This window comes from Patiria miniata, unplaced genomic scaffold, assembly GCF_015706575.1.
Source record: "Patiria miniata isolate m_02_andy unplaced genomic scaffold, ASM1570657v1 HiC_scaffold_7, whole genome shotgun sequence".
Taxonomy (NCBI): domain Eukaryota; kingdom Metazoa; phylum Echinodermata; class Asteroidea; order Valvatida; family Asterinidae; genus Patiria; species Patiria miniata.
The window spans coordinates 2,295,564-2,439,742 of record NW_024037074.1 but is presented as its reverse complement, the minus strand read 5'-3'; the positions used below and the strand labels follow the sequence as shown (position 1 = coordinate 2,439,742).

General features: G+C 40.2%; 3 protein-coding genes and 1 pseudogene across 5 annotated transcripts in view; 2 read left to right on the top strand and 2 right to left on the bottom strand.

Moving 5' to 3' along the window:
- LOC119718819 overlaps positions 1-3,964 on the top strand; it is a 5,978-nt gene extending 2,014 nt beyond the window's left edge. Inside the window, exon 2 of the mRNA XM_038188239.1 lies at positions 2,328-3,964. Within this exon, the coding sequence (XP_038044167.1) occupies positions 2,328-3,061 (734 nt within the window). The 3' untranslated portion in view covers positions 3,062-3,964. The remainder of the gene's footprint in view (positions 1-2,327) is intronic.
- A 1,304-nt stretch (positions 3,965-5,268) lies between these two features.
- Positions 5,269-8,823, bottom strand: LOC119718817 (annotated as a pseudogene).
- Positions 8,824-25,008: 16,185 nt separating this feature from the next.
- On the top strand, positions 25,009-33,212 carry LOC119745754 (succinate dehydrogenase [ubiquinone] iron-sulfur subunit, mitochondrial-like). The gene is made up of 8 exons (XM_038222339.1): positions 25,009-25,200; positions 26,409-26,483; positions 27,049-27,107; positions 27,884-28,027; positions 28,637-28,718; positions 28,836-28,952; positions 29,706-29,930; positions 31,231-33,212. The coding sequence occupies exons 1-8, from the start codon at positions 25,132-25,134 to the stop codon at positions 31,318-31,320; spliced, it is 861 nt and encodes a 286-aa protein (XP_038078267.1). The 5' UTR covers positions 25,009-25,131; the 3' UTR covers positions 31,321-33,212.
- A 488-nt stretch (positions 33,213-33,700) lies between these two features.
- Positions 33,701-128,521, bottom strand: LOC119745753 (vacuolar protein sorting-associated protein 13D-like). Of its 3 annotated transcripts, XM_038222337.1 has the most exons (73): positions 128,412-128,521; positions 124,456-124,639; positions 123,489-123,566; positions 114,155-114,345; positions 113,067-113,156; positions 111,959-112,075; positions 110,832-110,957; positions 109,894-109,941; positions 108,461-108,702; positions 107,297-107,465; positions 105,745-105,846; positions 104,007-104,190; positions 102,837-103,180; positions 100,925-101,088; positions 99,262-99,487; positions 97,196-97,285; positions 96,234-96,333; positions 94,943-95,135; positions 93,263-93,485; positions 92,716-92,840; positions 91,586-91,701; positions 90,936-91,101; positions 89,672-89,841; positions 88,818-89,039; positions 87,716-87,828; positions 86,821-86,977; positions 84,650-86,601; positions 83,965-84,178; positions 83,229-83,484; positions 82,592-82,772; positions 81,849-82,037; positions 80,838-81,005; positions 80,004-80,082; positions 79,033-79,187; positions 78,106-78,337; positions 76,724-76,951; positions 76,257-76,417; positions 75,796-75,894; positions 74,604-74,837; positions 73,797-73,956; positions 71,727-71,914; positions 69,026-69,225; positions 67,909-67,979; positions 66,897-67,002; positions 65,864-65,962; positions 65,199-65,331; positions 64,168-64,302; positions 63,517-63,670; positions 62,396-62,606; positions 61,127-61,370; positions 59,708-59,899; positions 58,164-58,330; positions 57,188-57,319; positions 56,741-56,885; positions 56,325-56,500; positions 55,460-55,583; positions 54,672-54,744; positions 54,123-54,279; positions 52,837-52,951; positions 51,892-52,116; positions 50,566-50,638; positions 49,167-49,333; positions 46,457-46,615; positions 45,877-46,026; positions 45,321-45,470; positions 44,115-44,251; positions 41,198-41,447; positions 40,065-40,232; positions 39,181-39,387; positions 38,661-38,917; positions 36,703-36,860; positions 36,166-36,287; positions 35,300-35,416 (listed from the first exon to the last, which is right to left on the bottom strand). In XM_038222337.1, the coding sequence occupies exons 2-73, from the start codon at positions 124,550-124,552 to the stop codon at positions 35,300-35,302; spliced, it is 13,323 nt and encodes a 4,440-aa protein (XP_038078265.1). In that variant the 5' UTR covers positions 124,553-124,639; positions 128,412-128,521. The 3 variants fall into 3 exon arrangements, with proteins under 3 accessions (XP_038078263.1, XP_038078265.1, XP_038078266.1); XM_038222335.1 differs by lacking the exon at positions 128,412-128,521 and having other exon boundaries at positions 33,701-35,416; positions 124,456-124,552; XM_038222338.1 differs by lacking the exons at positions 35,300-35,416; positions 36,166-36,287; positions 36,703-36,860; ... (10 more) ...; positions 51,892-52,116; positions 52,837-52,951 and having other exon boundaries at positions 54,129-54,285; positions 54,674-54,744.
- Positions 128,522-144,179: the final 15,658 nt, after the last annotated feature.

Below are 144,179 nucleotides of genomic sequence, written 5' to 3'. Positions count from 1 at the left end.
GTTGGCTTCTAATTTCCAGCAGGTAGCTCAGAAAACTATGATGCCTCACTGCAAGACAAAATCTTCATAGTCATCAATATGAATAAACTAAAAAAATAGGGAAAAAATAGTTTACACTTGGTTATGTTGCTGTTTCACAGCACAATACAGGATTATGCTGCCGAACGAGGTTGGACATTTTACGACACTTGGTGGCAGCAGGCTGGTTTCTCATCCGTAATTATGTTTATGGAATAACACTGCGCTCATATGCAGAAACAGAAAGTACAAGAATAGTGGATCGGCGTCTGTGATGTTGTGTTATCCCTTGTTATCATTGCTGTCCTAGACAGTCACATTTGTGTGAACACACATCGATTTGGCGATTTTCATAGAAATTTGGCAGTAATGTTGTTTACCGCTAAACAACAATAATCACGTCATTTGGTAGTGCTGCGGCGACCAGAAGAGGGCGCTTTACTACATTCTGCCCCATGCTTTTAAAAATTAAGAGTATTTTGGCATAACTTCTACATTTTTAATTGAAATACTTTTAAATTTTGTTCAAACATCCTTAAGGTTAAAATTAGCATCAATTGAAATCAATTAACATTTCTCATATAAATATGGCACTATACCTACTTTGGGGACAAAATGTTAATTTTTCGAGATATTTCAAACACTTCAATTTTCAATCAAAACCGGCACATTTAATGTACTTATGGTACTGTTATAAATACCTGAAACAAAGAACCTATAATTTTGGCAAGAGAAATATTTGAAATTCAAAGTGGTTACTTTTACGCGCCAACGTGCGACGTATTGCATTCCCAGCATATACATTGTAGTTTGCCAAGTTACAGTGAACCTTTCAGTAATCATAGGTTTTGGGCAAAGGAAGCATGTTTTTGACTTGTTGTTTATATTTAAAAAAAAAAAAAAAAGATCGAAATGTAAGATTACCCATATTTTAAAATCTGTTGCCGTGCACTCAACGGACATCCACAAACATTGCGTCGGTTGCACCACGAACCGACGTATCGCATGTTTTTTATGTTTCGAGAAAAACCGATTTAAAGTTGGTCATTATTTTGTAGGCTCATTCCATATACTCCCTGTGTAAGAATTCAAGCTGTTTCGTTTTTGCTATTAAATTATAGATTGAACTGTATTGTATGCAATCCGTGTGCATCTGAGTAGCTTAGATTTTGAGAAATTCAGTTCCAAAGTTATTCGTCACTTCGTGAAACTGATTTGTATCATGTTTATCGTATGTCATACAACCTGCGTAATAGTGGCCGTGTGCCAGATACGTCGGTTCGAGAAACGCTAAATTCCAATTTTTCATGTCGACGCTCCTTTGTGACGTCATAGCACTATGGGAATTAGCGTGTAAAGTGGCGTATCGGGATACGCCACTTCGTGGTGCAGCATTTTTCATTTTTTAGAGATACGCCGCACAGTGTAGTTAGCGTTCTTAGTTAATTAGATCTCCAATCGGAATAAAACTTTCTGAGAATGAGCACTTTAATGAAATAATAACGTTAATAACAAAAAACTCAATTTGGCAAAAAATCGAGATACGCCAGTTTGTGGTGCGACCGACGATTAGTTCCATATTGACCGTCGATACAAATTTGAAAGAGTCACCAAATGTCATGCTGATCCACCGAAGCGTTGCGGGGCTATCGCAAGGAATTTAATGGGGAAAACATTGTGCCACATGCCCCCACCCCCCCCCCCCCCCCCTCTTTTCCCCCGGTCCTGGTAGGGTTAAAGTGGCTTCCTATATTAAAAATGTAAATTCAAATTGAAAAGCCTCCAATGTTATAAGTGAAACTGATCCACGATGATTGATACCAAGATCCTTTATTTAAGGATGTGGCCGTATACGCTTATACCACGCAAGGATTAATATAGTCGCGCGTATATTAAAGGCAGCCGTTCATTTCAAATCAATATTACCTAATTCTTTATCGTCGACAGAACGTATTCACGGGAGAAAACAGGACAATATCAACCTCAAAAGTCTACGTCGCTCATAAAAGGCAGCACTCTAATCAGATTCCGCCGATCATTACAGTTTGAGCTGCATAGTTATATGACGTCATCAATCCATAAATTCGTGGCGTGTAGCAGCCAATCAAGACATGACAAGTAGAATATGTGCGTAAATTCTTGCACTGCTACTGCTTCAGATACGGCGGGTGAGCTAAATGTCTTCAGTGTCAGAATAAATCGTCTGTTCTCCTGCCTTTGGTTCGTCAGATTACTCAGTTAATTGTCAGTAGCCCTGCTCAGTGTCTCATGAAGCATTGACAATTTACTTTCACTGAATCTTGATACAGGCTCAAAAATGAATCATATGTTTGCAGTGTTATTCGCATTGGGAACCGTTTGTGGCCTTTATTCGGCTTCAATTTGCCCTCCGAACTGGCAACAGTACGATGAATCCTGCTATCTGCTGATAACCCAACCCATGGACTGGCACCAAGCGAATCGCACCTGTGTCCAATCCCGAGCGAAACTTGCTGTTCCTAATTCGCAAGACGAGCAAAAATTCCTGTGGGACTTTTTCCTCATAGACCATAATCCAGAGGATAATCTCTGGATCGGCTGTAATGACATCGAGGTGGTAGGAACATGGAAGTACTGCCCATTGAGAAACGAGCCAAACGCCTACCAAAACTGGCATGACGCTGAGCCTAATGACAATGGTGGTCAAGATTGTGTTTACATGTCATACGGGAATGGAAAATGGGACGACGACGGTTGCTCAAAGCTCAAATACGCAGCCTGTGAACGACCAATCCAGAAAGAAACCACCCTGTTCTGCCTTGAGACCAACCCCGCTGGCCGTATCGCCTCAGCGTGCCTCGTCGATCACATTGTGAAGCAGCTACCGGTGACTGGCGTGCTGGCGTGCGGTAAGGCCTGCCGATCGGATCCCCGATGCGGCTCCTTCAACCTGCTTGAGATAGACCCAGGGAAGATGCAGTGTCAACTGAACAACGCGACTCGGCAGGAAGCTGGTGAGCTGTTTATGAAGGAGATTCAAAACTGCTACTTTTTCAATCTTTAAGAACCTGTCTTCGAAACCAATGTTTTTGTGCTAACAGTCGCGTACGCATGGACCAGTAAAGCACCTTTAAAGGAAATGTTCTTCATTCGTGATGAATGCCCAATAGCAGAGTTATCCCGATGTTTGGACACAACAACGTTTATTAATACATTTCTAAGAAAAATTGAGTCGCCAGGAAGGGGAAAGCCCCGACTTCGAATACAATGCCATGAACACATATTGTAAAGTTCTCACAATTAATGTCATCAGAATATTTTCCCATATAACATTGCACTGTATAAGGTAAAAACGTTTGAAGATATGTCATACACGTTTAAGAATCATTAATTGGATGCAGCAACTTTAATGTTTAAATTTTTAATGTCAACAAAACGTTGATACTTGTTTTTCTCTATATATTTTCTCTTTCTCTATTATTTCAAAAAAGATTCGAAAATTTTAAATGTCCCTGAAAAGCAAACACTTTCTATACATCACACGATTGTTTTAAGTATGCTTATACATGCCTTCAGTTCACGTGATTTTCTACTATAAACCAGCGTGTTTTGAACATCATAGAAACATTACACGAAGACTGCAAAATGTTGTAAATATTTTGTTGAAGTGATTAACAGAAACAGAACCGCTTTAAGCGTCTTGGTTAACTTCCAAGTCGTTCGGCAAACAAAAGGACGCACCTTGGCATTTTACCAGCTCGTTCGCTGTTGTTAGAGCACCTTAATACCGCACCAATGATTCCATGCAATCTGTGTTGGAGGCATCCTAGACGCAATTTGAAAATTAATATAAAAATTACAGTTGCTTGACTGGGTGTGTTTGTAGAAGCTTATGTAGGTCAAAATGCAATAACTAGTTGGTGTTGTTGTTTACGGCTAATATTTTAAGTGTAAATTCATATTTCAGACTTCGAAATCTAACATTTTGCCGAATTTGTGTTTCGTTCATTTTAATCCCTTTTGTATTTATGTCTTGAAAGTTTCAGCCTTTGAAACTGTATCACTTTTCCCTTTTTAAATATAGATTAAACAATTATGTATCAGGTACCTGTATCAACAGAATTTGGCCTATTGGTGAAACTTGTATTGAAAGTTTACTTTGTACTTAAATAAATTAAGCCGAAGATAGCTTAGAAGCAATTCCATGCCTTTCTCTAAAACAAATTCTGCATAAATGTCATGCATAATCATAATCATGATATACTAATACTTTTTTTTAATTATAGGGTTTCCCTGCTATTTTAAACTTGTTTGCGTTCAAATTCACCAGCTCTAATATTCAATTTCGTCCGGGAAGAATTTCACTCGCTTTTATCAAAACCAGTTTGATCTTTCAATTCCAAAGTTTGGTCAACCTGTTTAAGTACCTGGTCAAGAACATTCGTCAATACGGATTGAATATGTCTCAGATATTTCCGAATGACAGCATTCACGGCATTCAGAGATCGAATTGGTCTGATATAAATCATTTTAAAACTCGTATTTAGCATATTCCATGTAGCCTGGCGTGCGCTAAAGCATTTACCTTGCGTCCTCAAACACAATGCAATTGCGGCACATTCTCTCGCATGATTTTATAAGACCAGTTATCCAAATTTGCAAAGATTGCCAAGAATAATAAATCAAAATAAAAATTAATTAACAAACGAAAAGAATAAGCGGGAAATGTAAAAAAAACCGGACATGTCAAAAAACAAGAATCAATCATCATGCCTTTATGATATCACAATGGAAAATGACGCAATTTAACAAAATTATAATTGAACAAATTTGATATCTGATTAAATCGTTTCGGCGTAGACGAGGCGAAATCGAATACCCAGGGTTGAATATGTGCGCTCTTTGTTTTCATTGGTTTGAACTAAATTTAAATTTGTCTGACAAAAGACGAAATCAAACATTGGAAGTGCAGTAAATCCATGTTTGCTGGATTTGAATATTAGGATCGGTGGATTCGAATGACAAACGTTTGAAAATAGTCGGGGAAACCTATAAATAGACAACATGATGAAGTAATAACAAAGACAAATAGTTCACACTTGATTTTCTTGTTTATTTATATACCGAATAAGAGAGGATGACGCTGCTGAATGAAGTTGGACATTTTACGACACTTGGTGGCAGCAGACTGGTTTTCATCAAGCCTCTGTATTATGATACAGACCGTTTATCTTCAAACACAAGAACCGTCAATCACCGTCTAAACGCTGTTTAGACACTTTCAGTGTTTACCTTCGTCTAAACACCAGGCTCACTTTTCTTCAGAAAAGGCGTCAATAGCATTGTCAAAAAGCCCGCGAAAAAGTCCCCCGCTTAGACGTAAAAAGGGATAGTGTAGCTAACAGTCGCATCATAGAGAGCGCCTGTAAAAGGAAAGCACTGAATTAAATTAAGTATCTCAGATTGATTTTAAAAATCAAGGTAGCTTAATTGAAAAGTTCCATGAAAAGGAAACGTGATCCTGGTGTCAAATTTTATGTCATAATTTTACGTTCACACAAAAGTTACCAGTAGATTACTTTTTGGTCTCGTCTGATGGACTTTGTTCAGGAAAGAGACTATGCAATCACTATGTCTGTACGTATGTAGGCCTAGTATGTATGCAGTATAATATATGTGGTATTTTGGCTATTAAAAGTTTGGTAAAATGTGTCCCATTTCAAAAGTGGCAGTCCAATTGGAACTCAAACTTGAATCTTAGATGCAACATAGCAGCCTTCACATGATAATGATGTCAAAGGTTACTCTTTAAAGATAATCGCGAAAGCAGGCGAGAGACGCGCGATTCGAGAACCGATCGACTTGTGTTAAAGTAATAGTTGTTTTTATTTACTGCTTATCGGATGAGATTTTTTTAGACTTTCTGCTTACCTGCCCAAATCGGCCCAATTAATTAAGTGTGCTACACCTCCAATACCTGAAGACAATCCCACCGCTGACCCCAAGTTATCCATGCCCACATATTCCCGCATCAACACGGATGCGATGGTACGCTGGCAGCCAATAGCGAATCCAATCACGGCCGAAGAGACTACGAAATGCCCGCATGTGCCGAACTGCACCCCCAGTACGGCGCAGCCGCAGACTAGCATAGAGACGCGTTGTAAATGATCACCGAGGGCACCTTCTGGTTGACGAGTCCACAGAGAGGGCGCCCTACTAAGCCACCTATTCCAACCTTCGCTCATACCCCCGCCCTGCAAACAGGACGCTGGGATACTCTGATGAGCTTCACAGAATCTTGTGAAGGAAGTGGCCTATGACCTATGTATAAAGCATCTGGCTGCAGCTGTTCAAAACCGCAGTTAGACAATATGCGCAAATACTATCCGAAAACTTCTTATAGAAATGCGCACATTCAATACCGGATGTGATTTCTGTTTCATTGCGGACCATGTGGAAAACATTTTTGAGCGTCGCATAATGCAATCCGACCGTTCGTGATTCGAAACGGAGCCTGAGCAAGTGACGGGAATTGTAAATTTACAACAAAGTTAAGTTTTACAGAATTTCCTACATTATTACGCTTTTCAACGAGAAAAATACATCTCTAAACTGGAATAAAAGAGTAATGAATCAGTCTTAACAGCCGTTTCAAACCTTGCGGAGTCATGACCTTGATGACGCGCAGGTCACTGGTCACGCAAAATCCAACCAATCAGAGCGTGAATTCATCGGAGTATCCCAGCGTCCTGTTTGCAGGGCGGGGGGTACGAGCGAAATTCCAACCACGCTGAGGAGAAAGGCCGCCATCTGTTGAGACACACCGGAAGTTGTCGCACAGGGAACGAGATATATCATGAAACACCCAAGAGAGAAAATGATGGGTACTCTGAGCGAAGCAAAACACCGAAAATCAGTAGCTTTCCCAAAGCAAGTTCAATCGAAACACTTTCGCTACCCCAGTCAAACAACCAGTCACACGAAGTGAACTCTGTTCATCGGTTGTTTCGGACCTTACCGCACCATTCGTAGAGTTTTGTTCGGCAGGAGCCGTCATTTGCTTATCCATCCCGTGATTGACAGACTCACTTGGTCTGCAGTCATCTCGCCTTTCGCGTGCCTAAGTCACCAGGCTATGGCTGGTACACTGCCCCGGCCACGCAATTATTAGCAGTAATCGCGCCGGTTACCAACAGCGTTCCCCTCCAACCTTACTTGTCCAGTAACAGCTGCATCAGCGGACCAAAGATCATGATTCCTACACTGTATCCCATGGTCATGAAGGCAGCCGCTATGGAGTAATACTCCGTGAAGTATTGAGCGACGATCACCACCGCTGGTGTTTATAGGCTACCCAAGCACCAAGTCCTAAAACAATGCATTGAAACATTCTTGTCATTCGCTTCAAAATCAATATTTTCTTTCAAAGGAAGTAGATCATCAGAGGGAAATCTTTTTCATTACGTGGCACGTCGTGCGCGTCGTGGTATAAGTATAAGGTGCAAAGATCAAGAATACTTTTGACTTCTTGATCAGGGACAGAGCCAGGTTACTTTTCACCCCTTTCACCGCTGTGACCAGGGTTAAAGAGTTAACCCTATGAGGAGCGGGTTATTTTTGGTCTTTTCTCAATACCGGGGCACTTCGGTCCCCCATCATAATTCCATATGCTTCGGAAGATTTCCCTCAATTTTAGCAGTGTATGTGTTGCCTGATTTACGGCGGCGACCATGATGATAATACTTCAATATACATGTTTGCCTATTTTGGCGTCTAAAACAAAATCCTCATTGGCATGATTTCTATATTTTTCATTCACATACTTTCATTTTGTAATCAGCATGTCTGGATTTATCCAATCGAACGACCTTCAGGGCGTCCTAATATTAATGCTGGAGGGCGGTATACTTACTTTCGAGAACATTTTTCGTGATTTGGTCCAAACGTTTTTTCCCCAACCAACATCGGCACAAATGAAGTTCTTTTGCATTTTGTCAGGCAAGACCTATCAAACAAATTGCCCCAGAACAAAAAAAATTGTTCTGTACAAGGAAAAACCTTGAAAAGCAGCTTCTCTTGTCAATGCTGGCTGTTTTAAACTTGCAGCATGCATTGTAGTTGCATTGTAGTAACAATCAACGTAAGTCTCAAATGAAGACAAGACAGTATTTTACTGTTTTAATTAATTTTACTGCACGTACCACAATCTCAAAAAGCCGAGTCCGTTACACATCGAACCGGGACGTCAAAAGCCAGAATCTCAAAACGAGAACAAGGATTCTTCGTATTCAAATTGTTCCATCAATATATAGTCTTTTCATCTGCGATAAATGCAAATCGAGCTATTATTATTTAACTCCTCTTAAAATATTCACAAGGAAATGAGTTATAATTGCCTGCGCGTCTCCTTGTTAAGTGTTAATGGCTTTCAAGAGTGCATCAACTTTAATTTTGTCTCATATCAGGCGCCGTGCTGCAGTCTACGGACTCAACAACGAATGAATAATATAGATAGATTTTTTTTTCGTGCGCAAGAAAAAGCATTGGCCGATTACTAAAATATTAAGGCAAATTCGCTTGGTACCTAGCCGGCGTGACGATAGGCTGACATGGTATAATGCACCGAGACACCTGCGCACTGAGTCATGAAGTTATCTGAAAGTACATGTACATCGTACCCTATGTAATCGTTGCCATAATGGCGAGGAAGCACTTTTACATCGTCAAGGTGTGCATGTGCATGGTCTTTCACATTGCAAAGTATAAACATGATTGTTGAATTTGGTCTGGAGTTATAAAATTACGGATTTCAAATTTGTCCATTTTGGATCTAAATTAGCTTGTAATTTTATACCTGATGCCGTGTGAATAACGTCACCGTAATTAAATAAACACCTTGACAGGGACAAGGTTAATGTTTCAAGTTGATGTGTATCGTTTGGATAAAAAGAAAATGCGCGGGAGTTTATTAACAAAAGAACTAGAAAACAAAACCAAAAGCAACAGTGACCAGGGACCAGCCTCATCGCCCAACATAAGGTCGTAAAAATGTGTCATAATTAGTTGCGATACTAATTATTATTAGTTGCGATATTAATTATAGGCATTTTATGTAAGCTAGTTATATAGCATGTGTATACCACGCACAGGTAAATAATAGTCGCAATGAACGTAAACATCTAAGCATGAACCTAAACATCTTCATCAACTTGATGATGAACCTAAACATCTTCATCATCTTATAATTGATATTACCTCGTTTTTGATTGCTGAAAAGGCATAATCCAGGAGAGAAAACAGACCATTAGAAACAACGTATGCCTATTTTGCTTAAAAACGCACATTAATACCGATTCAATCAAATAATTTAATACAGGCCAATATCTATAATTACCATTAGGCAACGCTCACTGTACGTTTTACAATTCGTCGTCCACTCTCGATCTATATGATTGTGTTTGTGTAGGTGATCTAAATGGCTTGTGTTAAACCTTTTACTTGTTTGTTATCTGTTAAAATCATCTTTTTATTCTTGTTGTGTTGTATGTATGAACTTTCAGCTTTTTTGTAAATATTGTATTTATCAGCATTTATGCTGTGTGTGTGCAATATATTTTGTTTCTAATAATAATAAACCAGAATTTAAAAAAATATGATTTTATAAAAGCACGTCATCAATTTGCGCAAATATTCATAATGCAATATTAATGCGGCAGGATGTATATAATTGCATGGGTGCTGTTTATTTGATGATGTTCCCTATGGACCACGCTGGAGCACCAAGCAACGGTTGGCACGTGACCATGGATTGAGGACTGTCAGCCAATCAAAACCTTACATGTAGGACAGGAGCGAATTTCTGCACCGTTTGTTACTTCAGCTCTACGGCCGTGAAACTACCACAAATTCGCCAGTGTTCTTTTGCTGTTCGTTCGTCAGATTACTCAGTCATCTCAATATCCATGCCCAGTGTCTCGTAGGAAGAATTGCCTCTTTAACTTCCTTGAATCTTGATGCACGCTCGACAATGAATCATATTTTTGCATTGCTATTCGCTTTGGGTTTCATCTGTGGCCTTTCTTCGGCTTCAATTTGCCCTCCGAACTGGCAACAGTACGATGAATCCTGCTATCTGCTGATAACCCAACTCATGGACTGGCAGCAAGCAAATCGCACCTGTGTCCAATCCCGAGCGAAACTTGCTGTTCCTAATTCGCAAGACGAACAACAATTCCTGTGGGAGTTTTTCCACAGTGGGTTTGATCGGAATCCCAAGGGGGATCTGTGGATCGGCTGTAACGACATCGAGGTGGAAGGGACATGGAAGCACTGTCCGTTGAGAGGCGAATCCAACGCCTACCAAAACTGGTTTGGTAGTGCAGAGCCGAATAACAACCATGGGAATGCAGACTGTGCAATTATGAAGTTAAGATGGGAGGGACAATGGGATGATCTCCCCTGCTCACAACTCAGATACGCAGCCTGTGAACGACCAATCCAGAAAGAAACCACCCTTTTCTGCCTTGAGACCAACCCCGCTGGCCGTATCGCCTCAGCGTGCCTCGTCGATCACATCGTGAAGGAGCTACCGGTGACTGGCTTGCTGGCGTGCGGTAAGGCCTGTCGATCGGATCCCCGATGCGGCTCCTTCAACCTGCTTGAGATAGGCCCAGGGAAGATGCAGTGTCAACTGAACAACGCGACTCGGCAGGAAGCTGGTGAGCTGTATATGAAGGAGATTCAAAACTGCTACTTTTTCAATCTGTGAGGACCTATAAATGTAAATAGCCCCGTTTATGGAACAGTCAAGAGAATTTTTCTGAATTCATGAAAGAGTCATATTAGCCTTTTCCGATACTCTTTACACTTTGACTATTACGTATAGATTATATTTTTGTTTGTGGTTTCAACGATTGCAACATTACAGTGACTTGAAAACAACTGTTAAAGCGTTTTGGTAAATTTCCAAGTCGTTTGATGAACAATGAGACGAAGCCTTGACATTAAACAACTGTGCTTTGGCACTTTCGAAGTCGTTCGGCGAACAAAAGGACGAGACATTTACCAGCTCGTAAAATGGAGAATTGCAAGGAACCCTTTTAATAGCGCACCAGTGATTCCATTCAATCCGTGTTGGAAACATCCTAGAATCAATTTAAAATTGATTAAAATTATTACACTTGCTTCACTGAGCCTGAGTAATATCTCTTTTTTTTTTAAATTACAAACGTTTAATTATAAAATCGAGGGCTTGACCAAATTTCTAACTCAAAAATTGTAATCATTCTTGTAGTTTTGTCGTGAATCTTTCAGCTTTTCAAATTTTGTAACTTTTTAGATATATTCAATCAAAAATCTTAAATGTACCTGTATTTCGATAATTATCATAATTATCGGTGTCACTATTCATGGTGAAAGCTCACCTTTTATTATTCGTTTTTATTCGTACAAATAAATTAAGCGATTCTAGTCAATGATGTGTAATATTTTCCAATAGGTATAGCTCAGAACGTACAATGCCGTACAAAAAATGAAGTCAAATGTGCATAATTATTTATATAAATATGATGCGATATAGTAATAGTTTGCTTTGAAGTATGTAGGAACAATAATAAATGAAATAGTAATAAAAATAGAAAAGCCTTCATTCCCTGCTTGCTTACAGAAAACAAGAGGATGACGCTGCCGAACAAGCTAGGACATTGTACGACACATGGTGGCAGCAGACATGTTTTCATCCTTAATTATGTCGATGTTAAAAAGACAGCGCATACCCAAATATAAGAACAGTGCATGATCATTATGACAGTGTGTTTCTACAAAACTATCAATATTGTTGTAGGCACTTTCTGTACTTCTTTGTGTAAGACACCAGGCTCAATTCTCTTTAGCAAAGGCGCCAAAATAATTGCCAAAAAGGCCGCCATCATGCCCCCCCCCCCCCCCCCCCCGCAGACGTAAAATAAAATAGAGTAGAATCACGCTACCAATACTCCCGTCCTAATTTTCCAAAATGTTCAGGACGATTTTCCTAAAATTTGACAATAAAATTGTTGGTTTACCGCTTAACTATAATGACGTCATTTTTTTGCGCTGCGGTTACTCGAAGAGGGCGCTTTTCTACATTTTGCTCGTTTATGTTTTTGGCTGGGCGTTGGGTACGAGCAAACCCGTGAAAGGGGAAAAGTATGCATCGACAGAGGGCGCACTCGTCGTGGAGTTTCTTCCCCGCATGAGGCAGTTCAGGAGAGGTTCCGGTGGAGAGACGGGAAATGTTCCAGGGTCTTTTGCGCCAAAATGCGCGCCCTGTCGGGGACAGGCTCATGCTGACCCACGACACGTCAGTCGTACAGCGAACAACCGGACAGGAACTCAAAGAATGAGGGGGTTAAAATCCTCCACAAGTCATTTCAAGTTGGTTGGCATTCTTCATTGTCCTTTCAGGGGTCGATTGGATCATAATTATATGTTGATGTAAGCCTTGAATTTCTGAAATCAAGAATTGGCTTTTACAAATACTTAAAATTGTTCTCCCTGTTCTATTTTCGAGTTTAATCCCGAGAAGTATATAATCTTTATTTAAATTGCAGTAATATTTTATAAATTTCAAATTACATTTGTGGCCCCACAATAATTCCGATGCATCTTTTTGCGTATTATGTTAGCCAAAGCAATCCAAAATATAAACATGTGTTCCGAGGTTTAAATTTATTGCGAATTATATTTTTTATCAACCACGCATGGTCCAGACGCAAGTAAAAAGACAATGGCTAATTGGGCAGTATTAAGTGTTTTCCTGTGAAAACACCTAGGGAACTTTAATATAATTAGCTTCGATGATTCATAGGCATGCCTATACCACACGCAGGTAAATAACAGTCGTGCACATATTAAAAGTAAACATCTTCGTCCACTCGATATTGCCTCGATGTTGATTACAGAAGCAGCAATTTTTCACGAGAGAAAACAGGCCAGTGTAAACAACGTGTGCCTACTTCGATTAAAATAAGACACGAAAACCTTGATTCACTCCATTAATTTAACACAGGCCAATAATTGTGATTACCATGAGGCAGCGCTCACTGCCTGCAAGTAACGGTTGGCACTTGACCATTGATTGAGGGCTATCAGCCAATAAAGACCTTACAGGTAGCACTCACGCGCAGATTCCTGCTCCGTTTGTTACTTCAGGTATACGGCTGGTGAAATAGCCACAAATTCGCCAGTGTTGTCAGATTACTCAGCCATCTCAATCTCCCTGCTCAGTGTCTCATTCACTTTTTATTTTTCTTCAATCTTGATACAGCTCGACAATGAATCATATTTTCGCATTGCTATTCGCTTTGGGTTTCGCTTGTGGCCTTTCTTCGGCTTCAATTTGCCCTCCGAACTGGCAACATTACGATGAATCCTGTTATCTGCTGATAACCCAACCCATGGACTGGCACCAGGCAAATCGCACCTGTGCCCAATACCGAGCGAAACTTGCTGTTCCTAATTCGCACGACGAGCAAAATTTCCTGTGGGACTTTTTCCTCATGGACCATAAGCCAGAGGATAATCTCTGGATCGGCTGTAATGACATCGAGGTGGAAGGGACATGGAAGTACTGCCCATTGAGAGACGAGCCAGACGCATACCAAAACTGGAATCACGGTGAGCCTAATGGTTACAGTAGTGCTGAAGATTGTGGCTATATGTCACACATGATTGGAAAATGGGACGACAGCGTTTGCTCAAATCGCAAATACGCAGCCTGTGAACGACCAATCCAGAAAGAAACCACCCTGTTTTGCCTTGAAACCAACACCGCTGGCCGTATCGCCTCACCGTGCCTCGTCGATCACATCGTGAAGGAGCTACCGGTGACTGGCGTGCTGGCGTGCGGTAAGGCCTGCCGATCGGATCCCCGATGCGGCTCCTTCAACCTGCTTGAGATAGGCCCAGGGCAGATGCAGTGTCAACTGAACAACGCGACTCGACAGGAAGCTGGTGAGCTGTATACGAAGGCAATTCAAAACTGCTACTTTTTTCAATATTTAAGAACCTGTCTCAACCATAACGCCTTGCATAATTATGGACAACTGATCTAACTACCTACCGTAGTGAATAAGCGAGGCTTGTACTCAAAATTCGTTACAATACTTACACTAGTGGCGGATCCAGAATTTTTTGCAGAGGGGGGGGGGGTCATCAGCAAATCAAGGCTGAAATGTTGACCTTTATTGCAGGACATTTGGCGCCGCAAAATCAATGAGGTGGAGGTGGGGGAGGGGGATCGTACCATACTTTGAATGGGGGCGCTGTTCAAATCCCACAATTATTATTACGCTAAATTACAGGATATGTACAAATACCACGGTAACCAGCAGGCTCAGGCTCGTATTTTGTGCACAGGCGTATATTAATACTTGTATAATGTTTTGGGGTGTCACAGCAGGGGGTTAGCCTTTTTTTTTGGCATTTCGAGTTAAAAATAAATTACAGAGCTGGGGGTTGACCCCCCCCCCCCCCCGGCATCCGTGCCTGAGTACGTAACCAGAATGGGAAGAGAAAAGCAAACATAAAATAGCCTATCTAGATTCTTTTGACACCGTTGACTATTACTTATACATTGATGTGGTGTTAATATACTGGATAAACCACAGCGACATCAACACAAAACTGTTCAAGCTAAGTCGTTCGGTGAACAAAAGAACGCACTTTGACATTCAATCTAAGTTGAAGGCATCCTTGACGTAATTTTAAAATCAATTAAGAAAAGATTACAGTTGTTGCTCAAAGCCTGAAGGTCCCAGGTAATGTAAGCCGTATTCGATCAATACACAATATAGTGTTGCTTAAATTTAATATTCTTATATACTTAGTGTAAATTCAAATGACAGATATTAAACAGAATACATAAGCCCCATGTTTTATTATTTTATTCTGGTCCCCTCTCTAGTTCTGTGTTGAATTGTTGAGCCTTTAATTTTTTTTATGCTTTTCACGTTAAAATGTAATTGATCGATTATATTAAATACAAGTATTATAAAAATTACTAGTCAATTGTAATGGTATTATAGACCATCGATTTCATTTCGCCTTGTATTTGTATTAATAAATTAACGTAATACTAATCCATGTTGGCCTCTAATTTCCAGCAGGTAGCTCAGAAAACTATGTATGATTCCTTTCTGCAAAGCAAAAGCTGCATAGTAATTGATATGAATAAACTTAGAATATAGAAAAAAAATAGTTTACACTTGGTTATCTTGCTGTTTCACAGCACAATACAGGGTGATGCTGCCGAATGAACTTGGACATTTTACGACACTTGGTGGCAGCAGACTGGTTTCTCATTCTTAGTTATGCCATGCAAAAAGACTGCAGCACATATTATATGCAAAAAAAATACAATAATAGTGGATCAGCGTCTCCGAATTGGTGGTATTCCTCATTATCATTGCTATCCTAGACATTTGCAGTGTTCACCTTTGTGTGGACACTGTTTTCAATTATATTCAGCAGAGCTTGTACAAAAAGCTAGCCTCCCCCATAAAATTGTAAAATTTAACAGAATACCTTCCTCCTATCAAGACTTCCATCATTATTGGCAATTTTCATAAAATTTGGCGGTTATGTTATTTACCGCTAAACAACAATAAACTCGTCATTTGTGCTGCGGCCACCACACAAGGGCGCTTTACTACATTGTGCCCCGCTTTGGTAAAAAAACATATTTTGGCATAACTTCTACACTTTCGATTCAAATGCTCTAAAATTCGAATTCTGACATTTCGCAAATATATATACCCACTAGAGGGCGCTAAATTTACTTGGGGACAAAATGATTCGTAATATTTTCTAATAGGTAGCTCAGCAACAAATGAACTGTGCCTCGATGCTTACGAAGCAAAAGCTGCATTGTTAATTATATAAATGAATAGGTCGTGTATGATGTAATATATTAATAGTTCGCATTGAAGTATAACGAAACAATAATAATTGGAAAAGGAATAGAAATAGAAAAGCCTTGATTCTCCTGCTGGTTTACAGAATACATGAGGATGTCGCTGAGATGCCGGACGAACTTGCACATTTTACGAAACTTGGTGGCAACAGACTGGTTTTTCATCCGTATTGTCAATGTAAGAAGACTGCACAAGTGCATACAAGAACAGTGCATTACTAGGCACTGATTCGTTAGTGCCTTTCTCCGAAACTTGATACTAATGCTGTCATACTTTCAGTGTTCAACTCCCATCAGCAGAGGCGCCCAAAGAGTAGTAAAAATGCCCGCAAAAAAGCTTCTCCGCCTCCGAAGACGTTAAGTAGAATACAGTAGCTTTACCCTATCAAGACCCCCATCCTAATTTTCCAAATACTTAAGACCATTTTCCTTAAGTTTGGCAGTAATGTCCGTTTACCGCTAAGCTATAATATGACGTCATTTCTTTGCGCTGCAGTGACCACAAGAGGGCACTCTATTGCAGTTTGCTCGTTTTTGGTCAAAAACGATGTTTTGGCGTAATGTCTACATTTTTATTCAAATGCAATCTCAGTACAAACATCCATGAGGTCAATATTCATCCAATCAAACAACCGTTGGCATCCAAATATTACCGCTAGAGGGCGCTATACCTACTTTGGAGCAAAATCAAAATTTTCTGCGTGATTTAGTCCCAAAATTGGCACTAATTAAAAACGTACGGTAATGTTTTTAATGTTTCGCATTTTGTTCATACACAAGTTTGTCAGAAAAGCAAGACAAGACAAAGAAAATTATACAGAAAGCCAAATAAAGTACAAAAAAAAAATAATAATAAATAAAAGTACTCCTTTTTATTTTGGTACGCCACGTGGCCATAATAAGATTCCACCATAAATGATTATTGGTCAAGTGACCATCAATTGTAGTCTGAAGTGAATTCTTGAAAGATTATGGCAAAGGCGTTGCGGGGATATCACAAGAAATTCCATAAAGGCACGTGCTACCCCCCCCCCCCCCCAACACACACACACACACACCCACACACACACACACAAAACCCACCCCTCCGCCCCTGATCCTAAAGGACGGTGACAGAAAAAGAATACAAATATTTCAGAAAAGCTGGTACAGTTTTCCATTCGAAAGAAGAAGTAATTAAGCGGAAATAATCATATTAGAATGAAAATTAGACTGCTACGTTCACGAAATACACTGCACCCAAAAATGAAACCCACTGGTGCATTTTTCGTTCGCCATCACGGCTTGGTTATTGATGAGCCAACCAGTGTTGTCCAAGGCCTAGCATTTACACAGTAGCCTAGAGCCTTGTTTTCCGAGAAAACATGTCAGTAACTCACAATCTTCAATTTTATGACAGACCCATAGGAAGACGGCATTTAATTTAAGCTGGCCTGATGTGCTTATATACCACGCGTGTGTAAATAAAGCTCTGCGTATAATAAGTATAGACGTATCAGTACGTCGCTCAAAAAAAAAACCACTATATCATCGCTGCAGATTGACCGGTATTTTGGGATTACGTCGATCAACCTAGTTTCAGATGCTTAAGTATATTATTATGAGGCAGGGCCTCTCTAGAATGAGGGCTGTTTATTTCTTGACGTTCCCCATAGATCACAAGGCACCTATAGCAACGGTTGGCACGTGACCATAGATTGAGGACTGTCAGCCAATCACGACCTCACATGTAGGATATAGGCGTAAATTCCCGCACTGTCTATTACTCCTGGCGAGTGAACGGCGGCCGACGGGGGAGAATTTTCTTCGGTGTCTGCAGAAATCGTCAGTTTCTGTTTGCTGTCCGATTTTCAGACAACTCAGTTATCTCCTAGTCAGTGTCTCATATGAAGCGTCGACTCTTTAATCTCTTTGAATCTCAATACACGCTCGACAATGAATCAAACCTTTGCACTGTTATTTGCTTTGTGTTCCGCTTGTGGCCTTTCTTCGGCTTCAATTTGCCCTCCGAACTGGCATCGGTACGATGAATCCTGCTATCTCCTGATAACCCAACCCATGGACTGGTACCAAGCAAATCGCACCTGTGTCCAATCCCGAGCGAAACTTGCTGTTCCTAATTCGCAAGACGAACAAGAACTCATTTGGGCGTTTTTCCTGCATGGGTTTGATCAGAATCCCAAGGGGGATCTGTGGATCGGCTGTAATGACATCGAGGTGGAAGGAACATGGAAGCACTGTCCGTTGAGAGGCAAATCCAACGCATACCAAAACTGGTATCACGGTGAGCCTAATGACATCGGTGGTCAAGATTGTGGCTATATGTACCACATGAATGGAAAATGGGACGACAGCGGTTGTTCAATTTCCAAATACGCAGTCTGCGAACGACCAATCCAGAAAGAAACCACCCTGTTCTGCCTTGAGACCAACCCCGCTGGTCGTATCGCCTCACCGTGCCTCGTCGATCACATTGTGAAGGAGCTACCGGTGAATGGCGTGCTGGCGTGCGGTAAAGCCTGTCGATTGGATCCTCGATGCGGCTCCTTCAACCTGCTTGAGATGGGACCAGGGAAGATGCAGTGCCAATTGAACATCGCGACTCAGCAGGAAGCTGGTGGGCTGTATATGAAGGAGATTCAAAACTGCTACTTTTTCAATCTGTAAGGACCAAAATGTAAATAGCCGCGTACATAATTATGGAACAGTAAAGGACTGTTTTTCTGAATTCATGAAGGAGTCATATTAGCCTGTTCCGATGCTCTTCACACTTTGACTATTACTTTAGATTATACGATGGTAACATTACACTGACATGAAAACAACTGTTAAAGCGTTTTGGTAAATTACCAACTCGTTCGGTGAACAAAAGGACGAGACATTTTATACCAGCTCGGAAATGAGAGAATTGCAAGGAATCATTTTAATAGCGCACCAGTGATTCCATTCAATCCGTGTTGGAACTATCCTAGACGCAATTTCAAATTGATTAAAGATATTACAATTGCTTTACTGTGCCTGAACGTTCATGCTGATGTAATTCACCACACGTACGCTATTGTGCTGCTATCCAGTAATATCTCCTTTTTTTCAATTTACAAACGTTTAATGATATAATCGAGGACTTGACCGAATTTTTAACTCAAAATTGTAATCATTCTTGTAGTTTTGTCGTGAATCTTTCAGTTTTTCAAATTCTAAAACTTTAAATTTGTTAGATATATTTAATAAAATATCTAAGGTATATATATAAGGTACCTGTTTTTCAAAAATTTTCATATTATCGGTGTCACTCTTATTGATGTAAGCTCACCTTTTATTAATCTGTTTTATTCGTACAAATAAATTAAGCGAATCCAGTCCATGATGTGTAATATTTGTCAGTAGGTAGCTCAGTACGTGCAATGTCGTTTTTACGAAGTGAAATGTACATATTAATTATTTATATACATATGCCATGCATGATGTGATATCGTAATAGTTTGCTTTGAAGTATGTAGAAACAATAATAAATGAAATAGTAATAAAGTAGAAAAACCTTGATTCTCCTGCTGGTTCGCAGAATACAAGAGGATGACGCTGTCGAACAAACTAGGACATTTTCCGGCACTTGGTGGCAGCAGACTTAATTATGTCAATGTAAAAAAGAATGCGCATTCGCAATACAAGGACAGTACATCACTGTTGAAATGTACTGTATATCAATAGCAATGCTGTTTTAGACGCTTTCAGTGTTCGCCTTTGTGTAGACACCAGACTCAATTCCTGTCAGCAGAAGCGCCAAAATAGTTGCCCAAAAAATGCGAAAAAAACCTCTCCGGAGACGTCAAATAGATGAGAGTCGATTCAGACTTAGAACTCCCTTTCTTATTTGCAAAATGCCTAAGATGATTTTCCTAAAATTTGACAGTAGATGTTGGTTTAATGCTAAACTATAATATGGCGTCGGGGATTTTTTGTGCTGCGGTGACTCCCAGAAGACGCTTTACTACATTGTGCTCGGTTGTGTTTTTGGCATAATGTGTACATTTTCATTCAAATGCAATTTCAGTTCAAACATCCTGGAGGCCAATATTCATCCGATCAAACAAAATTTGGCATCAAAAAGTGTTACCGCTATAGGGCGCTCTATCTGCTTACTTTGGGAGCAAAATCATATTTTTTTCATGATTTTGTCCCCAAACCGGCACAATTTAAGAACTTATGGTACCGTTATAAATGTTTTGCATTTTGTTTATACACAAACTGTTAGAAAAGCACGACAAGACAAAGAACTTATACCAAAAATAAAAAAGGTGACAATTGAAAACACTCTATTTTCTATTTTTGGGTGTGCGCCACATGGTCAAATACGATACAACCATGCACGATAATTGGTCAAGAGACCATGAATTTGAGCCAAAAGTGAATTCTTGCAAGGTCATGGCAAAGGCGTTCTGGGCTATCACAAGAAATTCCATAAAGACGTTCCCCATAGATCACAAAGCACCTATAGCAACGGTTGGCACGTGACCATAGATTGAGGACTGTCAGCCAATCACGACTTTACATGTAGGACATATGCGTAAATTCCTGCACTGCATGTTATTTCAGAGCATGTGATGCGGCGAGTGAGAAAGCCAGAATTTTCTTCGGTGTCTGCAGAAATCGCCAGTTTATGAAGCCCGGAAGTGACAGGGTGCGAACGAATTACTAATTCGTGGGAACGAATTACTAATTCGTGGGAACGAATTACTAGAGTTATTCGTGCGAACGAATTGGTAATTCGTGCGAACGAATTACTGGAGTTTGCTAATTCGTTCCCACGAATTAGTAATTCGTTCGCACGAATTAGTAATTCGTTCCCACGAATTACTAATTCGTGCGAACGAATTACTAATTCGTTCCCACGAATTAGTATTTCGTGCGAACGAATTAGTAATTCGTGCGAACGAATTAGTAATTCGTGCTAACGAATTAGCAAACTCCAAAAAAAAATTTAACCCTGTCCCTTCCCGGGCTTCATAATACCAACTTTTAAGACTCGACAACGTGCTGGTTATATGCAATGCGAATGAGAATCAACGTGTATTTTCGCGTGTAAAACACTACATTGTTACGATCACATTATTCTATTATTGCACAGTTTCTCATGATATTCAATACCCCTCTGTTACACATCGTGGAAAATAATTGTACGAAATTTCAGTTTAATACATCTTGTATTTCTTGAGTTGTTGTTATTCGGAAAATGAGTTATTTTTGTTCAATGGTGCAGCATCCGCACCAATATTCTTTCAATAGAGGGCGCGCCACATAAATAGTGGTCTCGATAATTATCCACCACCAAACTCGTTTGGGGGGCAACAACTCCAGAAATACAAAATGTTTTGAATTGAATTTTCGTCTAATGATTTGTCAATAAAAATTATGTTTAACATAACGAGATTTAATTTCATAAGAAACTGTCAAACAATGAAGCAATATTGACCGTAACAATACAGTGTTTTATGCGCGACAAATGCAATCCGAATGAAAGTCTATGTGTATTTTTTGCATGTAAAAGACTACATTGTTACGATCATATTATTCTTATAGTTGGACTGTTTCTCATGATATTCAATACACCTCTGTTACACATCGTGGAAATTAATTGCACAAAATTTAAGTTTAATACATACTGTATTTCTTGAGTTATTGATCGGAAACTGAGTTGTTATTTTTGTTCAATAGTGCAGCATCCGCACCAATATTCTTTCAATAGAGGACGCGCCACATAAACAGTGGTCTCGATAATTATCCACCACCAAACTCGTTTGGGGGGGGGGGGGCAACAACTCCAGAAATACGAGATGTTTCGTCTAGTGATTTGTCATTATGTTTAACATTACGAGATTAAATTTCAAAAGAAACTGTCAAAAAAATGAAGCAATATTGACCGTAACAATACAGTGTTTTAAGCGCGACAAATGCAATCCGAATGAAAATCAATGTGTGTTTTTCGCGTGTAAAACACTACATTGTTACGATCATGTAAATTGTATTGTTGGACTGTTTCTCATGATATTCAATACCCCTCTGTTACACATCGTGGAATATAATTGCACGAAATTTCAGTTTAATACATCTTGTATTTCTTGAGTTGTTGTTCGGAAAACGAGTTGTTATTTTTGTTCAATAGTGCAGCATCCGCACCAATATTCTTTTATTTAATAGAGGGCGCGCCACATAAATAGTGGTCTCGATAATTATCCACCACCAAACTCGTTTGGGGGCAACAACTCCAGAAATACAAGATGTTTTAAATTGAATTTTCGTCTAGTGATTTTTCATTATGTTTAACATTACGAGATTTAATTTCATAAGAAACCGTCAAACAATGAAGCAATATTGACCGTAACAATACAGTGCTTTAAGCGCGCCAAATGCAATCCGAATGAAAATCAATGTGTATTTTTCGCGTGTAAATCACTACATTGTTACGATCATATTATTTTTATCGTTGGACTGTTTCTCATGATATTCAATACCCCTCTGTTACACATCGTGGATAATAATTGCACGAAATTTCAGTTTAATACATCTTGTATTTCTTGAGTTGTTGTACGGAAAACGAGTTGTTTTTTTGTTCAATAGTGCAGCATCCGCACCAATATTTTTTAATTTAATAGAGGGCGCGCCACATAAATAGTGGTCTCGATAATTATCCACGACCAAACTCGTTTGGGGGCAACAACTCCAGAAATACAAGATGTTTTAAATTGAATTTTCGTCTAGTGATTTTTCATTATGTTTAACATTACGAGATTTAATTTCATAAGAAACCGTCAAACAATGAAGCAATATTGACCGTAACAATACAGTGTTTTAAGCGCGACAAATGCAATCCGAATGAAAATCAATGTGTATTTTTCGCTTGTAAATCACTACATTGTTACGATCATATTATTTTTATTGTTGGACTGTTTCTCATGATATTCAATACACCTCTGTTACACATCGTGGAAATTAATTGCCCGAAATTTCAGTTTAATACATCTTGTATTTCTTGAGTTATTGATCGGAAACTGAGTTGTTATTTTTGTTCAATAGTGCAGCATCCAAGGGCGGATCCAGGACACAATTTTAGGGGGGGCCAAAAAAGTGTTTGGTCCCCCAAAAAGTGGGTCCAAAAAATTACGGCGTGGGGTTCGGGGCCCGCTTAAGGGCCCCGAAAAAATTTTGGATTCTAGATGCCTTGTGGTGCGATCTGAGGCAATTTCTGACCACTTTAACCAATGTTTTTTGAGGAAAAGATGGTGGTGTACTCATTGCCTGCCTTTATTGCGATGTCACATAAAAAAAAAAATTGGTTTCGTTTTTGGGGGGGGGGGGGCCATGGCCCCCTTTGCCCCCCCCCCCCCCCCCCTCCTGGATCCGCCCTTGGCAGCATCCGCACCAATATTCTTTCTATAGAGGGCGCGCCACATAGATAGTGGTCTCGATAATAACATCCACCACCAAACTCGTTTGGGGGGCAACAACTTGAGAAATACAAGATGTTTTAAATTGAATTTTCGTCTACTGATTTGTCATCAGTGTTTGTGTCCCATATCCCAGTTGCCTACCGTTTCTATGGCATCCTTGCGATTGATGGTTTAATTGATGGATTGAATTTATATTAGAAGGAATGTTCATCGCTGCAGGAAGACAAGTTGAGACAAATTACGACACAAGGAATTAGAGTATATTGGAGACAGCTTTTCTTATAGTCAATTTGTTTTCATTATTATGCATTATAAATGTACGGAGTCACTTTTAGTTTATTTATATTCAACTGTCAGTCATAATTGTATCACAATTTGTCTAATTAATAATCTTCTGTATTTTTGACCGCCTGCACAATCTTTCACAGACTTGTGCAGGTCCAGGTCCATGTGCAGCTCCACAATAAAACCAGCCCCGGCTGGAGAGAGATCGCAGAAAGAATCTGCAGTGCCTACCTTTAACCCAGTTCATCTCTTGTCCCCGCTCGGCCCCCTCCTTACACCAAGAAAGCAGTTTTTCAGTTAATTAAAAACACATATACTTAGTGAGGAAAAAAATACGTAGACTTATTTCATGTTATCTCAAATACCGTCAAAAAAAATTACATTATAGTGCACCTTAGTAACATAATAAATAAACATGAAAAAAAACATGAAAAAAGTAAGTAATAAATATACGTAACATTTCACGACAATACTACGATTTACGACTATACCCAGACCACTCGTTAAAATCAAAATTTAGGATGAACTTGATTAAGACTGAATTTATCTGCTTTGATTTAATCAAATAGACAAAAATTATAATCCTAACAATTGGGAATACGGTTTAATCAGGAAGCTCGCTGCGTGACCTTTGACTTTCTTGTCAGGCTCTTTGATGACGTCCGCATTTTTGATGACGTCCGTAATCCCAAACAATAAGGCCTTTAATGTTGCCATCTAGTGTCATAAAGTATGTCAGGGGCGTCGCTAGAACATTTCCAATGGTGGGTGTAGGACCAAATTTGCCTGACGACAGGTTTGCGTACCGGCAAAATCCGACAATCCACAAAACAAAACAAAAACGGGGTCCTCAGATTTCAAAATTTGCCGACAACTGTCAAATAATATAAAAAAGGCCCCTCAATGTTACAAACTTTGCAACAACAATTATGGATTTGCCGACAGAAATTTGAATGAGGTGTCGACCCCCCTCCCCCCCCCCCCCCCCTCCCCCTCTCTCTCTCTCTCTAGCTCTCTCTAGCGACGGCCCTGTAGAGTGTTAATGCAAAGCGCTTCGCTCGTACTTGCGTGCTCTGGCCTTAGCTGTTTGCGCAGGGCGTACGGTGGGTACTAGTCTGGTTCAATGACCCCATTGTCCTTTGCGCTTTTTTTGGGAGGGGGGGGGGGGAACAGTGGTACGAGCGAAATGCGCGTCGTCTTACTTGATATAGAGGGCGCTATTTTTAAGTTGTATAATGTATGAATATATTTAACTAGTGTAGTTCATGTTCCATTCGACTTGATTTGACCTACCATTGACGCCATCTACACGTTCATTAACTGGGCGACATTGTGAAGTTGACACAGTGCACGTACACACAGCATATCCTTGGAGAAGATGTTGCGTAAATAAGCTGATATCAGTGATAAGCTGGATTTGTGACATTATCTAAGTTTTTAAGATTGAAAATGGCGTCTCTGAGTGTTGTGAAAGGTTTCCAGCTTGCTTCAAGGCAGGCAGCGTTGCTATCCTTTCAGGTAAATTGGGCAAAAGTCAATTAAAGTTGTAGGAAATTAATAATACTTATAGTTTGACGGTTTTGACTGTTGTTTATTTTGTGTGTGTGATGGAGCTAGGAACATGGTTGAACGAGTTTCTTTTAATTTTGACCATCATGTTGACTGTGTTTTGGGTGCACTATGTCTATGGACTGTTTATGAATGATGGGTTTGTTAAAGAGTAAAAAATGTTGCAACCTGACGCCACTTTTTTTCTTCATATATCATCTCAATGAAGGTCATCAGTCATGTTGTCAGTCATTGCAAAAATGGTGATAAGATTTATGAAAGAGAGGGGAATTATATTTTTCTAAGCCTGATATACCGTAGTCCATTATTTGTAATTTGTGCATTGTGTTCGTTTGAAGCAACAAAAGTGTTCAAAATCTAATGAAGGATACTGAACAACTAACCTGATGAAGTTTCAGCTCAGCTTCAGCTGTATATTCCGAGAAAAATAGCATTCTATGATCTCAATTTCATATCAAAAGTTGCTGAATCATGTTCTGAATTCGTTTTGAATTGTAGCTATACGCGATGTTCCGCACTGATCCAATGAATTATAGCAACCGCGTGCGCCTGTGCGTCGTGCTAATGCTTGCGCGCACTGCGCCGAATAACAAAACAAACTATGTAAATTTTCCTACGGTGCGTCTAAAGACGCACCGTTGGAAAGGCCTTCTTTCGTTGATTACTTCAAAGTGACAGCTTGCCAGAATGAATAATTTCACAGGGAGTTTAGTTCCCTGACTATCTTTTAACCAAGTATGTTTTTCAACAATAATTACGCCAGTTACTTTTCGGAAAGCTGCAAATGATGGACTATAGCTTTAAGACATGAATCTGGGACTGAGAAATATTTCCAATTTTGTTTGAAAATACTTGCAAAATGTTCTTGACTCTCCATGGACTTTGTACACAATCGCATAAGTGGCGTCAAGTTGCAACATTTCATTGGCAAACATTATTTTGGCAAACAAAAAATACTTGCCTTTTCTGCCTAGTCTGTCGCTATTTCCAGAATGCTAGGTTTCGGGTTCAATATTTTTTTATAGAATCTAGAAACCTTTTTTTAGTAGCGTAACCCAATAATATTAAAGTTCCTCCTTATTAAATTGGATGATGCCATCTTTCTCTAGCTTGGAACATTGAGCTAAATGTTTGCTGTTGTGTTTTCATATTCACAGTCTGTGCGCTCGGCACAAGTTGCCGCGGCAACCCAGGCACAAGAAAGACTGAAGAAGTTCTCCGTCTACAGATGGGTGAGTGCAGTCTGAGTATCACCCGTTATTCACGTTAGCCATGTCTCCTGTATAACGTCTGATATGTCTAGACATGCAGATATTTGCAAGCCGAGCGCCAGCCAATCGAAGTCAACTTTACTAAATCGTGACGTCATTTCATTCCCGAATCAGGACTGAATGGTTTGATTGGTCAATTCAAATGCAATGTTTTGTAATTCAAGCCAGGCGCATATCGTGTAACATGATACAGAGCGCGGGACACAGGTTTTTTTTATCCATTGTGTATGACGCGCAACGGGTGAATGACCGAAGACCCGATATAGAAAGTGCCCGCTGATTGGTCAAAATCTAGAGGTCAAGAGGCAGTTGTCTTGCCTAATTATTCAGCGAATCTGCCCACAAATCATAGACTAGGGTGAGTGTGGAACATCCACAAATTCTTACAAATGTTCCCTGCTTATAATGAAATGCAGTATGCTCAGTAATTTTACCACATATTTCTAATGATTGGCAATTATTGCAATTTTATTTAGAGAAAACAGGAGCATTTCGGAAATAACTGACGCATTTGTTTCCTTCACAGGACCCTGATAAGCCGGGAGACAAGCCCCGTATGCAAGAATACGATGTAGACCTCAACACGTAGGTCAACAGTTTTGTACATTGAAAACAAAATGTTTTTACTGTTTCACGAAATCAGGAATTCTCTGACTTTTTTTAACCCTAACGTACCTGAATCCATCAAAATCCACACCCCTGTTTTGGAGAATTTCGGCGGATTCGGGATACCTCCATATTGAAAAAGTTGGGGGATTTTGATGGATTCAGGACAGTAAGCCTGGCATGTAGGATTTGGATGGATTTGGGATACCTCCATATTGAGCAGTTGGGGGACTCTGATGGATTCAGGATCTCAACAGTTTTACTCCTTGGCTATATGTTTGGTGTGTACGAGGTATGTGTACTACACTGGTGGATTCTGATGGACTCAGGACACCAACATCTTTTTGCATTGGTGGATTTTGGTGGATTAAGGACTAGTGCTTAAGGGGTTATAGTTAATGCACACTTTGTAATCATTGGGTCGGTGTTGCCAATGTAGCCCCTATCAACATTACAAGTCCATTCCATCTGTAATCCCAGAAAACAAGGATTTCTTCCGCGATTCAAATTCCAAATAAAATCTCTCCTTTTCCTAAAGTCACTATTGAGTTCTGAAAAAAGGTACACATAGATCCATGACGTATTTATTTGTTTTAGCAACAGATATTCAAACTCCTGCTTTACCAAAACTGGATTCAAAGTTAAAAAAAAAAAGTTCGGAATTTTTAAAAAGATTAACGAATTTACAAAATAGGGATCGATCCAAGTTTTCATTTTGTTTTTCCTTCAACAACCCTATCTTTTTTTTTTTTTAGGTGTGGACCAATGGTGTTGGATGCCCTGATCAAGATCAAGAATGAGATTGACCCCACTTTGACCTTTCGGAGGTCGTGTCGCGAGGGGATCTGCGGCTCCTGCTCCATGAACATCAACGGCTCCAACACGCTGGCTTGTCTGTGGTGAGACACTTGTATTACATTGTACAACAATGTATTTATTCCCTGGTCCATTCATAAAAACAATACAGTACAGGGGTGCAGCGAGTAACAAGTAGAGCGGTTAGCAGGTTAGTGGCTAAAATATGCCATAAGAGTTACAGTAGTGTAAACCCTTACACTCGTGAAACCAGCAAACTGTAACGCTGAGTACTTCTTGTTTTTTGTTGGATTTCATGGTCTTGGTAGTACACACAGTAAAGTAAAGGTAAGGGGGACGAACCTGTGTTCACAGGAACGGAGTGCCCATCTCTCTTTCGAAAAGGTTGGGCCAGACTCAAGTCCATGAAATGCTGCTGTGGGGGGATCGCCACACCACCACAGCGAGTCTGTTACCTTCCCAGCATTGAATAATGCTGGTACCCATTTAACACCTGGGTTGAGAGGAGTAATTGAGGTAAAGCGCCTTGCTCAAGGGCACAACACGCATGGCCACGGCGGGGTTCGAACCCACAATCTCACGATCATGAATCCTGTACCCTTTTTACTTGGCCTAATGAGTACTCTAATAGAATAATAAAGATTTACAGTGATTGTTCACTCAATGTTTGTTTGGGTTTGTTTATTTTCTAGTCGGATTGATGGAGCTAGCCTGACCAAGCCAGCGAAGATCTACCCTCTACCCCACATGTACATCATCAAAGATTTGGTTCCGGTGAGTACACAAAATTTTCCTACAAATAGTAACTATTTGACTTGATGATTTACTGCAGGAAGTAGAACGATACAAATAGTAAATGTTAATGGATATTTTTCTGTTTTTTTTTTATAGGACATGAATAACTTCTATGCCCAGTATCGCTCCGTGGAGCCGTATCTGAAGCGCAAGGAAAAAGTGGAGTATGGCAAAGAGCAGTACATCCAATCCATCGAGGATCGTGCTAAGCTGGTAGGTTGACTATTTTACTTTGAAAAAAATCCAGTAACCCTAACCTTTTACTCAGTATCTTACTTTTTGGGGATGCCAATAAATGCGACTTTTAAGCAGCCACAACTTGTCAACAAAAGGTCCAATTGAAGTGCAACAAGCAGTATTGTAAGGAGAATTTTATTGTCCCTCCCAATACCCGCAGATCCTCCTTTAGACCTCTTTCCAGTTCCTCTTTTGCCAGAACGTCTCACGTGGTGTGTCCCTCCAGCTAGGGTTCTCGAAATTGATCACAAAGGGATCACCTTCTGTTAATTAACCCTAACCGCCCTAAATCCTTCAAAATCCTCTTTGCCAAAGTGGAGGAATTGGAGGATTGAGGTTACATGGCAAAAGCGTGTTACTGATTTCGTAGAATGCACTTTGTCAAGGTCTTGGGCTGGACCTTGTGTTGGTTTTGCTCAGCCATGCATAAATATAGGCCTGGATTATGCTTGAAATCCTCCGTACTGCTCCACGATGTCACTGGCCAAGCCTCAACATATTGACAGTCACCGCGCAGGATTCAGGCAGTGGTCATCCCTCCACGAACCACATTCAGGAAACAATGTCCAATTCAGGCTATAAGCTATTTTTCCATGAGGCCAGTAAGAGGATTTTGCAGGATTGAGGCTACATCCTAGCAAAAAGGCCTAGGGAGTTAGGGTTTGAGTTGAGCTATGATTAACCACACTTCTTGATTGCACATCTTCCCCTGTTCTCTCTTAACCCTAGGATGGTCTGTATGAGTGCATCCTGTGCGCCTGTTGCAGCACCTCCTGCCCCAGCTACTGGTGGCACGGGGACAAGTACCTGGGCCCCGCAGTCCTGATGCAGGCCTACCGCTGGATGGTAGACAGCCGAGACCACTACCAGACGGAACGCATCGCCAGGATGCAGGACAAATTCTCCGTCTACAAGTGTCACACCATCATGAACTGCACTGTGACGTGCCCCAAGGTACCTTTACCATGCTGCCACCATTTCAGTCATGTTCCCTGTATCCAATAGCAGTACTGAATGATAATGTTGTTTGTACAAAAAGGAACCAGACTATTTTTCCTTTCAGCCTCGCTTTGGTTACACTGATTCGAATGGGGAAAAATCAAGATGGCCGCAACATGATAATGGTCTGTTAGCATTGCTCCTGACCGGTGGCATATGGAATTTGGACTCCTATGAAATCTGGTCTTTTGAACCCTGGATTCTTACCCCTGCACATGGCCTGTCTCTGTCCTAATTATCTTCACTTTAAGCATGCCCAATACAACCAAAGAGTCTGTGTTTTTCATAGTCCAAACTTAACACTACACCAGTTGAGGGCGCTGTTTATTTTGGGGGGTAAAATGGATGAGTAAACTAAGGAGGTCTTTTTTGAAATGACGGCTTTGAATGTGGCTCTGGATTAGGCTTTAGACTGTGGCTCAAGTGAAGCTGTGTATGACTTGCTGTTAGTCATGATTTGAAAAACACTACTTTTATTGCCAATCTGTGAAGGTATTGAGTCTTTTTTGACAGTTCACTATTTTTGAAATTGTGTGAAGATATGACACATGCACGTTTTATTTTGAGAATGGAAGTTTGGTTCTTATTTTAATCCCCAAACTGCAATGTTGTAGTCAAACATTGCATTGTTATATCCTACTAATTAAAAAGATGTCTTTTTCTCTTGTATTTATGGCCATTGCTCATTTTGCATAAATTGCCCTTGTGCCTTAACCCCAACTCCCTAAGAATTTATGCTAGAATGCAACCTAAATCCTGCAAAATCCTCCAACTGCCTCCATTTAAAAATGCATACAGCCTCAATCCTACAAATCCTCCATTATTTCTTGAATGTGGTCCTTGGAGGGGTGACCTCTGCGTCAATCCTGCAAAATCCTCCAGTAATCACTGTCAATTTGTTGAGGCAGAGCCAGTGCCACCCAGAGAAGTGCAGAGGATTTCAGTTATAAGCTAGACATAAATTTATGTACGGCTGAGTATAAACAACACAAGGTCCGGCCTATGACCGTGGCACAGTGCATCCTCCAAAATCAGCCAGACACTTTGGCTATATAACCTCAATCCTGAAAAATCCTCCATTTTGCAAAGAAGGTTAGGGTTAAATTAATACTGATTTTTTTTTTTTTTTTTTTTTTTAGAACTGCTTGTAACAGCTTTGAGTTTTTAAACTCTGGTGTTTTCATCAAAAGCAGAACCGTTGAAAAAAAATCTGAACATCATCTTCAAGTTGTTTCTTTTATATTTTTTCTGACAGGGTCTAAATCCAGCCAAAGCCATCGCAGAGATCAAGGTCCTGATGAAATCGTTTAAGAAGGAAGACCTAAAGTCAGAAGCCACAGCATAGAAACATGGCTAGCTTCATCGTTACCTAGTATGATTAGATCTCGCTTTCTAGAGAAGCACCATTTCGGGGACATTTTTTCTGCCGGGGGTTGGGTGGGATGATATCAACAAGCTATGATAGTCCAATCCAGAATTTTGGGTTTGACTATCTTCGCTCGAACTCATATCATGTGACATCTATTGTTGGGCTAGTCTACTATCTGCACCAGTCTACCGAGGCTTGTCACATAGCTGGTTACAACAGCCAAGCGCATCATTATGCATAGCGGGGAGCCGGGACCAAGGAGTTTCACATTGAAGTTTTGACTGTCGATTGACTTCACGCAGTTCAAACATTGCAATTATTGCATAAATGTATTATTTACTTTGGGAATCAACCACGAGTTGACCAGTCGTCCTCAGTCAAACTGCTCCATGATGAGATTTCAACAACGCTTTTGCTTTACCCACCCAAATTTCAATTCTGCTAGATCTACCCTCAAAAACAATGGGCCGTTTTAGGCTGTTGTAACAAAATCAGTATTTTAAATCCAGATATATCTCAATTTTTCAACTTGTGTTAAGGGGAACTGTTTGTAAATACATGTTATAACGTAAATGATAGAACTGCAGTGGAGAAATGCAAAATTTAATGAGGTTTTATTTGTGTGTGTTCAGTGACGTGAATGTTGGTCTGGTTCAGAGTCGCAGCTAGAGGGCGCTGTTGTCATTCAAGAGATTCATTTAGGGAAGTCCAGTAGATCGTGATAGATCTTGAATGACTTATCAAGATGCATGTACTTGATATGTTTCGGCCTATCTTAAGAGCGTGCATTACTGAGCAGGATTTCAATGTTTTTTTAGGGAGGGGGAAGGACAACCAAATTTTTTTGATTTCTCGGTTCTTGATATTTGTGTGTAAATGGAGAAAATGAGTTATTTTAGAAGAGAATTTACCAATGATTTTTATTCAAGTTTTTTTTTTAAAGGAATCCACATTTCAAATAGAAGATATTGCTTGAAGGCAGTACATATTTTTTTGTGCATGCATGTCATGTTGTGCAGGTATTTTAGTAAGCTGCAAGCTTCAAAAAAAGAAAATATGTTGTTTTACAAATATGCATCTGATACGACTGTCCTCTCTGATTTCAAACACGATATTAAATTATGCCTTCAATTGAACCACAAATCACTGGGCAGATGCTGGACATTTTTCACCAAGATTATTCAGAAATTTAAAAAGTTCAGACTCGCACTAGAAATGGATCCAGTTTTTGACTTTTTTCTTGTAGTTTTTAATGATTCTTGTATTTGGCAACATGTGCTTGTATCCTTCATTTATAAGAGGAGCAACTGTTAAAGTTAGATAGTGAATGAGGAAAATGTATACATTTGTAATATTTGCATTGAGTGCATTGGAAAGTTTATTTAACTTGACAAAGGATGTGTCTATTAATTTAATTAAACAGTGCCAGTGTGTAAAAAACTTCAACTGCTTACATCAAGAGTTCTGTTTTCCTGTGCTACTTATCCCCAATTTTTTTTAGGAATTAAAAGAGTTGTCAAGAGTGTTCTCTTCTAAAGCAAGTTTGTTTGTTTGTTTTTTCTAATCAGGAAAGAGGATTGCACGACAAACTGGCCCCTTGAAAATACAAACCAATATTGGTGGTTGTGAATCATTGTTTTGCTGTAGTTTAACTGGATGTTAAACATTTTTAAGCAGTTTGGGAAGAACTGAATATGTACTGCTATCAGTGTCGGAAGCATTACTATAAATGGCTGATTGATTCCATAATTTTTTTTGTTTTAAAAGACGGTTTTAAATGTAGAAAATTGTAGTTCCTTTTTATCAAAGGAATTGCAATGGACAATGTTAACACAATGAAATAAAGTTCTCCCAAAGCTAAACATTTACTAAAGTGGTTGAAAGTGGTGATTTTTGTGTGTTTTTCTTAATTAAGTCTGAACTCTAAAAGTTAATATGTAGTGTTACTGAGGAAAAAAAACCCTTAAATTTAAGTTGGTATTTTCCTGAAAGACAGATTTATTGTCATTGTTTTGACAACCTGGCTGTCTGCTTTTTTAAATGACATAAATTTTCTTGTATTTTGTTGCTTGGAGGATGGAGCATTCATACTCCTTGGAGTGCCCATGAAATGGCTTAACGGATAAAATTAAAAATTAAAAACACGGAGAAATTGTCAAATTTGACATATTTGAACAAGACGAAAACAATTGTCTGAAGTTAATCTTTAGTGAAATTTTTGAGCAACACTTAAAATCATTTTTTTCAAGAACCAGTTCATGGAAACGTGTGACTATAATGATTGGCTTAGCATAGAAAAGAAACGTAGCAAAAACACGGGGGAAAAAACCTTAATAATAGGATTCGTACAAAATTGTTGTAGGCATCTCTTAAACTTTTTTTATTTCATTCTTTTTTACACATATATATACTGACATTACTGTACATTATTGCATTGGCATCGTTGTTGAACGTGTAGTCAAATGGTCTAGAGTTCTTTTTATAGAACACTTCTAATTGGTTGCACCTTAATAGATAGATGTTCACAACACTATTCTTTTGTAAAATGACACACTTAAGAAATACACTCCGTTGGCGAAACCAACAGCAAAATAATATAATGATCCCCATTATTTTCCATCACAATTTCAATGATTTTCCGACGTGACACATTGGTACTAATGTAAACTACAACACACCTCGAACATTCCGTAAAGTTTTGTCGTAAGAAACTGCCCATACAACCGAACTTTGCAAATCCTCAAGTTAAATTATTTTTTTAACATCTGCAAAAAACTTCCAACTATTTTTGGCAATTTTTAATTAGCACGCTTTATCAACCCCACATAAATAATAAAATTTATGATAAGTAATTATGCATATTTTTTTTCAGTAATAAAAGAACATAAAAAGTATATCTGACAGCTGTAATGTAAACAGTTAATCGTTTTAATTTTAAAGAAAAGAAAAGTGTTGGTAAAAAAATATTCAAAATAATATCACTTGTCTGTTGCATGTTATTTTAATTATTGTTTCATGGGCAAAGTTGAAGGCCGGTTTGCAAAGTTAAAGGCCGGCGCGAAAGCGAATGCCAATTTGTGACGTTTTCAAATTTTGAGAATTCGCAAAAGTTGAACATATTTCAGCTCCTACAAATTTCGCAGGTAATACTTTGTGATGTCAAATTCGCATTGCATTCGCAAGAAGTATGAACTGGCAATAAGACTTCAATTTCGGGTGAAGCAAATACTTAACAAAAAAATATCAAGCTTCTTTCGTCAATTTTTTTTTACAGTTCGCAAAATAATTAAAATTTAATACACTACCAGCTGGAGTCATGAGGTGATTTTCCCTTTTAAAAGCCTGGGCCCTTTTCATACCAGGATTTTCGATGTTTATCTTTGACTGAGCCCATTTCAGTTTAATCCCTTAAGGCAATTAGTTACTCCTCAGGAGGCCTGTCCATGCTCTTTGGGTAGGCTCTTTGGGTAGGCTCTTTGGGTAGGCTCTTTGGGCTTAGTGATGTTTCCTGCTCATCAGCAGCCTCCATGAAATGGGTGCGCTCACTCGTAAAACAAATTTTCAGTTTTCTTTTAATTGCGAAATTAAATAACATCACGTCACTGTAGCCTTAAAAAAACGGAATGGTGTAGCTTAATATTTACAGTTTATGTTTGCATCAGGTTGTGGCTTTTTTTTTATCAATGGCCGTTTCATGTATCATCCGTCACAAGTTATAAACTTGACAGATTGATAATCTGCTTTGGATGAAATAGTAACTCCTTATTTATCAGCAACTATTTCATGTAGCATCAGCATGTATTGTATAAGTTCAAAACATAACTGACATCTGCTCTCCATGAACCTGATTTACATGGTTGCCTACAACTATTTCATGTACATATCCTTCAAACCCAAACGGGACAGACGCTCCTATTTTTCATGAACCTGTGTTACCCTTTTACCAACGACCGTTTCATGTATCATCTTCTTTCACCAGTTCCAGTTTCAGGTTGTTGTCGGTGGTATCCATCATGACTTGCTGCTTCAGTTCCTCATAGCATCCCTTGGCATAGTTGATTTGCTGTGATACCTAACAAAGGCAGGAAATTCTTATCAACAATATACTATGGCAAAGTTTGTAAAGTTCTTTTTTTAAAGTTTTGGCAGATGACAATGTTGGAAAAGAATTTGTCACCAGATTCACGGTAAAGTGAGTACATTTGTACTGCTCTAGGGAAAAAATCTGGACATCCACCATTTTCAGTTTGTTTTCAGCCTAGGTATACATGAAATTCTCAGCGAATATCACTCATCAGGCCAACATTTATCTCCAATTAACTTGATATGAAAAAAAACCCAGTATATTTCAATCCCCCTCCCTGGTTTGGATGCTAGTCCATCGCAGGTTACTGCCCAGCTAATGCCGGTACCCATTTATACTCCTGGGTGGAGAGAGGCAAGTGAGGATGATGTGGCTTGCCCAAGGACACAACATATGGCCAGCAGCTGGATTGGAACCTCTGACCCTCTGATCATAAGTCACGAACCCTAAGCACAAGGCCACACTCCCCCAGATTCATGGGAAATTCAATACTGGGTTTTGCCCTGTCCCAGGGAAATTTTGTAAACACTGTATACTCAGTGCCGTCCAAAGGCTCGCATATTCACACGGTTACTCAGGTGGGACTTGAACCCAGTACCCCCTGCGTACGATTGCAGGTGTCTTACCACTTGACCACCAAGCTTACTGGGGTCCACTGACTGAAATTATTTGAAGGATACATGTACGGCTAAAATGGCGGATGGCAGTTAGAATGTGGGCTAGTAGATGACTTTTACCTTTTTGGCTATCTTCTCATTGTCACAGCCTACTTTGGGTCGTTCTTTGGAGTCGTACCGCGACGTCAGTACCCCAGCTTCTGTGTTCGCCATCTTGGTCAGCTCAATGTAGTGCTTTCCACCTGTAACGCACAAAGAATCAACAAAGATTTTCTCAATATGGAAAGGAATAGGGGCCAAAACGGCAGTTAAATTGTTCTTCGAGCTTTAAAATGTCCTGTCACAAGAAACGCTGTGTCCAATTTTTTGATTTTGATCAGTGGGCAAAGATTTTTGTGCCAATATTTCAAGTACAATTTTGTTCACCTTGGGAAATTGTGAACACGAAAATTTGAGTTGTTGCATACTAAACAAGTAATCACAATTTTTAATCATACTTTGGTGCTTTCTTTTTATCACAAAACTGAAATCTTGACAGCCGACCAATTTGTGGCTACAGTATTGGCACTAACACAGCCTGCATCAATTGGTTAAAAATCATGAGACTATTTTTGATGTAATCTACCCTATAACTGTATGGAATGGTCCAGTACTCACCATGCTGTATGTGTCTTGCATGGAAAAGCTCGGAATGCATGACTTGTAGGACGGGGGAGAGAGGGTCATTGATGGGCAAGAAGTACGTCCACTCACTGGTGATCAATGCCTGCATGCCTTCAGTTGGACTCGATCGTAAGGTCTCCATGGAGAAAAATCTGCCAACAAAAACAAAAGATTGTAAATTCTCACCTCACGTTTCCCAGTGCTGTGTAGGTAGGGCATTAGTCCCTATATCCCCCATAGCTCTCTGTCTGTTACTCCTTATGCCCACCAACTTTGTAAACAGGTGTGACGTGGTCTATGGGCTCCGTGCGCCAACAAAAGAGGGCGCATTTTACCTAGCAACGACATCCCATGGGCAGGACATTTAGCTGGTTGATGCGCGCCGTTCCTTGTGTGTGACTCACGTACACCAGGGGATTCGTAAATGTACTATGTACACGCAGTGGTACATGGTACTAGGTCTGCTTGAAAAAAATGGAACGGCTGCTTGAAAAAAACGGAACTTTTTGTGTGCGCAAAAGACACTCCGAGTCCGACACAAAGTCCCCGTTGTCATCTTTATCTTGTAGCCAAGCCAAGTTTCGTTGATTTAATTTAATGGCCTTTAAGCTGTCGGTTCGTTCGATCTCTTTGACTTTTTTCATATTCCTAATATTTATTCTGCCTACCCGAATGTCCAACGTAATATTTGACACGAAACATGCACGATTCCATCCACAGCGCTGCTGTTTGCATTACGCGATGCGTTCGAGGAAAACATGGTTGGTACCCGGCGTTTTTTGTGTTCACATATATCACTGCGATCAGAAACCAATGATACTGAAATGATAGACTTGATTTCCAAGCTGAATGTTCTGTATACTTGGCGCACAACACGCCCGCACGCGGTGAAGCACGCGCGAGGCGCCGTTGTATACTGCGTGCAAGTACGTTGGCCGCCTGTATCGCATGCAGGCTCGGCAACCAACAAACAACGTTGTGCCATGCGTGCGTCTAAATCGAGAGCGCTAACGAGGTAAAAATCAACGCATTTCCACAGTTTTTCTTCTCTTTTTCCAGTTATTTTGACGACCGGAAAAAACGGAATTTTGTGAGATTTAAAAAAAAACCCGGAATTCCAGTTAAAACCGGAAAAGTGGTATCTCTGTCTATACGGTCACATGATCTTTTTTTCAGCACTGGCTGAGAGCACTGGCTGATATTTAGACCTGGAGCGAATTTTGGAGTGTTCAAGTAAAGACAGAACTTTATAAATATGGCAAGAGAAAAATAATGTGTTAACATGATGGTAACTTACTGTCCCGTTTTGTGCATTATACTCTTAAGTCACTTTACTGAGCATTTTGTCTAATTGCTCAAATTTTCAGACAGTTTCAAATTGTAAAGCGAGTCACAGCCAGTGCTATTTGGTACAGTGACCAGAGTTGAAGACAAGTGAGCATATGTCAATCACAAATCATTTACAAGTCAATCACAAGTTAATTATCACCAGTCCATCACAATTCCTTCCGTCTCAAGTCAAGTCACGAGCAATTCAAACAACTTTCACAATGTCATTCCTTGGTCACTATCCCCTGTTACGTTTGACCTTATTTGTGATGGACTTGTGATGGATTTGTGATTTGCCTTGTGGTGGACTTGTGATTTGCCTTATGATGGACTTGTGATTTGCCTTGTGATGGACTTGTGATTTGCCTTGTGATGAAACTATGATTTGCCTTGTGATTTGCCTTGTGATTTGCCTTGTGATTTGCCTTGTGATGAAATTATTATTTGAATTGTGATTTGACTTGTGATGGACTTGTGATTTGAATTGTGATCGACTTGTGACTTGACTTGTGATGGACTTCTGATATGCCTTGTGATGAAATAGAGATTCGACTTGAGATGGAATCATACCACAGACTCAAGATCCAACTTCCACCATCTCTCATCGGTCCCCACCTACCCACCTTTCCTTGCCGTTGGACGACTCACACAGCTTCTGCATGTACTCCTGCCCCCGAGCGTTGTAAGCAGAGTACCGGGGAAGCATACCGGCTGGGTTGACACAGCAGCGCATCAGCCTCACCCTGTTGGGAACCAGGTGGCTCTCGCTGCTGGTGGAGCTACGCAAGGCTGCCATGGTGCCTGAGGCTAGGTCCATCACGCCAGCCACGGGCTTGGCTACAGTACCGATGACTCCCTTGCCTAAACCTTTCATGAGACCCTGAATTAAACACCAGGAAAAACAGACAGGGTTAAGGCATGAGAGTGGCCTACCATTACTTTTAAAGCAGAATGTTCAGATTGGAAGATTGTTCAGATTGTTCAGTGGCAATTTGTAAAAAGAATTGCAGGGTGGTTTTTCGGAAACTTAAATCTGTTTATTTTAGTCCCTCCCCCAAGTCATCTTTGGTTGTGCAACTGAACGACAAAATGTTGGTGCAAGGTTCATGTCACTCTGAATACAGTGCATAGAACAATACCTACCTCCACACCATCTTCCGTCATGCCCTGGTAGGTCTGCGTGAAGATGCTGGTCAGCCCGCCCACTACGCCGAAGGTGAACCCCCGGACACCGGCTTTGAGGTGACCAGAGCTACTCCCGTCGTGGGAGCCGCGGATGTCGCTGCGAATCTCTTCGTGATGGTTGTCCATGATGACGGTACCCAGAGTGTTGGCTATGGAGCCGGTCACCTGGAAATCAAAGTAGATTTCTCCGTAAGAATTGACAAAAGCGGGAATCGAACCAGCGACCTCTGGAATACGGCACAGGTGCCATACCATCTCTGACTGTGTTGTAGTCGATTCAATCACAGGTAACTGAATGAAACAGGATTTGAATGTGGGACCACTGGAATACCGTTCAGGTGCTCTACCATCTGACAAGTTTATTCAAGTCAATTACACTTTATTGACCAAAGCAGGACTCGAACCTACAACAGAATGTGTCAAGTCAATCACAGGTCAATCACAAGCCAGATCACAAGGAAAGGAACTGGGAAGGAATGATGACAACAGAATGCCTAGTCACAGATCACTTGACTTGTGCCTTAATGACTTGTGATTGACTTGTGATGACTTTTGAGGACGAGAGGGGAGGGGTAAGGAATTGATTAAGTCCTCCCTCCTTAATCTACACATATTTGTGATGCAATGGGCGATGTCCCAAGCCACAATACCCATACATGCCCCATAGCCTGAAACACTGTTTGAAAAATCCACACCTCTTACACTTTTTATAGCAATGTTTTAAATATTTCCAAACTGCAGTTGCGGATTACTACAGCTTCTGTATAAAATTCATGAAATAAAATCACAAGGAGAAATAGCAAAAAAAAAACCAAAACAGGAAAACTCCAAGTTTTTGATACCTTAGCAGCTGTGTTGGACATTCCGTGGGTGACGTTCTTGACCATACCAGTCACGTTGCCTTCGAGGAGTAGCTCCTTCAAACCGTCTCGGAGGTCTTGGATCAAACCGATCGGATTGCCCAAGAAATCCACCGAACCCAAGATCTTGACTGCTTGACTCTTCAACTCCTGAGGACAAGAAAGTCACAGTCAGTTGCGAACCAGTCACTGGCAATATGCATCATATGACATTTTGTCGACCCTGGATTAATTTCTTTTTTTTTCAGATCTGAAAAGAGCACGATTTTAGCATTACCACTGTGAAAACCGCATGCTGATACCATCTTTAGTTCACAAATTATGGAAGTCGGAACACCAAGAGATGTGATGAAGTGATGTGAAGAAGTGGCCCTATTTTGGCCTGAATCTCCAAATGAAAGTTCTCGACAAACAACTCATTTAGCTTATTCGCATCACAAATATTGTTAACACTTTAGCGAACTTCTAAACTTAGAAGTTCCACAAAATTGACCCCTTGGGTTGACTATGTGGCCTGCTTGCATATTTTTTCTCTACACCGTAGCGACAGGTAATCAATTTTTCAGCAACTTGACTTGAAAAAAGGCGAGAGGATTGTGTGACGCTCTGCAATCCTTTCAGTCACGTACATACACACATGTACATGCGCGCTCTGGGTATATTACACAAAAATTTGCTGATCCAGCCAAGCAATCCGATGGCACAGTGGAAAAGCGCACGGCTCATAGTCTAGAGGTTGCTTGATCGATTGCCGCCCTGAATTTCCCCTTTCCCTCTTTTTTTCAACAGTTTTTCGATGTTTTCCCTATAACTATTAATTTGAAGCCAATTTCAAATTTTATGGCAGAAATTTTCTTTTCCTTTTCTGATTCGTGGCTCTGGAGGATTTTTTGTTAAGGGAAGTAAAGTCCCAAATTTCATTAGGTGCGCACAAGATAATAATTGTCTCCACTCAAGAACGGCGATAAAACCCTGCTCCCGTAGGAAAGTTCGCTGTGTGTCCCCTCCCTGCAGTGTCAAGAAAAAATACGCAGCCTGCATCCCTGTCAGATACTAAGTAAGTTACAATTTGAGGTCAAAGATGACAGTTAAAAGGTCAATGCTAATTTACATACCTCTGTGTAGTGTTTGACTGCAGCGTCTATGAGGAATTCCTGCGTCTCAAAGGGGTGGAGCCTAGTGAAGGGGTCCAAGGAAACGGGGGCGTCCTCAAACTGGATCATGAAGAGTCTCTGCTGAGTCTTGAGGGCTTGGAGGTCGGGCGTTAGCTTGGACGATGTCAGCACGCTCAGTTTGAACTCGGTGGCGCTGAGTTTCAGCGTCTCAAAGAAGTAGCGTTTGGCCTTCTGTTCTACGGACACAGGTCTAGGTAAAGAGGCGAGAATTAAGTTTTTGGTTTAAATAGTTGGCTAGGGCGTCTGGTTCATATTCTTCTGGATGCAGGTTTGAATCCTGCCTTCGGAACAGCACTTTGTGTCCTTGAGCAATGGGCTTTACCACAATTGCTTCTCCCTACCCGGAAGTATCACAAAACCTTGTAAGGGCAGTCGAGAGAGTCTCGTGTTTCAAATTATGCTCGCCAGGTGGGTTTGAATCTCTTTTTGGACACAGTACTTGTGTCCTGTAGCAAAGCACTTTACAACAATTGCTTCCTGCAAACCTAGAGTATCATGGGAACTTATGAGGATTTGATTCCAATCAAGGCACACAGTGTTGTGTCCTTAGGCAAGACACTTAACCATAACTTGTGTTTTCCTAACCAGGAGGATCAATGGAACCTAGCAAGGCAGACTTTGTAGTTCTACGCCCAGTTGATAATGTAGTGGGGTGCTGTGGTCCAATGGTTACAGTGTTCGACTCGTGTGCCGTGGTACATGGGTTCGAATCCTGACCGTGGGAACATGGTGCTTGTGCTCTTGAGCAGGCACTTTACCATTATTGCTTCGTCCTTCGGATGGGACGTAAAGCCGTAGGTCCCATGTGTTGTGTAATGCACGTTAACCCTTTCCTTACCATGTGGTAATGGGGGACTTTTGTCGACAAGAAGAACCCCCCTGCTGGTTCCCATGGGCGACTTTAGTCGACCAGGAAACCACACACAGAACACCCTCAACACAGATATATTCACTACTTTTCAGAAAGGCGGCATGTTGATATGTTTGGTCGGCCATACATCAACCATATACCAGCTGAAAGAGTGTTTTCGGATCATTCTAATGGTGTAGTTTATTCATAGTGTTGCCATTACAAAAAAATGAGAAAAGTGCTTGAGAAGTATCCACTCACAAATTGAGGTATGGAGTGCCATTCGGTCATGTGGTGAAATGGCTTGCAGTTTCATAAATGGAACCAGATGAACAAACAGGCATAACTTTCTTATATTTACACATATGGACTTCATTTTTACATTACATAAAAGAGTAAGGTTCGAGGAACAAACTTTACACACAACACCTATGATTTAAATCACTCCTTGGTAGTGAAAATGTGGGTTGAAAAAAGTGAGTTTTGGACTTGTGGTCATTTTGTTCACGCTCTAGTGATTTCCGCATGACTGAGCAAACAATTTGGTCCTGGGGAGAGCCAAGTCAATAAACAATGTGGTAATGAGAGGGTTAAAGAACCCAGTAACACTTATCGCTAAGAGAAGGGGTTTGCCCTGGTGTTTCTGGCAGTGGCTGCAATATGTGCCGCAGCACCTTGTAAACCCTTATAAGGTGCTACATAATGGGTCTCATATTTCTCATAAACTTTATTTACCTTTCTTTAAAGGGAACATGAAATAAAATTTTGATTGCATTTTTTTTGCTTAAATCAATAAAGGATGATGTTCTTAACAATATTTTGTGTATGGCAGTGTTTGTCTTCTGGGATAAATGGGGGAAAATAATTTGTGAACATGTTTGGTCAAACTACTCTGCCCCACAAAGGGAAGCTTCATTAACATAAAACTTCGCGAGGGGTATGACGCAAATCAAGGCAGAGACTTGCCGCACTGCGGGGGGCACCGGCATTGCGGCGTGCAACATAATACATGTAAATACATTGCGGCACTGAAAGTTTTTCTGATGTTTCGTTCGGAATCGAGGAGAAATAACACCCGATTTTTGGCGATGCCGACAAGGTGTGTGGCTGCTGGGTGTAGCAAAACTACCAAGGATGGAGTAAGCCTTCATTTGTTTCCAGTAAATCCGAAATATCGGAGCATTTGGAGAGCCAAAGTGAAGGTAAATACCAGAGCAAAGTGGTCCGGGCCCAGTGAGTTCGCGGCCCTCTGCGCTGCACTGTCGTGCTTTGATGCTGGTCTGTACAGCAACTTTGGCATGCTCCTAAAAAACATCGAGTCAGTGTCTGAATCATTAGAACTCTGATTCGAATCGGACGAATCTGTACAATTTTTATCGGATTCGCTAAGGAAAGAAGAGTCTTCGGAACCTTCACGGTCATGACGGTCGTCCTTGTTTCATTTGCAACGGTGGCACCGTGGCACGTCCACGTGTGCATGTACATGTATATGTAGACACATTCCTACGTGTGCATAATGCCACGTACGAGTACGCGGCAGCTGCACATACACAGAGCACAGTGACTTCGCTAATCCGTCTCGTACCCAGACGTCATTTACGGGCCCTGGATTTCTCTGCCTTTGTTTACGTCATGAACAGCGCCCTCATTTGGAGTTGCCGCGAAAATCAAAAAGGGGGGGTTCAATTTTGGACGGCAAATTACCACACTAAACGTACACCAGAACCAGTTCTGCTTTTAATTCACATTTAATACACATAAATGAATGTATATATAAAATAAAATACGTTATGAAAATTTTGGACTGCATGTTTCCTTTAATAATAGACATATCTCCAGCGCCTTGAGTACATGCGCTATATAAGACTCCGATATTATTATTATTATTATTATAACAGCTGGTGTACTTAAAGCTGCCATGTATATGGCACAGACGGAGGGAGTTTGAGATGGATCCACGAATCTCTAACAATCTTGACAATTAGGGGTTAATAATATCGGACCAACCTGAGTGAGTTGTAATAGCTCTCGTCCATCTTTTCAATCTCGCTGTCCGACTGAGCGAATCCGGCAAACTGCATCAGCTTGAGCAAGAGCAGCTCCTCAAGGTTCAGGGTCATCTTACGAAGATTGACAAACAACAACTGCCACAGAGAAAAAGGGGCGGTGTCTGAATTGATTATGGCTACGGCTTTGGTTTTACCATTGGCATGCTGTTATCAATAGACGTAGCCATAGACGATGCCTGTTTCAAACATGGTCCAAGGCTTCCTTTGCAAAGATATTGGTGTTTCTGTCTGTGACGGAGTATTGAAAACTAAGGGCAGAATGTGGTTACTGAAGAGACACATATTTACAACAAATATCTGTATGATAATGTACTAGAGTCAAAAGGAGCCATAATGGAATTATTAAAGCTATAGTCCATCATTTGCAGCTATTCGAAAAGTAACTGGTGTAATTATTGTTGAAAAACATACTTGGTTGAAAGATAGTAAGTGGACTAAACTCCCTGTGAAATTATTCTTTCTGGCAAACTGTCATTTTGAAGTAATCAACGAAAGAAGGCCTTTCCAACGGTGCTTCTTAAGACGCACCGTAGGAAATTTAAATAAGTGGTTCGTTTTGTTATTCGTCAGATCAGTGCGCGACATCGCGTAGCTGCAATCGGCTAGTGAGAACGTGTCTCAGACGCTGAATTCAGGCCCAATTCAAAACATGATTCAGCAACTTTTGATTTGAAATTTAGGTCCTAGAATGCTGTTTTTCTCGGAATATACAGCTGAAGCTGAGCTGAAACTTCATCAGGTTAGTTGTTCAGTACCCTTCTTTAGATTTTGAGCACTTTTGTTGCTTCAAACGAACAAAATGCACAAATTACAAATGATGGACTATATCTTTAACAATAAATTTAATACAGGCATGCAACCAGGAAGTCAGAACATGAGGATATTGCAAGCTTCAGAAGACTCTTTGCAGTATTTTGTAATTTTTACAGGCATACACGATAAGTACATCAAGAAGAATGAAGCCGGTCTGAGGAAAACTTGCATGCCTGTTATCAGACATGCAACAGGGGAACCACAAAAAAAATGACAAAAGTTTGTTACTGGACTTGTGATTGATTTCTGATGACTACAAGTTTTGTCGTAAGGTAGAAGGTCGAGTGTTTGGACTGTCGAGAGGGGTTGTTGGGCATTGTGACTGCCATACCTTGTAAATATCCACCATTTCATGAGATGATGGTAGCTTCGTTGCCGATATACTCAATGCCGGTGTACTGGACATGCTCGGTTTGTCATCTTGGGATGGAGTGACGAACAATACAACTGGCTTCTGTGCTCCGGTCAGCTGATTGTCCACCTGTTTCAAACAAAGATAAGTAAAAATTACACAAAAATAAAGACTATTTTAATTTCAAACTTTTCCAGTAAGCAAAACAATTTTGAAGAAAAGGGTCACTGTTCTTGCAAAACAAAATCAGACAAGAAAATCAAAATATTCCTTCATTTAAAGGTTCACTCTTCCTTTTTTTAAATTGAATTTATATTTGTCCAACTTTACTTCTCTTTTTTATGTTTTTTTTTAAATTTTATCAAGTAACTTAAAACTACCCACTCATTTCAGTTATTATTATTTTTATTTTTTTGCAAAATCCTTTGAACATTTTTTAACTTAGTCTTTATTCATATTTCTCTCTTTTATTTATACAGGTCCGACAAGAAGTCTACTCAAGTTAAATTCTTTAATAAAGTTTGTCTCGCCTCACCTGTATGTTTTTGATCTGGACTTTGAGGGTGATTTCTTGCCGTGTGCTGACGTGTTGTACCTCCAGACCAGACAGTAAGATATACAAAACCTCTTCCGGTGTTCTGTTGACTAGCGACACGCCCAGGCCATCCCTCAAGAAGAACACAACCTGCAAGGCGAACAATCATAAGTGATCACAAGTCTAGTCACAAGAGAATAACAAGTAACAAGTAGCAGGTGGATTAATAATAACAAAAGGAATGCCTTTGTCCCAGTTCACTGGAAGAGCTTGTGACTTGACTTGGGACTGAGTGACTTGTGGTTGACTTGTGAGGACTTTTAATGGGCTCCGCTACAACACTTCTAATAAAATTATTCGATCTTAATTATCCTTCATTTCTTTTAAAGATGTTGTCACATTTTGATAATTACATTTTTTTTTAATTCAAATTTACTTCTTTGAAAGGGCGGTAAAATCTGTTTGTGTTGTAACACAGGTATGATTACCAGCCGGCCCATGAAACTGCAGTACTGTGTTAAAAAAAAAAAAAAAATTAATAAAAATGTCACAATAAATGTTAAAGCGTGCACAAACTTACATCTAATTCCTTGACCTTTGGCCTATCACCCTGTGTGTCGTGGGTTCTGACCACGGGTCTGGTCTCTCCGCTAGCCTTGTTCTCCTTGGCTGCCTTGACGTACATCCACTCATCTTTCTGGGCTTGTCCAGCTCCTGAAACTGTGACCTGTGTTGGTGACTAGAGATATAAAAAAAATATGCAAATAATATTAATATTCATAATCACCTACTTTGCATAATTCTACCTAATTTGCATAATTCATTTCTTCACAGATACAGATATTAATAAGATGAAGCATTACCATACAAGGTTTGTAAAAATGCATTTTAAAGCTTTAAAAACAATGTTCAAATCTTTTTTTTTTCTATAAGCCATGATGCTACAAAATGGAATCTGCACTATTTGCATACAATTTGCATATAATCTGCATGTTGTGAATGCCATTTGTAAAAAAAAACTGTAGGATAAACATTTGACAAAGGAAAACAAAACTCTCATTTTAGAAAAGCGAATTGGTTAAAACTGATTTAAAGGAGCCAATTTTAGTGTGTATATCAGAATGATAATTTTGTGCATAATTACCCACAATGCAATGCAGCCTAATTATGTATGCAAAAAGATCAATTTTGGTCATAACAAGAGATCCAAACAAAATTTCTTGATGGGACTTTCACGGCTGAACATAATATTACTGTAATCTCCGAAATCCAAGATTAACCTGGGGCAACAAAATTGTAGTAAAATTGTCAAATTTGCAAAACCGCTACTGTGATAAGAAAATGTACAAATAGATGAGATATATAAGTCAACACTATCACTTGCATAGACTGTGTGGTGTGATGCTCGCATGTATGGGTAACACACGGGTATGCAATTACCCCCACAGAACCCATGGGAAGGTCTGAGACAAAGGCGTGAAACCCTCGAAAGGGGGGCCCCTGTAACCATTAGGGGGTGGAGGAATGGAAACATGGCCCTTGTGAGGTGCACTTGTGGCACAAGAGGCGCTCCTATCGCCCCCCCTTGGGGGTGATGGGTGGGCTGATGCCAAGCATCTGCACATCGGTTGGGAGCCTGTCACTGCCAGCAACTTTGAGTTCAATGTGCAAGGTGGCATACTGTGCCATAACCCAATTCAGACTACACTCACACCACTCTTTTTTGGAAAAAAAAGTGGGAAAATTGTTTCAAAACACTAAAAACACGTAGGGCCAAAACACGATGATCCTTGCATGATCTTTCAAATTGACAAAGCTAGTTTTCCCACACTTCTGAATTACCACTTTTCTTTAAATAAAAGTTTAGGTCTCCTAATATGGAAAATTGTTTCAAGTTTGCTACAATTTTTTTAGAAGGGCCAAACACGTTGATCCTTGCAAAATCTTTCAAAATGACCAAGCTAATTTTCCCAAATTCCTGAATTACTACTATTCTTTATATAAAAATATTTTGGTCTCCAAATATCAGGGGTGTGATTGGACAAAAATGAAAAATCCACGAACTTCGGTTGACATGTAATATACATGTACATGTACATGTACATGTATTACATGTACATGTACATGTATTATTGTACATGTACTTGTATAGATGTACATGTATACATATGCATGCACGTATGTCCATATATAGGCCTAGAGCATGTACATTTTATGTACTGTAATTTCTGTATTTTTTTTTGTTAGCAAATTTTGTCGCTATAGTAAAGAAAACAAATGGGGGAAAAATTAAGAAAAAACGTCTGGTCATTAAAATTAAATAATATAATCCATATGTGATTGATTCATAAAGGCTTTTTCTGTGTGTGATGTTATTACTTTTGCATGTTGCAGAGAGAAACGATTCACACAAAACAATATGAACGGTGCTGAAAAAGTTTAATCTTACTTTAAACTCCAGTCCCAGGCTTCCAAAACATTTTTGAAATTTTGTGTTGGTGGTGGCTATTTTTCAAAGCACTACTGCAGCTCAAACTGATTTCCATCCACAGTGACACTTTATTACCAGTTCTTCCAGCCATACTCTTGAATTCCTTGACAAAATCGCGGCAATATTGACACCAATGTGTTTGCGAATTGCTAGCACACGATCGTCACTGCACAATACATGCACAATACACACACACATCCACACGCGATATACAAACACGAGGTGCTGCAAACCCATTGAAAATTATTTTTAGTCTGGTCCTCAAGTACTCCACTGCGCATACTGCATTAATGTCTATTAGGTTCTTGACCGCACTGCATTAGACTTGTCACCAGTCCATCCATTATCGTAAATTAGAGCCTATATTTCGCCAGAAGTTTTTGGGCGATATTATTACGGAAACAAAAAACGTTAAAAATCCGGAATCCGCACAAAAATTCCGCAGACGTTAGATTAAAAATCCGGAAATCCGGAAAAATCCGGAAAAATCACACCCCTGAAATATGGAACAATCTTTCCTAAATAACGAAATATACAAAATTTCCAAATTTACGACTGATTTTAAAATGCAAATTTGAAGACTCCAAACACAAAACAATATTTCACTTTTCCCAAATAACAGCATATCTCAATTTAAAACTGATTGAAAAAAAACAAAATTGAAGTCTCCACAGATAGAACAATATTTCTGTTTTCATAAAAGTAAAAAGAGGCATTTTGGCAGAATCTGAACACAACCTTTTTTTCTTTTGTTTGTAATCAGAGTGCTATATAAGATGTCTTGCTCCCTGACTCTTACCTGTAACCAGCTATCGGTTATCTGTAGTACCCTGGTTGGTCCATCGGCAAGCACCTTGCAGTTTAGGCACCCACTACCCGGTAGGTGTTTCTGGGTGTGGATTGCCTGCTCGACGGGAACGCGATCCTTGAGCTTGATGTCTGCCGGACCCAGGACGACTTCACAACCTACGGGAGAGAAATATATGGGATCATTTCTAATTGTTTGCAATAATTTTATATCAATTCGGGCGATTCACAATGCAGTGCGCCATCAAACGTTTGCCATGGAGAGTCTATTTGTTTAAGTTTAGGGTCGACAAAACATGAACAAATTGAATGAGTGTCAGTAAACTACTTGAGCTAATTTGTTATAGATTTGGGCATAGCGTTCTGCCGCCTTACAAAAAAACACCATATTGATAAAAAGAAAACAAAAGGGCAAACAGATACTCGAATCACACACTTACGAAACTATATACTGACCGGAAAAACTAACAATTTCAAATGTCCCGCGCTGCGAATTTGTCGACCATCTCCCACAATGCACTGGGAAAAATGAACTCAACATGGCAAACTCTTGGTGGCGCACTGCATTTTGAATCGCCTGAATAGCAATTAGATCATGAAATCTTTGATATTTATAAGACGAAATTTTGCATCGGGGTGATGTAAATCAAATTAGGTTTTGATCCTCCTGATTTCTAAATAGAAAGCAGGAAGTCGTGGGTTTGAGTCCCACCCGAGTGATTTTATCCAACTTTCACTCGGGAGGTAACACACTGAGTATACAGTGTTTATACGTCAGTGAAGGGCAAAACCTGGTTTGATCTTTGGTATTATGTCTTTGATAACCGTAAGCACACTTGAGGATTTACAGCTAAAACAAATACATCAGTGTAAGGCAAAACCCAGTATTGAGTTAAAACAAATCACGGCGCTATAAATGTGATAAATTCAAATGTTTCAATCATATGAAGGAGAAATTGATGCAACAAAAAATTCAAGTGTGGTTTTATCATAATGCCATACTTTCCAAGGAAAAGCATCGTAGCTGTACTCCAAGCAAGGGTGTTGAGCAAAAGTTAGATTACACTTAAGCAGAACTTGATCAAGTCATGTCACATAATTCTTAATCAACATTTTGGCCATTTTGCAAACCCCGGCCTTGTTTCCAGCTTCAGCTACTGGTTCTTTCTCTATGAAAGTAAGTCACAGTATTTGGGATCCTGCATTTCTGTTCGGTTAAGATCAGTTCATGCCAAAGGAACATTAAACCCTAGATCTGGGTGGCTTTTAATTAAATATGTTCATCTAAGACTTCTTACTGATTGTAGACTCAGAAATGAATCCACAGCTGAATCTGAAGCCTTGGTTGAATAACATTTCCTAGATTCCAGATTTTGGGGGTGGTAACTCACCTTCTCGTAGCCCCATGACGCCCCCCTTGGCTTGTACCGCTAGACCGCCGAGATGACAGATCATACGCCCATCCTGATGAGAGAACAACACAAACCATTCTCAACCTTTGCAAGATACTCAATCAGACTATTCAAGTGCTTAGATTCTTAGTCTGATTTTCTCAACTGAACATTCCTACGGTCGGTTTATAAATTTAAGCTTAGCCAATGGGATGGTACGCATGTCCCTTAGCAGGGCATTTTATCATTAGTAGATTCCCAATTAGCAATTGGGTATTAGTAGATTCCCAATAAGCAATTGGGTATTAGTAGATTCCAAAATTAGTAATTGGGTATTAGTAGATTCCAAAATTAGTTGGGTATTAGTAGATTCCAAAATTAGCAATTGGGTATTAGTAGATTCCCAATTAGAAATTGGGTATTAGTAGATTCCCAATTAGTAGTTGGGTATTAGTAGATTCCAAAATTAGTAATTGGGTATTAGTAGATTCCAAAATTAGTGATTGGGTATAAGTAGATTCCCAATTAGCAATTGGGTATTAGTAGATTCCCAATTAGCAATTGGGTATTAGTAGATTCCAAAATTAGCAATTGAGTATTAGTAGATTCCAAAATTAGTGATTGGGTATTAGTAGATTCCCAATTAGTAATTGGGTATTAGTAGATTACCATTTAGTAATTGGGTATTAGTAGATTCCCAATTAGTAATTTGGTACATGCAAGGCAGAGTTGGCTCCAATTACGAGAACGTTGTCACTAATTGTTTAAGTCCATTTGGGAGCCATCAGGTATTTGCGAAGGCAAAAGTGATTCATTTATAAGCTCTCTGGTGGCCAAAAGGCAGCAACTGAGTTGTATGTGACTCCCACGAAGTTCAGACAGACACAAAAATGACTTATAGGCCCGATGAGCAGGGGTCATAATCAGCACTAATGATAGTACAACTCATATTAATACGAGTTCACACTTAAAGACAAATAATTCCTGCAATCTGAAAAAAAAATCCATCACCATGCAATTAACAAATGGCACTTTTGCTAAACTCAAGCCCGGTTCATACTTCACGCGAAAGCGAAAGCGAAGCGAAATTCGTGATGTAAACAATACATTCAAAGCGCGTCCACCATTGTTGACGACATGAATTTCGCTTCGCACATGCTTTCGCGTGAAGTATGAACCGGGCTTTAAACAAAACTGGAACATGAAGCCCATGCAAACTATTAGTGGCTTGGCTATGAAGTTCTAAATCAATTGAAACCCTACGAAAACAGGCTTAGGATTTTGGAGGATTTGGGTAGGATGGGTCGAATGCAACGTTTTCTTGACCTCTTTGAAGAACCACGTCTGCGTGCCTTTCCTCCTCTCGTCGGGCTTGCGCATGACCAGCGGCATGAAGGAGTTGGGATTGGCAGCCAGGTCGGCGATGTCCAACACCAAGGGATCGTGGGTGCTGGAGGGCGCTTTGTTGGGATCGCGCGGCGGCGTGAAGACCTGGTTCTGCAGCATGCCCGATGGCGTCATACGCCAGAGCTGGCTGCGCTTTCCAGGTTCCTGGAGATTAATCAAACAAAAACGGGAATTGAAGCAGGCCTATGTATTGAGCTCAGGCCTGGGCCCAATTTCATAGAGCTGCTTAAGCAGAAAATTTGCTTAAGCACGAAAAAACATTGCTTAGTAAAATTAGGTTACCGGCCAAAACTCCATGTGATGTACATTGCTTGTGACTGGTATTTAGCTGTTGTTTACTTAGCATAACAATCGCATGGAGTTTTGGCCGGTAACCTGATTTTATTAAGCAAGATGTTTTTGTGCTTAAGCAAATTTTGTGCATAAGCAGCTCTATGAAATTGGCCCCTGGAGTTGCCATCTAAGATGTTCAGATCCTGAGATAATTTGTCACCGGAGGATGACATGTATGAAGAAAAAAGTGGCGTCAGGTTGCAACATTTTTCCTGGAAAAGTTTACAGTGAATACGCCATTTGAAGTGACTATATCTAAAAGAAAAGTGCACGGTTTCCAGCACTTCATTTTTTGGTATTTAAAAAAAAAAAACCTGAGTTTTTTTTCCCTGACTGGAAAAATGGAAAATCCTTTTCAAGTTTCTGTGATTTCCAGAGAGGTTGGGAACCGTGAAGTTGGTTCCATGAAGAACCAGAACTTCTCTGAATGAGTTGGTCATTCCACAGTGTGTATCCTAAAGCTTCTCCAAAGTTATACTCTACACGATGCAAACCTTCAAATCTCATGTTTTCACCCCTGCTTTATTTTACCTTTCGTCGGAGGATGACAGCTTTGCCGTTGGGCATGATGTCGAAGACAAGATTGGCGGAGGTGTAATCATCTTTCCTCTTCAGCGACCCACTAGAAAATGACGGCGACGAGGAACTGAAATTAAAGAATATTGAAGCGAAAAATACTTATAATTAATTGTTTATTGTCTTCTTCCGCTAATTGTGCAATACACTTTTCTTTCTTGCGAGTGGTAAAACTTCAGGAAGGGTTTTAAAAGAAAAAGTACTTGAATAAACCTCTACACAGATGAAAAAGATCACAAAGATGCCACATCAGACTTGAACCGGTAAGCCCGTCACAAAAGGCTGTGCGGTCGAGTGGTAAGACATCTGCACAAGAAAGCAGGCGGTCGTGGGTTTGAGTCCCATCCCAGTAAGCTTGTGCATATTTTTCTTGCAAGCCCTCTGACAACACGGTACACAGTGTTTACAAAATGCGTCAGTAAAGGGCAAAAACCCAACATTGAATTGTCATCTCCGAGAGGATAATTCAATCCTATAAATGGGACTCCATGCACGACCAGTTGATGGCACTTTGTGCCCATTTTCGTTAGGCCCATTGGGACGAACACGCTGCATAAGTGCACTGTCTCCAAAAGCCTGTCTCCAAAAAAATGGTACAATCGAAAACTTTTTTTTTTTTCAATATTAAATCTCAACATAAGTAAGTCGTTTTGAGCATCACATTAAAGAAAAAAGACCAGGCTTTCCAATACTTTTTGTTTCATCTCATTTGCTTTTGTCAATCCAGAGATAACTTCAGTTTACTGCGGAACACAAAAATCGAGTTAGTTTCTTTTGCCAAGTTGCAATCTTTTGTGAGCTTCAAGACAGCATGGCACAGTACTCGAAACAACTCTACCCATGCATAAAAGTGGCACAAAATCGATTTTGGTGTATCGCACTAAATTGATTATATCTCTGAATTGACAAAAGCAAATAAGATCAAACAAACACTATTGGAAAGCCCAGTCTTTGTTCTTTAATATTATGCCAAGTAAGAATGACTTATTTTGAAATTTCATATTTAACCAATTTTTATCTGATTGTACTATTTTTTTTTAGACAGGCTGTAGTTCACAGGATTATTGGGCGAATTACGCAAGACTTATTTGATTCTTAATGTGCCCAAACCCATGGCACCTTCGCGTAAATTATAAGCAATACGTGTGAATGTACCTCCAAGTGGGCTTCCCTACCCTCCCCTTTTGAACCGTTTGGGGGAGGACAACTTATTCACGGAGTCACGTAACCCTGTAACTCACCCGCTGCATGTATGCGTCAGGCACAGATAGATGAAGTTCTCATAGTACAGTGGTACCCCATCCCCTAGAGTGTCCAGCTTGTATGTTGCTCCAGAGCCACCCTTGACTTCACAGTACAGCTCCCTTGGTAAGACCAACTCATCCCAAGTATACGGAACTGCAGAAGATGGAAAATATGAAGATTTCGACAAAAGTAATAGGAGTAACTCTCATACAATGCAAGGAAGTCTATGATGGTGTTACGAGTTTTGACATGCATCACATAATTTTAAGATGGAATTTTGCGTCGGGGTGATATAAATCAAATTATCGGTTTTGCCCTTCACCGACGTTTAAACACTGTATACTCAGTGTGTAATTGACACATATCTAGTGCAGATGTAAGACATCTGCACTAGAAAGCAGGAGGTCGTGGGTTCGAGTCCCACGCGAGTGATTTTTTCCAACTTTCACTCGGGAGGTAACACACTGAGTATACAGTGTTTAAACGTCGGTGAAGGGCAAAACCGATAATTTCATCACATAATTGTAAATTTCTAAGTCACAAACCTGAGGCCTTTGCTCTGAGGACTGTTCGGAGGTTGGTGTCAGCAACTTTAGACTGGTAATAGATGATATTAACCTAAAGAAAAAGACAACAAAATCCAGTAAAATATTTGTGTTTTATGTGCTGTTTAAGTTGAATTCTGAGTTGTGTAGATGAATTAATTAAAGGGAATATACAACATTTGCAAACATCGAAAAATAAAACTACCCAAGTTTTTACAAAATACTTTACTAGGATGTTGGTAAATGACAGTCTAAAGCATCCTGTAAAATTATGGCACCTGGTGTGAAGTCATTTTCAAGAAAATAGTATTTTTGTATACATTTCCAACGGTGGTCAGCCGACCACCATTGGAAAACCTTACTATTTTTCAACTACTGATCCAAATTATATTTTTTTAGTCCAAATTTTGTTTGCTATTGGTTACATGTTCATGAACGGGTGCAGGCAGGCTAGACTGGTTCCCTTACCTTACAATTTGCCGGCAAATTGATCTATTTCATCTTTAGTGGAGTCAGGGAACCAGACTGCTTGAACGTTTTTGTTTTTCTTGGTTTTCCCAGCATTTTCGAACACAAAACTTCAAACATGTCAGTGTAACAATATTTGATCGATTATAGTAACCCCTCAAATAGTTCCTTTCTGAAAATTACAGCAAAAGCCAATGATGTACATTCCCTTTAAGGGATAAAGATGTCTGTAGTGTTCTTATTGATTGCTTTACTTGACGAGACCTAAGATCACTACAGCAAAGATTATTTGTTAGGTTGATTGTTTGTGTCATGCCTACCTCTGACATGTTGTCTATTCTATAAGGAGGAGGAACATGGATGGCATCGCTGAAGACAACGAAGAAGGTAGCACCGACGAGACTGACAGCAACATGCATGATGTTGGATTGGTTGTTGGCGCTCCTAGAAGAGGGGCAAAAGGTAAAAACTGACAGATAAACTCTGGGGAAAACCCACAATTTATAAATAAATTTTGAATAACTTCTAGTTTTATTATTTTGCTAGTTGAACCAAAAATGGGTTCTGAAATGGGATAAAAAGGAGCTATAATTTAAATAAAAACTTTGTGTCATAGTTGACTTGGGACTTGATGGCTTGTGATAGACTTGTGATTGAGTTGTGATTAACTTGTGATGGAATTGTGATGGACTTGTGATGGACTTGTGATGACTTGTGATGGACTTGTGATGGACTTGTGATGGGCTTGTGATGGACTTGTGATGGACTTGTGATGGACTTGTGATGGACTTGTGATGACTTGTGATGGACTTGTGATGGGCTTGTGATGGACTTGTAATGGGCTTGTGACGGACTTGTAATTGACTTGTGATGGACTTGTGATGGGCTTATGATGGACTTGTGATGGGCTTGTGATTGGCTTGTGATGGGCTTGTGATTGGCTTGCGATGGACTTGTGATGGTATCATGATGGACTTGTGATGGACTTATGATGGACTTGTGATGGACTTGTGATGGGCGTATGATGGACTTGTGATGGGCTTGTGATTGGCTTGTGATGGACTTGTGATGACTTGTGATGGGCTTATGATGGACTTGTGATGGACTTGTGTTGGACTTGTGACGACTTTTGATGGCTTGTGATCCATCACAAGCCCCTCGACCATAACACTGCTTTCCACCCACCTCATGTTGATATTGAATGAGCTTGGCAGATCAATCCTCATGCCCCCAGACCACCTACATGTCTGGTCGCTAGCGATGCGTGCACACAGGAGTTTATCCAGGTCATCCCTGGGCCAATGGAAGATGACACTGGAGCCTTCTATCACTGACAGGTACTGGTTAGGATTCTTAAACCCCTGTGAAAATCAAAGGCATATAGGATCATTTGCTTTTTGTGCATTTTGTTAATTTCCAATGACAACCCCATTCAAAATCCAGCGAATAATGTTCAAAACCTAACCTGTTGAAGTTTCACCACAGATTACCCTTCTTGAGAAATCAGTGAAAAACTATGCACAACCCTTTTATCATGAAACACGAGTTCGTCTATCATGTCTATAGCACTTTTTTTTCTTCAAATATTCCAACATTCTTACCATTCCCTGCACGAAGTGACGCTGTGCAAAGGCCAAATTGCAACTGGAGCGATTCTCCAACTGAAAACGAGGCACAAAGGTCACGATCTGGGTGTCATGGTAACGACCCCGGCCAGGTCGAATGTCAATACCGATGTGGTACACCCTGCAAGGGCATGTCGGGCAAAAAATGGATAACACAAGAAAAATCGGACAGAGTCTATTTCTTTCTTTAATTTAAAATTAACAAAAACTGAATTGATTCAAATTCTGTGATAAAATCTTTCAAGAATCCAATAAGAATTTTCGTTCATTTAATTCATCCGTTTACTAATTCATTAGTTTCGTTTGGTTTATTAAAATCAAAACAGGAAACTAGCTTGAATTTTAGCTGGAGAAAAAAAATTGTGCCCAAGTCCCCAAAATAATGCTTGGTGTTTTTTTTCTCTCGTTCAAAAAGCCACTCACATATGTGGCCGGCCCCCCTGTTGCGAAACACGCAATGATCGGACTCCTGAACCGCCCTCTAGTGATATGCGCTGGCAGTACTGCGGTACGTCCTTGAGACCGATGATTCCTCGTCCTAATCGCATCGTGCACCTGGAACAGACACAAAAAATTCAAGGTTAACATCAGTTCTCTTCTCATACTTCGTATCATGTACACTGGATCAGGCCTCTTCACACTATTAATAATAATAACAGGTTCTTATATAGTGCTTTTAACTTTTAACTAAAGATCAAAGCGCTTTACATTATTATTACCCCTAATCATTTGGCCAATTAAACATTCTAAATACAATCTCAGCTCCCTGGGGAGTATGCAGCTCGATGCTGCCTGTTAGGCTCAAAGTAGCTTAAATCAACCACAATAACCATCTCTGCCCTCACAGGTACCCATTTACTCCTCAGTGGGGAGAAGCAATGAGTGACAAAGTGCCTTGCCCAAGGGCACACGCACCGTAGCCACAGGCTGGACTCGAACCCAGACCCGTGCCCCAGACCACGAGGCCACAGCACTCCACTATTGTCTCACCTACATGTGTTGTTATCAACACAATTCCACCCTTAAGAAAACCTTGTCCAATCGCACTGGGGTAGGCAATGCATACTGTTCACACTTAACCAGGTTGTACACAGGTCGGCTGTAGATTTTGGATTTTCTACCTGGGTAGAGTCTCTCTACCCTGGACGTGACCAGGGTTGGATTTTACCCATGTAGAGCACCGGACCCATGTAAAAGCCGTGTTGGATTCTAACTAGTATAAAAGGTGTTCCCAAAATCTCTGAGCTCAACCCGGGTCTAACACAGTGTTGTAGTCGAGTACTTGTTCATGAGTACGAGTACGAGTATGGAAAAGAGTACTCGAGTATGAGTACGAGTACTACAACATTGGTCTAACACCAAGATTTTGGATAGTGTGTGAAAGGCCCTTAATACTCACATTTCGGCGTACTCCGAGTCGGCATACGAAAACACCAAGGGGGCTACACTCCTAGCTTGTTCGTGGATTTCAAACTGCCCGGCTGCCTCAAAGTCTGCTCCCTCCTGCTTGAATATGAGTGGCAACCCTGACTTGTTGAGGAGCCAGTAACGTGCAGAGATCAGAATCTAGGGAAACGGATGACAAATGGTGACAAGGGTAAGAAAAACTCGTAAACCCACATACGTTTACGTTACATACCTAGTGTGGACATTCCTTTGTTTTCCTGTAGTTAAGAAAAACCTGTGAAAAAAAAATCCTTTTTGTCACACTGTGTTAACTCTTTCAACCCAAAATTTTTACTATGATTCGCTTGAGAGTTCCTCTTCATTTTGCGACGGACAAACCTAACCCAAAAATGCCTCTAAACCTGTTTTCCAGAGAGGGGAAAACCTTGTGTGGACGTGGGCAAGTCCACACAACGTATCTGAAAACTGGTTTATGTGGACGTCTTTTGTTCGGAAGTCCACACAGTGAATGTAATGTTTGTACAAAGTGTGGCAACACACTTTGTTACAATGTGGTATTAGATTGTGACGTTTCATTGGTTCAGAGCTGTGACGTCCTTCAAACCTTCATATATGATAACCTGATGGCTCTGCGGAGAACATCACCTCATGTTCCCCGGGAATGTCCCTCAGCGTTCTGAAAGACTTTAAAACATTTTTGTACCCTGCTGCTTTGTACAACACAGCTAGAACAGACCCTGCGCACAAGGTTGGTGGTGTCTACGCGAATTCAAAAGCGTGTTGAGGCAGACAGGCATCTTCTCAAAGATTAATGATTTCACTGTTCAATTAAAATGTGTAGGGGTGTCAAAACAGAAAGAAAATTACTGCCTTTGTAAAATATGAGATTTTAAATATCATATTGTGACTTCTAAAAGACTCAAAAAAAGTTTTTGAAAATAAAACTATGTAATGGTATTACAAAGCAATTGTTGTCTGTTGTAAAAATAGTCCATGGGTTTTGTACACCCTGGGAGGCAAGTGGCACCCTCAGCATGGATGACATGGGAGCTGACAACAATAAGCCATTTTCGGTATTCCAAAAGAGTCTGGTGCACAAGATTCGACTTTTTTTCAGGATACCCGCGGCAGATAAATGCACACAAGGCTATGGGGGACGTGGCAACCAAATCTGCATTCTGTGTATTTTTATTGCAATCGAGAAGAGATGGGAAATTTCGTTCGCACAAAAGTTTGGACACACACTTCGTTGTTCAAACGTTTTTTGTTTGCAAACTGTTACTTCAGAACACGACAATCTCTTCAATTTTGCTGGTACCCCGCTATGCTTTTGCACGCGTACGATGAAATATCTATCCCGAAAAAAGAATTGTCAAATCTTGACGAGCACGTGCGCAGATGGAATACCGAACTGGATTATTGTAAAATATATCACAAGGTTGGAAAAAACAATGTGAACTATAGGGTAAATAAAAAACGTGAGCCACATCAGAATGGTTAATAGTTGAATGGTCCACGGTAGGGTTGCCATCCTACCTTGAGACATCTGCCTGCACGACACTCCACCCTCGCCTTCAGAAGCAGGCGGCGTTTCTTAGCGTGACTGTCCCTCAGCATGATATAACCGTAAGCGTCCTTGGTCAGACGTTGGGGTAGGGAGAGCGGGGTGTAGCAGTTGGGGAAGTTGTCCATGGTGAAGCTGATGTCGTTGGCTTGGTTCAGATCAGTCTGCAGGGATGGAAACAAAGAAGATCAACGTATTAACCGTTTAGTCATTGTACCGCTCAAAACAACCTACCTATTACTCCCTGTAACGCCAGAAACCACCCAAGCACTCTATGGTTTGATGGATTCATCAGTGAATAAGCACAATGTAATACAATGTAATACAATGTAACACAATGTAATACAATGTAACACAATGTAATACAATGTAATACAATGTAATACAATGTAATACAATGTAGTACGGGTTAATATTTGGACAATTTAGGATAACTTATCCATTTATGTTATTGATTATTTGTAATAAAAGAGCTGTATCCTCTCAGTGTGATCCCGTTTGCTATTTCCCAGGTTTGCGGCATTGCTAATGTTGCTAGCATAGTAAATTCGGGCGTGATACCTAGCTACATAGCATGTACAAGTTTAAGGCTTCTAACTAAAGCCCCTTGAACAAAGACACTGGTAAAAATACAGGAACCGCCAATATAGGGCTGGATAGCTCAGTTGTTAGTAGGGGTGTGTATTTACCGGTAGTACGATGACCGGGTCCCCGGTTGAAAAAAATACGGGTACCTAGGTACCAGTTAAAGAAACCTGGGTACTCGTTAAAGAAACCCAACACCAAAATTCAAATCTCGGAAGTTGCTGTACAGATTATTCATAAAGGTCCACATGATAATACTACCAACTTGGTCAATACAGCAAGCTACAAGTGTGTACAGTGAGCTTTATAGCTCAGAGTGTAAACTGCAACTTTCACAAGCGTCATAAATGTGAAATATGTTTTTTGTTTTCCCAAGTACCCTCGTTTCATTTTGAAAATTCCCCACAAATGACATTCAAAACCTTTCATTTTTATTGTCTGAGAAGTTACTGAGTAATTTGTAAAGTTAGTTACGGGTACCCGATCCCATCATCCGGAACCGGTTCCTGACATCAGCAGTCGGGTACTCGGGTACCCCGTTCCAATGCACAGCCCTAGTTATCAGAGCACTGGAACGGCAATCCGGAGGTCCAAGTTCCAACCCTGCTTCAGTCAGTTTCTTTGTTCAACTTTAGAATATGTACAAATCATTCAGTCTAACGTCAAGTCACAAGCGATTCAAATGAAGAGTGACAACTTAACGGCATTCCTTTGCCATTGTTCATCCCCTGTTAATTGCAAGAAGACTTTTGATTGACCCCAAATTATCTTATGATTGGCTTGATTAATTTCTTTGAATAACTCACATCGTATATGGGTTCATCCTTCCCGGGGCGAATGTTGCCGACGGCGCCGGTCCGATGCATCTTGTATTTCAGATCAAACGGCAAGAGGTTGGTCAGCACCATTGGCGGGAGCAAGGTTACGGTGTGGCCCGGCTGCAGCTCCTGGGAGACGCTGTCTTGTTTCCGTGAGAGCTCTGAGAAGGAGGCCGAGCGTTTGGCCGCTGGTTCGTGGGGGAAGGCCTCGTGACGAACGTAGGCCCAAAACCTGTAACCAAAAGGACAAAGTTTGGGGGTAAAATGTGAAGTGCAGATGAATTATAGCCAGAAAAATCACACATTGAGCCAGTTTAACATCCAAAATGTAAGATTTGGTGATTTTCAAGTTGGAATATACAAATGGGTCATTGTATACATTTGGTGTCCACTTTCATCCTGTCCATTTTACATCTGATATCTATCATTTCATATTTCTGGATGTGAAGTAAACAACCTAACCAACAGATAAAAATTAGTCAGAAGCCACTTTTAATGACACTCAAATGACAAAGTTCAGAGGTAAAAGGGGACAGAAAAAATGTCACACTTTGGACCCTACATATATAGAATGAAACAGGTAAATGGTGCATGCAGAGTCAGAGGTAACCGACAAAAATTACAAACATACTTTTCGTTCTGATATACAAAATCTGGGTATTTTTTATGCTCCAAAAATAACAGCATACTGTATTTCCATGTTGTTTTGTACTTCATTTACAATTGAAGACTGCAGCTTCAAGCTCCCATTATACCTCCACAGATTTGTGTACATTGATCTTCTTTGTTTATCCTAATTGTAACGTTTGGCCTGTGGCCAGAGCACCAGAGTGGAAAAAAGATTCAGAGACAATTATCATTGAAAATCTTCTATTAACCCTCCTAGTCTTCAGCACTTCACAACCCTTCAAGTTTAGCAAAACCACTTTTGCCCACTTCAAATTCCTTTGAGGTTATCTTCTGTGGAGTATGGATAACACTTCCAACCCTGCACAATTCTTGTGTGTGGTGAAGCCCAGGGCAAGCAGGCAGATTCGGTCACGCTGCACAGCTCTCCACAGTGCTGTTTGGTTTTTTTTGCAGTGACTCTCTGTGTGACAGTTACTTAAACACTTCATATCCCTTCACCTGAAACTGACCTGCAGGGTTTTAAAGGGTTTTACTAATTGCTCTGAATATTGTCTTCCCACAAGTATAGGAGGGTAAAAGTACCGCAAAATTTCAAGGAAAAAAGTGACAAAACCTAAACTATTTTACCTAAATATGCCGTCTTCATCCCTACTGCCTAGCCTGCATTTCATGGGCTGGGTGTCGGTGGCCTTGGGCGTGTAGACCGACTGCCACTTGACGGGCGACTCGCAGAACCCCATACCCCAGCCGTGGGGGCGCATGTACATCAGCCAGTCGGTGTGGGAGAGGGGGACGGGGAGGGTGGCGTTGGGGGACAGGAGGGGGAGGGTGATGGGTACTGGGGGAACAACAAAATGGGTAATAGGTGTTAAGGCTACAACAAGAAAAAGGTATGTTATAGGGGCTAGATAACTTGGATAATAATGGAGAGGATAAAATGGTAAGTACAATAGGCAATTGCAGATTGTGACAAAAAAATCGCTAAGCTTTGCAACAATTTTGTTGATTCCGAAACATACCAAATGACTCTATTGCCATGGTAACACAAGTTTTACAAAGTAATGGAAAAAAGAACAACCTGAATTAAAGGGACACTAGGTCCTGGAACAGCCCAATTTGGCTACAAAACGCGCTTTGAACGAGATGATGATAATCGGAAATATCTTTTAAAAGTAGGATATAAACATCCACACAACTATCCTTTCAAAACTGGGCGTTTTTGTGTTATTCCTGTATTATGCGTGCGAGAACAAATTTCGAAGTCCACTTTTGCGACCCCATTAATTTGAGCTGTTTGGATGCGAGTTGTGATTTCATTCGTACGCGTAAAGTGTTTGCTTTTTGCGGACGTTGAAGAAACCACAATTTTTTGCATTGGTGATTGGTCACCGCGCGCTGTTCCCGAGACACACAACGTGTATAGCGTACATGAGAACGACACGAAAAACGTATTTGTACTCCGTCATGTCCGATGTAAACAAGCGGGTTTTTTCCGTCTTTTCTCAGGAACGGTAAGACATTAGGTTGGTTTCCTTTCAACCAGATGTTTGAAATAGGCTAAGTAAACAATCCAAAACATAACATTTTCGGGGATTTCAGGACCTAGTGCCCCTTTAATGTCACTCACACAAACGCATTCTTATCATTCTTATAAATGAAAGACATAATATAATTTCTCCCTACTTCACCATTACATATGTACAACACTTTACTGCGTTAAGAATCTCAATAAACTAAGTTCTCCCTACCGTCTGTGGGCGAGTCCGGGTTGATAAGCTTGACGTTCATCGGGACGTTCAGACGACTGACAACCGTCAGTGCTGATTGGACAGTCACCAGCTTGCGTGCACTGCCCTCTAGTGTCACATGGAAGAGAACTCGCGCCACTCGCTGACTGGTAAACTAAAAAACAATGAATACAAATAAGTTTGACTTTTTTTTTTTACTTTCTTGTTTTGTTTCAGTGGGGAATTAAGAAAAGGGTCTCTTTCAAAAACCTTTAAAATCGTACTGCAGTTTTATTTAATAAACCAATCACTTACAATAGATTGTCCCAAATGTAGAAACAATTGCATTTTAGGTAAAACAAAAAGTGAAGTCTGTCACGAGCCAATATGGCCCATCAGGTCGGCGTATATCTCCGGTGTCAGTAGCATGAAACGACGGAGAATATTTCTACTCCCCCTGGATGGGATGCTAGTCCATCACAGGTTACTCCCCAGCTAATGCCGGTACCCATTTATACTCCTGGGTGGAGAGAGGCAAGTGGGGTGAAGTAGCTTGCCCATGGACACAACATATGGCCAGCAGCTGGATTCAAAACCCTGACCCTCTAATCATGCATCATGAGCCACAAAAGCTACATTCCCTAATGCAGGTTAGCTGAGACATTTACTTACTATGCTAGTCATGTGCGTGTGTTCCGGCTTAGCGAGTCTGAAGAACATTCCCACTTTGTCGACGGAGACCGGGGCCATGCGTTCCCAGCCTTCCACTCTGACCAGCAGCTGGTGTACCCGCAACTCGTGAGTATTCTGAAAGAAAAACATTGACAATAAGCCATTTGCGAGTTAAATTTGAATAAATCTGGAACACTTACTGAATCCAATGCTTTGCACGTTTTAACTTGCATTGTCCTGACCAAAGAGACTTTTACTATATCAAGTGATTCGGGGCAAGCCTTATGCTAGCAACCCCATCTCCGGCATGGTCTGGTGTCTTTGTGCCATTCTCACCCACTGTAAGCAATGTATTGATGCTGAGCTTCTCTTACATAACTATGCAAGAGCTTGCCCTGAATCATGTGATATAGCAACAGTGTCTTTGGTCTGGAGAATTCAAAGTTAAAACGTGCCAATCATTCTGAGCCAGTCAGTGTACCACATGTTTTTCAAATGTAAATCCCACAGGATATGTTACTCGCAAATGGCTTATTGAAATAGATTTTTTATCAAGAAACTTTAGAACCTGCATTCAAGTCTGTGACCCAGACATTAATCTAGACCAAATACTGGTAGTGCTAAACTTTATCTTTGCAAGGCAACTAAGCTTACAAATTTGCGAATTTGTTTTTGTAAAACATTATCACTCTATCCACTTATTTCTGAAATTATTGATGGATCTTTACAAACTTGTAGCAACAAAGCCAAATTACATGAGGCTTACACAATGTTTTTAAAAATGTGTAAAGATTCAAACAAATTGCAAGAAAGTAAGTGTAATGAATTAAAAAAAAGTTAAAACACTATGTTGGTTTCTGGCAGATTTGAAACCTTTTCCGGACTAAGTCTTTTTCAGCCTTACATTGACAGGAGTCATCTCCTTAATAATTATCCAAAAAAGTTAAAACCTTCAATCTGTCTGATAAAAACTTGGCATCAAACGAGTGAAGCACTTCAATTTCCCTTTGACATTTCTTTGTTCTACTTACTCTATGTCTCTGTTTGCCTTTCTCTTCAAAGACAAACGGGACCTCCTGTCCTGGTAACACCTCCGTCCAAGAGCTAGCCCCGCCCACAGATACCAAAGGAGACGCCAGTTTCTCTGTTGGACTAGTGGCAACCCTGCAAATGAGGGATAAGAAAAATCAATGTGTTCTCAAAGTAAGAACTCTATAAATAACAATCATCCAACACTATCAACTTCCAAATCCAGCTCTATCAAAAATTTACCAAGAGTTGTCTAAAAGTTGCACCCTCATCCAAAAACAACTAACTTAGCTTTAATATCAGCACCGTATTGACGAATCCGTACATCTGATTACTGTACACTCACAAGGCCCCCTTCAATGGAGACACCATTGGGCATGCTATGGTACAAAGCAACTGCCCCGTGACGAATTATGTGAGCAATAGCTAGCACAATGCTTTCGCCATTGAAGGGGGCATCCGTGATAGAATTGACAACGTGCCCGGATTGGTTTATACTCAGTACTGTCAGAGCATTTGCGAAGAATGAAGGGCAAAAACACCAACATTACATGATATGAAGTGGTATCTACAGAGTATCACCTCAAGGTTTGAAGTGTGGGTGCGAGCTATATGGGCAAAACTTGCAGGGTTTTGAAGTGTAAAAGACTAGGAGGGTTAAGCCTACCTGTTGGGATTTGTAGTGAGAGTCGAGAACCAGAGATTGCAACCAGTCAGGTTCCGGAGGGCAAAGGGGACAAACGGAGACCTGTGGCGAGCTGGTAGACTGAAAAAATGAAAAGGAAACACAGACAACTTGAAATCATGTAGTGTCTTGTCTTGTCTTGTCTTGATAAATACTGCACCAACACCCTTTCTCAGGGGTCACACAGGCAGGGTTGGTTGTGCGCATGGATATGTTGTTTTGCTGTTTACTTGGTTAACTAGGTTTCTTCTTTCTCAAAGATGATATTGAAGTGAGTGTTGATGGCAGATTTGAAGCTTCCTTTATCCTGAATTGATGTAATCTCTTTAGGCAGTGAGTTCCAGTCCACTAATGTGCGTGAGAGAAATGATTGCTTGTAGCAGTTTTTGTTTGCATGGATTGGTATGAAATTGTTGGTGGTAGGTGAAGTTTGTCTTGTGGACTGTTGGACCGGACGCAGGATGGTTCTTGCGGGAATGGCAAGGCAACCCCCTAGTGACAGGTATGGCATAAGTTAAAAGTAAAGTCTGTCACAAGCCAATATGGCCCATCAGGCCGGCGTTTATCTCCGGTTTCAGTGGCCTGGAACGACTGAGAATATTTCTATTCCCACTGGACGAGATGCTAGTTCATCACAGGCTACTCCCCAGCTAATGCAGACACCCATTTATACTCCTGGGCGGGGAGAGGCAAGTGGGGGTGAAGTGGCTTGCCCAAGAACACACACATGGCATAGGCATACATAATCTTTGGGGGTACCAGCTAGCCCATAGGGCTGTGCTGAATCTTCTAAATAATTGAATATTTGATCAGAAATCCCCGCTCATTCTGTATGACGCATGGGATCCTTAGTTACTGGATAAACGCATTAACGCTAAAAAAATAGCTGCTGACAAGTGTGTAATGTTAACTGTTATCACAGAACTTTCTGATAAACTTGCTGAAGATTCTCAGCTTTTTTAAGGCAGAGCCATGACATCTGCCTCTGGTCTCCACCAAACTGCAAGCATCTTACCCTTCCTTTGTTCCCGTCTTGTAGTAATCCTCAGTCCAGTTCTTCTTGGTGTTGCTGTACAGGTCCATCAGGGCGCTAGTCAGGTTCAGATCTAGGCGATCGTTAACTACAAGTACAGAGTCAACAGGAAAAGTGTGACGAGGATAGGTGCTAGACCGTATTATTGGGGGGAAAAGTCTTGAAATGCACCTGAGCGAAGCCATGATGTAAAATAAAACATAGTTAATTGAGACACTCTAAAGGGCCAATGCAATGTAATTTTTTTTAAAGCAATCCTTGAAATTTTACCTTTGTGTCCCATTTAACCTTATTTTCAATTTTGTTTGCCATTTTCAATGGCATTTTGGTGCTTTTTTTTGGATTTTAAGCTAATGCCAATTTCCATATTTATGAGCAAACGTGTGACGTCACCTCCGGCAGAAACCCCAATGTTACAGCTATTTCAGTACCAAAAGTTGCTAGAATTTTGGATATTTTGCTATCCCAACTTTGCTTTTCTTTGGTGATTCGTTGTGCCAGGAGATGGCAGTAAGCCAATGAGCAATTTTTTCTCACAAATGTTTCAATGAGTAAATTCTTGGGTTCATAATTTGAACAGAAATCCCATAAACTGAACAGTGTCTTCCTGCAATGACATCACAGCAACAGCGCCCTCACTTGTACAGAAAAGCATGGACAGTTTTAAATACTTAAAGAAGTGCACTTTTCAATAAAATTAACCAAAAAGGGATGTCAAATAGTTTTCATAGTTAAGAGGAGAAGAAAGTTGCACAAAATGTGTTCCTAAAAAAAATATTCTCATGGACCCTTTAATTTAGCTTCACATATTTATGAAAGTTTATCTTTTTTTGAAACAATTGCAACTTTTTTGAGGGGATACAGCCAATATCCTTATGACATGTACGTAATGGCATAATTATAACCAAATGTTAAAAACAACTATGTGGTACAATTTTCTTGCATTAAGACCCGTCTTTAAAATGCCTCATTTAAAATTCAAAGACGGTGGTACCTTTGCACTGGACGAAGACTTTCTCTGGATATTCTGCAGTTTCGTCCTGCTGAAGCCACTCAACATTAAGTCTGTCAAAGAGAGGAGATCACATCGTTAAAGGGAAAATACAACATTTGCAAACATCAAAAAATAAAACTACCAAATCATTTGAATTACCTTGCTGGACTGTTAGTGAATGACAGTGTAAAGCATCCTGAAAAATCATGGCACCTGGTATACTGTCATTTTCAAGAAAAGTGGTATTTTTGTATCAATTTCCAACGCTGATCGGCCGATCAGCGTTGGAAACAACTGGCTTTTTTTCAAATACTGGCCCCAATTGACCATTGCACTTGTTTGCAATCGATTACACACCTATGAACGGGTACAAGCCAGCTACACTGGTTCTCTGACCTTACAATTCCCCAATGTATGTAAACTGCTCTGTTTCTTATTATATGGAGTCAGGGAACCAGACTACAGGAAAATGATTGTTTTTCTTGGTTTTTATAGCATTTTCGAACCCAAATCCTCAAAAAAGTCAGTGTAACTATATTTGCTATGTATTTCCAACCCCCCAATTCCATCCATTTCTGAAAATTACAGCAAAAGCAAATGATGTATATTCCCTTTAAATCTCAACTTTAATAAAATATCATGAAATCAGTTCAAACACGTTATGTACTGACTGACAAAATTGGCAATATCTAGCAGAATTAGCCAAAAACTTTCGGATAATTGAAGTGAATTTAATCACTACATTATCTTCAATTCACTCAATGTTTGGTACAGAAATATCCTGGGGTATAAAATACCCATGCCCGTTAGGCCAGACTCGAGTCCAAGAAATGCTGCTGTGGGGGGATCACCACACCTCCTCCACAGCGAGTCTGTTACCTTCCCAGCATTGAATAATGCCAGTACTCATTTAACACCTGGGTTGAGAGGAGTAATTGAGGTAAAGCGCCTTACTCAAGGGCACAACACGCATGGCCACGGCAGGGCTCGAACCCACAACCTCACGATCATGAATCCTGTGCTCTACCGCTAGACCACACGTGCCCTGATGAGACACCTTGCAAAATGGAGTGGAAGTGACGTCTTGAGCAATGCATCTCAAAGATCTGTGACTTACTTCCAGGGTTCAATGAAGGGTTCCCAGCCAGACATGCTCCTGTTGTAGTAATCTCCCAGCAGGGTGCCCGAGGCAGTGCCCTGCCTGTTGGGTAACATCTTCTGGAAGACGTGAAGGTTCTGCAGCATGACCTCAATCAGAGGGACGTCAGAATCCTTGCAGTCATCGATCAGACAGATGCTGACTGACCCCGCACGGACCTAAGGAGGAAGGCAATCAAATGCTTTTCTGTTTTGCCTATTTTATAACTTTTGAAAGACCAGCTCCGTTTCCGACTTAGGCTTCAGGGTTATGCGGTACGCATATGCTGACAAACCAAAATATTTAGTATTATTATTTATATCAGGCCTCCAGCGGTACAAATAAATCAGCGTATTGTATGCTTTCATAAGAAGTTCCCAGATGACTTCAATAATAAAGTATCCGGTTGACTACAATAACATTATTATTGCAGTCATCCGGGCATTTTCGCTGGTTCCCGCTTGATCAAGAGCATAGAAAGTCACAGTTGTCAACCACTCACACAGAGCATATCGCGTGCGTACCGTCGAACACGGAACACGCCGTGCGCATGCAGCGCGCATGCAGCACACATGCAGCGCGCATGCAGCACACATGCAGCGCGCATGCAGCGCGCAGAAGGCCAGGTATACCAGCACTGTTGTCAACAATTACAGTGGCAGCTTCAAAACGTTTGATGTAAACGAAAAAGATGTAATGAAGACAGTGTCTTGAATTGTATTTCTTGCGGATCAAGTCAGCCCGATATAAATAATAATAATATTGGATGGCTTGTTTTCGGTGGATACAAGAAAATATAGCACTCGTGCAAAATATTCTTGTATCCACCTCAAAGCCATCCAATACAATATATTACAGACTCTTTGCACAAGTACCCCTTCAACGGTCACAAAGGGAGAGTTGGGGGAGACCTCTGGGAGAACATTCAAACGCATTGTCGACGGTGCCTTATGCTCACACAAGGACGCTACAGGTTTGTACACATTCAAAATAAACTAGAGGTTGTATGAACAACCACACGGTGTTGGGCCATGGATTACCGCAGACTTTGCCACACACATCAACTCAAAATATGCATGTTTAAATCCATGTTTGACTTTTCAACATGCCGCCAGAGGGCGCTCTAACATTTGATGACGTCACCTGTAAAATTTTTGTACAGTACTGCCTAGGCAGACTAGGCAGACACTCACATCTTTGAAAGCAAGTTCGCATCTTCTGCCAATTTCAAATAATAAGGCACTTCCGGTTTCGACCGGAAGGAAGGGTCAAGTGATTTTGCACTTAATACCAAAAATGAAGACCCTGCAATATTGTATCGATTGCTATAAAAAACAAAATCAAATCTGTAGCAGTTGATTTTATATTGATTTTCAAAGATTAAATCTAGAAATCTTTGATTGCTTGTAATATGATACTTGATGACGTCATTGTGACGTCATTACCAGAAAGTTCAAGAGCTATTTTAACTGTGCTATAGTTAGCCAAATCTTGATTATATCTATCACGGTTGATTTTTTAGCAATTTTTGAAGGTTTAAAGGTCTTTTTATTGTAACTTCCGGTCTGATGACGTAATCAATTTTTTTTCGCGCACAGGTGTTGTCTGCATTATGGTCATCATGTACATTAATTTTGAAGCGATTATCGCAAACTTCGCCACAGACATCAAGCGAAAATGCGTTTTTCGCGTTTTTTAACCTGCCGCTAGAGGGCGCTCCAACTCTTCATGACGTCACCAATTATTTTTTTTGAAAGGTCAATCCAGGCAGACATCAACACCGTTGAAAGCAAGTTCATATCTTTTTCCACTTTCAAATTATTAGGCATTTCCGGTTTCGACCGGAAGGAAGGGTCACGTGATTTTACGCGCGCAAGATAAAATGAAGATCACATATTATCATGTCGATTCCCGCAAAATTCAAGTTGCGGTCTCTGACGGTTGATTTTATATTGAATTTCAAAGATTAAATTGATTATTTTTTGAAGTGACGTCACGTGACCCTTGATGACGTCATGATGACGTAATTGCAAAAAAGCACATCTTCAGTTGGTTGTGCATTCATGTATTGACAATTGAAGTTCATATATGTTTTCATTTTGACAAACAGTGCCGGAGAAGAATGTGTCTAGAAGAATAATAAAAAAAATAGTAAATTCTTACAATAACAATAGGTGTTGGGCTGAGGCCCAACACCTAAATATAAGTTGTGTGTACTTTGCACCATATGCGCGTAAACTAGTATGCCCAAGAGGTGTGTCCTCCATTTGGGGCTTTTGAAAGTTGTTGTAAAGCATGATTTACTGTTCGTAAACCATGGATGTTATCAGTCCATCACAAGTCCAGTCACAAAGTCCAGTCACAAGAAAAAGTGGCTGAACAGTAACAAAGGAAGGCCTTTGTCAAAGCTCGTTTGAATGGCTTGTGAGTTGAATTGGGACTGGAGGTCTTGTGATGGACTCTACTACATCCCTGTCATAAACGGAGTCCATTTGGTACCACAACGTCATCCAGACTAGTCCAACCATCATTTTAAAGTGAAACTTGGACGAAACATTGTCCTTCCTCTGAACTGCTCAAGCATTTGTGCCTCATTGCATAATTTTCAAAACTTGCAGCTTCATCTTTGCATTAAACCTCAGCTGTTTTTTTTAGCCGATGACTTGGTGTTTAGACTAACCTCTACTCCCGCAATCTCTAGCGCCCCTTCCTCCTCCTCGCCAGGCTTCTGTCTGGGAACCAGACTCTTCTGCACTGGTTTGGCATTCTCAAGCAGCCAGGAGGCGGCCTGGTCTAGTTCCCCGTCGCTCTTCGTCAAGGCCACTTTGCAGTCCTCGCGACTGAAGCCAAGCTCCTGCAGTTTAGAGACTACCAAAAAAAACCCAGATGAACAGAAATGTAAATAGAGATTATGGCTTCTGCTTACAGCAAATATTTGCTTAGCAACAACAGGTATACCATCCAAACTGTCATTCTCTGTTTCCTACTTGTGACTGGTCTTAGCTGGTTTTCGCTTAGCATATAAATTTGTTAATCAACTGTTTCTGCTTATAAATTGATTGGGCCCTCTTGGTAAGATGTCAACACTCGTAAGCAGAGAGTAGTGCGTTTTTGAGTTTCTACTGAAAGCATATGTAAATTTTTTCCCACGTTCTCAGAATATGTTGAGCATACAGTTCTCGCGACATTTCATCTATGAAGGCATAATTTTTTAGTAAGTCGCCAGGGCTTATATACTTTTGAGTAACAGCCCCTGGAACAAAAATTCCACAGTGAAAATCAATAGGAACTGTAAACTTGTTTCACCTCCATGGGCTCGGCGGAGTGTCCCATCTCAAAGTGGCAAGAAAGCGCTCTGTCTTGTATGCACACGGAGCCCTTTATGCCCATATTCAACAAAATGTCAAACCGTGATATATCAAAATAGGGGCGAGTAAGCTATTTGAAAAATGACTTCAAGAAAAGTGTCCAGCACCCAATTTCACGAAGCGCTGCGACGCGTCGCAACTCGAGTTACGACGTTTAACACGTCGCAACTCGCGACGCGTCATATCATCCATTTCACGAAAGTTGCGATGTGTTGAACGCGTCGTAAGTTCCTTGACAACAGCTTAAAACACGTCGCAAATTACAACGTGTCTAGTGGTCATCGCAAAATAAGAAGAGTCCCTTTCATAGCCAGTTTAATGCCATAAACATTACATAAACGAGATTATAATACCGAGGCAATGTGTGTAAAGTTGTAAATAGAAAATTCATTGAATAATTATGAATTAGACTGGAATATTACAGTTGAAATTTCAAAGTAGCTATACAGTCCACTGAGAGCTTGTTTTCCTTCAAAATTGCATCGCACGACCGCCATTTTGTTTCACATTTTAACAAATTTCAAGCTGAGATCCGACGACTCTTTGTTGAATATCAGACGACTATTTACTGTAAGCTGACTAAATACATAAAACAGTCACCGAGTTGTGCTATAAATACATACACATATGACGCGTCGCACTTACGACGTGTCTTGTGAAATGGATCGCAGGACGCGTCGCAGCTGCGACGCATCGTAGCTGCGACGCATCGTAGGGATACGACGCGTCACAGTGCTGCGATGCATCACAAGTTACGAAGAGTTTGATGAAATCGGGTGCTGAAGACTCTTTTCTTGAAAACCAGTCACACACTGGATTGTGGCTACATCCAAATTATTTGGCTGCGGCTTGAAATTACACATGCACTTATGGAAGCAGCCGAAGCCACTTCCCATAGCCATGTGTGTTACTGCTAGCCATAGCCACATGTGTTACTGCTAGCCATAGCCACATGTGTAACTGCTGGCCATAACCACATGTGTAACTGCTAGCCATAACCACATGTGTAACTACTAGCCATAGCCACATGTGTAACTGCTGGCCATAACCACATGTGTAACTGCTAGCCATAACCACATGTGCAACTGCTAGCCATAACCACATGTGTAACTACTGGCCATAACCACATGTGTAACTACTGGCCATAACCACATGTGTAACTACTGGCCATAACCACATGTGCAACTACTAGCCATAGCCACATGTGTAACTGCTGGCCATAGCCACATGTGTAACTACTAGCCATAGCCACATGTGCAACTGCTAGCCATAGCCACATGTGCAACTGCTAGCCATAGCCACTCATGTAACTGCTACCATAGCCACGTGTATAACTGATATCCGTAGCCAAGTGCTTCAGATGCAGCCATCTTTCTCCTTACCTTGTTTGGATTTGGAGATGTTGCTGCTGGCTTTCTTGGGTGTGTCTCCTTTCTCCTCGTTCTCAGCTTGAAGCAATTGCGCCGGTAAGGAGTTCATGATGGCTAGGAAGAGTCTAGCATCGTGGTACGACACTCGGATGTTCAATGCTTGGATGTGAACCTTGAGGAGAAAAAGCTATGGTTAGCTTTTAAATCACTTTTTAAATGAAAGAATTTTGCTTCAGTGAGCTGCACCTATAACTGTATGTTTTGCCCTTCACTAAACCCTGGCCGTGATGATTACGTAAACGACGCTGACCGGCTATTCAGACCGTGCTGCGTGCGTATTTTAAAGACTGCACGCCCTATATCCTATACACCATATCTCCTACATGCACGTCACGTACAAATGTTGTTGTTTTTTTCAAACTGTGCAATGCCATTACGATATGGATGATGGTAGCCTCGTTTTTCGGCCAAAACAAACCTGTATCTTGTGTTGTAAAGATTGAAATTACACAATTCCAGGGGAGAAGATAACGCAAGGCACGATGGGAATCAACATGGCGCATCAAGATCTTCCCATGGAAACGAGATTGTTCCATGCATGCCTCACATGTGCTGTATTCAAGCTAATGCGCACATGTGAGGTAAGCTCGGAATTTCCTGGATCCCACTGCCAACATTCCCGAGACTGGATTTGATTCATCATGTTGATAACGGCCTCTACGCCATGGCGTGTTTGACCGCATTAGCCAGGGGCAGGCAACAATATAGGGGAAGAAACTCAAGGTCCAAGACTTCAAAACAGGTAATACCAGAACCAACCTCCAATGTCCTGTGTACATCCATGACGTCCAGTAAGCCGCTCATCCGACCCTGGGATGCCAAGCTGGTAGGGTTGGCCTTCAGCTCCATGTTGATGGTGACAGGCTCTACGATGGATAGCGCCGTCTCACCCTCGTTGCTTAGGCAGCAGGAGAAGACTTCCAGACCTTCCAGGCTGCAAGATAGAGGGTTTTCTTTGTTCTCCATCTTGGAAGTCATCACAGCACATGTTGCCTGAAAGATTACAATTTGAAGGAAAAAAAATAATTTGTAATAAGTACCTTCTCAGTTTTCAAATTTCATGTTAGTTTGTAAGGTGTCCTGTAGTTTTCAATTTAAAAAAAATTGAAACAATCCTGAAAAAAGTGTGTTTCAGATTTTTGTTTAAACTGTTACTTTATTCCTCTAAGTTTCATCATCTTATTTAACTTTGCAAGGTATCCTGTGGTTTTAAATTACAGACTGACTAGTTGAAATATGATCCGTTTTCATCAACAATAACACTCTTCAATTATTTGGCAATTTATACGAAAAGGAAAGTTTGTATTGGTAAATGTGGTGAATATGGACCAGGAGTTGTAACCTATATAGACCAAAGGGTTAGAATATTAGAAATATTGAAGGTATGGTGCAAGTATAACCATAACAGCATAGCTAAGAATACTTAAAATGTATTAAGGATATTACAAAAAAAATTACCAGTAAATTGCAATCAGTCAAAAATATAAACCAAATACAGTGGAATGCCGCTATAATGAACATTGAGGGATCCACAGAAATTGTTTGTAATAGCGATCATTCGGTAAAACGATTTTTAGCTGCTGGTGCTCCGGTACTCACTTTTCAATAAATAGCGCCTTTCAAAACTTCACTCTGCACGCCCTGGTACATGTACATGTACACATGCAGTTACTGAAAGACGACTTTGAAGACGTGCCGACTATTGAGCTATGCAATTACACAGTTGTTGAGTTTACTACCTACAGCAATGGGTGGCTTTCCTTCTCTATTCCTTGAGGAAATAAAAGCCACTCGTCCGTCTTCTTTTGACATTTTTCAATAACAATGTCCAGTCTGTTTTGTACACAAAAATTGGGAGCCAAGGACGATGTTCGGTATAGCCGAATGTTCGGTATAGTGGTATTTGATATAGCAACGTTCCACTGTGAATAGAAGGAAAGTATACTTGTACCTTGAGAATGACCGCACTGGAATCACTACAAGCCGTGTCCTCCATGACGACAAACTCAGTCTCGGTGATGTTCAGACAAATCTCCAATGGGTTGTCACTCTTCGGGAACACAGAGAAAATCAAGGGTGATAGTTCAATACGTTAAGCCCCACCTCATTATGCTCTGACCAAGCACAGCTGTGAGCCATGTCCAACATGTGTGCACATGCGGCTGGAACAATGTTGAATTGGAGAGGCGCACATGTTGTTGCATATGTGTGCAGTGGGCGGGGCTGAACAGATCGGTCAACTGAGGTATTCCGTGTTCACAGCAAGTTTCATACTAGAACAAGTTCAAAATTCAGCACAACAATTTTTCATTCACAGGCAAACTTTTCAACAGGTTGTTGCCAGTTCCCACTAGAAAAGTGGTCGACCAATTGGAAATATTCCCATTTTACAAGTTTTCAAATGATTCTTACCTTTTCTGTTGCCTGAGCTCGTTTGGTGAAGATCCCGGACGCCACGTTGACTGGCGTCCCTGATCGCTTGTCTCGTGTCGTCGTCGTTGAGGATGGAGCTGACGATTGATTGGAGGAACCATCGGATGAGGCCCCATGTGCTTTACCTGAAGTATTTGCCACTGAAATTTGAAAGACAGATTGCATCTGTTTTCATGAGCCTTTTTCTGGAAGTTATAAATCTACCTGGAAAACCTAAACACATTTTTTTTTAATGTTTTTTTTTTGTGAATAGCAGACCTTGTGGGGAAAAATGTAAAAGCATACTGAGATGGGATTCGAACCCAGGACCTGAGGCTCACAAGAGCACATGTGGTACAGCTTGCTGGGTTTTATATTACATTTCTTTACCCAGGGTATGCCCAAACAGTTTAAAACAGGATTTTTCCAAGACTATGGGAAACCTGCTGCCTTTACCCATGACCTACCGGACTGGACTGCCTTGGAGTCGTAGTCCAGCAGGAAATCCTTCGCGGCTAGTAACAAGTCCATGACGCACATGACCCTCATGTTGTTGAGCAGCACCGTGGCCCGGGTGTGGTCCAGCTGGGAGGCGTAGTGTAGCTCCAGCTGTAAGGGGTTAGGGTTGCGGCTGTGGTGCCGGGTGGGGGTTAGAACCTCCCAGAAGACGTTGGTGGGAGGCTTGTCACTGGCGCCTGAAGATTTACAAGAACTTTAAAAGTTACTTGAAAGTAAGGCTGCATCCAAAAAACATCGCTGTGACTATAACTTGCAATAACACATGTGTTTACAGAAGTAGCTGAAAGCCACTTCTCATAGATGCGTGTTCACGACAGCCATAGCTAACTAATTTGGATGCGACTAAAGTTTCTGTAAAATTTACGGGGAAACAAAACAATTACAGTACAGGCAAAATAAAAAAAACCTTAAAAGTATTTTAACGTATCAAATACATTTTATGAGAAGGATGTTTCAAAACAGTACTGTTGAAGTTTCATCTGACAAGGATGATAACAGGTTTGGCTTAAGAAAGAGAACTGACTGTAGCAGGATTTGATCCGGCATCCTCCAAAAGCACCACATCATTCGGACTCACTGACCATATTGCATACATCTTGGAAACCATGAGAAGTCAAAGACTTGTGTGAAGGCCAAGATTCTTTGTAAGGTAAAAGGGACCAGATTTCTTACCCCTAATCACTGTAGCGCCCGAAGCCGGCCTGCCTGTTACTCCCTGTAGCGCCCAAAACCGACTGAGCACTCTATGGTTTTATTGATTTTCAGTGAATAAACACAATGTACATGTAATACAATAAAGTCTAGGTGCGAATGGGTTAAAGGGAAGACACAACATTTGCAAACTTCAAAAAACGAAATGATCAAATTATCACGAAATACCTTACTGGATTGTCGGGGAATGGCAGTCTAAAGCATCCTGTAAAATCATGGCTCCTGGTATGCTGATATTTTCAAGAAAAATTGTATTTTCCAACACTGGTCGGCCGACCAGCGTTAGAGAAAACTGGCTTTTAAAAAAAAAAAACTGCTCCTTTAGATAGATTTAGATATTCCGCATTTTCTTTGCAATTGATTACACACTAGTAACTCAAAGTGCCCTTCACATCCCTCTTGTGAGTAGTCAATAGCACCCTCAACAGTCCATGCTCTGCCAACTCCAGCTACCCAGATCTAGACTGTTAGTCTCCAAGTTTGTCATATTTTCAAAACCAGGGGAGCAGTGATCATAATGCAAGTTAAGATGCTAGTTACATCAAGGTGTTCTCACGCCACTGTTGCTAGGAGGCAATAGCGCCCTCAATATTCACGCACAAAGCCAATAAAGGTTTACCATTCGCTTGCCATCTGGTGTCCGATGCTCGGATGGCGTGCGACACCAGGTCAATCGCCTTGGTGGTGTCGGAGAAGCTCTCGAAGGAGAAGCAGGACTCGATGAAGTCAAACTTGCCCAGAGACCTCTCGGGGGCGTGGCCTCGCTGGTGGGCGTGGAGGAGCTCCAGGGTCACATTGACCAGTTGGACACTGAGGGAGATGGACGTCCAGACTTGGCCACTCAGGATGGTCTGATGGTCAAGAAGAGATGGGTTTAATGCATTGATCACTTTTGTTGATGTACCCTATCATGGAGCGGCCCCTAGCGTGGCGCACTTTGATGTTTTTGTCTCTGGAACCTTGCTAGAGCAAAAGTTTTACCTTAAATATTACAGTAAGTGAAATTTATTCAAGCTCTAAACATTCCGGTTCAAAAGTCTCCAGTTTACATACCCGCTACAAAATTAAAGAGAAATTCTATTTTGGCGTAATGTTCCGATTTTATTATAAAGTGCACAATGAACCCTTTAAAATGCGCCCAAAAATATGACAATTTTCTGACAAACTGTGAGCAGAGATAATAATGATTAATCAGAATTTATCAACTTGAAAGAAATTCTTAAATGTTAACTTGGGATTTTTCAAAGATCTGTTCAAGTGCTGCACATTAGGGAACACTCGAATTAGTACCAGATTTCTGGACTCCTCTGTTTCTGAATTTGGGACTTAATTTCATGACACTGAAATTGTTCACAAATGTTCAAAAGTAAGCATGATTAAGGTGATAGTACCAGTATTTAATTGAATGAATTTGAAGTTTTTTAACCAAGAGGTTGGGCAACACTGCATGAGGAAAGTTTAGCCAGCCACGTTAGGGAACACCACTATATATAACCCCAAACTGCCATGCCTGGTTTTAGAATTTTGTTTTAGCTTTGTTGCTTACCTGGTTAACAGGGTTTTGCAGCCTCGGCATGGCTTCAAACTCTTCCAGTTTCTCTCCTAGGTTGTGATCCAGCATGCCTCGTATCAGCTGGTACTGAGCCACGTCCAGTGAACAGTGGACGGAAGACAGGGTACCAGACACGCTGAAATCGGGCACTATGGAGGCCAGATGGGAAAAGGGCTATTCGGTTAATGCAATGGAAGTCAGGGCGCCAGACATAATACTGAAATAAGGCACTGTGTAGGCAAGATAAGAAAACGGCACTGGTTGATGCAATGAAATCCCGCATTTTGCATGAAACACAAATAAAAAGGGCATTGGTCAAATCTGATAACCTGAGAACTTTGCCATCTAAGTGTTCAGAAGGGACACTGGTTTGGTGTATCAATATTTTTTTTCAAGTTAATTAGGAAATTGATTCAATTGTTCTCTCAATCAATAGATTCAAGTGACTGCTTTTGACAAAAGCTTATCATTTCTAATTCATCTTCACTTTTCTGGTTGCACACTGTCATTGTTCATCACTCCACATACCTGTTTAATATACAGGTTTTACAATTTCATAGTTTTCATCCGTGGGAGAGTGTGGCCTAACGGTTAGGGTTTGTGACTTGTGATCAGAGGATCAGGGGTTCAAATCCAGCTGCTGTCCATATGCTTGTCCTTGGGTAACCCACTTCACCCCCACTTGCCTCTCTACACCCAGGAGTATCAAAGGGGTACCGGCATTAGCCGGAGAGTAACCTGCGATGGACTAGCATCCCATCCTGGGGGAGTAGAAATATTCTCAGTCGTTTCATGACTAGGAAACTGGAGGTAAATGCTGGCAAGATGAGCTGTATTAGCTTGTGTTAGACTTTACTGGAAAACCATTTACCATAATCCAGAGGTCACAGCTTTGAATCCTGCTCAAGTAATGTTTTTGGAGGGGGGGGGGCATTTATGATTCTGAGAAAATAAAGATAACTGACCTGCTCTGCTGATATCAGCATCCAGGTTCCGATCCACCTGTAGTCGGAGTCGACAGGTGTTCTTCAGAAGACGGCCTCCCTGCAACAGGTGAAACAATAATCAATCAGAAAATAATCTTCCACAGGACTTACTTAAATATTTGAAATTTCTTGGATGCTGAAGAAATTCATTAGAATGAGCCATTCACTAGAAAAATACTCAACAAACTTGAATATCTTGGGATAAGTCTGCTGATACAGGATGTAGATAAAGCTAAGACCTAATGACGTAATGGCTTTGCTTACATATGCGCTTTCCTATGGGAGCAAAGTCGGGACGCCACACGAAGTAGGGACTGTCTACCACATAGGAAAGCGCACATGTAAACAAAGCGTGACGTCATTAGGTCTCAGGCCTATAGACTATCGCTGAAAAGAGAAGCACTACCGATTCTTGTCATGCTTCGGATTATTTGCAGTTTGTTCGCTGTTTTTCTGTTTGAAGCAACAAAATTGCTCAAAATCTTAAGTAGTGTGCGAAACAGCTCACTTGTGAAAGTTTCAGCTCAGTGGATACTCTGCATTTTGTGAAAACAGAGACAACGTGTGCCCGCAGGGACACCTTTAATGATTGTTTTTCTTCCAGATGATACCACTTCAGACGAAACAATTTCACAGGGTGTTTGGTACCATCACTATCTTCAATTTAGATCAGGGTTTTCTCACAAAAGTCAGAGGGTCTGTTTGCAGGTAATTACTCATGTTCCTAGGGCCTTCCAAAAGAAGAATTCTCTTTTCAGTATTTAGAGACTTCCTTTCAAGAAACTATGACCAAGATTTGATATTTGAGCCCACCTTACGACTGATGACAAATGAAGGGAAGATCATGGCCGTGTCGTCCCTGGCATCGAAGTCAACGTGCTCAACCCTCTCAGCTGAGAAGAGATCCATGTCGACTAGGTCTAGGTGCATGCAGTCCAGGAAGCAGGTGGTATCCCTACTGAATTGGACATCGACAGAAGACTAGGGAATGGGGGAGGTGAGAAAAATGCAGTGGGTTTTTTAAGTCGTCACAAGTCCTTACAAGTTACAGTCATGATCACAGGTCTTCACAAGTTAAGGCAAGTTATCACAAATCAATCACAAGTCATCACAAGTCATCATAAGTCAGAGTCACAGCAATTCATTACAACTCAATCGTAAGCCATCGCAAGTCAAAGCAAGTCATCACAAATCAATCTCGGGTCATCACAAGTCATCATAAGTCAAAATCAGTAAAGTCACAGCAATTCATTACAACTCACTTGCAGGCCATCACAAGTCAAAGCAAGTCATCACAAATCAATCACAAATCATCATTAGTCATCGTGTCATCAAAAGTCATCGCGAGTCATCATAAGGCATAAGTCAATCAAGTCTCAACAATTCATTACAACTCAATCGCAAGCCATAACAAGTGAGAGCAAGTCATCGCAAGTCCATCGCAAGTCCATTGCAAGTCGATCACAAGTCGATCACAAGTCATCACAAGTCCAGCACAAGTAAATCTGAAGTCTTCACAAGTCCTTACAAGCCCTCACAAGTCAATCACAAGTCGTCACAAGTTATCACAAGTAATCACAAGTCATCACAAGTCATCACAAGTCAATCACAAGTCATTACAAGTCAATCACATGCAGTCAATCAACTATTCTCAAGTCAACTACCAAGCAATTCAAATGAACTGTCATAAATGTCATTCTTTGTCAATGTTTATTCTCATTGTATTGTTTCCTTTCACTTCAAATAGCTTTTTTAAGTTCTTAGAAAAAGTTGATCATAAAAGCATCTCAATTATCAGGAAAGCTCTAAATCTGTCATACTCACCACTTTAGAAGGAAGCCTGGCGATTGTTCCCCGTGACCCAGCAAACAGGAATTCATTCTTCAGGGTCAGGTTCCCCAGGTTCATGACCAGAACGTCCTTGGATTTGGAGCTGATGGGTGCGATACAGACTGGGGAACCAGCCTCAATATCCAGGGAGATGCGAGAGGCACGCTTGGGGTCCTCCTTGACCTAGGCAGTTGGAAAAAAAATGAACAAGTTGGCAAAGATAAAACATAAGTAGGACAAACTGTTTTTTGCAAAATACAAAATATCCGATAGGTAAAAACGAGTGATCAGCCATCTGCCACTGCTTTTGACTAATCCACGGCAACATCGTCGTAAATAGCAATATTCTTTAATGGATACCTTGTGCTAATTCCTAAGCAACTCATTGGCAACACTCAGCCTGTGCCTTATTAATCAGATATTGGCCTAGAGATGCCAGTTATACTCAAAGATTATCCTCATTTGCCAAGAACATAATGGAATAGATGGAACATTTAGAAGAGTTTGAAATGGTTTATGCAGCGCGATGGTGGCCAGAATGGCCTGTGGTGGTCAGAGTGGCCTGTGGTGGCCAGAACGGCCTGTGGTGGCCAGGACGGCCTGTGGTGGGCAAAACGGCCTGTGGTGGCCAGAGTGGCCTGTGGTAGCCAGTGGTGGCCATGTTGGCCTGTGGTGGCCATGTTGGCCTGTGATGGCTATACTGGCCTGTGGTGGCCACATTGGCCACTGAGTCTCACCTGGATTCCATCACTGGCGGCCCTCATGTTCCCCAGTACCTCCTGGAGCTGGTTGAAGTGCTGCCCAAAGGCCACCGTCTCCATCTGGAAGCGATTGGTGTGAATGTAGCGGACTGAGGACATCCTCAGCTTGATGCTCAGATCAAAGTCACGGTCTAGGTTAGGATCCGGCTGCCCGTATCTGGCAAAAAAAACCCCAAAACACAGATCAAATACCAGGGAATCAAATTACTAGTCAAATACATATTGCCCATGATGAACAGGCCAGTTAAACATTTTGTGATCTTCTTTTAAGTCTTCCGGAACATTCCGGATTGGAAACATTTGTTATGATCACTTTAAGCCCGGATTGAACTTATGATAATGAACAATGTCCTTGAGTACCCCATTTGCTTCTGTCTGGTAGGAAACGATGGTAAACCATCCTGCCTGTGGACACCAATAACTATTTCTGTGACATGACTCTACAGGAGTATGCACGGTCAGTTGGCACTGTTTCCCCTTACTGTCATTTTCAACCACAATCAACAAATGTGAATCAAGTGAATCGTCTTTGATGCACCAATTGCTCCTGTTCAGTAAGAAACGACAGTAAAATATCTTGCCCATGGACACAAGTACTATATACAAGACTCACTTGAAAATGCTGAAGCTGAGAGCCTCCTGCCCCTTGGTGCTGAACCTCTCCCTGTAGAGCTTCCCATGTGGGGTCAGATCCAGGAGAGACATGCTGCCGAGGCGCCCGCTGACATCCATGTTCCCATCCATCAGAAGGAGGTGGGCGGAGACGTCGGAGACGTTGGCTTTGGCCAGCTCGTAGTCTGGCTTGTTGAGGAGGAGGGACAGGGAACCCACTTGGATGACCATCTCGGTGTTGATGTCATCTTTGAGATCTGGCAAAAATGGAACAAGTCGAGGAGGATATTGAATATAAAAGTTACTTTGGAATTGATGTGCTCCAAGAAAGGAGCTCTTCCCCAAGGAAGTTCACTACACTGACCAATGCTCATATTACCTTAGTCTCCTAAACTGTGCCTTGATAAATTTGAGGAGTTGTCTACTTAACAAACCATATCTTCACAAAATATCTTGTCCGGAGAGCTTTCATCAGCCTGCACACTTGAGGTTAAGCAGCAGACATCTTCCCATCTGGCATGACATGCTCTGTAATATTTCTGTCTGAGAAGCACCTTTTCAATGCCTTAAGGGATACTTAGACCACATCGCAGCCTTATTGGCCAAACAAGAACAACCTCTTACAACTAGATCTTAAAGACTTCCTAGGAAATTGAGTAGGTTTCAGGAGGAGGCTGCTTGTGAATCTCTCAATTTGTGGCTTCAATAAGGGCAGCCCACTTCTCATGAGTTCTTACCTATTGTGGAGGTTGCAACTTCAGCCTCTGTTCTGGAAGCCGCTGCCTTGGCAGCTGCCTTCCGCTTAATCCTGAGCAGGGCCTTCTCCTCCGGGCTGGCTCTACTCTTGGGAGCAGGTCCTCCGATGCCCAGGAAGTCCAGCAAGACAACCCAGGTCTGCAGGTTGATGGTGGTGTCCAAGGCGTTGAAGGCTACATCTACGAACCTGTTCACCTGAAAAAAATAGTAATGCTCACAATAAGAGCTTCATCATGCTTTTGATCAAATAGGTCCGTGTGACATTTTTTTTTTTACACCATTCAAAAGAAATTACAATTGTCCTACGCGGTTTATGGTTGGTGCCGTGCGATTCAGCGCGCCTTGCGCGTTCAAGATGCATCGCGCAGTGATCAGCATCTTTATTTTTCGTGTTGCGTTTTGTCGTCATTTTACCCCAAATATCCCTCAAAAACTCAAAACCCTGCCCTTTATCTATGACATACCCGCATGTTCTTAATCATGTCGCCAACTAGTTTGGTAGGTCAAATAATTTAAAAGTGGATTTCGTTCCCTTATAGGAACTGGGCCTGTAGATACACAATCATCATTGGTATGGTGCACAGCCAAATATGAGGCAGGCAGAGGCTTATGAGATTGGTAATTTTATAACACATTTTTTGCTCAAGGTAATGGTCTATGTCCTACCTTCTTGTATTTTGTTGCAAATTCTGGGCAATCTCTGTCCACCAGCATCACCTTGATTCTCATCAGGGCATTCTTGTCGACAAACGAATCCCCCGTCTCCTTGCTCTCTGGAATATTCTCCAGCGATTCGCTCAACGATGGCGGAGGGGTGGATGGGATCAGAGGCACACCCTTGGCGCCTGGGTGACCGTAATGATGGTCGTGGTATCTGTAGCGAGGCAGAAGGGGGCTGTCTAGGGCACTGGGAAGGGAACCCGGGCGGGCTGAGAGCGGAGACACCATGGTGCTGATGGAAGGACAAGAGCTAGAGTGGTACATCTTAGGGGTGGGTTTGGCAAGAGGGGGACCTCCCGTCGACACCATCAAGTACCGGTGTTTCGAGAACGGGGGCTGGATCAAATCTTCCATGACCAGCGAGTGAAGGGTGACGTTGATCGAGGAGGTGTATCGGGTGGTGTTTTCAAACTCTACGCTGAAGTTTTGGAAGGTGAGATTGACCAATCCCTGGCCACCGTCGCAGGTATCGCCGCACATCTCCACAGAGAATTCCGGAAGGTGGAAGTCGACTTTGATCTTGGTGTGGGACTCTTTGGTTTCATTTTCAGTATTCTCCATGGTGGATTGGTCGGGAGTTTCTACATCTACATCAGGGTTGGGCTGATTGTCAGGTGGGTCGACTGACCACATCAACAGGCCCCCTTGAGTTTGGGTGTCCGCTGTGCTGGAGGTCCGTTTAGGTTCCGTTTCTTTGACTTCCTTGTAGGTGAGGTTGTCCATCGTTTGGAGGATCTGCTCGTAGACGTGCTTGGACAGGATCACCTTTAAGGGGGACACTATTCTTCCAGAGACTAGAGTTGTCGGCGACGGTTCCTCTAGGAGGAGACTATCGTCCGAGCCCATAGTGTCCAAGCTGTAGTTGCTTGGCATCATGGCTGGGTCCACGGGAAGCTGGTTTATTGTCAGCTCTAAGGATGTGTCGTGCAGAATCGTAGTTCCCTTGTACGCACTTGACTTGCTGGTCCCTGAATCACGACTGTCAGTGCTGACAAAACTGCTTGCCCGGGATTTGGAGTCCAAGTGGTTAAAAGAGGAGACCTTGATGTCCCGCATTCCTAAGAAGAGTCTTGTAGTCGGTACAACAGGGCTGGTCTCTGATAAGGATCCCTGATTTGGACTACTTAGAGTGTTGTCAGCATCCATGGACGTGTTCGTGATTGATATCTTGCCCAAGTGAGCGACAAGGACTTCTGAGCTGATGGCAGAGCGTGGGATGATGATGATCGGTGTCTCCATGGTCATCTTGAATTTGAAGTCTGTTGGGGTTTTCATCTCTACCACACCGCCGTCCGTGGCGTCTGGAGTTGACCTGCTCATTCCACCGACGGGAGTCTCTATCCTGGTGCTGTAGAGCATCGGGGAAGCCACCGAAGCGATCATGTCAGATTTCTGGCGGACAAAGTCCATGGCAACCCCAGCTGCGGCTTTCTGGATGGAATCGGCAAGAGTTGCGGCAGAGCTCTGGAACTCATCCACACAGAGCGTGATATCGTGGAGGAATCGTGGGACGTGGGTGTACACAAGCGAAGCCGAGTGGAGTGTCAACTCAAAGCCTTCCTTTGCTTGAGAATCCCCGTCGCTGAAACTAAACCCAGGAATCCGGGATCTTTCAACCAGGGGTGTCAGCACACCCCCGCCTTCCGTTTTCTTTAAAGTAAACGAAAATGCCTTGAAATCTTCGATGTCTATATCTTCCCCTACGCTACTCTGCTCAATGGCGGTGCGATACAGATCATTTTCAACGGGCCTAGGGGGCACTAGGGTGCTGCTTGATGATTCACCGGCAGTTTGGGGGTCTCGTCCGACGCTGAAGACTGTCTTGTGTTTGCTGCCCTCTGGAGTCACATCCAGGAGTTGTAAACCTCCGAGGGAGCCCTCCAAGTGAAAATCACCACCTGCAGGAAGAGAAAAATATTGTTTATTTCATATTCAATTGTATTAAACTACGTAAAAATCAGAAACAATCAAGCATTCAAAACTGTGAATTTCAGTGGTTTCCAAATCTTCATATTCTCTTATATGATTCTTTTACAACTTTTGATCACATTAAAACCATAACATTTTTTTATCCCAATCAAGTTATTTGATATGTACTGACAGTTTTTTGTGATTACCTAAGGTAGTCCAGACATGAGCAGCTGTCACTGTTGCCGTGGCTACCTTCCGACCAATCACGTGCTTTTGTTGGTCCGTCTCACCACGCACCAGTACGACGTTCAGGCGATGAAAATCGGCAGTGACCTCCGTCTTAGTACCGGAGATTCTTTCCAGCTGAGGATGATGAACGAGAAAAATTCAGACATTTCCATTAAATAAAACACAAATAAAAATCAAATCTGAACTTCAAGCAAAGTCTGCAGTTTCCACGAGTTGAAAGCAACAGCGATTAGAACCAACGGTAATCCAATATCAAGAATAGTACATCTGACCAGTGTAACTTCTCAGATTGTGTTCAGATTGAAACTGGAACTTGGGTTGAAATGACAAGTGCAGGATAACCTGCTGGTTCTTAAATGTAATATCCAACATTTGCAAACATCAAAAAACAGAACTGCCAAATAATTATGAAATACCTTACTTGACTGTAAGTGAATAATAGTCTCCATCATCCTGTGAAATTTTGGCACCTGGTGTGCTGTCATTTTCAAGAAAAGAGGAGTTTTTGTATCAATTTCCACCGATTGGTAGACTGACCATCGTTGGAAAAAAACTGACTGTTTTCAAATATTGCCCCCAATTAACCAAATTTAGTTAGATCCGCATTTTCTTTGCAATTGGTTACGCATCTGTGGACGGGTGTAAGCAAGCTAGTCTGGTTTCCTGACATGACAATTCCCATTTTTTTGCTTGGTTTTTCCAACAACTATGGACACAAAACTTCAAACAGGTCAGCGTAACAATATTTGCTATAAAATACTAACCCGTAAATCTATCCATTTCTGAAAATTACAGCAAAAGCCTATGTTGTATATTACCTTGCACTGTTGCTTTTGTTTTGTGAGTACTTACTTCAAACGTGGACGTGTCTCCGTGCAGTGATTTCTGGGCTGGTTGTTCAGTGCTCTCCTCAGGAAAGGCTCGGTGGAAGAAAGACAGTAGCTCTACTATCGTCTCTTGGTTAGCTATCAGAAAAATTTGAAAAAAATAATTAGACATATTAGTTGAAGTGGACAAAACTATTTTGGCATACTAAGACTAACAGTCATTACACAAATCTTGACAAGTCACACCTCAAGGGAACAGGTTCAAATACGTAGAGTTTTGAGTTAAGCAGGGATGTATATCATTGTTATACTACTGAAAGCAATGAATTCTTTGACTAAACAGTTGTTTTGAGTTATCTGAGTTTGACTTATCAAGATTTAACTGTATGTCCAAAACAGTTTGGTACCTAGTCTCTGTTTCGGTACAACTCTGTACATTTCATCTACAGTCCTGCCATCCGACTACTCAATGGTCCAAATTTTTCAAAAGAAAGTTGGACATGACCATAGAGCTATATTAAATTACTAGAGCGCTAACTCGATGTACAAAGTAATGCCTGATGTACGCATCCATGTTTGTGCACAAACCTATGGAAAACTCGACATTTTGTATGGCTTTTGTACGGCTATTTGCATATCTGTGTTTGTATTCCATACCGGTGCGTTATCGAAGCCGATACGCCCAAAACCGAAACACGTGATCAGCAAATGAGCGTTTCATTTTGCTCTACGCAAACAGCGCAACCCGTGAGCGTCCCTCCGCTGCAGATGCTTTTCGCCGTGACGTTTTTTGAACCATCATGACGCGCTTAAGTTGTTTGCGTATCTTTTACTTGCGCGTTGCATTTAGAGTACTCTTTTAAAATTCAATCCATCTATTTTGATTGTGTTCTACAAACACGCACATGAATTCAAAATGTCTGCGCCCAGAGCGGCTTCAAAGCGTCTCCGCGTGCAAGAATGAGAAGTTAGCCCTCTAGTAATTTAATATAGCTCTATGGATGGACCCCACTACATCCCTGGCCTCAAATATAAATCCTTTGGCTTCTCTCTCTGCTGTAAAATATTGAAGAAATCTCCGATTTAACATCTCTAGGTCTGCTGGATGACAGTGTAGAGCATCTTACCAATAACGTCCAAGTTGTTGAACTGCACCGAAGCAATCTGCAGAGCTTCCCGGCTATTGTTGGTGTTGGACGGACAGTCGGCGCTGATGAGCTCTATCTCCACGGTTATCAGGGCTTCTGCTGCCTCTTCCCCCTCCGTGTCTGTCACCGTGTGTCTCACACTGTCTGCATACAGCTGCTCCTGGAGCTGGGAACTGCTCGACTTGCCCGTCAGCAACGTCCCTGATGATGAACAAAAATAACGACAAATGTAAAACTAAAATTGATGTATCTGCGAAAAGGTTTTCTTCAAACCCGTTCAAACTTGATTAATGACACTTGCAAAAAATATTTTACATCTAAAACTCACATGAAGGCCCCCTATTTGTTATAAAGTTCAAAATTTGTTGAAGTGAGAGCAAGACTTGGTGAGATATTCTTTTACTGTAATACAGGGTAAGGCAAAAAAAACCGCATCACAAATGGCAGGACCAATTTTTGAATGAAATTTTGCCTGTTTTCGTTTAGCTGCAAGAACACAACCTTTTTTGTGGTCCGTGGAATGAACTTTCAAACGGTGTTTGTGTTCAAAATGCAGTAACTTGAAAAGTACATGGGTGAGCTGAATGATTCTTGTACTAAAATAAAGCTTAATGACTTGGTTTTGATATCCTAGATTTTGAAAGTGCTACAGGCAAAACTTCATTCAAAAATTGGTCCTGCCAATTGGGATGCATTTATTTTTACTGACCCTGTAGATACCGGAAGTACACATCATTGCGTCACGTATAAACGGCCAGAGTATTGGATTTAAGTCGCAGCTAAGTCAAATTTACGTCAATAATTAAGCATTTTCAAATTTTGACCCCTATTACCTGAAATGGACTTGCCCATGGCTGACAGGGCAGACGCAAGTACTGACTGACTGGACGTGTCCATCATCTTCTCAGTAGGGGAGGCAGGACTCTGAGGGGATGTGGGTGACTGGACAGATCTCGGGGTGGAGTGCTCACTGTCGACGATGCTACCACTGGCGGCATGCATACTACGGAAAAAGAAAACAGCAACACTCTTCTTTAAAAAAAAAAAAAAGCAAAAACATTCTGCATTCTTCATGTAAATGTGCTTCATTCGATAAGTTTGGCTGACAATAACTTATGCAGAAACAATCAAGTAAACCTCAAATTACAACTGAGTAGCTTTGCTTTAAATCAATTTTCAATTTAACGGAGAAAAGATATCTATATTTTGGAAGATTTGGCAGAATAGCTCAGATGGTAACATTTTGGTACTTCTGCCTAGAGAATGCAGATTTACATTTTGCGCCATATATATTGCACAATACAACAATGTCTGGTAGTTAAAGTAAGTGTTCAATGCTCTTATTTTGAAGATCAATGAATAGTTATTTTTTTGTTTTAAATTTATAAAGTTTGGACAAAAAAATAGACTAATTGTGGAGTTTGAACCTTTGGACTGCCGTTCCGGTGCTCTGACTACTGAGCTATCCTGCCCTATGTTGACGGCTCCCTCTTTTGTCAATGTCTTTGCTCAAGGGGCCCACAAGCATGTCAGACATTAGTAACGGCGATTTATATTGAGAGAGAAATGTTCATGTGGTACTTAGAAAGGTGATTAAAGATTTCACTCTTGAAAATCTAAAATCTTTATCTGCGGATGAGATTTGAAGGTTTGCATGGTGGAAAGATACTAAGACAAGATAAAATTTGCTGTAGCACCAAAATGAATAAATCTCTTTTGTGAGTATGTGTGGTTCTGAAAAGAACCGGAGGGACTCAACGTTTCGAACAGTATGCTCTGCCCGTCGTCAGGAGAATGAGGGATTTTAACAATGTTGCAAAGTTATGAGGATGGGTGCGGTGAGGCGTGAGAAGGATGCAAACTGGTGAAGCTCGAAACCAGTGAAGCTGAGAAGGATGCAAGTTGACTGAGGGATGCTGGATGATCACTGGAGAGGGTCAGTACACAGTGAGGGGGCAAAGGGGAAGGAGTTCAGGGTATAGGTAACCCATAGCCGAGAACTGAACCTAAGTTGTCCTCACAAAAGAGATTTATTCACATGGTGCTACCGCAAACTTATCTTGTCTTTTTATCAGCGAAATTTTGTCATCTGCTCACCTCAGGTGTCGATGCGATGCCAGCAGCAGTTCAAACTCAGGTCCGAATTGTTGCAAGGCATCGATGAGTAACAGGCCATGTACAGTCAGGGAGACCGAGGTGTTGTATGGCTGCTTGCCCAGGTTGGCCTTAACGCCGTACACTTGGCACTCCGCGATACAACGACCTAAAAACATGTCACACAGGTATATTTCTTGGCTTACAACGAACCAATAAGTTGGCTCAAAATTCCACTTGCTTGAGACCTTGGCCAATTACCGGCTTGAACGTCAGAGCACATTGCTTTGATGGCAAGTAGATCATTTGCAGTTATCCAAAAGGTAACTGACAAAATTGTTGTGGAAAAGCTTACTTGGTTTTGAAATTAGTAATGGCCATAAACTCCCTGTGAAATAATTATTCCTGGCCTGCCATCATTTTGAGGAAAACAATAAAAGAAGGCCATTAGCAAAGATGCAAATATTTTGAAAATAGCTCTAAACGCCAATTGGCGGGAATCAGCTTTGATATTTTAAGAGAAAGTTGTACCTGTTAGTTTAGCATACCGCACTGGCGAATGGACTTCTGATAGTAATTTGACATTAAATAATGTGCTTAATTTATTTTTTTGGAAAAATTATTTTTTTTTATTTTACACGTTTTTTATTTACCTCTGCTCTCGACGCTGAGCGACAGCTGGTCAACAGAGAACTGCATCTCCAGAAGCTTGGACTCCTCAAGCAGAGCTTGGGTCCTCTGAGTAAAGGTGGCTTCCATCTCAGACAAACTGAAACAATCACAGACAATCAAAGACTTTAGCCTGAGTAAATTTGGCTTCTATCTCAGACAAACTGAAACAATCACAGACAGTCAAAGACTTCAGCCTGAATGAATTAAGTTTCCATCTCAAACAAACTGAAACAATCACAGACAATCAAAGACTTTACACTGAATGAATTAAGTTTCCATCTCAGACAAACTGAAAAAATCACAGACAATCAAAGACTTTACACTGAATGAATTAAGTTTCCATCTCAAACAAACTGAAATAATCACAGACAATCAATGACTTTACACTGAATGAATTAAGTTTCCATCTCAGACAAACTGAAACAATCACAGACAATCAATGACTTTACACTGAATGAATTAAGTTTCCATCTCAGACAAACAAACAATCAAAGACTTCATAGTAAGTAAATAGGGCTTCCATCTCAGACAAACTGAAACAATCACAGACAATCAAAGACTTCAAATTGAGCATATGTGATTTTCATCTCAGAAAAGCTGAAACAATCACAGACAATCAAAGATTTCACACTTTATAAATTAGGTTCCATCTCAGACAACCTGACACAATCACAGACAATCAAAAACTTGTCAAGACACAGCACTCAGGTCACGTAATTCTCAAAACATGATTACAACATTATTAGCAACATCATTTGTTTTTGGTTTGTCCGACTGAATGTGATATACGTCTCAGACAATCTGAAGCAATCACAGACAGTAAACAACTGATCCAAATGAGTATATTATCACATAATTATATACTCATTAGCTGCATTGATCATGGTTGCAATGGAATCAACCGGAAAGTAAACCCATACAATCACAGTGATTGAGTAGTTACGATGTCTAGACTGATAATAAAAATGTTCTGGGTTCGAGTCCATCCCAACCACTTTTTCTTTTCTTTCAGAATGCACTGACCATACAGCTCTAAAAACAATAGCTCAGGAAGTGAAATTATTGATCTATAAGGTTGCATCTGAAGCCCTTGTCTAGAGCAACGGTTTACCTTGTGGTGTGAGTGCGGTTCACTGTGGAGAGGTCGTCGGTCAGTGTGACCCCGGTCGACCCCGGGGGTGCAGCGCCCTCGCTTGGTCCAGTCAGAAGCTTCATGCAGATACTTAAGGCATGAATCTGTGGGGAAATGAACAGTAACTCGTACTCTGTTTTCACCCATTGAAAGCTCTTTGGGAGGGGCAAACGGCATGCCTGCACACTTACTGCGGCATAATCACTTCGTATTCACATTCCTGGGAAGTTTGACCCGGCCTCAAAATCTTTCTTTGTAAAGGACGGTTCATACACAGCGTGAGAGCAAATGCAACCGCAAATTTATTACATTACGTCAAGTTTTCGTGATGCAAATTTGTAAAACTCGAACACATTTCGGTTGCATAAAATTTGCATAAAATACTTCACATTCGCATCAGCATGAACTGTGAACAGGCCTTGGGCCTTTCTCGAGTCTTTGTAACTTACAAAGTCCATAAAGAAATTATAATTATTCACTCCAAACTTTATTGAAAAGCCAAGATGTTCTCGAGTCTTATGTTCACCTTTTGCTCGTTGATGTGTATGGCCAAACTTGGCAGGTTGCCAGACACCACGGCACTCGGCCACTGGGGGTCCGTAGTGAACATCAATCGACGTTCCACCTTGACCGATATCGTAAACTTCTCAATGACTTGCATGTGACCCGACCCCTTCGTGTGCGCGATGCGCCAGTTGTCTGTTGCCTTGCCAACAAGCACCTGCAGATCCGACATGTTCAAGTTGTACCTATTGTGAAGAAAGAACCAAGATATTGTTTCACAATTTATTTTTGAAAACTGAGCACATATATCCCTTTCATCACACTCTACCCTTTGAAACGTTAGGCCATCTCATTTTGTTGATTTGTATATTTCCGGTCATTCCAGTCAGCAGGCAGTTTGGTTATATTCATTTTCTCCCCCCCCCCCCCACCCCCAAGAAAGTGTTACATTCTCTACTAACACCAAATGTCTGGAAATGCAGTATTCAACAAGAATTCACAGGGAAAAAACAAGCAGACGTTCTGCAAAATTTGTCCAGATTTTCTAATACACCTGTTTCTGACTGGTATTTCAGACTCGCTCAAAACCATAACATATTTGGAGCAAATATCCTAGACCAAATCCTAGGCCAAATTTCACGGAGCTGCTAAGTAGATAAATTTGCTTATCAAATTTTCATGCTTATCGAAAATCAACCAAGAACCAATCAATGACAATGATGAAAAAATCGCATTACATTTTGGCTAGTAACCTATTGTTTGCTAAGCAATTTTTGTGTGTGTGCTAAGCAAATTTCTGTGCTTAGTAGATTGCTGAAGTTGGCCAACGGGATGATGCCATGGATGTAATTAAGTTCATCACAAGTCTTCCAGTCCCAATTCAACTCATAAGCTATTCAACTGAGCTTGGACCTTTCCTTTGTTATTGTTCAATCCACTGTTTCTTGCGACTGGACTTGTGACTGGACTTGTGACTGGACTTGTGACTGGACTTGTGACTGGACTTGCGACTGGACTTGTGACTGGACTTGCGACTGGACTTGTAACTGGACTTGTGACTGGACTTGTGACGGTCTCGTGACTGGACTTGTGATGGTCTTGTGACTGGACTTGCGACTGGACTTGCTGTTGGGCTTGCGACTGGACTTGCGACTGGACTTGCTGTTGGACTTGCGACTGGACTTGTGATGGTCTTGTGACTGGACTTGTGACTGGACTTGTGATGGTCTTGTGACTGGACTTGCGACTGGACTTGTGATGGTCTTGTGACTGGACTTGTGATGGTCTTGTGACTGGACTTGCGACTGGACTTGCTGTTGGGCTTGTGACTGGACTTGTGATGGTCTTGTGACTGGACTTGTGATGGTCTTGTAACTGGACTTGCGACTGGACTTGCTGTTGGGCTTGCGACTGGACTTGTGATGGTCTTGTGGCTGGACTTGTGACTGGACTTGTGACGGTCTTGTTACTAGACTTGTGACTGGACTTGCTGCTGGACTTGCGACTGGACTTGTGACGGTCTTGTGACTGGACTTGTGACTGGACTTGCTGCTGGACTTGCGACTGGACTTGCGACTGGACTTGTGACTGGACTTGTGACTGGACTTGTGATGGTCTTGTGACTGGACTTGCGACTGGACTTGTGACGGTCTTGCGACTGGATTTGTGACTGGACTCAACTACATCACTGGATGGTGCATACCTATCATACATGCGTTCTCTCATTGTGGTCTCCGTGACACCGCTGTTGAAGTCGATGGTTTGTAGGTCAGTCTTTCCTTCATCAACTGCTCTGTCGGTGGTCACTGCAGCCGACGTCGAGGGACCGTCGACACTTGACTCATTGGGTGGAGTGGACGGAGGGGTCAAGAAATCATCATCAAGGTCAAGGTCACCTGAAAAGATATATGGAGATTGAATTTGATAAAACTATGTATAGGCACAGGGCTTCCAGATTTTTATGAAAACAAAATTCCCGGAGTTTCCCCGATATTCCCCTGAGAATTTGCCAAAATTCCATGAGAAATATTTTCCATTAATGAGGTCGCTGGAAAGTCAAGAGGTGGTGTAGCACAGCCAATTGTTATTGTCTGCAGAGGTGTGTAATATTCACACAGCATAAACACTCAAAAGCCACCACAGCCAGTCAGTCAATTAACTTAACTTGGACACATGGCACATGACGCACATACGCCAAACTGGCCAAAACCTTTCCCTTCTGGGTCACTGCCAAATTCCCTGAGTTTTCCCTGACTTTGTGCTTTCCCAATTTCCTTGATTTTTCCCCGACTGGAAAAATGGAAACTCATTTTCACGGTTTTCCCTGATTTCCAGAGTGGCTAGGAAACCTGCCTATTGCTATTGCCTGCCTAGCAAACCACCCGTGGTACATTTATATAATATTGCATGGCTCTGAGGTTGATACAAGAATATATTGTCATAGCGAGTGCAATATATTCTTGTATCCCCCAGAAAAAAAAACATCCAATATTATTATTATTATTTACATCAGGCTGACTTGATCCGCAAGAAATACAATTCAAGACACTGTCTTCATTTCTCCAATTTCGTCAAACTATTTGAAGCTGCCATTGTTATTATTGACTGCCTAGCCTGCTGCGCGCTGCGTGGGCTACGCTCTGATGAGTGGTTGACAACTGTGAGGTTCTACGCTCTTGATCGTGTGGGAACCAGCGAAAATGCCTGGATGAGGGCCCGCCGGGCAATATCAAAAGTAATATTGCCCGCAATCCGGGTACTTTTACTGACAATGTTGCTGTCATCCGGGTACGTTTTACAAAAGCATGCAATACGCTAATTTATTTTTTACCGCTGGAAGCCTGATATAAATAATGATGTATAATCTTGTATTTGGTCTATGTTGAATCCCATACAATTATACAGTGCCGGGGGGGGGGGGGGGGGGAATGGTACAAGGTGAGTGGACTGCCAAAGAGCGCCCTCTCTTGCTAATGTAGGAATCGGATACATACCATCATCTGTCAACGAGGTATCTGTAGCTGTCTGTGACTTGGCGTAGTTGCCTTTGGCCGTGGCACTAGCCAGCTGGAGGTGACCAAAATCTAGAACCACCTGAGAAAACAATCACCATCACGGTACAAATGTTTTAAGAAGTAACAGTCAATGGAACACGTCTTACAATGCTGAGGAAATTGGGGTGGTTATGTATGGGCAATAACAGCATTATGGAAGAGAATGTGCTGTGCGTAAAAGAGGCAATTAACCATGATATCTAATTATGATTCAGGGAAATGAGCCACAATGCCTAGTCTGTAATCTCCTTGACTATTAATAGATGACAAATGTATAAGATTTGAAGACAAAAAAAACCTGGTTGATTCACTGAGTTCTTAAAGCACAGAAAAATGTCTGATTTGTAATTTCCATGATGCTGGAATTACCCGCATGTTGTCTATTGAAAAATCTTCATTTTAGGGCCTTGTTGTTTGTGGATTTGAGCTCAATTAATTTGGGCAAACAGTTTCATGGCCTTTGACAGTGAAAAACATAAGTACTTTAATACTGCATAATGACAAATCTTTCAAAGGAAAGTCAGCGTTTTTCTATTTATAATGATTTCAAAAGATAACTTCTTTGCAAAGAAATAAAACTCAGGGCGAAACATACTTTTTGCAATTCAAATATAGAAATTCGTGGTTTTGGATAAGTTGTATTCATCTTAAAATTAATGTGGCCTGACGTTGCGAACTTAGCAAGTTCTGTTTTCTGTTTTAGCCTCTGAAGAAGAACTTGCTAAGTTCGCAACGTCAGGCCACATTAATTTTAAGATTTATATATTTCAGGTCCATCCAGTCAGTAAGCAGTTTGCAGCAGTTTTACTTTTTGTCAAGTTGTATTCATATTAAATTGCATCAAAACCATTCAGAAATAATAAATGTCTTCTCAAACAAGTGTACTGGTTTCTGATTCTTACCAGAGTGGCATCCTTGGAGTGGAAACTGTCTGGAATGATGATCTGAGGAGCGGAGATGTCTAGATGGACGTCCCATCGACTGACTTGACCCTAAAGATCAACGAGATATGAAGAGTTGATTTCCAAATCGCGATAAATCCATTTGAAGAAAAAGAAGTGGAAAACTTACATAGTTATGAAAACTTATAGAACATACACAGTGTAACGGTTGTTTCTTAAAGAGGTTGCGGAATGCTCGAAGACATTTCCGTCATTTTTGGGGTATATTTAGCCTAAGGTGTGATGAAATAAAAACGACTATTGTTTCTGTCATGAAATGAGTACAAAGGGTACTTTTGAGAGCTATTTTTCAGGTCCTGTTTCGACCCGAAAGTGCAATTTGTGTAAAAGTCGTTGTTGCGGGCAGCAAACAAAACACAGTAAATCGTGACGTAAAAAACAGGACTCGTTTATGCTACTCTGCATCGAGAGTCCTGTTTATTACGTCACGATTTACTGTGTTTTGTTTGCTGCCCGCAACGACGACTTTTACACAAATTGCACGTTCGGGTCGAAACAGGCATGACAGGACTTGAAAAACAGCCCTCAAAAGTACCTTTTGTACTCATTTTATGACAGAAACAATAGTCGTTTTTATTTCATCACACCTTAGGCTACATATACCCCAAAAATGACGGAAATGTCTTCGAGCATTCCACAACCTCTTTAATTATATATTTCAATGTGTTGTATTCTTGAACTAGAAAGCACTAAGAAAGCGCAAACCTCCACCCAGGCTAAAAAAATTCCCCATCATATTGCCATTACCCCCAACTTAATACTTGCATAAATGGTGAAAAAAATCCTGGATCCAGACCCAGATCTACAGCACTTCCAAAATGTAATCGATTTGTACTTGTACCAAGGACCACACCTTAAAAAAATTGTCATGCAAATTCGTCCGTAACTTTTGAGTTATCTTGCTAAACAGACAAACCAACCGACCAACCAACCAACCAACAAACTCTGATGAAACATAACCTCCTTGGCGGAGGTAATTTTGTTTAACTATGTAAGAGCTGATAAAACTGATTTTTGGAAGCCACGAGACGGTTGATTTTAAAAGGTAACGAAATGGCGTTTATCGCGTTTTGGAATAAGGCATATGATTTGGCGTACTCTAAAATTGGAGACTGTCTTGAAACAAAAAACCAGATAACCTGTGATACCTCTATTGGCTCGTCATCTTTACAAATATTCTGAAAGTTTTTGACAAGTTTCTTATGATTATATGGAAGGAAAGGAACAATTTGGTCCAAGTCACTGCATTTCTGAAACAGAATTTTTGACTTTAACATCAGGGCCCAACTTTATGGCCCTGCTAACCATAGAATTATGTGCTTATGATAACCATTTTGTGCTGACCGTGCTAGCAGAAAAATTCTGTGCTAAACCTGTAAGCACAGAATCCTTAGTTACGGGATGTACGGATGCACAGAAGCCAAAATTCCTCGCTAACCCGTGAAATATGCTTACTGTAAGCACAGAATTTTCTGCTAGAGCAAGCAGGGATTTTTCGCTAATGGTAAAGCAGAGCCATGCAATTGGGCCCCGATATCTGGAGCCAATTTTTTTCAATAAAGTTAGAGTTGATGTTATTATAATAACAGGTTCTTATATAGCGCTTTTAACTAAGATCAAAGCGCTTTACATTATTATTACCCCTGAGCATTAGGCCAATTAAACATTCCATATACCATCTCAGCTCCCTGGGGAGTATACAGCTTGATGCTGCCTGTTAGGCGCAAGGAAGCTAATTCAATCACAATAACCATCACTGCCCTCAAAGGTACCCATTTACTCCTGGGTGGAGAGAAGCAATGAGTGACAAAGTGCCTTGCTCAAGGGCACACGCACCATGACCCCACCAGGACTCGAACCCACGACCTGCAGCTTTACCCACAGACCACGAATCAGTGCCCTTAACCACGAGGCCACAGCACTCCACAAGTGTTCAGATGGATCCTGAAATATTTATGTTCCTTCCTCCCTCTGAAAGAATCTCAGTTTGGATTTACTCTGTGTACCTGCTGTTCTCCTTCCAGCAGGGTGTCCAGGGTCTGCCTCAACTCCTGCTTAGTCTGGTTCTTCAGTTCTTCGTACCGCAGCCTGGCCATGCGGGTGAGCTGGAGCTCCGAGGGTCTGGACGCCAGACCTTTGGTCCTGGCGGTGGAGGTGTCAAAGAAATCGGAGATTCGTTGCATGGCCGAGGGGTTGTAGACCATGTCCAGGGGGCGGGTGATGATCTCCAATCTTAACAGCATAAAACAAAGTGGATTGTAGGTCTCGTTCAAATGACGTCATTTCCTACAGACCATCCACATGTGTGGTGACTGCAAATTGATCTAGAGTCATATTTGACATTTTATTTTTTTTCTTCCGAAATTGTTTAAATAAGCCTGTGAATCAATTCAAATCTTTTGATTATAGGCCGTTAGTGATGAACCATTCTACACTCAACCAAAAAAGAAAGTCCCCCCTTAAGGCCCCCCAAAAAAGTCTCCGGTTTCTGGTATGGAGCTTGTCCAAAAAGTGGTGCGGCGACACGGCTTTTTTTTTTTTTTTTCCTGACTTTTTTGCTTCAAATGTCGGCTGATGACTGCAAATGGTGCCCGACTAAACTTCGTGCAAATATATGGGAGTCCAGAGAGGCCACATAAAGCTTATTCTCGATCATAAACCCATCTAAAAACACGTTAAAATTGTGCAGCAGCAGGATTCCAGTCAAACCAGTGAGTTTGGCGGTTTTGAGACATCAACTTTCATTGAAAAAAAAACTTTTTCATTTTGCCGACGCGCATGGCTACGGCGACGCGCGCGCATACCAGAAACCGGAGACTTTTTTTTTTTGGCCTAATACTTTTTTGTCTAACTCAAGAACTACTGGGCACATCTTGCTCAAACTACGACTGATCAGTACAGAAATTCCTTAGCAATCCAGCCATACTCTCTGCTTGGTCCAAAGCAGTGATAACGTGTACACAATTATGCAATTTATGACAAATGGTACACACACCAAAGCAGTGATAACGTGTACACAATTATGCAATTTATGACAAATGGTACACACACCAAAGCAGTGATAACGTGTACACAATTATGCAATTTATGACAAATGGTACACACACAAAAGTTGCACATTTGTATACGTGCAAGGTGAGTGTGAACCACAACTTGCACGTATACAAAAGTGCAACTGTTTTCGGTATCATTTGTCATAAACTGCATAAATGCGTACACATTATCACTGTTTTGGGCCAAATAAAGAGTATGGCTTGATTGCTATGGAATTTCTGTACTGATTAGTCGTTATTTGAGCGAGAGGTGCTCAGTAGTTTTTGAGTTAGACAAAAAAAAGCATTAAGGGGGGACTTCGTTTTTTGGTTGAGTGTATGAAGCTAATAGGTCTCATTCAAATGACGTCATTTCCTACAGACCATCCACATTCATCGGCATTTTGAGCATCAACTTGCATAACGAACATCAGCTGCATCATATTTGGAACACATTTCAAGCAACAAGCGCGCGTTTGGAACATTTTCAACACTGCGCAATGCGTGCTTCATTGCGTAAAATACGCAGTTGCACTTCTTCTACAGAAATGGCCGTCATTGAACGAGCCCTATTGCAACAGAGTGTCCAGCCTAAGGACACAGACAAATTGTTTGGGTTGATAGCGAGAAAATCTACCTGCAGTCAGCGTTGGAGTTCGGTGGGTTGGATTCGTAGCTCATTTCAAACAGCGTCTCCTCTGAAGACTGTCTCTTGTAGGCAGCGCTCTGGGCCATGTAGGAACCGCTGGTCTTGGCGAGTATGCCAAAGGTTTGACGAGATTGGGTACTAGACCCTTCGTCCTGCGTGGGGAAAATAATTACAAATATTGAGTGGATCAGCGTGGAATGGGAGGAATAATATCGCAAGGTAAAATCTGGACTTTTCCATTTCACGAGGCGAAGCCGAGTGAACTGGAAAAGTCCAGATTTTACCGAACGATATTATTCCTTTCATTTCACAATTTAAAGTCAACTCAATATTTGTTTTATATAACTGACATATAGATCCTTGTCATTTGATATATTTGAACTTATATTTCACTATGAAACAAAAAAGAGGCCATTCCACGCTGTACATGACTCTATACGGTGTTTCTCAAGTTTTAATGGCATAGGTTGGAAGTGAAAAAAAGTGTAAGCGAAAATCAGCTGATCCAAGGAAAAGTTGCATGCCTGATTGACCTGACTGTCAAAGACACTTTCGGAGGAAAATGCTCGGTGTTTATAGATTGTTTTTATGGCCCAGTGAGCAGGGGTAAAAATAATGTTGTACCACCCTGTGAGCATCATGGGCTTCATTTTTTAGTCGGCCATATTAAATTGAAAGCAAGGTAAAATCTTCATTTTTGAAACCTGCAAAGAGAAATGAAAGCAATGAAATGAAGTTAATTACAAATTAATACCAGTCTGCTCTGATGAATAATGTAAAATTTGTGATTAAACATACCCTAATGTTTTAAACCACATTTAAAAAAAAAAAACATGAAAGTGAGGCTAGAATGTATGAATAGTCTGGCACCATCTCATTCAACAGTTCACGATTTCTAAACTACATTCAGGGAACACGATCAAAATGGCTTCCTTCACGAGAAAGCCAAACTTGATTTTGATCGTGTTCCCTGGATGTATTATATAAATTGTAAATTGTTGAATTGTAAATGTGGCTTAAAACGTTGGGGTATGTTTAATCACAAATTTTAAATTATTCATCAGAGCCGACTGGTATTAAGTTGTAATTTTTAATTTATTTCATTGATTTCATTTCTCTTCGCAAGTTCCAGAAATGAAGATTTTACCTCGCTTTCAATTTAATATGGACGACTTGTGAATCAAGTTTATTATTATGATTATGAATAATTATAATGGGGATAAGGGGGAGGGGGGGGGGGCTATTAGGGGCACTGTTCAAAGCGCAAGATCTAGGACACTGCAAGGTGAGTAAAGAAAAGCGAAACCCAAATGTCGGGACCATTGTTTGAGTGAAGTTCTGCATGTAGCACTTTCAAAATCTAGGATATGAAAACCCAATTCATAAGCTTTCTTTTAGTACAAGAATCATTCAAATCACTCATGTAATTTTCAAGTTACGGAACTTTAAACACAACCACCATTTTATAGTTCTGTCCAACAAAAAAGGTAAGTGTTCATTCAGCAAAACGAAAACATATCACATAGGGATGTGTGTGAATTGTTTTCGTTTTGCTGAAAGAATGCATATCTTTTTTGTGATCCATGGACAGAACTTTAAAACGGTGGTTGTGTTTAAAATTCAGTAACTTGAAAAGTACTTCAGTGATTTGAATGATTCTTGTACTAAAGGAAAACTTATGAATTGAGCTTTCATATCCAAGATTTTGAAAACGCTACATGCAGAAATTCACTGAAACAATAGTCCCGACATTTGGGTTTCATTTTTTTTTACTCACCCTGTATGTGTTGAGAGACACACTATTTTGCTGTCAGGATATTGAGTTTGCCAACGAAATTATTAATGGGGGGTGTGACTCCCGACCCCCACCCCCTCTAGTAACACCGGCGTAAATTCTTACCCTTCTCTGCTGCGGCGACACCAACACAGGGAAGAGGGATCCCTTAGTCATGACGTCGCGAACGTAGAGCGCCCCCAGCTTTGCCTTGAACAGCATGGAGCTCGTCCGGAGTCTGGATTCCAGACTCATCTTCACGCCGGCAAACTCAAGCTCAATGATGGGCGCCATGCTGTCGGGCCCTCTCATGGAGGCGGAGTTTGCAGTCACGGGGGAGGGGGTGGTGCTGCAGAGTTTGAAGGAGCCGCCTTGCAGGTTGAGGTTGAGGAGAGCGAAGACGTGGTCTCGCTTGAGGAGGGTGCTGTCCGCCATGGGGTCACCAATCACGTCCATCAGCTCCTGCTCATCTGCATAACAAAGCAAGACATGTGCTTTAAGTACTGCCCTATTGTGTTTTGACCAATCACGGCAGCATCTGAGTGTGCAAATAATCGTGTCCATCCGTTCCTGCTCATTTGCATAACAAAGCAGTATATTTAATATAAATGTACTTAGAAGTTGCAGGGACATCCACAGTCTTCAAAAACCGATTTTCCAAGGCCCCGCCCACAATCACAGCTGCGACTGCACAACTAAACGTCGAACAAAAATCTCAGTTCAGTACACTTTTGCATGGCTACATGCTGTGTTGCGTTGGAGAGACAACATGTTGTTGCCCACATGCGAAGGCTGCAGGGCTTAAGGCCAAATGCGGAACGGTCTATCATGAAAACAGCCAAAATTGAGTTCATTCCAAAAACTGATATGCGTTTTCATTTTTTATCCATTCACTGAACTGTATCTGACTTCTTCAAGTGCACTGACACAGGTTGCTATTCTGTCCAGGATTTCACTTTTCCCCGTAGTCTGATTGGGTTAGTTCTAAAATGCGCCTACTTATCAGGAAAGTCTGTAAACGAGCCAATTTGGCCCCTCTGACCAGCATTTATATCCAGTCTCGGTGGCATGAAACGACTGAGAATAGTTTTATTTTCCCCTGGATGGGATGCCAGTCCATCGCAGGTTACTCCCCAGCTAATGCCAGTACCCATTTTTATACTTCTGGGTGGAGAGAGGCAAGAGGGGGTAAAGTGGCTTGCCCAAGGACACAGAAGTCAGAGGAAAAACAACATGTTGGCTGATAACCAACTCTTTATGCAAATGAGCCACTGAGGCACTCTTTGAACTATTTACCTATTGGAGGGGGTGATGTAGACCGGGTGGCTCTTCCTGATCCAGCGGGTCCGGCACTCCCACCAGAATCTGATTGGTCCGTTGAGGCTGTTCCACCTGAGTACCACCCTCCCCATCCCCAGACCCACCGCTGCATCAGACCCTGTTGCTGAGATGCATCCTGGTCTGAGGTCTTAAAAAACTCCTGTGGGAGTAACAATACATAATGTAACAGCTCCTATGCCTTCAGCAGCAGTCTTTGAGACATTTGGGGGTTATTTTAAAGGCATATAGGATCGTTTGCTTTTCTTATTTCCAATAACTACACCACTCAATGCTCCAAAAAAGAATATTCTAAACCTAACCAGTTAAGTTTCAGCTCAGTGGATATTACACTTTGGCCAAAAAAAGTCTCCGATTTCTGGTATGGAGCTTGCCCAAAAAGTGGTGTGGCGACGCGGTTTTTTTTTTTTTTTACCTGATTTTTTTGCTTCAAATATCGGCTGATGACTGCAAATGGTGCCCGACTAAACTTAGTGCAAATATATGGGAGTCTAGAGAGGCCACATAAAGCTTATTCTAGATCATAACCCCATCTAAAAACACGTTAAAATTGTGTAGCAGCAGGATTCCAGTCAAACCAGTGAGTTTGGCGGTTTTGAGACATCATCTTAGATTGAAAAAAAAAACCTTTTTCATTTTGCCGACGCGCATGGCTATGGCGACGCGCGCGCATAACAGAAACCGGAGACTTTTTTTTTTGGCCTTTTCTAGAAAACAGTGAAAACCATTCCAACCTTTTGTTCACCAAACAGGATTTCATCAATGGCACTCTATTATTCCAAAATTCATTCCATTGATTGAGCATTGGAAGTCCATTTCTTGATCTCTTGTAAATGACAGCAAGCCAGATGAACCAATTTCACCGATCTTTAATCTAAGTAAGCTTTTTGATAATAATTTGGTAGATCAAATTAGGTTTTGCCCTTCACCAACGTTTTTAACACTGTATACTCAGTGTGTTACCTCCTGAGTGAAAGTTGGAAAAATCACTCGGGTGGGACTCGAACCCACGACCTCCTGCTTTCTAGTGCAGATGTCTTACCACTCCAGCACTGAGCTAACGGGATCGGTTGGCTGGTTGAATCTGATGTACATAGCAGCGGGTACCGCATTAACTATTTATAAAATGGAATTTATGCGTCGGGGTGATATAAATCAAATTAGGTTTTGCCCTTCACCAACATTTAACCCCTTAAGGACGGGGTGTAATGGGGACATTCCTCCACACATAGAGCAAGTGGCCCTCTGACTGCACAGCCTTTGTGTGGTAGCAGGACTGCACAAAAGCAGCAGCTGTAGAACTACCCACTAGCAGTGAGCCACGGCATACCACAGCTGGCAACTGCATTCCAATGAGGATTAGCGGCCGCGGCCATGACCGCTTCCCGTACGCATGGGGTTAAACACTGTATACTCAGTGTGTTAGCTACCGAGTGAAAAGTTAATACATGTAGTATCAATAGTTTATGCGGTACCCGCTGCTATCAGATTCGAACCAGCCAACCGATCCCGTTAGCTCCGTGGTCGAGTGGTAAAACATCTGCACAAGAAAGCAGGAGGTCGTGGGTTTGAGTCCCACCCGAGTGATTTTTCCAACTTTCACTCGGGAGGTAACACACTGAGTATACAGTGTTTAAACGTCGGTGAAGGGCAAAACCTAATTTGATTTGAATTTTGTTCAAAATTGAATTCAAACCTCTCCAGCTGCGATGCGCTTCTCAAGTTGTCTAAAAGTCAACTCTCGGAGCAACCTCAGCTCGTCAAACTCCAACTTGTTCTCCATCTCATCCATACAATCCTAGAATACAAAACAACAATACAATCTTGAAGTTTTCTTTTCTCAGCTGGTTTCTATTTCAGGTCTGTAGTTAGGGATGGGGGATTTTGAAAGTCACGATAGGCCTCAATTCGGATTTACTTACGGTTTGGCTGGACTTTAAGACGGCTTAGGGGCTGGTTGTTTTGGGTTCTGACTTGGTTTATGACAAGTCAGAGTTGTTGACTCAAGTCCAGGGCTACGACTCAAGCATTGAGTTGCAACACGACTCGACTTGAGTCACATCAACACAAGACTCGGACTTGAACTAAGTGATTCGTTACTCAAAGTTAGACCCAAATTACGTAATTCAAGACTTGACTTTCAATCTAAGTGACTTGGAACTGGGGCTCAGACTCAAACTAACAAACTTGTTATAAATCACATGACATTTTGGCTAGGAAGCTGTTTTTGCTCAACAAATGTGATGCGATCAAGCTAAATGAGTCGTTTGTCGGCCCTTATTGATATTTTTTTTTTTTTTAATAGAGCTATCTTTCAGTTTACATTTGGTGAAATCCCCATGTGAATATCGACCTTCCGTTCAGAAGTTATGGGACTTAGAACACAGGCAGATCAGAAAGGAGAAAAACAGAGAAATCAAACAGAGAAATCAACGACTCAAAATTGAAGTGTTTACTAAGCAACCATGAACATGCTTTATGTCAGGTTATTGAATATTATCTCCTTAGCAAAAATGTCACGTTTTAACTACTTTATCGTGACTTTTTCGCAAAAAAAAAATAGTTGACATGAAAGAGGTCATATGAAGCCTTCCGATTTTACAAAAAAGTCAATTTTGAAATTTCCACCCCTACTGACCTATATTGGGCTGTATCTTAGAATCATAATTGTTGACAAACGACTCAATAAATATGTTTGTGCTTAACTCTTTCAGTGCCAAAGTCGTACATATACGAGGTATATTTGTTAGTTCGAAATTGCCAACCTCGTACATGTACAAGGTATTGTTTGTACTTAAAATCGCCAGACCTCGTACACGTACGATGTAGAGTAAGCATGTTATCACAAGGGGGCGCTCTCGCTCTTTCTAATAATATCATTTTTATTCAGGTACGACCTGTATTTATTTGTTTCATTCGAGTTCTTGCGAGAGGGCGCAGCACTGACACTCGTATTTTCTGCAAAAAGTGCAGAATTCCCGTGTGCAGGACAGTGTTTCAGGGTGTATCACTATGTACGTGACTACTATTGACTTTCCAATGTACCAAGGATATACCAGAGAGCAACAACAACAAATTTAGTGAGTAAAACTTATTTACTTTTTTTGTTACAGAATTTTGAACAATTACAAAAAATGCTCAAAGTTGGGCACTTTAGGGTTAAACTTTTCAAATTTCGCGGGCACTGAAAGAGTTAAAAGATTGTCACGCATATGGATCCTTGAAAGTGGCCATCACATGTTGCTTACCTTGGATTCCTTGTCTAGCGTCGCGCCTTCTAGTACCAGTGTGTATGCCTTGATGTAACGTGTGTTACTCTGTATCCTCTCTGATATGAATCCTGGCGATTTACGCTTGTTTCTCTCTCGGATGCCGTGTAGCGTTGACGTCACCGCAAAGTCCCACCATTCCCTGGCACTGAAACACAAACATAAGACACTGAAAGCCCTGTCGTTTCTATAATAATAATAATAATAATAATAATAATAACAGGTTCATTCCAAATACCTTTCAGCTCCCTGGGGAGAATACAGCTCGATGCAGCCTGTTAGGCGCAAGGAAGCTAATTTAATCACGATAACCATCTCTGCCCTCACAGGTACCCATTTACTCCTGGGTGGAGAGAAGCAATGAGTGACAAAGTGCCTTGCCCAAGGGCACACCCACCATGACCCCAGGCTGGACTTGAACCCACAACCTGCAGCTTTACCCACAGATCACGAATCCAGTGCCCTTAACCACGAGGCCACTAGTTCTATGACTAAAGGTTATTAGGTACACAGGATCATTTGCTTTTAGTGTCAGCAAGTTTTTAGTTTGAAGCAGCACAATCGCTCAAACTCTTTAGGTGCATAACAACTTGACTGTTGAAGTTCCAGCTCGGTGGATTCAATTCATATTTAAGAAAACAGGGAAAACCCATGCATAATTTGAGGGTATTACAATTGGATTTCATTGCTAACGTACATAGAAAAGCGTACCTGCGGGCAGCCTATTTTTGACACAACATTCAATGTTAGTTTTCTTCCAAACGAGACCATTTCAGGCAGAATAATTTCACAGGGTATTTGACACCAGTCCTATCTTCACTTTGAGCAAAATTTCTATTATTATCCCTAACCCCCTAGCATGATTTACTAGGAACCATACCCATCCTGGCAAATTTGAACACCATATGGGAAACTGCACACACATATTATGATTCTGGAGGTGTGCCAACCCAATGTAAAAGACTGTCAGTTTAGGGGTACTGTACCCATCCTGACAGATTCCAACAAAACATGCCGTTGGGGTTTGATGGGTTGAGTTCTGTTAGGGTTAGCGAAGGTTCTTATCGGGGATTTCAAATGAGCCAAGTGGTTTTTATCATAAACTCAACAAATTTCAACCATTTTTTTAATAGTCCAACTCACTGTGCTTGGATGGGAACCTTTGGCCGAAATTTTCTATACATTCTAGCCCTGCCACTGCGCTCGAACTCCCTAGCCAAGGCAATCACTCCGTGGTACTGCTCCTCGGATAACGACAGCGGGATCTTCTGAAGATTGACGTCGCAGATGAAGCGCGGCGTGCTGCGAGATCGTAACGGTAAGGGACTGCCGTTACGTCGAAGCTTTGCCTCGGCGCTGACGGGCTGGATGAGGTAATCGTGTTGCTGTAATGAACACAAAATCAAGCATCAATCACTCAGATGAAATATACCCAGCTGATTACCAGGGTTCGACCTTAACTTTTTTGTTCACTAGCCAGCTGGGCTACTGAAACAGACTCTTAACTAACCGCATTTTTTTTTTTAGCTCAAATACAAAATGGCGTATTTTCAGGCTCAATTCTGAGGCAATGTTTTCAGTGTTTTATCTAATAATTTAATCCTTTAAAACAGTTGATAAAATTAGACAAAAATTAATGAGGCTTGCTTTCTGAATTTAGGGATTTATTTCTTCCTGTCCTTTCATCTTTGCCATATCCCAAATGCTTGAAAAATATGATTTTTTTTTTACTCAACAGCCGGGCTACTTAAGAAATAGTTTGACTAGCCTGCCACTGTTTGACTACCATTTGGCTAGCGGGCTACCGCTAATTTCAAACCCTGTGATTACCAATTTAAAGTATGACATTCTGTAGAGTGTCGAGGTCCAGTGGTTACGGTGTTAGCCTCATGCGCCATAAAACATGGGTTCGAACCTTGACTTGGAAGCATGGCACTTGTGTTCTTAGGCAAGACACTCTACTACAATTGCCTCTATCTAACTAGAAGTATGAATGGGTACCTGTGATGGCAAAGACCAGATTGCGCTGATCTCAAGGTGCCACAGACAATAAATAGTCTCACAGCCTGCTGAACAGGGGTAACGATTGTGAAGCATTTTGAAATTTCAGTACTATGTTAGCACCTCATTATCAGTGAAATCTCGATTAGTCAAACCTCGAGGGAACAGGTTCAAAATTTGACTTAAGCAGAGTTTTGAGTTAAGCGGGGTTATACCGGTATGTCATTGTTTTACTACTGAAGGGAACAGATTCTTTGTTTGACTTAACAGTTGTTTTGAGTTATCAGAGTTTGACTTATCGAGATTCACTGTAATTATAATTTAAACTTAGCCCAAATAAGAGAAAAACTCAGTCAGTATAACAGCGGCTTTTTGAGGATGGGAATATAAAATTGGCGTCTTTATTCGTATCATCATTTTTGACTTGAGATGAAATCCTTTACTTTGGGTTGATTTAATTTTTACAATGGGCTTTACTCCTCGCTGACATATTGGTGAAAAGCACTTCTTTGAAAGTAACGATCAATACTTTCAAAGCGGTACTTCAGTGAAGGGCCATTTTGGGGACATTTTACCTGTGCTCTCGGTGCATCAGCTGAAACCTCTCTCTTCTGCAAAGCATCCTGCAAAAAACAAAGATTGAAAGATACTTGTACTGACCTAAAACAAACATTTCCAAGTTTCAATTTATTTTGTAAGTCATCTTTTGCAAGCTCGACATTAGTACAGTACTTCATAAGTTCTGAGCCTTTTGAGGAAGTACCGGAAGCTGATGTGCAATAATTTGTGTCCACAGGCAGGACATTTTACATCAATTGTCCCTTTCCATCAAGGAGCGAGCAGGTACTTTAGGGGAGTATTTTCCTACTCCGACCAAAGGTATGCATCTGATCCAAGCATACATTTTAACTGTCTAGTTTATGATGTAGTGGCTCATGTACAAATTCTTACGAAGTAATGAATAACTGTGTCCACAGGCAGGATATTTTACAACAATTGTCACTTTCCATCAAGGTGCGAACAGAACTTGGAAGGAGAACTTTAAAACTTCAAGGGGACATTTTTAAAACTTTGACCAAGTATATTCATCAGGGTCCAAGAATCAAACTTGTATTGGAGTCCTCAAGCTTCAAGTCCGAGTCCAAGACCCAAGTCAACTTTGGTGGAGACTGAGTCCAAGTCATGAGTCACAAATGAGTTCCAGTCGAGTCCAGGTCACCCAAAAATTCAAGTCACGAAAAAATTCAAGTCCCGCGTCATACATCTAAGCCAAGCATAACTGTCTAGCATGACACAGGCACTAAAGTGTTCCGTTGTTCCACAACAGACCATTATCATGTTGCGGCCATATTGATTCTTCCCATTCAAATCAACGCAACCAAAGCGAGGCTGAAAGGAAAAATAGTCTGGTTCCTTTTTGCACAAAAAACATTATCATTTAGTACTGTTATTGGATACAGGGAACATGACTGAAATGGTGACAGCACGATAAAGGTCTATTACATGTACTTACTCTCAAGTCGTTGATGTCTAGATCTCCATACAGCTGGATATTAGTGTCCCAGTAAATGGCAAAGTTCTCCAGTTGTAGCAGCTTGAAGCGCATAGCATCCTTCTCGCCTTGGACAATTCGGGCTTTCTGTCAAATTAATCGGCAAATGGATTCAAAGTAAAATTTAAAACAAAAATTAACCTTATAAAGATGTAAAGTCTCTTTTTACAAGTTGGTTTCAAAACACTTGTTTTTTTTTAACAATCACTTCATATCACAAGCATATTTTTGTACTTGAAATAACATTTGATTTTAACCTTATATCTTTGAGCACTTTCACTAGAAAGTATCTTGAATCTGCCAAAATCCACCAATTTTGTCACGACATTGTTTTTTGGTGTCCTGAGTCCATCAGAATCCACCAGTGAGTCCATCAGATTTCACCAGTGTAGTACATATACCTCGTACACACCAAACATACATGTACAGCCCACTGTGGAGATCCTGAATCCATCAAACTCCCCAAAATCCTCAATGTGGAGGTATCCTGAATCCATCAAAATCCTACAGAACCGCTAGGCTTACTGTCCTGAATCCATCAAAATCCCCAAACTTTTTCAATATGGAGGTATCCTGAATCCGCCGAAATCCTCCAAAACAGGGGTGTGGATTTTGATGGATTCAGGTACGTTAGGGTTAATACAAGAAAAGACATGCCTCGTAAAGCTAGTCCAAGAGTGCACAACATTCTATTCAATTGATTTAGAATGGCTATTCAATGGACGTCTTTTCATGCATCTTGTCTACACAATGGGTTGAATTTTTCCCATTGAGTGGTGTAAAAGGGTAATCCTATATGACAGCACTGCCCAGCACACAAGTGACAGTCAGCTAGTTAGTCAGTCAGTCAGGTGCAATGTGAACGACGCATAAAACAAATTTCAGGCCTCAGCATTCTGCTCTTGGGTATTTTTGGAAAGTGCTGCTCCTTGAGAAAAATATTCCATCAACTTCTTTATCAAAGTTAAAAAAGGGTATCCCGGCATGCCATTAAAAACTGAGAAAAACTACTCCGACTTTTTTTCATAAACAAAGCAAATTTTGTTCACAGAAGGGTAAATGATAACAAAATGGAATAGAAAACTGACCCAGTTTTCGTCCGTGCTCTGTGCGGAGAGGCTCTTGATGGTGATTCCAAATGCAAAACTCTCGTTGGGTATCGTGGTGGTGTCTTCATATCGGATGTGAACATCTCTCACTTTCAGCTACAATGAGAGAAAACTGAATGAATGACTATTGACCAGTTCACGCAGAGCACTGACTGTTTTTGTACCCAGGCACGGCTGACGGATTAAGACGTCAAGATTGCCTTGTTTCACCTCGGGTGATGTTTCTGATGCGCGTTCAAAAGACCGGTCCTATTTGATCGATAGAGGGCGCGCTATCGTGCAAGCTGCAGCTAGCCTGGCTGGGCCAACCACGGTAGCGATTAGGCCAAATCGAAAGCCAGGCGTGCTTTCCAGTGCGGTCACGTGGCCACCCAGAGGAGCCAGCGATTGGACAGCTGGTGTGTTAGCTGCATTTGGGCCAGCTTCAGCAATCAGGCTATAAACTCAAGAGCCAGGATTTGTTGCGGTTACGGGCTGGAGTCAAATCTTAATTGCATCATGTGCGTTGCATCCCCGCATGAAAAGACTTCTGCACCGAGTGGTCACGGTTCGCTTGGGATGCACTGTAGGCCTACCGCAGTAAATAGGCTGCTTCAAGGATACTATAGCCTCTTACTATACAAAATGTACCTGAGTTTGGCTTTGTTGATTGGGTCATGGGAGATTTCTTAATTAAAAGGATTCCAGATTCTTCTGTGTTCTAAGTATGCAAGTTTATTTCTGCACCTGGCAATTTTGAGTTCGACAAATAACCTAGTTTCCAGTGCACAATTTTGAGTAAGTACGGCATGTTTATACACGATTTGCTATTCTTTTGACGAGAATAAAGTATAACTTCGAGATAACAGGGTTTTCGAGTTAAACGGTTTTGACTTATCGAGATTTCACTGTGCATGAAACTTTCATCAAATACAATGTATGTCCAAAATACCAGCCTTTAACATATATCATTTGCACTTGTAAAACACTACATATTTTAAATGTTTTCTGTAATTTGGGTTCAGATCACTCTGAATAACCCTGAAAGATTTTTAAAAACGAATTATGCTTTATGATCAAAATTACACAAAATCGGTGACAAGTTTACCTGTATGTTTTCCAGGACATTGTAGAAGAGTGAAGTGGAGTAAGCGTACCACGAGGAACCAGCCTCTGTCTGAGCCTTCTCAAACTTAGCCTGGTGGGTTAAAGAATAACGACGGAATAACTGGACAGAGTACATGTATAACCCTAACTCCCTAGGCCTTTTTGCTAGGATGTAACCTGAATCCTGCAAAATCCTCCGATTGGCCTCATGGAAAAATAGCATATAGCCTCAATCCTGCGAAATTCTCCATTATTTCTTGAATGTGGTTCTTGGAGGGATGACCACTGCCTCAATCCTGCAAAATCCTTCGGCTATGACTGTCAATATGTTGAGGCTTGGCCCGTGACATCCTGGAGCAGTACGGAGGATTTCAAGCATTTAATCAAGGACTAAATTTATTTAAGCATTAACAACACAAGGTCCGGCCCAAGACCTTGACACAGTGCGTCCTCCGAAATCAGCAACGCACTTTTTCCATGTAACCTCAATCCTGAAAATTCCTCCAATTTGCAAAAAGGATTTTGGAGGATTTGGGATGGTTAGGGTTACTGTTCAGTACAGGGCATTTTTTGTATAAAAGTAGACACACCTGAAAAATGATAATGATTCTTTATTCTCCGCATCTTAGAAATATGGATAATCATAGTCCATTGGCAACACAATTACATTAAAACACTAATATTGGGACAAATAAAAAAAAGAGCATGTTTAGCGTCTACATATCAGAGTTGGTAAAACACTGGAGTAGAAATCCAGAGGTCTCTGGTTCAATTCCAGCCTTTGTCATATCTGCCTATTGCAATTCATAAAAAAAAAAGATCCTGTCATGACCCATGCCCAATTTCACGGCGCTGTTAACAGGTTAAGCCAAAAAATTCCCTTAGTATAAAAAATGTCTGGCTTTAAGCAGGTTACCAGCCAAAACTCTGTGTGATTTTCATGCTAAGCAAACAACAACTAAATACTAATCACCAGCATATAACATCACATGGAGTTTTGGCTGGTAACCTGCTTTTATAGGCCAGACTTTTGTTGTGCTAAGCAAATTTTGTGCTTAGCAGCACTGTGAAATTGGCCCCCGGCCTCACCTTCCATTGTGATTCCAATGCCTCCAGCTGCTTTTTATTCCTGTCCCTCTTAGCCTGGTTCTCCTTCTCCTCGTCGTAGGAGGCCTTGCCGGCCGGCCCGGCCACTAGGTACAGGCTATCGATTGAGATCACGGTGGGCTCACTCTTGATGTGGCGCACGGGGATCTGCAAGGAGATCTTGCCGATGAACCCTGAGCAAAACACGGAGAGGAGCAGACAAAAAGAGATTGTGTTAAATACATGTACAACGGCAAGATATTGAGCATGAAATTTAATAATTATAACGCTGAGCAAGGAGTGTCATGGCTTAGCGGTTAAGAAAACCGGACTCTTGCTCTGGTGTTTCAACAAAGGCAACAGTGGCGTGGGTTCGAGCCTGCCGGGTAGACACTTGTGCCCTTGAGCAAGGCACTTAACCATTATTGCTTCGTCCTTCGGATGGGACTTAAAGCCGTAGGTCCCGTGTGTTGTGTACTCCAATGCACATAAAGAACCCAGTGACACTTATCGCTAAGAGAAGGGGTTTCCCCTGGTGTTTCTGGTCTCCTGTATTAACTCCCACGCTGAGTATTTAGGAGATCCAAGAACCAAGAACCAAGGAAATTGCCATAATCTCTGCGTGATTCCCTTTTGAGGGTTCCCAGGTTTGCAGCATTACTCATTTTATAAGATTTGAGGCTTTGCATGGTGGGGTATCAGTATCGTTTCGGTTTGTGGTTGTTATCATCGTCAGTATGGCCGTGATCCCTGGCTACATGGCATATACAGGGTGACCCCAAAAGATACAACCCCAAAACATTTGCCTTTTTTTTTAAAGGGATTGGTGGATTTTTATGTTTTGAATGTCAGATTAAAGCTGAGATTTTTTTCTTTCAAATACTGAAAAAATCATGAAAATAGCACTTTGGGTTGCTGAGAAAATGCCAATTATGTAAAAGTAGTCATTTTTCATCCTGTACACAAGTACTTCAAACAGTGAACCATTTTACTGTAAGCCCACTGTGCAATTATCCTTCATTTGTGCAATTTCTTTACTATTTTGACATATTTATGATGCTGAAAAGGTTTAAAATAGGACTAAAAGGGATGAGATACCTGTTCAGGTGGAAATTAAAAGGTATTTCCATCAAATTAATTTGTACTCTCATCATATCAAGTGCCGTGTTGTTTGTAAGGATAAGGAAATGTTTGTGTACAGGATGAAAAATGACTACTTTTACATACATGTAATTGGCATTTTCTATAAGCAATAGATTCAGGATACCTCCATATTGAGATGTTGGGGAGTTTGATGGATTCAGGATCAAAACAGGTTTACTCCCAGCTAACTGGTGGATTCTGTTGGACTCACTGGCCACCAACATTTGTTTGCATGGCAAAATTTGATGGATATTGGATTTGGATGGATTGGGGGATTCAGGATACTTTCTAGCAAATAAAAATACCTAAGGGGTTAGGGTTAAAAGATTAAAAAACTGATGGGTTTTCGTTAACGGGGGATGAAGCTGAGGCAACTGTTGCATGGAATTTCAAACAAATAAATATACAGGGCGAGTCACAAAAAAAAAGTGGAACCCAAACCCAACAAAATATATTTCATATTTTAAAAAAATATGTAGCACCAAAAATAATTATGACTGGTAAATGTAAAGTCAATTTAATAAACCACTTTTAGATGAAAAAAATACTTCAATTACTCAATCCATTAAAATTATATCACCATTTAAAAGAAACATGAAGAAATTGTCCTACCCCGACCCCTAAACTTACAAAAAATGATGCCCTACTATGGAAAAATCATGTACCACTTGGAAAACAATCGTTTTATATAACCTCCCCACCCTTGTAGAAAAAGATTCCCACCAATAATATTGTCTCAAAAACCATTTCAAAATTCCCGTCCTCCCCCCCCCCCCCTCCCCCCACTTTCAAGTGGCGTGGCCTCATGGTCTGAAGCAATGAATCCCTGGTCTGCAGGTAATTCTGCAGGTTGTGGGTTCGAGTCCAGCCTGGGGTTGTGGTGCGTGTGCCCTTGGGAAAGGCACTTTGTCACTCATTGCTTCTCTCCACCCAGGAGTAAATTGGGTACCTGTAAGAGCAGAGACGTTACATATTGTGAGTGCGCCAAAATGGCAGATCCAGCTGTAAACTCCCCAGGGAGCTGAGATGGGGCCAATTTCAAGGCACTGCTCAGCACAAAAATTTGCTTAGCACAAAAAAAGACTGGCTTATAATAGCAGGTTACCAGCCAAAACTCCACGTGATGTACATGTATATTGCTCGTGATTAGTATTCAGCTATTGTTTGCTTAGCATGAAAATCACATGGCTGGTAACCTGCTTTTATATGCCAGACTTGTTTTGTGCTAAGCAAATTTTTGTGCTTAGCAGCACTGTGAAATTGGGCCATGGTCTTTGGAATGTTTCACTGGCCCAGTGAGCAGGGTAATATAATGATACAGTGCCTTGAGCACCAATACTGGTGGATACGTGCGCTTTACTATTACACATTATTAGTATGGTCTGGATGGAATTATAACACCTCACCCACAGATTCTGTGTCTTGATTGGCCGAGAGCGAGTCACATGTTACTTTCTAATTTTGCTATCGTTCTGTGCACGGCCAAAAGTACTATGCGCATAGCAACCAAAGTACTATACCATTAGCAACCAAAGTACTATTTCCACGGCGCGGTATTTGTGTGCAAATGAATGCTGGTGTGCGCGTTGCGCGTATTATTCCAAAGAGAGCGCGCCGCAGACTTGGGTTCAAACATTTCGTGAAGGGGTAGTTTTTAAGAGAGAAATACATTTTCCACCAATTTTGTATTGAAATTGAAGTTTATTTCAGCTGTGTTCAGATTTAAATAATTTAAAATATTAAAATCAAGCAGAATCTGTGGGTAAAGTGTTATAAAACAAATATTGAATGCTTTATCTCGTGGTGAAGTAAAACTAGCCTCCCTCGGTGATCCATGGATCATTCTATTTTCCCTCGGCTTCGCCTCGGGAAAATAGAATGTCCATGGATCACCTCGGGAGGCTAGTTTTACTACACCACTCGAAGCATTCAATATTTGTATACTATTTAATTACTGGTAGTTAGGCAGCAGTTACTACTGCTGCCAAAAATTGAGAGCCAGGAATTATTTTCCATTTGAGTGGTTCTCGGTCACTCCCGCTTCACCTATCAATGGCAATGATTGGAAGTCAATGAAGTGTGCCATCCACTTTCTTGCTCATTATTGATCCAGAGTGTGTTCTTGTCATTAACCTTTGTTTTCACTTTTTTTTGTGGAGGTCAAGGTAACGTCAGACCAACTCGTGACCCACAACCAAGCCCGTCGCTCAATTCAATACATTTCATGGCTCACTTGAAAATATTGATTTGTAGAACGTTGATTGAAAAGGATGCTTTCTTCACTTCATTACTGCCAAATTGAGGATGAAAGCAAAGGTCACGAAGACTGCACAATGCAGATTTTGCAGAAGGAAAGAACGGTCAAGACGAAGCGTGCAACTATTGGCTATCATCAGCCAACTTCATCTAGGGCTAGGCAATCATTTGTAGGAGCAAGAACTGCCCAACAGTCTTAAGATAAGAAAGTCACTTGCTGAAGCCATTTACCAGTTAGGAAAGAACGGTCAAGATGAAGTGTGCAACTATTGGCTACCATCAGCCAACTTCATCTACTGTAGGGCTAGGCAAACATTTGTACATGTAGGAGCAAGACGTGCCCAACAGTCTTAAGATAAGACAGTCACTTGCTGAAGCCATTTCCCGGTACTTGTACTAGAGATTTTGTGAAACGGCACATGTGCACAGGACAACTGTTTTTTTTTGGAATTGAGGCTTTTTGCGATTGGATGCATCAATATGGGAGCTTTGAGTCTTTGTGCCATTGTAGCTCTGGCTCTGACTGTAACTGTACACATTGGCGAGCCTAGGAAATTCGGGAGTTTCCCTGTGACTTGGTACAAGGCTGATAATCAAGCCTTAGAGAATCACGTAATTCAGTCGGTAACCGTCCGTTCTCCTATCATCTGTGGCCGAGATTGCTCCATGAACACCAAGTGCACATCCTTCAACTACAACACAAACACCAAAACCTGCCAGTTGAACAACAGCACACGCGTCAACGGACAGGGTGGTTTGGTCACAACCGAGATGAGTCTGTACTACGACGAGAGCGCCGACACCCCCTCCTACTCAGTGCCGTACGAAAAAAGTTGCCTGATGTTGCTCCGAGCTGGTTATAAGACCAGCGGCATCTACGCCATTCACCCAACTGGACTGAATCAGAGTTTAGAAGTCTACTGCGATATGACCACAAGTGGAGGAGGCTGGATCCTCTTTCAACGACGGCAAGACGGCACTGTCGACTTCTACCGTACCTGGGCCGAGTACCAATCCGGCTTTGGCAATATGTCTGGTGAGTTCTGGCAGGGGAATGAGTACCTGCGTGTCCTGACTACATCCGGGCAGTGGACTCTGCGAATAGACATGGCGGACTGGCATGGCAACACTTCTTGGGTCGAATACGGACAGTTTCAGATTTCAGGAGAGCAGTACGTCTTCAGTTTCGGCGCGTACGATTCTGCCAGCCCAGCCGGCGATTCACTGCTATTCCACAACGGAATGGCCTTCACAACAAAGGACCAGAATAATTCCCCACTACGTCATCTCGACGGTATGAACTGTGCGGCAACTTATAAGGGGGCTTGGTGGTTCAGTGTGTGCCATGGTTCTCACCTAAATAGCGAGTACTATTATCAAGAAAACGTTGGCGCTGGATTTGGTTTGCAGTGGACCAGCTGGCTAGGGGAGTTTGGATCCCTCAAAGCGTGCGAAATGAAAATGAGGGAAATCCTGTGAGCTAAAAAGAAAGACTTGGATCGGGACCGGGAATTTTGTTAGAAAATGAAACGTTGGCAATACAAATTTTACCAAACACAACCGTGGTGGCACAACAAATGTCTGACAGAAATCTGACATAGGAACATGTACATAATTAATGCGTATGGTGGGTGCAGTTGGAACATTTAGAGTGGCGCTGGAATTTGGAAAGGTGCATACAATGTATCTTGTTGCCTTCATGCACAGTGGGTTTGGCTTTAAACCCGAACCGCCTTCAGCTTTTTGGCTGGGATCAATCCTAATTCCTTCAAAATCCTCCAACTACAGGGTGAGTCCAAAAAGCGGAACCCAAACCCCATAACATATATTTCATATTTAAAAAAATATGTAGCACCAAAAATAATGATGACTGGAAAGCTAATTTCATAAGCTACGGTACTTTTATATGAAAAAAATTACTGATATCATTGCTAAATCTGTTTAAAGAATATCACCATTAAAACACAATGACTCTAAAACCTGTCTCGTCCAACAACAAAAAAGGCAATTCATTGTGTGTTGTGACTGTTTGGAACAAACAAAGAAAATGACAGAGAATACTTGTTTCAATAACTGTCACCAACTGTAGTACACAATATCTGGTTAGGCAAACAATATGATTTATAAAATCTACTTTTTTTTAAGGACGGGCTTTCAACATCATGAACATGTTGAAAGGGTTTCTGTTGAATATTTTTAACGTTTAAACCGCGATTTTATCGCTGGTGATGTTTGAAGACAATTGCAACGACGATTCTTGAAATCGCATTTTTTTTGGACGAGACAGGTTTTAGGGTCATTGTGTTTAAATGGTGATATGTTCTGAAGGGATTGAACAATTCCAGTAATTTTTTTCATCTAAAAGTACCTTTAAATATGAAATGGGCTTTCCAGTCATTAACATTTTTGGTGCTACATATTTTTTTTAAATATGACATAATTTTTTGGGTTTGGGTTCCGCTTATTTTTTACTCATCCTGTACCACCATGTAAAAACTGTATGTACAGCTTCAATCCTCCAAAATCATCTGTTATTTCTCGCATTTCAGGGGTGACCGCTGCCTCAATCCTTCAAAACCCTCCAGCAATCATTGTACTAAAAGGAAGAACTGCCGGTGATATCTAGGAGCAGTGCGGATGAACCTAGGCATAATTTGGACATGGGCCGGTCCTTGTGCTGTTTTGTTCAGCCATGCATAAATATAAGCCTGGATTATGCTTCAAATCCTCCGAACTGCTCAAGGATATCATTTTGCAGGATTCAGGCAGTGGTCACCCCTCTTTGGACCATATTCAAGAAATAATGGAGGAATTTGCAGTATTTAGGCTATGTAATATGCTATTTTTCCATGAGGCCAATTCAAGGATTTTGCAGGATTCAGGCTACATCCTATCAAAAAGCCTAGGAATTTAGGGTTAAAGAGACTTTAAATGTACATATACTTTAAAAAAAAAATTAATGAGTGTTGTGTTCCTCTGTTTTCACTTGTGAATTCACCATGCACATTGAATCTTTGAATTATTTCAGGTTAAATTCACCTTTTTAATAAGCACGTAGCATTATTTCAAGTTTATACCTCTGGTTCTTTTCAGAACCATTCTCTTAGTTGAGAAATTGTTCGCACATGGTGTTTCAGCAAACCTTTCATTCATTAGTATCTCCACCATAGCACACAAAGCCTCAAATCTTACTTAGCATTATTTGTTTCATTTAAATAAGCCAAATTAGTAGTCCAACTACGCATACTTGTGCATGACAAGATTTGACGATTTGTACTTCCGGATAAACACAGCAGTAATGCAGCACACAAGTCTATGGAGGACTTGGTGCATGAATCCGCCTCCGGCAATTTTTTTCATGCAATCAAAAAGACGACGTAAAGTTATGGGGCATACAAAAACACTTTGCTGTCCAAAACCTTTAAAATACTTTGTGCTTACTATAAAAAACAAACAAATTCTTTAATTTTGTTCATATCCTCTATGAATTTGTACGCATACGGTGAACTGTTTCTCACAAAAAGGAAAATCATTAAATCTTGATGTGCACACCCAATTGGAATACAGAATGTACATTTGTATATATTGAGTGCGTATTTCAGCATTTTAGCCTTAAGTAGCTGTACATTGTACCTTAAATGCATACATGTTTGTAAGGTCTTATTTGTTTTTGTTGATTTGTGCATTTAGGCATATTTAGGCATATTTAGGCCCGATGATTTAGTAACAAAATAGCTGCTACCTGTAGCATCTACCCTTTAAATTGTCCTTGCGCGTTTTCTGATAATAACTAAATTGGTCGTTTTCTTGCCAATGATACCATTTCAATTTAAGGCAGAATAGTTTCACAGTGTACATGTATTTGGTACAGGCGCGTAGCCAGGGTTTCTTATGCCCACTGCAATAATAGAAATTTTGTCTAGTTCCCGATTCTGCATTTATAGTCCCTTTTGCCATCCCAAATTTACTTCTATCAGTGTCACGATTTTGCTTTTAAAATCTCTAGCCAATTGTTGCCACTCTGCACCCCCCTTTTTTTGCTGTCCTAGTTGTGCTTCTATCAACATCCTTATTTTGCTTTTTTAAAACCTCTACCCTCATTCTGCCACTGCACCGCCCCCCTTTTTATGCCGTCCTATGAGCTCCGTGCACTAACGAAAGAGGGCGCCCTTTTACCTAGCAACGACGTCCCATGGGCGGGACATTTTGCTGGTTGACGCGCACCGTTCCTTGTGTGTGAAGCACGTACACCAGGGGATTTGTACTATGTACACGCAGTGGTGCGGCCGCGCGTCGCGGCGAAATTGCAGTCATGCAAGATGGCGTCGGTCAGTCACCCCCAACTGTACTTCCTTTGCCGTTGAGGGGGTACTTGTGAACGGAGCGGATAAGCATCCTGATTTTGTTTTTAAAAATTTCTAGCCCCATTGCATCCTGCCACTCTGCAACACCCCCCCCCCCCCCCCCCCCCCCCCCCGGCTACGCCTTTGATTTGGTACATGTAGGTCTAGCTATCGTTAACTTGACAAAGGTTTTGTTCCAAGGTAATTTCAAAGGCTCCTACATATGTCCATGCCTTTTATTACCATTTGATTTGTTCCATTTCCCTTTTGCTTTGCCTTTCATAGCAAATGAAACGAAGTCTGATAAATATGCCAACCGTGTATAATTTGAAAATTTTCTCTCTCTCGTCAAGAAACCAGTTGTTGATCCGTTGTCATGGTTGCGGTCACTTTGGACCATCTTTTAACATTGCAAGGTACTCGATTCAGCAATATACATGTAGGTCTCGTTCAAATGACGTCATTTCCTACAGACCATCCACGTGCATCGGCATTTTCAGCGTCAACTTGCATAACGCGCATAAACTGCGTCATATTTCGAACACATTTCGAGCAACAAGCGCACGTACTTGGAACATTTTCAACACTGCGCAATGAGTGCTCGATTGCGTAAAATACGCAGTTGCACTTCTCCTACTGAATTTGGCCGTCATTAGCTACGTCGTATTTCGAACACATTTCGAGCAACAAGTGCGCGTACTTGGAACATTTTCAACACTGTGCAATGAGTACTCGATTGCGTAAAATACGCAGTTGCACTTCTCCTACTGAATTTGGCCGTCATTAGCTGCGTCGTATTTCGAACACATTTCGAGCAACAAGTGCGCGTACTTGGAACATTTTCTACACTGCGCAATGCGTGCTAGATTGCATAAAATACGCAGTTAATGCACTTCTCCTACTGAAATGGCTGTCAATTTACGAGCCCTATAGGACTCCTTCACAGACGCATGCGTGCACCCGGCAAACCGCTACATCCGGGCACCTGAAAGTCAGCATCGCTACTGTAGTAGGCAATGATTGTTTAAGAAATATTGCTACAGATGTACAGGGCGTCCTGAAAAAATTGGCGCATGTGAACTCCTCCATTTTTGCTAATTTACAACCAAAATTTTCTTCGGATGTTTACACCATCTCCAAGGTAATAGATTTAGCTTGAGAATACCATTTGATTCATTGAGATTGCTTTTGTAAATCCAAAGATATGTTTGAATAACGGCAGAGCCAAGAAACCCATTTTGCGCCACTTTTGAGTTAAAACAAAGATGTTGGGATGATGAAAAGATGGTTGCACACGTAATTGATAATTAGTGTTTTCCAGAGCTCAATGATGTCAAATTGGAGAATATTGTAGACAATAAAGATGATAGTATACTAAAAAAAAAATTGTCCGCAATGAATTGTATTTACAACCTTAGTTGAAGTGCCTAGTAGGGTTAGGGTCGTTACGCCCAATTAACGCGGCAGCCCAAATATAGTTGGGACTGTCCCAACTTTATTTGGGGTAGTCCAAACTATACTTAGCATTGTCCTGTCGTTGGGACAATGCTAAAGTCGAGCATAACAGGGTTAAGGAATCAAAATATTCTCCTTACCTGCTTTAACTTCAATGGGAAGGTCAAGGTTCTTCAAGGCATCCTTTCTCAGAGGAAGATTTTCCAGCTCAACAGCACCTGTTGTCAAAAAACAAAACCAGATTTTAGTTAACTTTCATCAATTCCAAGAAAAAGGAAAGTTGCCGCTTTGCGTTCAACATATCGAGCTTGTATGATAACAATGTGCCCCATGCTCCACAACAAATCACAATGTTGCGTTGCCAATGACAGTGTCTAGTTCACAGCGCTCAGAACTGTTTACAATGTAACAATATTATTCCACATGCGTATGAACATGTACGTCGGATATTAAGGGGAGTTCAGATCGGGTTCAGTTTGGATTCGGTTTATATCTTTAAAGGGAATATACATCATTTGCTTTTGCTGTAATTTTCAGAAATGGATGGAATTGGGGGGTTGGAAATATGTAGAAAATATAGTTACACTGACTTTTTTGAGGTTTTGTGTTCGAAAATGCTATAAAAACCAAGAAAAACAATCATTTTCCTGTAGTCTGGTTCCCTGACTCCATTTAAGAAGAAACAGAGCAGTTTACATATATTGGGGAATTGTAAGGTCAGGGAACCAGTCTAGCTTGTTTGTACCCGTTCATAGGTGTGTAATCGATTGCAAACAAGTGCGATGGTCAACTGGGGCCAGTATTTGAAAAAAAGCCAGTTTTTTTTTCAAGGCTGATCGGCCGATCAGCGTTGGAAATTGATACAAAAATACCACTTTTCTTGAAAATGACAGTATACCAGGTGCCATGATTTTACAGGATGCTTTACACTGTCATTCACTAACAGTCCAGCAAGGTATTTCAAAATGATTTGGTAGTTTTATTTTTTGATGTTTGCAAATGTTGTATTTTCCCTTTAATGTTTTGGGTCAGTTTGACCTGGTCAACCCGACCCAATGCACAACATTACCATGGAGCCTACATACTGCACAAATCAAATGCACTTACCACTGAGTAGTCCGATGGACAGTTGGTCAGTGTTCAGATTTTCCACATACTCCCCGACGTAGGTGTTCAACACCCAGGCAGCAAGGCCTTCTAACATGTTGCCTGTGTGGAGCAGCTCACTCAGTTCATTTCTGTCTGGGATACACTTCCAGACTTCGCAGACTCAAATAATCTAGCCAGAAACCTGGTAACAGAAAAAGAAAATACCATAGAACCAGGATTCGACTTTAGGCAAAAAAAACCCAAAATATTCGGTCCCTGGTCAGACCAAAGTTCCGGAATTGATGCGGCGACGCGGCCTTTTTTTTTTTTTTTGCTTTTTTTTTTCTTCAAGCTTGGATTGTACAGACAAGGTGGGGTACTATTTTGCTTTTTTGGTGTCCTCATGTACATTGGTGTCCTCCATAATTATCCTTGGTGCTCTCGATCATTTGCCTTGGCGCAATTTTCCATTCCTTGGTGCTCTTTAGTAAAAAAAAAATGAGGAGGTGCGGCAATAGAGGGCGCTGTTGGAGCTACCACGGAACATTTTGGGGAAAAAAAGATTGACGCGCATGATTAAAATCGACGCGCGCGCTGACCAGAGACCGACTTATTTTTTTTTTTGGCCTAAGTGGTAGCCTGCTAGCCAAATGCAAGTCAAAACAGCGGCGGGCTAGTCAAACTATTCCTCAAGTAGCCCAGCTGGCGAGTCAGAAATTATTGGGCAAAGAAATAAATCATTAAAATCAGAGAGCAAACCTGTATCAATTTGTGTCTTATATGATGAAGTGCTTAGGGCTAATATTTATCATTATTTTAGATTTGTTTTTAAAAACACTGGCAAGATTGCCTCAGGATACACGTTTTACATGTAGGCACATTGTTATTTATGAGACACTCTATAAAAGAAAAACATGCAGGCTAGTGAAAATGCCCGCGGGCTAGTTAAGAGTCTGTTTCAGTAGCCCGGCTGGCTAGTGAAAAAAAAGTTGAGGTTGAACCCTGACGGCACTGACAGTCAACATGGTTCATCCAGGGTAAATGGCCGAGAGCGAGAGTGCACGGTCACTCACCATTGAACTGCGTATCAATCAATACCAGTCCTTCTGATTTGAAAATCACAGGCATGTGGAAAAAGGCACACCTGAATTTTCTAGGCGTGTGATTTTCTAGACGTGTGATTTTTCTAGGCGTGTGATTTTTCTAGGCGTGTGATTCTGTAGTCCAAGCTAGGACTGAACAATCTGGCATTTGTTTAACACAATATACATCTCGGTTTACAGTAAAGCCACTTTCGTGCCCATAATTCGCCCATGAATGGAAAACATCATCCTATGGAGTCTCCATTCTGTCCTACTTCTGAAAACAATGTGGATCGATGTTTGTTGAATTAAGGATAAGTTTATGTGCACAAATTTGGTCTCTAGTTTGATAAAGTAACTTTTGTTTGCCATCTGACATTGTTACTACATACACGTTTGTTTAAATATGAAATAAAGGAATTTCTTTCGATTTTGGTAAAAACAACTGCATGCAAAATATTTAAAATCAAATCATAATTGAAAATTTTACGTAAATAAATTAAATCCACAAATCTTACAATATGTTTTTTTTGTTGAAAATCTAAGTACATGTAGCTTACATTGTAAATCCTATGCATGGAAAGAGTTCCAAGATTTTTTTGTTTTGCTGAAAATCAACCATGTGCTAATTACATAACATTTGACAAATTTATACAGATTCTCCAAAAATTGAAACATTTGCAATATAACTTCAGAATGCCGTGGCTATTTTTATAAGTACATATAAACAAATATATTTGAAATGACCCCTACATCAGAACCATAACAAAGTCACCCTTCTGAAACAATGTTTTACGGCATTTATTGATCATTCTATACACCTGCGATCAACCAATCAATTATTACACAGGTGCGTGCGCTGCACCCGGTTGACCATACCGTGGCCCATGGCACTGCCTCGACACATGGTTGCATGAGTCACATCATTTCAATAAAAAAAAAAAAAAAGAATTGGCTTACTTTTTGGGTACTTTAAACTTGATGATTAGGTCTTATTCCGACAGAAATATATTTTAAAGCGTATTCCTTCCAACAAACAACTCGGTACCAAAATCTGCATCTCGGTGAAACAGATCGTAAAATAATAACGCGATATAAGGCCCACGTCGTTTTTCGTGCTCCTTAATTCTGATTATGCCCTCTGTTGTTTAGTGAAAGTCGACCGAAGTTGTCTTTCACGTTTCGGGGTTGGACAGCGACACTGATTGGAAATTTGTAGTGATGTTTTTATTAGTTTTCTGGGCCATTCAATAATGTTATGTTTTGTATCTAGTCTGTATGGCAATATTTTACTCTCTCTTTGATTTGTTTCAAATTGATAGTGGATATTTTGCCGGAGGTAATGCTGGCAAACTAACATTTACTAAAGGTTTGCCGGTAGCAATCCATATCAACAGAGGGCACTGTACTCTTTAAGATAGGGCTGAAATATAAGATGTATTAAATTCCCACCAAAATTGGTGTAGTGCTTAAGCAACAGCTCTTGTGAGCGAGATGACCCGGGTTCGATCCTGAACCCAGCCACAATTCTAAGGCGTTTTCCCATCCCCAAATAAATAAGAATATTCTTCTTTTATTATTTCAACATGTCTCAAACATTTTATTGCAGAGTACAAGGAGGAAAAGGGAAATAAAGTCCGAATTATAAAATGGTCTGATTTCCATCTTGTGAATACGAAGTTACAACGATAATATTGGCATGGAGCCGGACTAAAATTTGCCACCGGAAAATATTTAAGTAAAAAAAAAAACAGTAACTGCGCATGTTCAGTGCATATCCGGCAAACTGACGTTTACTAAAGGTCTGCCGTCTCCGGCAAAATATCCACTGCCTTTCAAATTACATGTACTTCTCGGAAAAGCTTTCAATTTACTGCACAGACATGATAGAGAAGAAAGGCGATGTGACGATGGATCATCAACGGTGATTTGACGTCGTTCCGTGTTGTGTAAAAAAAAGATACGAGCCGGAAAAGTTGGTTGCGCGAATATTGGGCAGCGCGAATTTGGGGCACCGCACGATAGCCCCCCCCCCCCCCCCCCCCCAGGCTAGCGTTATGAAATATGAAGAATGTTGCAACATTTTTTCCAGACTGGGACCGTGAGTGCATGAAAACGTGCAAAATTACTACTGACGTTTTTTTACTCACCATTCGGCTAATTAATGCCCACACAACACATACATGTACATCAAAATGCTATAGTTGCAAGCATGTCACCTGCGAAATTTGAGACCTTAAATCAAATTTTAAGGCAGGTTTTTGGCAGTTCAAAAACCATCCATGTCATTCTCCACGATCTGGAGACGTGCATGTGATTTACAAGGTATTCTGGGTAGATGCACTTAGTGCCTTGCAGCTTACTGGTTTTTTAATCGATGGCCAAAAGAACATAGCGCCCTCTGTTAAAAAATGAAACATTCTGAATTCACTCTGATCAACAAGAGGGCGCTGTTTTATCTACACGATGAAAATGTTGTAGCCGAGGAGTCTTTTTGCACAATGCATTGCAGCACACATCAACATGATGTCTCACGTTTGGATTTTGATAACTCTCTGTAAAATTAGAATTAAAAGCTGAATTTTTGGTGAGGCAATGCTCACAACAGCAACTTTGCGAGGCAAAAGTTTCAGGGATTATTGAAGAAACTGTAGCGAGTAAGAAGCTTGCACATTTGATTCACACTGGTTTTATTATGCAGCACAAACTTTTGCACAATATGGATACCTTAAGTTTTGGGACTCTCATAGTCATACACAGTATTGAGAGTCCCAAATTTTCGGTATTTTCGGACTACATTTTTTCCTGATTAGATCCTATAGGCCTACTGCTTAACTGCATCCCCTAAAATTTATACAATATTAAACAAACATGACAAAGATTATAACTCACATTCACAAGAAATGTTCCTCTTGTCAATTGTCTATAACTAATTTTGATTAAATAATAACTATGGATCGGACTCGGAGTGTCATCATTTAACCGAAGGTGGGCGCCATGTTTAAGCTCGTACAAGATAATTAACTTCTTGGGATGCAATACAATTCTATTTTAAACTAAATTCCTTTTTTTTTCAATAATAAAATCACACAAATCCATTCAAATTTTATAATATGAATTCTATAAATTTTAAATGTTTACAATAACTACATGCGACCCACTACATGAGTCCAACAGAGAAATTAACTTTTATCTTCGCATCTACAGTTTCACGGCTGTTTTATGTCTGATTGCCTGTTTCGCTATTCCCGGTCCCCTCAGGGGGTCGGCACCGGTCGTGCACGAAATCAATTAATTTAAATCACCGTCCTTTTGGCCCGGCCGGGCCAAAAGGACGGTGATTTAAATTAATTGAATCTTCAAGTTCAACACATTTTAAAACTCTGTGGTTATGAAATGTGTTCTACAGGTGGAGGTGGAACCTTCGAAAATCAGGAAATCAGAAACAAAATTGAGTGATACGTGATACCCATTTTGTTGATGTACCCTAACGTGGCCGGGCGCGGCCCCTAACGTGGCGCACTTTTATTTTAGATAGTGGATATTATACACTGCCTTTATTTTTCGCCTGTAGCGCCTAGCTAGGGCAAAAGTTTTAACTGAAATTTCGCAGAAAGTGCAATTTCATCAAGTTCTAAACACTCCCGTTCATAAATCGCGAGTTTATTTACCCGTTAAAAGTAAAAAGAAAAAAAATATTTTGGCGTGATTTTCCGATTTTATTTTCAAGTGCAAAGTGAACCCTTTGAAAATGCCCCGAAAAATAAGAAAATAATTTTCTGACAAACATCTGGCTGGGTTTGTAAGTAAAGACATTTTTCCCGTGCTCCCCAAGTTCAACTCAGGTTGTCTCTGCCTTCGTTCAGTGGAAATGGATGCTTAATTCGTTCTCAAAAATATTTTCCTCCACTAAAAATAAAGTCCACCCCGTATCCCCGTATCCACTTCCTGGCACCTATTGTTCATAACCTTAACACATTTGCCCATTAGGTTGCTAATGCGCATAAGGAACACATTCTCGTCAGCGCGCACCAGGATTTCGTTTGGGGCTCACAATTTTTTTTTTTTTTAATTTGAACTTGTTCAAAAGTGCTTCCCAAAATTAACCTGGCGGGCGGCATTTTCATTGATGAAGAAAAATAAATGTTCGGAAAAAAAAGTACATGGAGAAATCCATTAATAAATAATGGCATAAATTAATGAAAAAATAAATAAATAAAAAGTGGAATTCAATTAGCGTCATTGAAAAGAAACATTGAGATTTAGCAATGATATATTGGTTACGAAATTAACTATAAAGTTTCAAATGACCCAAAAAGTTATAACACTTTAAAATCTCAAATTTCCACCCTGGATTTGAACCCACAACCTTCAGATTTAGAGTCAGCAGTCCATACCATTGGACTAAGCATAATTTCACACTTTCTAGTGGTTACCAAATTAACTATAAAGTTTCAATTTACCCAAAAAGTAATAAAAATTTTAAATTTCCACCCTGGATTTGAACCCGCAACCTTCTAATTTCGAGTCAGCTGTCCGTACCTTTGGACTAAGCATAATTTTACACTTTTTTAGTGGTTACGAAATTAACTATAATGTTTTAATTTACCCAAAAAGTAATAAAATTTTAAAATCTAAAACTCCCACCCTGGATTTGAACCCGCAACCTTCAGATTTCAAGTCAGCAGTCCATACCATTGGACTAAGCATAATTTCACACTTTTTAGTGGTTACGAAATTAACTATCAAGTTTAAATTTACCAAAAAAGACATAAAATTTTTAAATCAAAAATTTCCGCCCTGGATCTGAACCCGCAACCTTCAGATTTAGAGTCAGCAGTCCGTACCATTGGACTAAGCTTACTTTCACACTTTTTAGTGGTTACGTAATTAACTATAAAGTTTTAATTTACCCCAAAAGAAATAAAGTTTTAAAATCAAAAATTTCCACCCTGGATTAGAACCCACAACCTTCACATTTAGAGTCAGCAGCCCATACCATTGGACTAAACATAATTTCACACTTTTTAGTGGTTACGTAATTAACTATAAAGTTTTAATTTACCGAAATTGAAATAAAGTTTTAAAATCTAAAATTTCCACCCTGGATTTGAACCCACAACCTTCAGAATTCAAGTCAGCAGTCCGTACCATTGGACTAAGCATAATTTCACACTTTTTAGTGGTGACGAAATTAACTATAAAGTTTAAATTTACCCAAAAAGAAATAAAGTTTTAAAATCTAAAATTTCCACCCTGGATTGGAACCCACAACATTCAGATTGAGAGTCAGCAGTCCGTACCATTGGACTAAGCATAATTTCACACTTTTTAGTGGTTACCAAATTAACTATAATGTTTTAATTTACCTTAAAAGTAATACAATTTTAAAATCTAAACCTCCCACCCTGGATTTGAACCCGCAACCTTCAGATTTCAAGTCAGCAGTCCATACCATTGGACTAAGCATAATTTCACACTTTTTAGTGGTTACGAAATTAACTATCAAGTTTAAATTTACCCAAAAAGACAAAAAATATTTAAATCAAAAATTTCCGACCTGGATTTGAACCCGCAACCTTCAGATTAAGAGTCAGCAGTCCATACCATTGGACTAAGCTTAATTTCACACTTTTTAGTGGTTACGAAATTAACTATCCAGTTTAAATTTACCCAAAAAGTAATAAAATTTTAAAATCTTAAATTTCCACCCTGGATTTGAACCCACAACCTTCAGATTTAGAGTCAGCAGTCCGTACTGTTGGACTAAGCATAATTTCACACTTTTTAGAGCTTACCAAATTAACTATAAAGTTTCAGTTTACCCAAAAAGAAATACAATTTTAAAATCTTAAATTTCCACCCTGGATTTGAACCCACAACCTTCAGATTTAGAGTCAGCAGTCCGTACTGTTGGACTAAGCATAATTTCACACTTTTTAGAGCTTACCAAATTAACTATAAAGTTTCAGTTTACCCAAAAAGAAATACAATTTTAAAATCTTAAATTTCCACCCTGGATTTGAACCCACAACCTTCAGATTTAGAGTCAGCAGTCCGTACTGTTGGACTAAGCATAATTTCACACTTTTTAGTGGTTACCAAATTAACTATTAAGTTTTAATTTACCCAAAAAGACATAAAATGTTTAAATAAAAAATTTCCGCCCTGGATTTGAACCCACAACCTTCACATTTAGAGTCAGCAGCCCATACCATTGGACTAAACATAATTTCACACTTTTTAGTGGTTACGTAATTAACTATAAAGTTTAAATTTACCAAAATTGAAATAAAGTTTTAGAATCTAAAATTTCCGCCCTGGATTTGAACCCGCAACCCTTCAGATTTAGAGTCAGCAGCCCATACCATTGGACTAAGCTTACTTTCACACTGTTTAGTGGTTACGTAATTAACTATAAAGTTTAAATTTACCCAAAAAGAAATAAAGTTTTAAAATTTAAAATGTCCAACCTGGATTAGAACCCACAACCTTCAGATTTAGTGTCAGCAGCCCATACCATTGGACTAAACATAATTTCACACTTTTTAGTGGTTACGTAATTAACTATAAAAGTTTTAATTTACCAAAATTGAAATAAAGTTTTAAAATCTAAAATTTTCACCCTGGATTTGAACCCACAACCTTCAGAATTCAAGTAAGCAGTCCGTACCATTGGACTAAGCATAATTTCACACTTTTTAGTGGTGACGAAATTAACTATAAAGTTTAAATTTACCCCAAAAGAAATAAAGTTTTAAAATCTAAAATTTCCAACCTGGATTTGAACCCACAACCTTCAGATTTAGAGTCAGCAGCAAATACCATTGGACTAAACATAATTTCACACTTTTTAGTGGTTACGTAATTAACTATAAAGTTTCAATTTACCAAAATTGAAATAAAGTTTTAAAATCGAAAATTTCCACCCTGGATTTGAACCCACAACCTTCAGATTTAGAGTCAGCAGTCCATACCATTGGACTAAGCTAGTTTTCACACTTTGTAGTGGTTACGAAATTAACTATCAAGTTTAAATTTACCCCAAAAGACATAAAAATTTTAAATCAAAAATTTCCGCCCTGGATTTGAACCCACAACCTTCAGATTTAGAGTCAGCAGCCCATACCATTGGACTAAACATAATTCCACACTGTTTAGTGGTTACGTAATTAACTATAAAGTTTCAATTTACCAAAATTGATATAAAGTTTTAAAATCTAAAATTTTCACCCTGGATTTGAACCCACAACCTTCAGACTTAGACTCAGCAGTCCATACCATTGGACTAAGCTTACTTTCACACTTTTTAGTGGTTACGAAATTAACTATCAAGTTTAAATTTACCCAAAAAGAAATAAAGTTTTAAAATTTAAAACCTGGATTAGAACCCACAACCTTCAGATTTAGAGTCAGCAGCCCATACCATTGGACTAAGCATAATTTCACACTTTTTAGTGGTTACGTAATTAACTATAAAGTTTAAATTTACCAAAATTGAAATAAAGTTTTAGAATCTAAAATTTCCGCCCTGGATTTGAACCCGCAACCCTTCAGATTTAGAGTCAGCAGCCCATACCATTGGACTAAGCTTACTTTCACACTTTTTAGTGGTTACGTAATTAACTATCAAGTTTAAATTTACCCAAAAAGAAATAAAGTTTTAAAATTTAAAATTTCCAACCTGGATTAGAACCCACAACCTTCAGATTTAGTGTCAGCAGCCCATACCATTGGACTAAACATAATTTCACACTTTTTAGTGGTTACGTAATTAACTATAAAGTTTTAATTTACCAAAATTGAAATAAAGTTTTAAAATCTAAAATTTTCACCCTGGATTTGAACCCACAACCTTCAGAATTCAAGTAAGCAGTCCGTACCATTGGACTAAGCATAATTTCACACTTTTTAGTGGTGACGAAATTAACTATAAAGTTTAAATTTACCCCAAAAGAAATAAAGTTTTAAAATCTAAAATTTCCACCCCGGATTTGAACCCACAACCTTCAGATTTAGAGTCAGCAGCAAATACCATTGGACTAAACATAATTTCACACTTTTTAGTGGTTACGTAATTAACTATAGAGTTTCAATTTACCCAAAAAGACAAAAAATGTTTAAATCAAAAATTTCCGACCTGGATTTGAACCCGCAACCTTCAGATTAAGAGTCAGCAGTCCATACCATTGGACTAAGCTTAATTTCACACTTTTTAGTGGTTACGAAATTAACTATCCAGTTTAAATTTACCCAAAAAGAAATAAAGTTTTAAAATCTAAAATTTCCACCCTGGATTTGAACCCGCAACCTTCAGATTTAGAGCCAGCAGTCGGTACTGTTGGACTAAGCATAATTTCACAGTTTTTAGAGGTTACCAAATTAACTATAAAGTTTCAGTTTACCCAAAAAGAAATACAATTTTAAAATCTTAAATTTCCACCCTGGATTTGAACCCACAACCTTCAGATTTAGAGTCAGCAGTCCGTACTGTTGGACTAAGCATAATTTCACACTTTTTAGTGGTTACCAAATTAACTATTAAGTTTTAATTTACCCAAAAAGACATAAAATGTTTAAATAAAAAATTTCCGCCCTGGATTTGAACCCACAACCTTCACATTTAGAGTCAGCAGCCCATACCATTGGACTAAACATAATTTCACACTTTTTAGTGGTTACGTAATTAACTATAAAGTTTAAATTTACCAAAATTGAAATAAAGTTTTAGAATCTAAAATTTCCGCCCTGGATTTGAACCCGCAACCCTTCAGATTTAGAGTCAGCAGCCCATACCATTGGACTAAGCTTACTTTCACACTGTTTAGTGGTTACGTAATTAACTATAAAGTTTAAATTTACCCAAAAAGAAATAAAGTTTTAAAATTTAAAATTTCCAACCTGGATTAGAACCCACAACCTTCAGATTTAGTGTCAGCAGCCCATACCATTGGACTTAACATAATTTCACACTTTTTAGTGGTTACGTAATTAACTATAAAGTTTTAATTTACCAAAATTGAAATAAAGTTTTAAAATCTAAAATTTCCACCCCGGATTTGAACCCACAACCTTCAGATTTAGAGTCAGCAGCAAATACCATTGGACTAAACATAATTTCACACTTTTTAGTGGTTACGTAATTAACTATAAAGTTTAAATTTACCCCAAAAGACATAAAAATTTTAAATCAAAAATTTCCGCCCTGGATTTGAACCCACAACCTTCAGATTTAGAGTCAGCAGCCCATACCATTGGACTAAACATAATTCCACACTGTTTAGTGGTTACGTAATTAACTATAAAGTTTCAATTTACCAAAATTGATATAAAGTTTTAAAATCTAAAATTTTCACCCTGGATTTGAACCCACAACCTTCAGATTTAGAGTCAGCAGCCCGTACCATTGGACTAAACATAATTTCACACTTTTTAGTGGTTACGTAATTAACTATAAAGTTTCAATTTACCAAATTTGAAATAAAGTTATCTAAAATTTCCACCCTGGATTTGAACCCACAACCTTCAGAATTCAAGTCAGCAGTCCGTACCATTGGACTAAGCATAATTTCACACTTTTTAGTGGTTACGAAATTAACTATCAAGTTTAAATTTACCCAAAAAGACATAAAATTTAAAATCAAAAATTTCCACCCTGGATTTGAACCCACAACCTTCAGACTTAGACTCAGCAGTCCATACCATTGGACTAAGCTTACTTTCACACTTTTTAGTGGTTACGAAATTAACTATCAAGTTTAAATTTACCCAAAAAGAAATAAAGTTTTAAAATTTAAAACCTGGATTAGAACCCACAACCTTCAGATTTAGAGTGAGCAGCCCATACCATTGGACTAAACATAATTTCACACTTTTTAGTGGTTACGTAATTAACTATAAAGTTTAAATTTACCAAAATTGAAATAAAGTTTTAGAATCTAAAATTTCCGCACTGGATTTGAACCCGCAACCCTTCAGATTTAGAGTCAGCAGCCCATACCATTGGACTAAGCTTACTTTCACACTTTTTAGTGGTTACGTAATTAACTATAAAGTTTAAATTTACCCAAAAAGAAATAAAGTTTTAAAATTTAAAATTTCCAACCTGGATTAGAACCCACAACCTTCAGATTTAGTGTCAGCAGCCCATACCATTGGACTAAACATAATTTCACACTTTTTAGTGGTTACGTAATTAACTATAAAGTTTTAATTTACCAAAATTGAAATAAAGTTTTAAAATCTAAAATTTTCACCCTGGATTTGAACCCACAACCTTCAGAATTCAAGTAAGCAGTCCGTACCATTGGACTAAGCATAATTTCACACTTTTTAGTGGTGACGAAATTAACTATAAAGTTTAAATTTACCCCAAAAGAAATAAAGTTTTAAAATCTAAAATTTCCACCCCGGATTTGAACCCACAACCTTCAGATTTAGAGTCAGCAGCAAATACCATTGGACTAAACATAATTTCACACTTTTTAGTGGTTACGTAATTAACTATAAAGTTTCAATTTACCAAAATTGAAATAAAGTTTTAAAATCGAAAATTTCCACCCTGGATTTGAACCCACAACCTTCAGATTTAGAGTCAGCAGTCCATACCATTGGACTAAGCTAGTTTTCACACTTTGTAGTGGTTACGAAATTAACTATCAAGTTTAAATTTACCCCAAAAGACATAAAAATTTTAAATCAAAAATTTCCGCCCTGGATTTGAACCCGCAACCTTCAGATTGAGAGTCAGCAGTCCATACCATTGGACTAAGCATAATTTCACACTTTTTAGTGGTTACGAAATTAACTATCAAGTTTAAATTTACCCAAAAAGACATAAAATATTTAAATCAAAAATTTCCGCCCTGGATTTGAACCCGCAACCTTTAGATTTAGAGTCAGCAGTCCATACCATTGGACTAAGCTTACTTTCACACTTTTTAGTGGTGACGAAATTAACTATAAAGTTTAAATTTACCCCAAAAGAAATAAAGTTTTAAAATCTAAAATTTCCACCCTGGATTTGAACCCACAACCTTCAGATTTAGAGTCAGCAGCCCATACCATTGGACTAAACATAATTTCACACTTTTTAGTGGTTACGTTATTAACTATAAAGTTTTAATTTACCAAAATTGGAATAAAGTTTTAAAATCTGAAATTTTCACCCTGGATTTGAACCCACAACCTTCAGAATTCAAGTAAGCAGTCCGTACCATTGGACTAAGCATAATTTCACACTTTTTAGTGGTGACGAAATTAACTATAAAGTTTAAATTTACCCCAAAAGAAATTAAGTTTTAAAATCTAAAATTTCCACCCTGGATTTGAACCCACAACCTTCAGATTTAGAGTCAGCAGCCCATACCATTGGACTAAACATAATTTCACACTTTTTAGTGGTTACGTAATTAACTATAAAGTTTCAATTTACCAAAATTGAAATAAAGTTTTAAAATCTAAAATTTCCACCCTGGATTTGAACCCGCAACCTTCAGATTTAGAGTCAGCAGCCCATACCATTGGACTAAACATAATTCCACACTGTTTAGTGGTTACGTAATTAACTATAAAGTTTCAATTTACCCAAAAAGAAATACAATTTTAAAATCTTAAATTTCCGCCCTGGATTTGAACCCACAACCTTCAGATTTAGAGTCAGCAGCCCATACCATTGGACTAAACATAATTCCACACTGTTTAGTGGTTACGTAATTAACTATAAAGTTTCAATTTACCAAAATTGATATAAAGTTTCAAAATCTAAAATTTTCACCCTGGATTTGAACCCACAACCTTCAGATTTAGAGTCAGCAGCCCGTACCATTGGACTAAACATAATTTCACACTTTTTAGTGGTTACGTAATTAACTATAAAGTTTCAATTTACCAAATTTGAAATAAAGTTATCTAAAATTTCCACCCTGGATTTGAACCCACAACCTTCAGAATTCAAGTCAGCAGTCCGTACCATTGGACTAAGCATAATTTCACACTTTTTAGTGGTTACGAAATTAACTATCAAGTTTAAATTTACCCAAAAAGACATAAAATTTAAAATCAAAAATTTCCACCCTGGATTTGAACCCACAACCTTCAGACTTAGACTCAGCAGTCCATACCATTGGACTAAGCTTACTTTCACACTTTTTAGTGGTTACGAAATTAACTATCAAGTTTAAATTTACCCAAAAAGAAATAAAGTTTTAAAATATAAAACCTGGATTAGAACCCACAACCTTCAGATTTAGTGTCAGCAGCCCATACCATTGGACTAAACATAATTTCACACTTTTTAGTGGTTACGTAATTAACTATAAAGTTTTAATTTACCAAAATTGAAATAAAGTTTTAAAATCTAAAATTTTCACCCTGGATTTGAACCCACAACCTTCAGAATTCAAGTAAGCAGTCCGTACCATTGGACTAAGCATAATTTCACACTTTTTAGTGGTGACGAAATTAACTATAAAGTTTAAATTTACCCCAAAAGAAATAAAGTTTTAAAATCTAAAATTTCCAACCTGGATTTGAACCCACAACCTTCAGATTTAGAGTCAGCAGCAAATACCATTGGACTAAACATAATTTCACACTTTTTAGTGGTTACGTAATTAACTATCAAGTTTCAATTTACCAAAATTGAAATAAAGTTTTAAAATCTAAAATTTCCACCCTGGATTTGAACCCACAACCTTCAGATTTAGAGTCAGCAGTCCATACCATTGGACTAAGCTAGTTTTCACACTTTGTAGTGGTTACGAAATTAACTATCAAGTTTAAATTTACCCCAAAGACATAAAAATTTTAAATCAAAAATTTCCGCCCTGGATTTGAACCCGCAACCTTCAGATTGAGAGTCAGCAGTCCATACCATTGGACTAAGCATAATTTCACACTTTTTAGTGGTTACGAAATTAACTATCAAGTTTAAATTTACCCAAAAAGACATAAAATATTTAAATCAAAAATTTCCGCCCTGGATTTGAACCCGCAACCTTTAGATGTAGAGTCAGCAGTCCATACCATTGGACTAAGCTTACTTTCACACTTTTTAGTGGTGACGAAATTAACTATAAAGTTTAAATTTACCCCAAAAGAAATAAAGTTTTAAAATCTAAAATTTCCACCCTGGATTTGAACCCACAACCTTCAGATTTAGAGTCAGCAGCCCATACCATTGGACTAAACATAATTTCACACTTTTTAGTGGTTACGTAATTAACTATAAAGTTTTAATTTACCAAAATTGGAATAAAGTTTTAAAATCTGAAATTTTCACCCTGGATTTGAACCCACAACCTTCAGAATTCAAGTAAGCAGTCCGTACCATTGGACTAAGCATAATTTCACACTTTTTAGTGGTGACGAAATTAACTATAAAGTTTAAATTTACCCCAAAAGAAATAAAGTTTTAAAATCTAAAATTTCCACCCTGGATTTGAACCCACAACCTTCAGATTTAGAGTCAGCAGCCCATACCATTGGACTAAACATAATTTCACACTTTTTAGTGGTTACGTAATTAACTATAAAGTTTCAATTTACCAAAATTGAAATAAAGTTTTAAAATCTAAAATTTCCACCCTGGATTTGAACCCGCAACCTTCAGATTTAGAGTCAGCAGCCCATACCATTGGACTAAACATAATTCCACACTGTTTAGTGGTTACGTAATTAACTATAAAGTTTCAATTTACCCAAAAAGAAATACAATTTTAAAATCTTAAATTTCCGCCCTGGATTTGAACCCACAACCTTCAGATTTAGAGTCAGCAGCCCATACCATTGGACTAAACATAATTCCACACTGTTTAGTGGTTACGTAATTAACTATAAAGTTTCAATTTACCAAAATTGATATAAAGTTTCAAAATCTAAAATTTTCACCCTGGATTTGAACCCACAACCTTCAGATTTAGAGTCAGCAGCCCGTACCATTGGACTAAACATAATTTCACACTTTTTAGTGGTTACGTAATTAACTATAAAGTTTCAATTTACCAAATTTGAAATAAAGTTATCTAAAATTTCCACCCTGGATTTGAACCCACAACCTTCAGAATTCAAGTCAGCAGTCCATACCATTGGACTAAGCATAATTTCACACTTTTTAGTGGTTACGAAATTAACTATCAAGTTTAAATTTACCCAAAAAGACATAAAATTTAAAATCAAAAATTTCCACCCTGGATTTGAACCCACAACCTTCAGAATTAGACTCAGCAGTCCATACCATTGGACTAAGCTTACTTTCACACTTTTTAGTGGTTACGAAATTAACTATCAAGTTTAAATTTACCCAAAAAGAAATAAAGTTTTAAAATTTAAAACCTGGATTAGAACCCACAACCTTCAGATTTAGAGTCAGCAGCCCATACCATTGGACTAAACATAATTTCACACTTTTTAGTGGTTACGTAATTAACTATACAGTTTTAATTTACCAAAATTGAAATAAAGTTTTAAAAACTAAAATTTTCACCCTGGATTTCAACCCACAACCTTCAGAATTCAAGTAAGCAGTCCGTACCATTGGACTAAGCATAATTTCACACTTTTTAGTGGTGACGAAATTAACTATAAATTTTAAATTTACCCCAAAAGAAATAAAGTTTTAAAATCTAAAATTTCCACCCTGGATTTGAACCCACAACCTTCAGATTTAGAGTCAGCAGCCCATACCATTGGACTAAACATAATTTCACACTTTTTAGTGGTTACGTAATTAACTATAAAGTTTCAATTTACCAAAATTGAAATAAAGTTTTAAAATCGAAAATTTCCACCCTGGATTTGAACCCACAAACTTCAGATTTAGAGTCAGCAGTCCATACCATTGGACTAAGCTAACTTTCACACTTTGTAGTGGTTACGAAATTAACTATCAAGTTTAAATTTACCCCAAAAGACATAAAAATTTTAAATCAAAAATTTCCGCCCAAAAAAATTTACCCAAAAAGAAATACAATTTTAAAATCTAAAATTTCCACCCTGGATTGGAACCCACAACATTCAGATTGAGAGTCAGCAGTCCGTACCGTTGGACTAAGCATAATTTCACACTTTTTAGTGGTTACCAAATTAACTATAAAGTTTAAATTTACCCAAAAAGAAATAAAATTTTAAAATCTAAAATTTCCACCCTGGATTTGAACCCACAACCTTCAGATTAAGAGTCAGCAGCCCATACCGTTGGACTAAACATAATTTCACACTTTTTAGTGGTTACGTAATTAACTATAAAGTTTAAATTTACCAAAATTAAAATAAAGTTTTAAAATCTAAAATTTCCGCCCTGGATTTGAACCCGCAACCCTTCAGATTTAGAGTCAGCAGCCCGTACCATTGGACTAAGCTTACTTTCACACTTTTTAGTGGTTACGTAATTAACTATAAAGTTTCAATTTACCCAAAAAGAGATAAAGTTTTAAAATCTAAAATTTCCACCCTGGATTTGAACCCACAACCTTCAGATTTAGAGTCAGCAGCCCATACCATTGGACTAAACATAATTTCACACTTTTTAGTGGTTACGTAATTAACTATAAAGTTTCAATTTACCCCAAAAGACATAAAAATTTTAAATCAAAAATTTCCGCCCTGGATTTGAACCCGCAACCTTCAGATTGAGAGTCAGCAGTCCATACCATTGGACTAACCATAATTTCACACTTTTTAGTGGTTACGTAATTAACTATAAAGTTTAAATTTACCCAAAAAGAAATAAAGTTTTAAAATCTAAAATGTCCACCCTGGATTTGAACCCGCAACCTTCAGATTTAAAGTCAGCAGTCGGTACTGTTGAACTATGCATAATTTCACACTTTTTAGAGGTTACCAAATTAACTATAAAGTTTCAGTTTACCCAAAAAGAAATACAATTTTAAAATCTTAAATTTCCACCCTGGATTTGAACCCACAACCTTCAGATTTAGAGTCAGCAGCCCATACCATTGGACTAAACATAATTCCACACTGTTTAGTGGTTACGTAATTAACTATAAAGTTTCAATTTACCAAAATTGATATAAAGTTTTAAAATCTAAAATTTCCACCCTGGATTTGAACCCACAACCTTCAGATTTAGAGTCAGCAGCCCGTACAATTGGACTAAACATAATTTCACACTTTTTAGTGGTTACGTAAATAACTATAAAGTTTCAATTTACCAAAATTGAAATAAAGTAATCTAAAATTTCCACCCTGGATTTGAACCCACAACCTTCAGAATTCAAGTCAGCAGTCCGTACCATTGGACTAAGCATAATTTCACACTTTTTAGTGGTTACGAAATTAACTATCAAGTTTAAATTTACCCAAAAAGACATAAAATTTAAAATCAAAAATTTCCACCCTGAATTTGAACCCGCAACCTTCAGATTGAGAGTCAGCAGTCCATACCATTGGACTAACCATAATTTCACATTTTTTAGTGGTTACTTAATTAACTATAAAGTTTAATTATTCTCAGACCACACACAAAACACCTTGAAACAAATGTTTGACTTTTTGGCATAGTTGTTTTTCTAGCCGCTATTTTATTTCGTTTTATTCAAATTTTATTAAACCAAACAGTTTTGGCACATTGGCCAGAAAAAACGGGGGCACGTTCGTTTGCCCCCAATCCTTGCCATGCTTGGCATCACTGGGCCCAAATCTTGGCACGCTTGCCAATCCTTCACCGCGAATATATCCACCGCTAGAAACTACGGTTGGATACTAACCCCATCAGGACAAACGGGTGTTAGTCACGGTGAAAAAGGTCACGTGACTTGAATTAATAATATGCCTAAATTACTTAAGAATAAACTTGAAAAATTGCCTAAATTTCTTAAGAATAAACTTGAAAAAGGCACGCCGATTTTGTTCCACCGTTGGGAAATATGGTTGGAATAAGCCCCACCAGTACTAGAGGGTGCTAGGCGTGTTTCTAAAGATTAAAAACGAACTTGTGAAAATTGGTCAAAATTCAAAATCTTACTTAAGAACTATTTATTTCTTTTGAATTGAGGCACTGCCCGTCGTACCCAGTAACTTCCCGCCCTTAATTAATCTCTTAATATCGGGGGCGAAGGGGAGGTGGTGGGTTTATTTTCCATGTATAGCGGCTTCGAAAAGCTAAGCCGAAGTGAGCTTTCTGGGCCTAATTAATGAACTTGACTTAATACACTGTATCAATGTTTCATTTACTCCCTTTTGCGTGCAATTCTGGATTAAAACCTAAGCCCACACTTAAATTACTATTATTGGTAACCAAAGAGTTCGGGGGATTAGGTTGCAGTCCGCTTGTAATAGCTCTTGAGCTTGACTCACCACCCATAGCCACGCTTGCTCCGGTAGTGTTTGGACCTCCACTGAAACCTGCCGCCGAGACGATCTGGTTGGGTGCTGGGCGTGAGGCGAGCGCACGCTGATCCTCCGTTGACTGACCGCTTACTGTTGCAGTGGTGGACGGCGGTGCGCCAACCGGGGCCGTGGCGCCGATCACCGCGGTGCTCTCATCGTTGGTCGCAGAATCGACTGTCACTAAAGTGCGAGGACATCCGGGCCCGCGGCGACGACCACTGACATACGGGGGAGGTGACCTCCGGGCCTGCTTCTTGTACCGTTTAGGGCGTGGCATCTCAGGGAAGACGAAGAACACAACCAGACGGAATGGGTTAAATTCCAACTTACGCTAGCTGTATCGCACTCAAACAGTCAAGAGTCGGTCCTGAAATGTGTGTGACTCGTTCCAATCAATATTATCCCATAACAGCATAACACTGTTAAAATGGTAATAAAACTTTGATTTTCTTGTAGAAGTTTTATGTTTGGAAATATTGCTGGAAACTACATTTGTTGGAGAATTTATTTTCCATGTATAGCGGCTTCGAAAAGCTAAGCCGAAGTGAGCTTTCTGGGCCTAATTAATGAACTTGACTTAATACACTGTATCAATGTTTCATTTACTCCCTTTTGCGAGCAATCCATATCATTTTAGCGATATGAACAATTTCTCTGACCTCAAAATGTCACGTCCGCAAATATCTGGGGTGGCCAGGTGTTCCCCGGCCACACCCACCGAGTAGGCTACTGTTTACAGCGCGCACGTACCCCATGGCAACAACCAGCAGATTGAAGAAAAATACGTGACCGATCAACAGTGTGTGTCTGTGCAGAATAATGCATTTTATCTTGTAGTGATAAAATAAAATTTACCTAAAAAGAAATAAAATTTTAAAATCTAAAATTTCCACTATGGATTTGAACCCACAACCTTCAGATTTAGAGTCAGCAGCCCGTACCGTTGGACTAAACATAATTTCACACTTTTTAGAGGTTACGTAATTAACTATAAAGTTTCAATTTACCAAAAAAGAAAATAAAGTTTTAAAATCTAAAATTCCCACCCTGACTTCGAACCCACAACCTTCAGATTTAGAGTCAGCAGTCCATACAATTGGACAAAGCATAAGTTCACACTTTTTAGTGGTTACGAAATTAACTATCAAGTTTTAATTTACCCAAAAAGAAATACAATTTTAAAGTCAAAAATTCCCACCCTCGATTTGAACCAACAACCTTCAGATTTAGAGTCAGCAGTCCGTACCATTGGACTAAGCATAATTTCACACTTTTTAGTGGTTACGCAATTAACTATAAAGTTTCAATTTA

Excerpts from the sequence above, each read along its gene's own strand:
- LOC119745753 (XM_038222337.1), bottom strand. The coding sequence starts at position 124,552 with ATGTTAGAAGGCCTTGCTGCCTGGGTGTTGAACACCTACGTCGGGGAG. Across the intron at positions 78,338-79,032 it reads TGCAAAACCCTGTTAACCAG|ACCATCCTGAGTGGCCAAGT; the intron begins GTAAGCAACAAA and ends CTTGACCATCAG. Across the intron at positions 57,320-58,163 it reads GACTCGGAGTACGCCGAAAT|GTGCACGATGCGATTAGGAC; the intron begins GTGAGTATTAAG and ends TGTCTGTTCCAG.
- LOC119745754 (XM_038222339.1), top strand. The coding sequence starts at position 25,132 with ATGGCGTCTCTGAGTGTTGTGAAAGGTTTCCAGCTTGCTTCAAGGCAG. Across the intron at positions 27,108-27,883 it reads TACGATGTAGACCTCAACAC|GTGTGGACCAATGGTGTTGG; the intron begins GTAGGTCAACAG and ends TTTTTTTTTTAG. Across the intron at positions 28,028-28,636 it reads AACACGCTGGCTTGTCTGTG|TCGGATTGATGGAGCTAGCC; the intron begins GTGAGACACTTG and ends TTTATTTTCTAG.